Source organism: Onychomys torridus, chromosome X, assembly GCF_903995425.1.
Source record: "Onychomys torridus chromosome X, mOncTor1.1, whole genome shotgun sequence".
Lineage (NCBI taxonomy): Eukaryota > Metazoa > Chordata > Mammalia > Rodentia > Cricetidae > Onychomys > Onychomys torridus.
This window is the reverse complement of record NC_050466.1, coordinates 76562445-76706623: the sequence shown is the minus strand read 5'-3', so window position 1 is coordinate 76706623 and position 144179 is coordinate 76562445. Positions and strand designations below refer to the sequence as shown.

The following is a 144179-nucleotide window of genomic DNA, read 5'->3' as shown; positions in this document are numbered from 1 at the left end:
CACTTCTGATCCTCCTGATACCACCTTCTAAATCCTGGGATCAGAGTTGAGAGGCACCAAGCCTGGTTTGTGTAATGCTTGGAATGCAACTCAGAGTTTTGTGCACACTGCTTGAGCATTCACCCACCTGAGCTACATCCTCAGCCCAAAATATTTATTTTTAAGTCTTTTTGTTAATTCTTTGAGAATTTCACACAATGTATTTTAATCAAATTCACACCCAACTCCTGCCAGATCCACTTACACATCCTCCCCCCAACTTCACGTCCTTTTTCTTTTAATAATTCGTCAACTCCCGTTTGTGCTATGCATATCCTCATGGGTGTGAGGCCATCCACTGGATGTGTGGTTGACCTACTAGAAGCTCCATGCTTTAAAAAAAAAACCAAAAAACAAAACAAAAAAAAACCACACAGACTCTTTCTCTTCCCCAGAAGCCTTCAACTGTCCACAGCTCTTCACTTAGGGGTAAGGGCTCATGAACTCCTTCCCACTCCATACTAGAATGTTGTCTGGCATGATGCTGTGTAGGTATTGTGTGGGCAGCCACAGCTGCTGTAAGTTAAAAGTGCAGCAGTCCTGCCCTGTCTAGAAGATACTGTTTCAATTCAGTTCTCTCTGACTTCCGGCTCTTACAATCTTTCCCCAGCCTCTTCTATGATGGTCCCTGAGCCTTGGGGCGAAAGTGTGATACAGATGTCCCATTTGTCCATAGTCACTCATTCTCTCTCTATACTGTCACCAGTTGACTACCATCTACAAAGAAACTTCTCTGATGAGGTCAGAGAGCTACACTAATAAATGTAGAAATCATACTATCTCATCATAGCTCCATTTATGGAATTTATAATTCTGGAGTTGTAATCACAGTACTGTAAGGGTGAGACAATAAGATCACAAATTTGAGGCCAGCTTGGTTTTTTTCTTCTTGTTTTTAAAATGTTATAATACAAAGTCTTTCACTATAGCCTAGGCAGGCTACAAACTCTCCACAAACCTTCTATTCAGTCTCTCAAGTACACGACCATATCCAGGTAAGTATCTTTTTTTCTAAAAATATAGCTTTGTAAAATGATTTTGTCATAAGATGCTTACTATAGACACTCAAGATCTGTTAAGGTCAGTATTGATAATTTCAGTATCCCCAAAATATAAGGGTGATAATTTCAGTGGAGACATTTTGAATATACACATTTACTTGTGTAATAATCTCTTTATCATATTGTTTCCCCAAAAAGAGTTACACATTTTTCTTGTGTTCAGAGTTATTATTCGTACTATTACAGTTGCTGAACAGCCCTTTATAAATTATGTTATCGCTCATTATATTGCTTCCTAAACAATACCTTTATTTTATTTGCGACAGGTTCTCACTATGTAGTACTGACTAGCCTGGAACTTGTAGCAGTCCTCCTGCCTCACCTTCCTGAGTTCTGGGATTACAGGTGTGTACCACCACACCCAGGAATAATGCTTTCGTTATCTTCTACACTTCTGCAGAATGGACCAAACCCAGAATTTGTTTTTATATGATAACCTGACATTTTGTTATTAAAGCATTTCCCACTCATTATCTCATTAAAGATTTTCACCAGCCCTGTGACATGAGTCAAGTTCCAAGCAGGTACCTTCAGAAATGCAGTGTATAATGGGGGATGAAAAGATAGTTCAGTGATTAAGATTTCTCACGACTTTTCCAGGGGACTTGAGTTTTGTTCCCAGCACCCCAGTTAGGCAAATCACAAATACCTATAATTCTAGCTCCAGGGAATCCAATGCTCTCTTCTGGTCTCCCTCATCACCTGTGTGCCCACGTCCCAACCCCCCCCCCCCACCCCAACCCCCCCTCACACACAGACAGAGACAGATACAGAGACTCATGAGTGGTGAAAATATAAAATATGTTAAAAATAGAAATACAGATGTTGGGAAGTTAGTTCAAGATCACTCAATCGGTTAGTATTAGAAATGAGTATAAAGTTCCAGCCTCAGCTTGGTGATTAACACGTGTAAATCCACAATCCACACTTGGAGGATAAATCCACAAAATTGACTTCTAGGCCATTCTGGGTTCTTAGTGAGAACCTGACTTGAAAGAAAGAAAAAAAGAAAGAGAGAGAGAGAGGGAGGAAGGGAGGGAAAGAGGGAGGGAGGGAGGAAAAAAGGGAAGGGAAGGGAAGGGAAGGGAAGGGAAGGGAAGGGAAGGGAAGGGAAGGGAAGGGAAGGGAAGGGAAGGGAGGGGAGGGGAAGGGAAGGGAAGGGAAGGGAAGGGAAGGGAAGGGAAGGAAACGGAAGGAGAGGAGAGGAGAGGAGAGGAGAGGGAAAAAAAGAAAAGAGGAAAACAAGCTGATGTGGTGGCACATACATATGATAGCTGAACTTAAGTGAAGGCAGGCCTGGCGGTGGTGGCACACACCTTTAATCCTTTAATCCCAGCACTCGGGAGGCAGAGCCAGGTGAATCTTTGTGAGTTCAAGGCCAGCCTGGACTACCAAGTGAGACCCAGAAAAGGCACAAAGCTACACAGAGAAACCCTGTCTTGAAAAAACCAAAAAAGAAAAAAAAAGAGAAGTGGAGGCAGGAGGATCAGAAGTCACAGTTGTTTTTGCTACATAATGAGTTCAAGGTCAGAGACCAAGTCTAAAGAGTATTTTTAAAATAAACTATTAATCACTTCTCTGCCTTGGGCTTAGGATAAAGTATATAATATATGTAGTTAGAGTTTTCCTGCCTGGCCCAGTCAGGACAAATCTCTCTTACCTGCCAGTCACACAGTCGCTCAGACCCAACCAAGAAAGCACACAGAAACTTATATTGCTTACAAACAGTATGGCTGTGGCAGGCTTCTTGTTATCTACTTCTTCTATCTTAAATTAACCCATTTTTGTTAGTCTATACTTTGCCACATGGCTTGTGGCTTACCAGTGTCTTTACATGTTGCTTCTCATGGCGACGGCTGGTGGTGTCTCCCCAGCCTTCTACTTCCCAGAATTCTCTTCTGTCTTGTTCCGCCTATACTTCCTGCCTGGCCACTGGCCAATCAGAACTTTATTTACACAGAGCGATATCCACAGCAAATATATGTTCTTTTAAGTTTAATATCTTGTATGTCTTCTGTCTAAGAACAATACATTAAATGGATTTTTGGAGTTTGAAGATGGTATAAGACTTGCTTCAACTACTTTATGCAGTGATCTGACATTTCAGTATCTCTAGGACTTGTACCTACTCTGGTTCAGGGCTGAGGGGTTAGGTGGTAAACTATAAGGGTAATATTTTTTTAATTCTCTTTTGTTTTACATTTATTTATTGTTGTGTGTCTGTGTTTGTGCCACAGGGCATGTGTAGAAGTCAGAGCAACTTGAAAGAGTTGATCACCTTCTCCTATGTGGATTCTGGGGTTTAATCTTAGGTCTTCAGGCTTTGCATTAAGCACCTTTACCTGCTGAGGCATCTCATTGGCCTCTAATTGTAATTCGTTGTTACTGAAAAACCATTTGATTTAGGGACATGGGCTTTTTAGTCTGTAGATGTATTCTTTTCAGCACATAAACAATGCTTAGACATTTGGAGCCAAACTGCTATGCCAGTGAGATGGTTCAGCAAGTAAAGATGCTTGTTGTGTAAACCTGATGACATGAGTTCAATATCCGGAATACACAGAAAGGTGGAAGGAGAGAACTGACTCTTCTGACCTCCACTTATGGACCATGGCAACACACCCACACGTCAAACACATAAATACATTCATAATAAATAAAAATAAAGGGTGAGGAGCTGGATGGTAGGTGGAGAGCACTTACTGCTCTGGTCAAGGCCCATATGGTAGGTTACAGACTGCTGTGATACCAGTTCCACATGACCTCATACTCACTTCTGATTCTTTGGCACTGCCTACGCACACGGTACACATACATACATGCAGAAAAGACGTAGAGAATAGAAACAAAGCCTTGTTTGTATTTCTTTATTTTTCTGAGACAGGGCTTCATTATGTGGACGACCATCTGCTTCTGCTTCCTGAGTGGTGGTCCACATTAAAGGCTTGTGGACCACACACTCAAGAAAATAAAGAAACCATGGTTTAAATCAATAAAGTAAACACATAAAATAAAAATTTGGAGACAAACTACTAGTTAGCACGTTCTAATCTGTGTGTTTTGGGTTAGGCATACACCACAGGAAAACTAAGGTATTGTTTTTTGAAGCTATTAGTATTTCAGTTTCCCGGCGGGCGGTGGTGGCACCCGCCTTTAATCCCAGCACTCGGGAGGCAGAGCCAGGCGGATCTATGAGGGTTTGAGGCCAGTCTGGTCTCCAAAGCGAGTTCCAGGAAAGGCGAAAAGCTACACAGAAAAACCCTGTGTCGAAAAACCAAAAAAAAAAAAAAAGAATTTTAGTTTCCACCTTGATATTGTTATTTCTTATTATAATTTCCTTAAGGTTATTAAAAATTCAAGAAGGTCACATGGTATCATAAAAAGCAGAAAATCGATTGCCTGGTCATTTATTAACCATGTGCTCCTAGCAAATTTTAAATCCAAAAATTAAGAGAGACTGTCATATGTATATAAAATATATACATGTATATATATATATATATATATATATATATAGATAGAGAGAGAGAGAGAGAGAGAGAGAGAGAGAGAGAGAGAGAGAATTGTTCCTTGATAATTGCAATGTCCACTTCTTACTAAAGGTGGCAGTGCTGTTCTCTAAGGAGAATAAAATTTTTGCAGATAATAATATTATTTGTTATACTTCTTTCAAAAAAATATTTCCAGGTATAGTGTCACACACCTTTAATCCTAGCACAACAGAGTCAGAGGCAAGCCTGCTCTACATAGCACATTCTAGGAAAGCCAGGGCTATGTAGTGAGACCATGTCTCAGGAATAATAATAATAATAATAATAATAATAATAATTTTAAGATAAACAATGTATTTTGGACATATTTATCTGTATTGGCCTTTCTTATATCACCCACTACATTGTTTTTGAGAGTCTCACCTTGTAGCGAAGTAACAACCTGTTTTGTGTTAGCATCTATTGTTTGGTGGTTGGTGTTTTAAAGCCACATCACTGGAGTGATGCTGTATAGAAAATAGAATTTCCTTCAAGTCTGCTGGTTGGGTGGTACACATTTTTAATCCTAACACTCAGAAGTTTAAGCAGGTGGATCCTACATTTGTGGCCACTCTGGGTTACACAGTGAGACTCTGTACAAAACAAAATAGAAAAAAAAAACCAAAAAACAAAGTTTCAGGCAAGTGATTTGCACAACTCCTCTCTGATAGTTCTTTATGCTTCCTTTCAATGTTATGACATTTTTGTTGGCTCTTACCACCACCTCCATGTTAGTTATTTAAATAGGTTAGAAGTCATCCTGTTTCCCACCCCTGTCTGTATTACCTATGTCAATGGCAGTGCCAACCACTGAAAACAGGTAAGAGGTCATGGGAAGGGATGAGGACACTAGTCTACCTATGCGACATGGGATTTTGTATAGCTTTTTAAATTAGAATGTACCTAAGAGCAAAACTTGTGAAGGTCTTACCATTTTGCCCTTGCAGTTCCTAACTTTTCTCTTGGAACTTCTGTTTGACCTTTTGCTCAATTTTCCACTATCAGAGAAAACCAGAGTTGAGAAGCAGAATGTAGAGGAAAGAGCACTTCTTTGGCATCAGAAAACCTACTTTGGCATCTTGGTTCTGCCACTCTTAATTTGATTTTCTCTAGAATAGTCATTTAAACCCTGACACTTGGTTATCTCTTTTATAAATTGGTGTTAGTAACGGATCATGAAAAGGTGGCAGAAGATACAACAAATATAAAAGTATTTGTGTAATTTATACATTTGGATTATTCATTTATCAAGATCTAAGCACTAATATTTAATGTGTTGGGTCTTTTGGTACTTTTTAAAAAAGACCCAGGAACTTTGCATGAGCTGCTGGCTCTGCTGAAATGACCTCTGCCCTTTACTCTCAGGATTCTGTCTTTGACAAACTGTTTACAGGCCAGGCTTGGTGGCACAGGCTTGCAATCCCCAGACCTGGGAAGTAGAATTCAAGGTCACCCTCAGCTATGTACTGAGTTTCTGGCTCACTTGGGCTACATGAGACTATCTTTAAATAATAGTTACTAGTCCCCTCATAGAGATCTTCATACTACCTATGCTTACTTCTGTTTAGTTTGTTCTAAAGGTTGCAATTCCTATTTACCCAATATAAATCCCTTTAAAGCAACTGGAGTCTTTCAAGAGCAGAAGCAGTAAGAACTTTCATTTTATTTGATCCAGATAATGCATAGTATTCACAAGAGATAAGCAGTAAGAGGGAAAGTGAGAAAAAAGATGGAAAAAACAAGCACTGGTAATACATAATGATGGTGATGATGATGATGATGATGATGGCCGATTGCGGTTGGTACTCTCCTGCAATCCCAGCACTGAGGAGGCACAGGCAGGAAAATCACTGCCAATTTCCTTCTGTACTAATACTGTGGTACATACCTGTAATCTAAACAGTCAGGGGGCAGAGAAAAGAGGATTACAAGATTAAGTACAACCTCAGCTACTTAGTAAACACCAAGTGAGCCTCAGGAACTCATCAAAACCATGAACATGGGAGGTGCCCAAAAGCAGATGGGAATTCAAGGTCATCCTCAGCTACATAGAGAGTTTAGGCCATTTATACATGAGACTCTGTCAGAAACAAATAAATAAACAAACAGGATCAAAAGGAGGTGGAGTAGGAACTGGTGTTAGCCCTTGAAGAATAAGAACAATTTGATAGGCAGAAATTAGAAAGACAGCATCTTAGATGAAGGAAACACCAAGGTCAAAGGCAAAGAAGACCAGGGAAGAGCAGGATGTCTTTGGAGAACAAAGAACATACTCATTGGCAGTGGTTAGAGTACACATGGGGAAGTTGTGAGGATAGAAAGATAAACAGCAGCTTACTTTGAATTCAGAGATGAGGAAGTTTAAAGAGTTCATATTCTTGTTGGGCTTATGTCAACTTCTTCCCCTAAGTGCTGGGAGTTATCTCCTCCCCTACTTCTCCTAAAACCTAATACCTTTCCTCTGATAGCAACTAACTTGCATCAGGAGCCTGTCCCAGGACAATCAGAGTGAACCTCTGTGGTTTACATTTTTTGTCCCTTCCTCCTACCATTACCTCATACATACTGAGTCTTATGACTTCCTGACCCTGATTTTGTTATTTAAACAATCAAGATTAGTCATATAAGCCAAGTGTGGGAGTGAAGACCTGTAATCACAGAAACCCAGAAGGCTGAGGCAGGAGAATAGCACACTTGAAGTCTGCCTACACAGCAAGTTCAAGGCCAGCACAGGCAACTTAGGAAGACACTATTTCAAAATAGACTTGAAAGGAAAGGGGCTAGGGCTATAGCTTTGTTCTTTTAAAAAACTGCCTGTTTTTTCTTAATGGTTCTTAGTTGTTCTTTTGCAGTGCTGCCAGTTTAAGTCGTACTGGGATCAAGAAAAATGGGCCTCGGTGGTTTGTGTTTCTAGAGTTGTGTCCATGCCAGTGGATGCCCACACGTTCCAGAAGAGAATTTGACATCACTGCTGCCATTGTTGCTGTTATAACAGTGATGACCACTGCTACTACTGTTTTTGAGATTGCCATTTCATAATTGGTTACTACAGCTAGCACAGTGGAGACCCTGGCAGCAAAAGTAGCTACCACAATTAATTAATCTTTCATTCTATTGGGCATAACAAATTGAAATCAATAGTTATATACATTTCGATTGGCTTTGAAAGATATACATTTACAAACTCAAGTTCCATTTGCTTTTGGTATACCATCTTACAAGGACTCCAATTTGCAGTAAGGCTCGTAAAGGAAGGGAATGGCTCAGCTGCATTTAGCCTACCAGCTATGGGTGGGTTAAGACTTCTGTTGGTCTTTTCTGTGTCAAACACACAGATTGCAAGCCCAGCGCCACTTAGAGGTCTTTGGCAACAGTTAACTCTGCAGCTCTCACATGATTGAGCCTGTATGATAATGAGTATTCAGAGACAGGTAATTCCTGGGGGGCAGTCACCAACCTAATAAAGAGTGCCTGTGTGGCCTGGACAGGTGTCTCCATGACAGGTAAGGTGACCTGCTGACATCCCATACAACCTAAGTCAGAAGCTCATTTATTTTTAGTAAAAGGGGGGGGGGACCTTAGGGCCCTGGCCCCCATTTTGGGTAACTGTAGCCTTGCTTGCTGACCTTGATCTTGATATCCTCCCTATGCTAATTCCCTGCAAGACTCCACTATCTTGAACGCTTAAGGGAAGTTCCTTGTCTGTGTATCCTGCATATTGGGTGTTAACAGATTAGAAGCAAGATTGTAAAACATCAGAAGCGAACTTCTGCCCTCCAGGGTTCTCCCATTGTGCTGTAAGCCTGTATTTAAGACCTCCTCCCTCCTTCAATAAATGGCATTCGGCATTCAAAAAAAAAAATCTAAAACCAGAACCACATGGCTGAAGCTGCCAAGTTCTGCTGCTTGCTGGGGCTGAAAAAAAAAGGTAAGGAGTAAAGCTCAGTTGTCAGAGTGTCAATAAGATGCATGAATCCACCACCACACAAACTAGTGCTGGTGGTGCAGAACTCTAATGTCAACATTGGGGAGGGGGAGGCAGGAGGATTAGAAATATAAAGTCATCCATGGTTACATGCATGTTTGAAGCCAGTCTGGGATACATCACACTCTGTCTCAAAAACAAAAGCAAACAAAGGCTATGCGGGTGGTGAACATCTGTAATCCTAGCACTTCCACACTTTGCAGGAGAGGAAGGAGGATCAGGAATTCAAAAACATCGTTAGCAACACAATTTGAGGCCAATCTAGGCTATGTAAGACCCTAACTCTAAAAAGAAGCAAGCAAACAAGCAATACACCTAAGGGGAAAAAGACCGTCAAAAACAATATAGGAATGGGACTATTTTAAAATTGATTTTCAAAAACGTTTTGTGTGTATTGGTGTTTTGTCTGCATATTATGTCCGTGCACCACATATATGTCAGAAGTCATCAGGTCCCCTGTAACTGGAGTTTTAGGTGGTTGTTAATCACCATATGGATGCTAGGAATTTGACCTGAATCCTCTGAAGGAACAGACAGTGCTCTTAACCACTGAGACAACTTTTCAGCCTTGTTAAATTTGATTCGTTAAGACAGGATTTCATTCTGTAGTTCAGGCTTTCCTGGAACACACAACAATACTCCTGCATTAGCCTCCTGAGTACACAGATATGAGTCACCATTCCTGCCTCCCTTCATTCATTTAAATGTCAATATTTTGACTGTTAGTAACATTGAAAGCCACTTTTATGAACAAGTCTGTAGTGGGTAGCCAGCCGTTCCAGCTTTGACGTGGAAATACCACCCACTTTGAGGCTTTGGTAACTGTCACACCTACAAGGTGGAGCCGAGAGAGGACCCCTGAAGACCTGAGATCCGGGAGCTCTCTTGGCTCCACCTTGTAGGTGTGACAGTTACCAAAGCCTCAAAGTGGGTGGTATTTCCATGTCAAAGCTGGAACGGCTACCCACTACACAAGTCAGTTCTATTACCTGGATCTACGGCTTCTACTTCTACCACTAGTCACCATGGTTATCATCTGTGTTCGTCCAACGTAGATGCACAGGTCATCAAAGGGGAAAGGTGCTCTAGGTGGCACTGTCAGCTTCAGTTCTTCAGGTCCACTTTCATGCAGTCGTCTGCCAAGTTCATATTACGGAGAGTTTACATTCCTGCCCTTTCCTTGACTTTGGGATTGCTCACATAACTTGCTTCAGATAATAAAAATTGAAGGGAAGTATAAGAATGGCAGTTTTGATTCTAGGTTGGGGTAGCACATTTTTATTTGTCCCTCTGCACTTTTCTTAAAAGAGAATCGTGATATGGAGCTGCCATACTCTGAATGATCACGTCTCCCTTAGGAGACATCGAATAGCTGATATTTGAACATGTGGTCCACATTTGGTGGCACTGTTTGGGGAGGTTTAGGAGATACAACCTTACTGGAGTCACACTTTGAGATTCCAAAGCCTTTTGCCACTCCCAGTTCATTCTCTCTGCATTGTGCTTGCCGCTGAGATGTGAGCTATCAGCTTTCTGCCCCTGCCACAATGCCTTGCCACTATGTCTCCTTACCAAAATAGACTCATCCCTTTGGATTGTAATCTGGAATAAACTCTCTTTTCCTTAAGTTGCCTTGGTCACTGTATTTTATCACTGCTACAGAAAAGGGACAAGTAGAGAAGTTGGTACCAGCGGTGGACTGTTGCTGTCAGGAGTCTGGCAAGTATTTGGAGGAATGTGAAAAGCTTTGGAAGTTTGTACTAAGAAAGTACTTAAATGCTGTGAGCAGAGCTTGAAGGGCCTTTCCAGTTTGAGCCTAGAAGACAGTAGTATTGAGAAAAATGTGGACTGCAGAGGCCCAGGTAAAGAGGTTTCAGAGGGCAACAATATTAGTAAGTGGACCAGTCTGTGATATTTTGGCAAAGAATCTGTTTGTTTTCTGCCCTTGCGCTAAGAACTTGACTGAGGCTAAATTAGAATTAATGAACTAATTTCCTTGATAGAGGTAATTTCAAGGCAGCATAATATTAAATCTATGTCCTGGTTATTAATCACTTTTATGTAGGTTTAAAATGAAAAAGAGAAAACGATGCTGAAAGAATATAATATGTACAGTTTGAAGAGAAATAAAGAGCACTAGGTGGCTTAATGTTGCAGCAAAGGCTTGTGCTGTAAGAGATAAAGGGATGAACACCATTAAGGAGAAGGTTTGTGCTCAATGCTGTAATAAAGGGAAGGGTACACTCAGTGCAAGATCCCACCTAGCTAATTTTCTAAACTGGGAAATAGGACATGGTTTCTGCTCCTATAAAGCAACTGGATAAAAAATCTGTTGCTAATGTGATTAGAAGTGTTTGTGGGGGGAATCCAAAACTAGCAGCCAAACTTGACAAAGTGATCTACATGGTGCTAGCTTTAGAGCATGAAGGATGTAAGAATGAAAGGGTATTTTCCCTCCATTGTTTCTGAGATCCACTGAGGCCAGACAGTGTGTGACAGGGGATCCTGTGCACAAAGGCCCTTCCAGAGAAGTCAGAAGAAGTCTGTGAGATACCATGGCATGAAGCCGTTGAAGTGAAGTCTGGGTTGCAGTGAAGATCCCAGTGTCATAGGAGGTCGGTCAAGGAGCTGCATACAGGGAGTGGAACCAGCACATGAGAGAGATGTATGTTGCAAGCAGCAAAACTAGAGGGGCAGATGCAACTAAGCTCCTTGAAACTAAAGTCCTAGACATAAGATGTGAAATTATGGGGCCCGATGTTTCCCTTCTGGGTTTCAGTCTTGCTTAGCTCCAGTATTTTCTTGCTATGATCCCATTTCTTCATTTTGGGAGGGTAATGTATATTCTGTGCTATGATATGTTAGAAGTATGTAACCTAGATTTTAATATTTTACAGTGGCATTACAATTAAGAGATTGCCTTGCTTCTCAGAAGAGACTTTGAACTTTTAAATAGTGTTGAGTCAGTGAAAGATTATGGAGACTTTTGAAGTTGGACTAACTGCATTTTGCATTATAATATGGCCATTAGGTCTATGGGGCCAGGGAGTGGAAGGTGGTGTTTTGAATGAGAATGTCCCCATAGGTTCAGCTATTTGAACATATGATTCCACATTGATGTCACTGGTTAGCAAGCTTTAGGAGATACAGCCTTGCTGGAGGAAGTGCATCATTGTGGGGAGGCTTTGAGATTCAAAGCCTTGTACTAGTTCCAGTTCACTTTCTCTGCTTTGTGCTTGTGATGTGAGACGTGAGCTCTGGGCTTTCCACTCCTGCCATCATGTCTGTCTCTTGCTCCTCTGCCTCCCCACTATGATGGATTGTTATCTTTCTGGAGCCTTAAGCCAAATTAAGTCCTTCCTTAAGTTGCTTGGTCATGCTATTTTATCACAGCAACAGAAAATTAACTAATACAGTATCTCAGGATGGCCTTCAACTAACGGTCTTCCAGCTTTAGCCTCTTAACTTTTAGGATTACAGGTGTGTGCCACCACATCCAGTTCCATTTGTCCTTTTTCCATCACCAGGACAATATGTATAAGAGAAAACCTTCTTACTGACCCAAGAATGATGAGTACACACAGAGCAGAGCCATTCAACCCAAGACATCACCTGGGGTGGTTTTAAAAGGTAACTGTAGCTTCTTGGGCCAGAAACAGGACCATCTAGCTTAACCCAGCCTAGATCAACAAAACCCCAGCCAATAAGCAGATACACAAACTTCTTTCCCACGCCATTTGTTCCATGCCACTGAAGTTGGCCAGATCAAGAAGACCATTTGATGCTTTGAGTAGGCAAATATTTCTTCATGGAGGACTGTATTTATGGATAGATTGTAGTCACGAAACGATGATGCCTTGGGGACTTTGACACTTAAGAATCCTTTGGAGCCCTGTGCAACTTGCTATCTGATGAATGCTTGAGAAATGTCCATCTTCAGAGTAAAGAAGGAAAATAGAATAGATGATGAAAGTGTTTCAGAAGGGAGAAAGAGTTTCAGATGAGTCTATTCTTAGCACTAGCAAATATGAAATTTGTTTAAGCTTCAGGTCTTGTGTCAAAAACATTGTATGCTTTGTCATCAAAACTTTCCCTCATCTCAGCTGGGTGAGGTAGTGTATGCCTGTAGTCTAAGCCACCATGGAGACTGAAGTAGGAGAATTGTTAGTTCAAGGTCTGCCTGTATGAGAAACATTAATGGGGCAAATGTAAGTACAAATGAAGACACTCTTAAATCCCCATGTTCCATCCATAAAATAATAATAGATTTAAAATATCAATATTTTAGTTCTTTCTTACACATTATTTTGTATCCAAATTCTCTGCATCTGTTTAGATCTGATTGCATGTTAGATGTGACATTCTCCACAGCATGGTGACATTCCACTCTTCAGTGCATACAGAAACTTCTCCCCTAGGCCTTACATTTTATCCCTAGCACAACAAAAAACAAAACAAAACAAAACAAAATGGGATGGCAAGATTGTTCAGCAGGTACAGGTACTTGCTGTACAAGCCTGACAATCTGAGTTTGATCCCCAGAATGTATGTAATGGTGACAGAGAAGCAAATCCACAAAGTTGTCCTCTGACCTGCACACATGTGCTAAGACATCTCTCTCTCCTCTCTCTCTCTCTCTGTCTCTCTCTGTCTCTCTGTCTCTCTGTCTCTGACTCTCTCTGTCTCTGTCTCTGTCTCTCTCTCTCCCCCTCACGCGCACACGAACATGCGCGCACACACACACAAACACAATTAAAAAACAAGAGCTATGGATGTATTTCAATGACAGATTACTTGCTTAATGTGCAAGAGATATTGGGTTTGATCCCCAACACGATGCAAAAGTTTACCTTATTTCCAACTCATTATATACATTTGTGTATATCCACACACAAGTAGACACCTAGACCTTTAGTTTTAGCTGCCTTTAGTTGATTCTGTTCCTTGCAATTTAAGTACTAAGGTCCTTTCCATAACGAAGGAAAAGGGATGAGGGATAACCAGATGTGTAATCAGTATTCCCTCAAGTGGTGAAGAAGTGAACTCAATGTGTACGTGGGCTATGTAGCTGTTTTTCTTTGTAACCAACCATCTTGAGGTTTAGGAGTTTAGACAATTTCAGGGATTATCTGTGATATATGGGGCACTTGGGATTCTCATGAAAACTCTCTGGTCTTCAATGGCTATTCTGAGGCAGGATGTTGTAGGGTGGGCTCACTCACATCTGTGATTGTCAAGCTGGATATTTTGGAGAACATTAGGGGCAATGAATTGTCTCTGCTCCTTGAGATCTTTCTCTACTAAGCTATTCTATGCTTCTTTACATGGAGGTCTGATTCCCAAATGAACAGCAAAGAAGGTTTAACCCATTTAAGAAGCTTTTTCAAAAATGTTCTAAACATACATTAACTACATAGAATGGATTTTATTACGGCATTTCAGACATGTACATACAATATTTTGATCATATTCTGCTCCCATTACCCTTTCTTGTCCCCTCTCCACTAATCCCCCAGCTCTTTTTTTATGTGATACTGGAAATCAAACTCTGAGCCTCACATGTGCTAAGTAAGTGTTAGACCACCCACAGAGTAACATTCCCAGCAACAAGTTCATTTAAAATCCTTCTTCATGTCCTATTTACTGTGGCCCCACTTGCCAAATGAGGTTACCAGGATAAGCATGGAGTGAATGGGACTTAGGCAAAGGTTCTGATTAATGGAGGCTTAACCACATTGGGAGCCATTACTGCAAGAATATGAAGGACCACAATCAACAGGAGGAAAGGAAATATTGATGAAGAAAAAGGGTCCTTGAACAAAGGCCAAGGATGGGTGGAGTAGACGACTTAAGAAGCCCACCAGTTTGTGGTACTTTTTGTCTGGGTTTTGATGCTGGGAACTGAATTTAGGGGTTCACCCATGCAAAGCAAGCACCCTACAGCTAAACTAAATATCAGGCCTAATGTCTTCATTTCCTCTCTTTTTCCCCATTCTCTCCTTCTCTTCCTTCCTTCTGGAATTCTGCTACTTTTGAGAGAGGGTCTCATGGTAGTTTAGGGTGGCCTCATTTAATATGTATTGATTACCTAGAAGTCACGAGCCTCCTATATCTGCCTTTCAAGTTAATGGTTAGTTACACACTACCAAGCCCAGCCTTTTTATTTCCTTTTTGAGACAGGTCCTTCTCCTTGGGTGGCTTTGAACTCAAAGTGATGCTTCTGGCTCATCCTTCCAAGTTCTAGTAGTACAGATATGAGCCAGTACACTCAGCTACCTCCAGATTTCTAAGATATTATGCTATATATCTTTGGAGGATGTAATATTGGAGTCCATAGAAATGTGATTCTAAAGCCATGGAAACATTGGTCTCAGTAGTTAATCCAGAATCAGATGTATTGGTGATTGCCTGTAATCCCAGAATTCCAGGTAGGAGGAGTTCTGTGATTGTGAGGCCAGCCTGAGCTACAGAATGAAACCCTCTTTCAAAGCATCAGAAATAAATATATGGCTAGAAAATAACTGGGCTGAGGGTGTAGTTTAATGGTAAAATGCTTACTACGTGGGAGGCTTTAGCCTCCATTACTTGAGTGATGAAATTCCAGTTTTATGTAGTACAAAGTGCATTGTGCATGGTGTAATGTACACCAACTGAGTATGTTATAGACCTATTTTCTAAGATTTTTATTTTAGGTTGAGAGAGAGTTTTATGTAGCTCAGACCAGCCTCAGTCTTGCTATGTAATCAAGGCCAACATTAAACTCCTAATTCTCAAGTGCTGGAATTATAGGCATGTACCACCACACCAGGCTCTGCCTTTCTTTCTTTAGAAAAACACAATTATAGCAGAAATAACAAGGAAATATGAAAATAATTTCCTGAGTATAATTCACATCACAATTTCTTTATTAACAAACTCTTTATTTATGTGTATATACATGTGCATTGGGTACATGTAGATGAAGGCATCTTATCCTTTGGAGCTGGAGATCCAGGAAGTTGTAAGCCACTCAGTGTGGGTACTTGGAACCAAACTCCTATCCTCTGAAAAGGCACCAAGTGCTCTTAACCAATGAGCCATTTTCCCAGCCCCATAGATCTTACAAATTTGTTTTGTTGTGCTATACATTGGAACACTGGCTGGTCTGGTATTCACAATGAAGAACGAGTAGGTTTGAGCCCATGGTTATCTTCCTTCCTCAGCGTCCTATATGGTGAAATTACAAGTGAGAGCTCAATGCCTATCTTATGAATTTGCTTGCATTGGATAGGAGAATAAGCACCACTGCAGAGGGAAAAACTATTCTGCACAGAATGCTTCACCACAGCATGAAACAAAAGGCAGCAAGCCCTGATCTGAGATAGGCTTGTATTTTTATTAACACAGAGCTGTGAATCTCAAGTTCAAAGTAGTCAGACTTTTTCCTATTCCTAAGCAGACACATGAGTGTCCATTAGCAGTGGGAGACTGATAGAATGGAGATTTCCAAGAACTTCAGAAATATGCACTCTGTAACCAACTAAATATGCAGATAATCCAGACACCAGACATGTCTGTACATGGACACTACCAACGCAAGTCTTCAATAGGAAGTTGCCACATTACCCAATCCAGAAGAGGAGTCAGGAGATGAGAGACAAACTTTGAGTTTCTACATTGCACACATGCTCATTTACAAATAGAAGTTATTTCCCCTTTAACCAGGTTCCTCTTAGCATGTTGCTTAACTTCAAACCAATGATTGTGACATCACCTTCACTTCCCAGCAGCCAGATACAAACTTCATAAGAAAAAAAATTTCCATTTGTGGGCTGTAGTGTCATTAATCAGCAATTAGGGGAAAGGCCATGAAGGGCAGGGAAAAATTAAGTACATTTAGAAATGTAAACTGAAAAACATACTCGAATTTGTCCTGAAAAGCAAGGGTCAGTGTGGGTATTTTTTATTATATTTGTTTGTTGTACTTGTGTGTGTGCATGTGTGTGGAAGTGGTGCCTGTGCAATGCATGGTGTGTCTGTTAATGTTACAGGACAACTTTGCAGCAATTGGTATGCTTCTTTCTTTGTGGGTCCCAGGGATTGAACTCAAACCATCAGACTTGGTGGCAAGTGCCTTTACCCACTGAGTCATCTCTCCAGCCCAATTTATTTGGAGATAGGGTCTCATTTATCCCAGGGTAGTCTTGAACTCTTTATAGAGTGATGATCTTGAACTTTTGATCCTACGTCGTTTACTACCCAAGAGCTGATATTATAAACGTGCTGACACCTGTTTTATATGGTTCTAAGTATCAAACCCAGGGCCTCAGGCATACTAAGCAATCACTCTACCAACTGAACTAGCTCTCCAGCCCAAGGGTTAACCCTGGAGTTTCTCTTAAAAGGGGGGAAAATCTATTCTGCATAAATTAGTGATTTCATTTTGTGCTGATAGCTTACAAAATCTTTGAAATTGTTTCAACTTTTAAAAGTTTCTAAATTTGCCGGGCGGTGGTGGCGCACACCTTTAATCCCAGCACTCAGGAGGCAGAGCCAGGTGGATCTCTGTGAGTTGAGGCCAGCCTGGTCACTCCAAAGCGAGTTCCAGGAAAGGCGCAAAGCTACACAGGGAAATTCTGTCTCGAAAAACAAACAAAAAAAAACCCAAAAAGTTGCTAAATTAATAAGAATACTTCAATATAACTAAAAGGTAATCTAGTAATAGTGGATACATTATAAGTATGGAATAAAGCTTGCAAACACTGTGGTCAACAGTGAGGGGGGCAGCTAGAAGTAGAAGTGGTGGTAAGAGGAGAGAAAGTGAACAGTTAGATAAAGAAGAATTAGACATCCAAATCAATCAATACTCTGCTGCAGTTTGTAAAAGAACACTTTATTATATGGACATTATATGGAGCCTTTTAGGGTTCACAGTCAAACTGAGAAGAAAGCACTAATATTCCACACACACATCGTCCTCCAACCTTGTAAGATGCATTTTTCCCTTTTACCGGATTCCTGCTTCAGAGCAGAACACTGATTACAACTGGTACATCCACACGGTTACATCATTATTCAAAGTCCTTAGTTGCAGTAGGGTCACTCTTTGTTTAGGTTTGTAACACGAATTGCTAGATGGTCTTATTAATAAAAACAAAAACAAAACAAAACAAGACAAACTTGGAGCCAGGTATTGGGGTGAATGTTGAAAGATCAGAGAAAAAGAAAAAGCCACATCCAACCTCACCTTGCCAGCTTCTCAACTGATCTTGTTTCTTCAGACTGAAAGCCTCTGAGTCCTCATCTGAATGGATCTCAGCTGTACTGCTGCTAAAAAGCCTAAAAGATTTTTAAAAAGCACCTTATATACTTTTCTGCTTCCTGCCATCACTTCCTGGGATTAAAGGAATGTGTCTTTTCCAAGCAAGACATGAGATCTCAAGTGCTGGGATTAAAGATGTGTGTCACCATGCCTGGCTGTTTTCAGTGTAGCTTTGAATTCACAGAGATCCAGCTGGATCTCTGCTTCTAGAATGCTAGGATTAAAGCCGTGTGTGCTACCACTGCCTAATCTCTATGTTTAATATAGTGGCTGTTCTGCTCTCTGACCCCCAGATAAGTTTATTGGGGTGCACAGTATATCAACCACATTGGTTTTGGTTTTTTGTTTGTTTGTTTTGAGGCAGGGTTTCATGTAGCAAAATTGTGTGTGTACAGTTCAGGATAATCTTGAACTTCTGATCTTTCTGCCTTTACCTTTCAAGTGGTGGGATTACAGTATGTGCCACCATGCTAGATGCATTAGGATTACTCTTGGTATTGTATATTCTGTGGGGTTGGGCAAATATATAACACACTGTACTCACCATTAAACATCCTACAGAGTAATTTCAATGCCCTAAAAATCTCACTCATTCTACCCTCTTCCCTTAACACCTGGCAATAACAAATATTTTTAAGATTAAAACAAATCTTTGGCAATTTCATACCTGATTCTTCCTCCTCCCTCCATTGAGCCCAATTAGTGATGCTTCATATACATGGGTGTGCGGCTAGTCACCATAGGTAATCTAAGAGTATCCATGCCCCTGAGGTAAAAATGACTTCTTTTCCCCTGAGAGCCATCAATTGCCAATTGATTCTTGGTCACAGATGGAGCTTCATGAGCCTCTTTCCCATCCATGCCAGAATACCAACTGACTTGATCTTGTACAGGTCTTGTGCAGGTAAGCATAGCTGCTTTGAGTTCATGAGTACAATGGTCATGTCATGTTCAGAAACTAGCATTTTACAAGTCTTCCCCATTCTCTGGCTCTTTTGTTTTTTCCATTCCTCCTTCAGTGATATTTGCTGAGCCTTGGGGGAATGGTTTGATATAGGTGTCTTATGTAGGGATGGGCATTCCAACAGTCACTTATTTTCAGCAATTTGACTAGCTATGAGTATCTACATTAATCATCTACTACTGCAAAAAGCTTTTCTGACCAAGGTTGAGAGTGCCACTAATCTGTGGGTACAAACATAAATATTTAGAAGGCAGTTTAACAACATGCTTACTTAGTAAAATAACAGTATTCCTCTCTAGTGCCTAAGATTTTCTTCTTATGGGACTTTGATCAGGACCATGTTGCATGAATCCTAATTGGTCTTATAATAAAAACCCAGAGCCAGATATCAGGGTGAAAGCTGAAAGATCAGAAAAACAGAGCAAGCCACAGCCACCACCTCTTACCTCATCAACTTCTCAGCCTGCAAGAGCCAGAGTTCCTGTCTCCTCCTGCCTTATATTCCTTTCTCTGCCCAGTCATATCACTTCCTGTTTCAACCTTCCTAGTGCTGGGATTAAAGGTGTGTGATCCCAAGAGCTAGAATTAGAGGTGTGTGCCACCACTGCCTGGCTCTGTTTCTCTTTTGACTGGATTAATCTCATGTAGTCCAATGTGCCCTTGAACTCACAGAAATCCAGAACGATCTCTGCCTCTGCCTCCTGAGTGCTAGGATTAAAGGTGTGTGCCACCACTGCCTGACCTCTATGGCTAACTTTATAGCTGGCTTTGTCCTCTGATCTTCAGGCAAGCTTTATTAGAGTACAACAGAATATCACCACAGTACCAGGCATGAATTCCTCCGCTCAAGTAGTCCTCCTATCCGATCAGAAAGTAATTGGCTACTCCCATAACAGGCATGCCAGTGTTGCACCAGTAGGCATATTTTGCCTGGAAAGTCCACATTGTAGCATGCAGGGCCAATTTCTGCCTATGTCTATTGAATGTTTTTCTCTCTCGGCAGCCTACATTGCACTTCAGACGCTAGGAAAGCTTGCTAACAGGGAGGAACTGTTATCCAAAGTGTGTTGTGTCTTCAGCAATAGAGTCTGACTATGTAGCTATAGTGGGCAACTAAGAACAATGGCAATAGCCTGCATTATTGGAGGAACCTCTGGAACCTCCCTGAACAATAACTTGTGGGGAGGAATCCTTTGCTGGCACTGAGGTTTTCATGTAATAACCCATGTCTTCTGGGGAAAACATTTTCCACACATGCAGGGTAACTCCATTTAAATGCTTTTATAAAACATTATGTATTTTAACTAGTTTACAAAGCAGTGGGTTTTCAAAGTAAGGCTTTTCAAACATTCTTAGTTTTGGTTAGCCCACTTCATCCTCTCCTTATCTCATCTCATTTCCCTATAAACAAACCTTTATCTTTATACTCGTTCTATACATTTTTTTTAAAGAACATCACATAGACTCATGCAACATGTAGGCTTTACACATGGACTTCTTTTACTTAATAATACACACTTATGTTTCCTCCATGTTTTTATAGCTCAATAGTAGATTTATTTTTAACATTCTATGACAATCCATTATTTGGATGTATCATAGTTTATTCACCTACTGAAAGACATCTTGGTTGAGTCTAAGATTTAAAAAAAATGAATGAAGGTACAGTAAACACCATTTGTGAGCTTTTCAATGCTAATACATTTTCAGTTCACTTAGGTAAAATACCATGGAGTGTAACTGTTGGATCACATGCTAAGAGATTGTATGGTATATAATAAAACCATCAAACTAGCCAAACATGGTAGCTCATGCCTGTAATTTCAGTATTCGGAAGGCTGAAATGCAGACTGCCACTAGCTTAAGGACAGCCTGGGCAGTGGAGTAAAACCTTGTCTCAAAAACAAACAGAAAACAAGAGATGGGATTCTGTTTAGTTGGTAAAGTGCTTGTCTGCTTTGCAGGAAGCTCTGGCCTCTGTCCTGGCACCTCATAAACTAGATATAGTGATAAACTTAAATAATCCCAGCGCTAGGGAGGTAGAGGCCAGTCTATATAGATAGGGTTAGAGACCTTATCTCAAAACACTAACCCCCACTTCACCCCAAAAATTAAAGCTGAAGCCAGGCATGGTGGGACATGCTCATAATCCTCGTAATTAGGAGGATCAGGAACACCAGGTCAGTGTTGGCAACATGAGGATCCTATAAAAGAAAGAAAGGAAGACAGGAAGGGAGAGGGAGGAGGATAGGAGACAGAAGAAAAGAAATAGAAAGTGTCTCTGAAATAATGTCACAATATTTTTCAGTGATGGCTCAATTATTTGTATATGATATGTTCTTGATTTTATCTTAGAGAAGAATAACTTTTGATTGATTCTATGCATTATATAACGCATGCACTAAGTTATTATTTTCAAGAATAATGATAAATACAAAAAACATTTATGTGCATCCCATAACCTAGTGATTGACATCACATTTGAGTAACATTCCACAACATACCTTAATTCTTATCCTTATTTATTTCATCTATATTAAGTACAGTTGAATTAACACAACTCTTTCTACTCCCTTAATAAAGAAAATCCAAGTAAGACATAGTAGCATGAACTATTGGTCCCAGCTATTCAGAAAGCTGAGTTTGGAAGATCACTTGAACCTGCAAGTTTGAGATCAACAAACTAGGATATCTCAAACATTTTTGTGTGCACGTACGTATGCATACACACACACCTCCTTCACAAACAGATATGTCTCCCAAAGGGAAATGTGGATTGCTTCCCAAAAGAGATGTTCCCACTAAAAAGACAATGAAATCCAGTCATGGCAGCACATACCTTTAATCTAAGCTCTTGAAAGGCTGAGACAAGGAGATTGCTGAAATTTTAAAGTCATCCAAGATGACAAAGCAAGACTTGTCTCTAAAGACAACGAAAACACCCAAAAGACAACAAATACACTTCAACTAAAATCATTGTCCCTCTCTCTTTTTATGCCCTAATTCAGTGATAACTGAATTTTCAGCCTGATAAATTTTAATTATGAGCCCATTAGTTTAAAGCCACTAAATGAAGGCTTATAACCTCATTGAGATTAGTAAATACTCTTTATTTGTTCTATTTATAAATTAAGCCTACTACTTGACGTGTACAGGAAGCTGACTATTCTGTATGATAAGAGTGCTTCAAAAGTCTCCAAAAGCCAGGCAGTGGTGGCGCACGCCTTTAATCCCAGCACTCGGGAGGCAGAGGCAGGTGGATCTCTGTGAGTTCGAGGCCAGCCTGGGCTACAGAGTGAGTTCCAGGAAAGGCGCAAAGCTACACAGAGAAACTGTCTCGAAAAATGAGAGAGAGAGAGAGAGAGAGAGAGAGAGAGAGAGAGAGAGAGAGAGAGAGAGAAACAGAGAAACAGAGAGAGAGAAACTAGTTTTGAAGTAAGATTGCTGTCTGAGGCTGTAGAAAAACAAAAACGATCATCCGGGAATGGTGCTGCATACCCAGTACACAGAAGTCTGGAGTAGGAGAATATGAGTAGGATGCTAACCTGAGTTATGTAGCAAGACCCTATCTGAAAAAACTGAAACAACAAAGAAACAAACATACAGCCAGTCATGGTGGCACACACCTTTAGTCCCAACACTTGGAAGCAAAAGTGGATGGATCTTTGTGAATTCTAGGTCCTACCTAGTGAGACCATGTTTCCAACACAGATACACACACACACACACACACACACACACACACACACACACACACACACACACACAGAGAGAGAGAGAGAGAGAGAGAGAGAGAGAGAGAGAGAGAGAGAGCGCCAAAACAGCCAGTATTCCTAACTTAAATACCACTTTGTCCTTAATAAATGCAACCATGAACTTGAAGATGTTCCAGGAATCATTCATCATTCTTGTCCAAGAATAAATTTTCTTTTTCTTTAATTTTTATGTGATCATGAACCTTTTTTTTCCAAGACAGAGTTTCTCTGTATAGCCCTGGCTGTCCTGGAACTCACTCTGTAGTCCAGGCTGGCCTGGAACTCACAGAGATCCATCCACCTGCCTCCTCTGCTTCCCTGCCTCAAGTGCTGGGATTAAAGGTGTGTGCCTCCGCCACCACCACCTGGGCTGGTCTTGAACATTTTAAATGTTTGATTAGCATATGTAAATTACTGTTTCAAGAATCCCTTCCCTATGGAGAGGTGAACAACACCTACTTCCTCCTACTAAGGTCCCCACTGCACTGTCCAAACCAACTGCTGCTACCCCCCAAGTAAGACTCCGTTTAGTTCACCCAAAGAGACTGGTGAGTTTGCTAGGCTTACTTTACAGAGCATGGGTGAGCAGTTAGGGGCTGGACTGGAGTGTAGGAGATTCTGAACCAGCAGTCTGTACTGAAAGGTCAGCACTCACTCAGACTAGGCAATGGCTTCCCCACGGCAGTGTAGATAAAGCCTCTTTCCTTAGCCTCCTCCAGCCTATAACTAGCACCTCCCGTAATCATGAAGACCATGTGCATAAAAACTGGAAGAAGTGGCTGGAATACATGTCCAGTGTCCCCATCCTTTCCTCTCTGCCTCCTGTGGACTCTTACAAGCAGGTACAGCTGATGTGATCAGCACAGTGGCAATTTTGCTTGGGAAAGAGTGCAGGACAACATTCTACTGCTTTCTCTGGTTCTTATACTCTTTATGCCTCCCTCCTCCACAAAGGTCCTTGAGCCCAGGGCGTGACAGAGCGGCCTGACTATTCTCCAACTCCAGCAAGGTACCCTCATGCTCTCTCACCAATTCCTCCAGCTGAAGAGTGTGATGGGTGATGAGTCTTGGACGTATTCCTTTTACTAGAAAACTGGAGAGGAAATGGGAGAAAATGGGAAAAGGGAAAATATCTGAAGGACACTGACAGCAACAATAACCAAAGTTGATTGTGAGCTTTTTCTCTATGAACAGTATTTCGACCATCAAGGGCCAATATTCATCTCTCCCACCTTGTAAAATTTTTGTGAAGATCTTTTAGTCTCCTCTACCTGGTTAAACTTTGTTTATGAAAAGGGCCACCATCCCCAGTTCTGGAACTTGATGGCCTGAGGGGCTGAGCCCATTCCCCTTTCCTTCATTACTTTTGTGTTGATTTTTTTGTTTGTTTGTTTGTTTTTTCAAGACAAAGTTTCTCTGTCTAGCTTTGTGCCTTTCCTGGAACTCGCTTTGGATACCAGGCTGACCTTGAACTCACAGAGATCCACCTGGCTCTGCCTCCCAAGTGCTGGGATTAAAGGTGTGCACCACCACTGCCAGGCTAATGTATGTTGATTCTTTTATAACTAGTTAATAAGGAAAGACCATGAGGTTGGACTCCAATCAATGGGGGAAAGACACAACCACCACCTGCATTAGGATAAAAACACGTGACCATACTGCTCCATTGTTCTTGCTAGCCCAGTTTTGTTTCTGGTACACTCTTTTTACTAAATCAATTTTCTTCCCAAGCTACTCTCACTTTATCCATGTATTCCTTTGTTTAACACCTAGATTATTCTTTGTTTTTAACAGCCATAAACAGCATTCTGGGAAAGCACCTTGGCTGGTATATCATCTTCATTTAATAAAATAATTGCAGTTACTTCTTTACTGGTGCCTGTTACTTCTGTCTGATTCAGAAGTCCACATCTAAGCAGAGGATCAATACAGCATGTCAAAAGTTACCATCACTTGCATCAGTTGTTTCCTCAAAAGATCAATACTACAGACTGCAGCATGACTAGGAGACCCTATCTCAGCTCTACTCTCTACAGTCATTATCTCTGAGCTATCCCACTTCCCCTAGAGCACATCCATGGATCCTACTTGCATGTGCATCTCCCTACCCCCGATGAGGTCCATGGAGCAAGCTCAAGCTGCTTGGCCCTTCCCAAGGCCAAAGAATGAGACTTCTCTTTTCCCTGCTATACCTGCTTCTCAGGATGATTCCCTGGGTCTGAGAGGGTTTGAATTGCCATTCTAGCTGTAGCTGCAGCTATGGCCTCTCTGTCTAAGACACAAGGCTGCTGGGGAGGCCATGGATGGGCAAACAATCTCCACATGCAGTGTCTTAGTTAGGGTTTCTATTGCTGTGCCCAAATACCATGACACAAATCACCTTTGGTAGGAAGGGTTTACTCCATCTTACAGCTTGTAGTCCCAGGGAAGTCAGGGCAGGGTATCTGGAGGAGGAATAGAAGCAATGGCAATGGAGGGGTGCTGCTTACCGGCTTTCTTCTCATGCCTTGCTCAGGCTGCTTTCTTATAGAACCCAAGACCACCTACCCAGGGGTGGCCCCACCCACAGTGAACTGGGCACTCATCAATCATCAATCAAGAAAAAGTAACATAGGCTTGCACACAGGCTAGTCTTGTGGGGACACTTTCTCAGCTGAGGTTCCTTATTCTACAATGACTCTAGTTTGTGTCAAGTTGACATAAAACTAGTTGGCACAATTGACCCCTTGTCAATTTGACACACAAACACAGCACTTTTAAATAAAAAACTTCCCTGTCTTTCTGTTCCCAATGTCATTAATATGAATATCACAACATAAAACATATTTCAAATTTTAAAAGTCCCATAGTCTTTAAAAATTCAAACTTTCAAAGTCCAGTCTCTCTTTTTTTTCTCCTTTGGTTTTTTGAGACAGGGTTGCTCTGTGTAGCTTTGGAGCCTGTAACTTACTCTATAGACCAGGCTGGCCTTGAACTCAGCAGCCTCTGCCTTCTGAGTGCTGGGATTAAAGGCTTGTGCCATCACCACCCACCTGAAGTTCAGTCTCTTTAACGCCCAAATTCTTGTGCTGGAGAGATTGTTCAGTGGTTAAGAGCACTGACTGTTCTTCCAGAAGTTCCAGATTTGATTACCAACACCCACATGGTGGCTCACAACCATGTGAAATGCTAGTTGTAGGGAATCTAATGCTCTCTTCTGGCCCTTACAGGCACCAGGAACATGTGTTATACAAATATACATGCAGGCAAAACATTCATACATATAAGATAAATTAAAAATAAACAAATGCCGGGCAGTGGTGGTGCACGCCTTTAATCCCAGCGCTCTGGAGGAAGAGCCAGGCGGATCTCTGTGAGTTTGAGGCCAGCCTGAGCTACCAAGTGAGTTCCAGGAAAGGCACAAACAAACAAACAAAAAATTAAAAAATATATCCAAAGTCTTTTTTAAAATATCCAAAGTCTCTCTAAAACTCCAAAATCTGTCTTGTGGTTTCCTGTAAAATCAAAATTAGTTACACACTTTCTTTCTCCAGGAAGGAAGAACCAGGCACAGTCAAATCTGAACAAAGCAAAACCAAATTCCAACAGTGTAAAAAGCTCAGCGGTGGACACTGGTATTTACTTAGGGTTCTTCCTAAGAACTTGGACCACATCTTGTATTGACCCTCTACAGCACACATAGCTCATCTCCTAGGTTCAGATCAGTTCTACTCCACAACTGCTGCCATCATTGGGGGTCTCATGGTACTGGCATCTCCTACATGTGGGGATCTTCACTGCAATAGGACTGCACCTTCACTAATAGTATCCCCTAGGCTCTCTTCAGGAACTCCGAGCCTACCCCTTCAATCCTGGGGCTTCTACTTCCATTGATAGTGCCCCTTCATTAATGGCCTCTGCTGGCATCTCCTTAGGGACTCTACCCTCTACCAGAGAGTGCCAAGCTTCAGCCTATCCCTATGACCCCTTGATGACATCAAAACCCAGGGTCCACTTTTACACATTACCAAGCTCAGCTGCCAGCACCAGGTACTACTTTCGCTGCCTCTGCACCACAGCTTCCATGTGTTGACTCTGAAGAAACACTTCCTAGAAGATTTTGCCTCAGTGATGTGGGTCTCTTCTTCATCACTGCTAATCTCTCAGCTCCAGCTCTTCAGCATCAATTACCACAGCAAAGAAAAGCTTTTACTTTACTGGCTTTTGTCTCCTAATAATCACAGCCAATTTTTCAGTCCCAGTTGACCAGAACCATAGATGCTAGTCTTTTAAACACTGTATTTTTTCTATTTTATTATATTTTTATTATTTAAAACAACTTTTAATTTAAATATATTTTGATCATATTTCCCCTCAACCAAGTCTTTCCAAATTCTCTCCTCCTCCCTACCCTTTCTCAAAACAAAACAAAACTCAATTCAACAACAGGACCTCCTGATAGGAAATCACAACATGTCCACACGGTTGGGCTTGCCTGGCGGAGCGCCTAATTGTTTCCGGTTCAAAATAGCCGTTTCCAGGTCAGAACATCTCATGTGGCTAGGACTCTGTGGCTTTACATGGTTGTGTGCAGCCATGTAATCTACGCGCATGCGTGGAGTAGTCACATGCAGTCCTGTATGCATGCGCAGCCCACTCTTTAAAAAGCTGGCACCATTTTGCCCAGGTCTCTCCTCTCTCTCCTCTCTCTCTTGTCTCCTCACTCATGTGTGTGCTTCACACAGGCCTGTCACATTCTCTTTCTATCCTATATTAATAAACAGCTCTTCTGTGGATTTGTCGTGTTCTGGACGTGTTTCTCGTGGGGTAAGAGCGGCAAAATAAATAACTAACACCTCCCAGAACCAACAAAACAAAACAAAACACCAAACTGTAACCAAATAAAAGCACACATAGCCGGGTGGTGGTGGTCCACACCTTTAATCCCAGCACTCGGGGGATATATATGTGTGTGTGTGTGTGTGTGTGTGTGTGTGTGTGTGTGTGTGTGTGTGTGTGTGTAGTGGATAGCCATCCCAGCATTGGCCTGGAAGTTCCAACCCCCATTGAGGCTTCGGTAATGGTCACGCCCACAAGGCAGGGCAGAGGAGGAAGCGGAAGACTGAGGATGGAGAGGAGGTCTCTCTTGGTTCAGGGCTCTGGACGCTGGAGGTAGACCAAGAGAGTTCTCCAGAGAACTCCGCCTGACTGCGCTATACCTTTGCCAGACCCTGAAACCTACCCCTTCATTTGTAAGTTATCCCACAAAATAAACCTCCCTTTTAACTACGTGGAGTGGCCTTAATAATTTCACCTATATATATAATAAAAAAAGCAAAAAAAAAAAAACCCACACAAAAAACTGTGGAGTTCATTTTATGTTGGTTGACTACTCCTGAACATGAAGCCTGACCTGGAGTTGTTAATATACACAGTATAAATCCACTGGAAAAAACTGATTTTCCCTTTCCCAGCAGGTATAAATGACCGTTCAGTTGATAACCTTTACCCCAGTGGCTAGGTTTGCATTCATTCATTCATGTTTAAAAAATACAACAAAATAAAATGTACTAAAAACAAAATCTATCACACTGGAATTTGACAAAACAAACCAACAGAATGAAAAGAGCCCAAGAGAAGTCACAAGAATCAGAGACCCACTCATTTGTGCACTCAGAAATCCCATAAAACCTCTAAACCAGAAGCTATAATATATAGGCAGAGGACCTGCTGCACACCTGTGCAGGGCCTGTGTATGCTGTGAGTTCATATGAGCTTTGCACATGTCGATCTAGAGGGTTTGATGAATATTCTTGATTGTCAACTTTATATCTGGAACGAACTATAATCCAGAAATGGAGACCACACTTGTGATCTGAACCTTGAGGCAAGAAACAACATGCCTTTAATCCAGACCTTGAGACTAGAAGGCGCACTTTAATCTGGGCCACACCTTCTGTTGGAAGGACAGTGGAAGAAGGAAGGGGGTGTGTTTGTTCTTTGTCTGCTTGCTCTCACCTTGTCAGCACATCCATTTCTTCACTGGCAGTGGAGCCTACTCCTTAGGGATTCCAGCACATCCAGAAGACCAGTTGCTACACCCAGCCTCATGGGACTGAGCAAATACTTGAACTTTCTAGTCACAGCTATCCATTGTCAGCCTGCAGCCTGCAAGTCATTCTAGTAATTTCCGATATACATATGTTTACATTTGACTTAAGGCCCACTCTATGAAGTGCGTGCGTGTGTGTGTGTGTGTGTGTGTGTGTGTGTGTGTGAGAGAGAGAGAGAGAGAGAGAGAGAGAGAGAGAGAGAGAGAGAGAGAGATTCACTCTGTAAGTTCTGTGTCTGTAGAGAACTCCAATAGAGAGAACCTTGTTTTCTTGGTGTCCTCTGTTAATATTCTGACCCTCCCCTTGGCACTGCTTTGTGTCCTGATGTAAAAGAAAAACTCCCCTTTCACTCTCTCTTTTCTGCTTTTCCTACCATGAGGTGTGCACCCTCAATCTCTCTGGTTCTCTGTCTCTCTGTCTCTGTCTCTCTCTCTTTCCTATCTTTCTCTTCATCTCTCTGTTCTAATAAACTCTCCACATGGAGGCAGCATCTGGGTTGTGAATTACTGGTCACTGCCATGCCTGCATGGTGTACATCTGCCCAGCATGCCAGCTTGTTTCCCTACACATGCGTGATACCCTCAGGGTCCCCCCACCCCCGCACAAATTCATAACATCCTCCATTTCTGCTGACTCTTAAACTCTTTGCTTTTCTTCAGTGGGGTTCCCTGAGCTCTCAAGGGAGGGATTTGATGGAGACATACCATTCAGGGATGAGTGTCCCAAGGTCTCTCATTCTTTGCCTAGTGTCTGGCCATGGCTCTCTATATTTGTTCCCAGCTGCTAGAGGAGGAAGCTTCTCTGATGATGGCTGAACAAGGCACTGATCTATGATATGAGTATAGCAGAGTATCATTAGGAGTCATTTATCTCTATTTTTTTTAGAATACTATTATTTGGTTTTACCCTTGGTTACTGGGCTATCTAGTCTCTGGTTCTTGATCACCCCAGCAGTGTTGGATATGGGTTCTAATTCATGGAGTGGGCCTTAAGTCAAATCAGATATTGGTTGGTTATTCCCACAAGCTTTGTGCCACCATTGCCCTAGCATATATTGCAGCCAGTACACCATTGTAGATCAAAGTGTTTGTGGCTGGCTTGGTGTTTACATTTTTCTTTTTATAGAATGCAGAGTAACTTTCTGTATCAAAGACTCTAGAACATAGGAATGAAGGCTCCACATATGTACCAGCTCAACATCTCCATGTTCAATGAATTGTATAAGTGTTGTCTTCAGCAATGGGGGTCTTGCTGTAAGTGTGTGGAGAACTACCTATAGTCTTGGTAACAGCCTGGGTTTTTTGGGGATTCCCATGGGGCTCCTTTGTTTGGCCAGAAATTCAATGAGATATAACCCAGTCTTAGTATTGGAAGCTTCACTTGATGACAAGAGATGGCCAGTTGGGGCTCTGAATCCCCCATATCTGGCAATTTCATTAGATTGCCTTCATATATATGTGTGTGTGTGTGTAAATATACATACATATACATACATACATATATATATATATATATATATATATATATATGAAGTTTTGACTGTATTAGGTTTCCATATTACACCCAAATTGCCCCTTAATTTTAGCTGTCTCCCTTTACTGCCTCCCATGACTCTCTCTCCTCTCCCCCTCCCCACGTGATTCCCCTGTTCCATCCTCCCATTCATCAGTGAATATCTAGTCTATTTCCCTTTCTTAAGGAAATCGCTCTGTTCCCTCTAGTCCAGTGGTTCTCAACCTTTCTAGCTTTAATACAGTTTCTCATGTTGTGGTGACCCTTGTTCATAAAGTTATTTCATTGCTATCTCATAACTGTAATTTTGCTACTGTTATGAGTCATAATGTAAATATCTGATATGCAGGATATCTAATATGTGACCTTTGCCAAAGGGTCTTTTGACCCCCCAAAAGGGTCACGACCCACTGTTCTAGTCTGTTACTCTACACCTACCCACTGTGGTTCTACAGGTTGTAGGTGGAAGAACCATGACAGAGTCTTTAAGGAACTCTCAAATTTCCCTCTGAAACATCACAAACCAGGCCTCTTTTATCTCATTGCTTTTAACATTCTTAACATTTATTTTCCCACAACAGCCCATTAAGTTCTGAACATTCAATAGTTTTTCCACCTTAAAGTTCCAAAATCTTTCCACAATATTCCTCAAAAAAAGACCAGATCTGCCACAGCAATATTCCACTCGTGATGCCAATTTCTGTCTTTGTTAGGGTTTCTTTTCCTCTGATAAAACATGACCAAAATCAACTTGGGGAGGAAAGGGTTTATTTCAGCTCTGTATTTCCAGGTAACAGTACCTCATGGAGGGAAGTCAGGGCAGGCACATGGAGGCACAAACTAAAATGGAGGCAATGAACAGATGCTGCTTACTGGCTTGTTCTTACAGCACCCGGAACCACCAGCTCCCAATGAGCTGGGACACACACTATTAATCTCAATACCAACCATAGAAGACCTGGAGGTCTGTACAGACAGGCAGTGACGAGGAGGTCATGTGGCTGGGTTTACAACCAATGAGAAGGCAGAATGGAAAGTCTATATAAAAGACAGGACACAGGAAGTAGGACTCTCGTGGAGAGGAAAGACAGAGCAGCAGTGAAGGGTAAGGTTTTCAGCTCTCAGCTATTGCTCTGACCTCTTGGCTTTTAACTCTGCAATTGGCTCTGTGTTTCTTATCTAACAAGATGGTTACATCTACATGACAGGCCTGGCCATGCAGCTTATTAGCAGAATATGGAAGACTTTGGGACTTTGGACTAGAAAAGTGGTTGGATGCTTTAAGTGTGGCCTTCATGGGCCACCCTAGCAAGAGCATGGAAGACAATGCTGAGGGCAATTTGAACTGTGGGGCCCAGCTCAAGATGTTTCAGAGGGGAAGAATATTAGCAAGTGGCCCTGATACTAAACTGTTTTTATGACATTTTTGCAAAGAATGTGGCTGCTTTCTTCCCTTGTCCTAAGAATTTGCCAGAAGCCAAACTGGAGAGTTTTGTGTTAATGGGACTGGCTGTGACCTGAAGATTTTGGATGACAGCATGTGTAGAATGTATACACCTAAGGCCTATATAAGCTGGTAACATTTTGTTTGAGGCTGGTTCCCTTTCCTACATTAGCCAGAGCCAGTTACAAATTAGTATTAAAGAAACTTTCCTTTATTAATCTCTAAGTGTGTGGGAATCATTAACTTTATCACAAGTTAGGCTTTCTATTGTGGTAATAAAAGTAACCCAAAAGTAACTTGGGAGGAAAGGGTTTATGTGACTTACACTTTCACATCACAGTCCATCATTAAAGGAAGTCAGTGCAGGATCCTGTAGGCAGAAGCTGAGGCAGAGGTTATGGAGAGGTGTTGCTTACTAGCTTACTCCCCATAGTTTGCTCAGCCTGCTTGGTAGCCCAGGCTGGCCTCGAACTCACAGAGATCCGCCTGGCTCTGCCTCCCGAGTGCTGGGATTAAAGGCGTGTGCTACCAACGCCTGGCCTCAGCCTGCTTTCTTATAGAACCTAGGACCACCAGCCCAGGGATGGCACCATCCACAGTGAACTATACCCTCCGACTTGTGTACAAGCCAATCTTATGGAGACATTTTCTCAAATACAATTCCCTCTTCCCAGATAGGTTGAGGTTTTTGTCAACTTCACAAAACACAACCAGGATACTGTTATAGTCTCACCCTGTTATGATTACAGCACTGTAAAGTGATATACAATTTTTAGTAGTCAGATTCTTTTGTACTGGATATTAAACCAACTCTCCCTACCCCACATGATAGGGAAGCGCTTTACTACTGAGGTTCATTTCTATCACTTTTACTTTTTCTTTTGAAACAGGGTCTCACGGAATTGCCCAGAATGGCCTTGAACTCACTCATTAGCCTAAGCAGTTATTAACCTTATGATTGTTCTTTCTTTAGCCTCCCCAAGTATCTGGCACTGCAGGTGCATCACATGGCAAAACTCACCATTAGATTACTAACATGCATATGAATAGTCTCTAAATTGCAGAGAGGTAAGGCTAAAACTCAAGTATGTTTAAATTCCTTATCTTTTTCTACATCTGGTGCCATATTACACAAACACTTCACAAATCTGCTCATCACCCCAATTCTATAAAATGATAGGCCTGTGCTTTTCATTATAAACATTTCGTTTTTTTTGTTTTTTGTTTATGTTTTTTGTTTATCAAGACAGGGTTTCTCTGTGTAGCTTTGCACCTTTCCTGGAACTCACTTGGTAGCCCAGGCTTGCCCTGAACTCACAGAGATCCACTTGGCTCTGCCTCCTGAGTGCTGGGATTAAAGGCGTGTGCCACCACTGCCCAGCAACTATAAACATTTCTAACATTAACTTTCCATGTTAAGGTTTTATTATCCACATCTATCTCTATATATCATTAAAACAGAGGAGGGATTAAAAAATTTATCTTTCCAAATTGATTAGGTTGAAAATTAAGTAAAACTTTTTTTTTTTAAAGGACAGTGTCTCATGCTGTAGCCAGGCTGGCTTCTAATTCTTGGCAATCTTCCTGTCTCAGCCTCCTGAGAGCTCGGCTTCTAGGTGTAAGCCACCACATCTACCTAACGACTGCCAGTTCTTAGGCAAACATGAGAAAACCAAGGAGTGTTACTAGAATATTCTCCAGGGAAAATAGTTTTCTGTTTATTCAAGATCTGCATAAGTTAACAAAGAACAGGAAAAAGGAATAAGTGAAACAATGAAAGATTCTCCATCAGGAGTTAACACTAGCTTCCTGCTCTACCAGTCCAAAATCATGACAGCAAGGGCCGGATGTGATGGCATACACCTGTAATGCCAACACTGGGAAAGTGGAGGTTGAAGGATCGACCCCATTCTCTTCAGCAATATAGAAATGTGGAGGCTGGGCTGGGTTACCTGAGACTCCTGTGAAAGAGAAAGAAAGGGAGTGGGAGAAAGGAAAGGAAAAGGAGAATCATCCCAGTGGGAGCTTTAGATGATGCAGATTCCCTAAACTGTTTGCATGAAGAACATCCGTCCTAGCCTTCACATCTGGACTGCTGTGGGAAAAGCAAACTTGACAATGAAACTGTGAATGTGGCCTTTCCTGCCTAGTTGTAGTGCTTGGACAGTGCTTTCAGAGGCATTATTACGTCAGTTAAGTCTCAGTAACTCGATCATGTCACTATCAGTGACATTTCCCCTATTTTACAAGAGCAAAAGGAAGCCATGAGTGATTCGAGGTCACGGAGATTACATGTTGAATGGCAGAGGCATTGCTTTGCCTGAGATCCGTTGTAGTGATGGGGAGAAGGATCAAGGAGGACCAACATATACGATCTTCTTCTATTCTATCCATTCTCCTTTTGGATTCTCTTCAGCTTCCATTCATTTAGGCTGTTGTGAAGGACACTAGGTTTGATGTCAGAATGAAATTGTAGTCTTGGAGGCTGGTGAGTCTCAAATATGTATATTGTCTGTGCTCTCTGGGACTCAGCTGACCTAGTGTTACTTCCAACATTTTCATATTGTCTCATTTGACAATATAAATAAAAATGGAGGCACAATACCTATTACTCAGTTTTATAGTAATTCTGAATTTTTGGACTGCAGCTGAGGCTTGAAGGGATGGAGAAAGGGGAAGTAAAACAATAATTCTTCTTTTTCTTCCCTTTTTTAAAAGATTTATTTATTTATTATGTATACAGAAGAGTGTGCCAGATCTCATTACAGATGGTTGTGAGGCACCATGTAGTTGCTGGGAGTTTAACTCCAGACCTCTGGAAGAGCAGAGAGTGCTCTTAACCTCTGAGCCATCTCTCCAGCCCTCCCTTCTTTTTTAAACAAGGTCTTATATAGACCAGTCTGGTGTTAATTCTCTATGTAGCTGAAAATGACCTTGAATTCCTGATCATCTGCCTCTACCTACCACGTGCTGTAATTCCAGGCACGTCAGCCTGACCAGATAAAAGAGACTAAATACTTAGGGTATAGAATTTTAAGATAGGCTGGGCTAGACTATCCCATGTAGGAGCCTTTTCTGATTTCTTAGAGTACATTTGAGATATGAGTGATTTTTTGAAAATTCAAATATTTTGAATTTTCCCTTCTGTTTTGGTGAAAGCAATGAAGTTGTAAGATATATACTGTTGTAGGAACCACAGTAAAAATAAATTTAATACTTTTCATGTACTTCTAGTTCCATTTAGTTTGAAATGACTGAATTCCGATCCCTGCTGTGCTGCTAAACAAATAATTTGCTGTCCTGTTGGAATCTGAGCCACAACTGTGCTAAAGTTCAAACGTGGTCAGGATTTTTTTTTAATGGTTCAACATAGTAAGTTCGGTGGCTTTGTTTTTTACTGACTTCTAGAACTAAGGAAATCCTTTCCCATATAATTTATTGAATTAATTAATGCCTATCACAGTTTTGACAGAGGATGGCCTACTTTCCTCATCTGGAACACCAGGCTCTGATGTCTGGGTAGAGAATAGGAAACTGTGCTTTAATAGCAAATGTAGTGAAACTATATTAACACACATATAGAAAGTATATAAACAAATATGGATGAATGAGGTGGTATAGAGTAATTTAGTGAAAAGAGAAGAGATGTAGCAAAATAGTGTGACATTCGGAAAAGGGATGGAAAGAGATTGGGAATAGTATTAGTTTGGAAAATGATAGATAGCATGGTGGCTCACAAAATAATTTCTATGGTCCCCCTCCCCCTTCTTGGTAAGGTATCACGTAACCTAGCCTGGTCTTGATTTTGCTGGTTAAGGATGGCCTCAAACTCCTTTCGGATTCCCTTTCCCCTACCTCCTAAGTGGGTTATATAGGTTTGCACTAATTCGTCTAGCTCAATTTAGTGACTTTTTTTTTCAATCAAGATGTTAAAAAATGGTATGCTATAGAATGAAATACATAGAATGCATAGCATAGTGCTTTTAGAAAATACTTTAAAAATATACATGACTATATAGCATATAATTATTAAACATAAAATATGCAAGTGCAATGAGAAGCCCACAAACACCAGCCCCAGGTTGTTTTGAAAACTATTTCTCACTGTGGGTCTAGACCAAAGTTTGAAAAGCCTCTAGAACACAGGTCTCCAAAAGATCGGGGCAAGGTAAATTCAAGGTCAAGTGAGAATCCCATTCCGCTCCCAACATAGTCCATAGAGGTTAATAAAGAGAGCGGAAATGGCGTGTAGGGGAGGGCATATTAGAGAGGAGCCAAAGGAAAAAAAGGCAAGGGCGCTACAGGGCCAGGAGATGCCGGGGGCTTTTTTCTTGGTTGGTCAAATTGAGCTACCTGGAGACAATAATTTGAAATGTTTTCCTTAAGTAATAAACCGAAATAACTCCGCGTTCCTTGTCCCTAGCCTACAAAGGTGAGGGATTCGCGTGGCTCCTGCGGCTGGTCGCACCCCGGATCAATCACGGTAGAAGAGTTTATTTATTATTATTAACCGGGGCTGAGCGCACGGGGCGTGGGAAGCGCGGGAAAGAAAAGATCGGGTCGTCCAGCGGGCGACTGAGGTCGCGCTCTGCACAGCCTACCGGAGAGGGAACAGGCGGTTCTGCACTTCGGGTGCCTTCTGCCGGCACAAGCCTCAGGGCCGGGTCTGCGGGGAGTGTTCTGGGGTTGCTCCCGGCCAATAGACAACGGCCGCCTCCGCCCTCCACTCAGCCTTAGCCTGGCTTAAAGCAGACGCGTCTCCCGCCCCCAACCATGTGACCCACCGCGCGGGCCCCCGCCCCCGCCGTAAAGCAGACCCCGCCCCTTTGACGTCAGACTGTCCTCAGACTGGCACGCCGCGGGGCCTCTTTCTGTGGTTGCTCATTGGCCGTCCGGGAAGACAGCGCCCCCTTTGCCGCGCCCCCGAAGCCTCGGGGAATGCGGGCCGGGGCGGGGCCTGAGCCGCAGGGGCGGGGCGACGCGGCCCGGCGCGGGTAAAGGGGCTGCCTGGGAGCCGCGCGAGCCTTCAGCAGAAGCGCGCTGCTTCACCCTCGGCTCTCCCTACTCCGCCCTCCGCGCCCTCCACGGTCACCCGGGAGACCGGTCGTGTTAAGCACTCCGACCTGAAGCTGAGTGATTTCCATGGCAGCCGCGAAGAAAGCAGTTTTGGGGCCATTGGTGGGAGCAGTGGACCAGGGTACCAGCTCAACACGTTTCTTGGTGAGCTTGGGGTGACATCTCCTAACCCCTGAACCGGGACGCTAGCTGGAGGAGGAAAGGCGGGGTGTTCCCTTCTCAGTCCGAGCCTCTTGCTCTCCTGGGCCCTAGGCTGCTGGGGCGAGGAAGGGAGGCCAAAAAGGGGACCGACCATGCTGGGGTTGCCCAGTCCTGGCCTGGGGGTATCTTGGCCTCCAAGACCCCCCCCCCCCCCGCAGCAGAGTTGAATAGTCTCAGCCTTGATAGCGGAGCCAGGTCACATACCAGTGGGGAGATTCTTTCCCCAAAGAGAGCGAGTACTCTCAGAGCATCCACACAGAGCAAGCGAGGTGCAGCAGGGGACAGGTGGTCCCACTGACATGGCAACGGTCTTCCCCAGGAGCATTTGGCCTGCTAGGCGCAGGACGTCCTTGGATGGAGGGAGAGCTGTGTCACGGCTGTGGGAGCCCGACATAGCGTCCTTTGCAGCGGTAGAACGAACAAAGTGTTAGCTGGATGATGCATTGTCATCCTCTCCTACAGTGGATAGACTACTGAGGGGGTGGCAGAACAAATTAGGAAACAGACACATTACAGTTATATTTTGCTGTAATCTTTTTCATTTCTAGAGCTTAAAGTTTCAATTCTGATACTTTGCCCATTACCAACAAATACTGTCCACTCCACTTGACTGTCTAATGTGACAGGGTAATTCTGTTCGTTTAGTATGCATGACTAGAGTTTTACCATAAAGAGGCGCTGTTAAAATATCTCTCTGCTGATTAGTTTTGCACTTAGGAAGTTTAGCTTCATTCTTTTCTTTCTTTTTTTCTGTTTTGTTTTTGAGATGGGGTCTTCCTCTGTAGCCCAGAAAAGCCTGGAACTCAGAATCCTTCTGCCTCAGTCTGGCTAGTGCTGGGATTCCAGGCATGAGCCACTGTTCCCTCACAGCTAGGAAACTTGCTCTTGAAGTGATCTAGCACTCGGTTCAGTGAGATCATTTAAAAGTAATTTAAGTAAATAGAGCGTTGGTAAAAGCCCATGCTTCAGTGGACATTTGACTAACCTGGAAAGTTAATGTAAATATTTAGTGATTTATTACCTCCTTTATTTCTTTATCAAACATAATTTTTCCTCAATTATTTATTTACTTTGTGCCCTTAAGGGTTGATGTCCTTGCCTGTAGCATAGTAGGCAGGCACTTTATCACTAAGCTACACCCTCAGCTGCTCTTCCTGTAATATGTATGTATATAGTATTATTATACATTATATTATAGAAGTTATACTATACGTATGTGTATGTATTATGTGTATTACACATATGGTATGTGGATTTTGTTCAGTTGGCACTTGGCTTAAAAAAACTGTTGTGTTGTGATCATTAGAAGTCTTTTTTCTAAATTGAGAAACTTTCAGTCCACTTTAAGTCTAAATCTTACTTACTGATTTAACCCTGATTTGAGCTACCCAACCACTGTTTCACATCTGCATTTTTAAAATCTTATGATCGCATAAGGTAGGTTTCATTTTGTTTTATATTCATATAAACATTCATATAATCCTGAATCACAAATAAGAAAGTCTGCATAGTGTGATCAGGATCTATCCCTGGTGCATGAACTGGTTTTCTGGATTCCTTACCTATGGTTAGACACCTTGCTCACCCCTGATAAATTGGGGAGGGGGTTGGTTCTGCCTCAACGGAATGTACCAGGCTTAGCTGTCACCCCATGGGAGAACTCACCCTGTTGGAGGAGGAGAGGAGGGGTGGGGGAGGAGGTAGGAAAGGGAGGATCTGTGGTTGGTATTTAAAGTAAATAAAAAAATTTAAAAAGAAAGTCTTCATAATGGGATTTGGGACTAAATAACTAGGTTGTTTTTTTTTTTCTGTTTCTTTTCTTTTCTTTTCTTTTTTTTGAGACAGGGTTTCTCTGTAGCTTTTTGCACCTTTCCTGGAACTCGCTTTGGAGACCAGGCTGGCCTTGAACTCACAGAGATTCACCTGCCTCTGCCTCTCGAGTGCTGGGATTAAAGGCGTGCACCTCCACCGCCTGGCCAATTTTTTTTTAAATGCATTTATTTTATGCTTGTGGGCATTTTGTCCACATGTATGTCCATGAGCCATATGTGTGCATAATGCCTGAGGAGGCCAGAAGAGGGTGTCAGATCTCCTGGAACTTGAGTTATATACAGTTGTGAGCCACCATGGGAGTGTTGGCAATCAAGTGACGATCCTTTGGAAGAACAGCTAGTGCTCTCAGCTGCTAAGCCATCTCTCCCTGAGCTGATTATTTTGAGATAGTATCTTGCCATGTAGCTCAGGCTGTTCATAAACTCACTATGTAGCACAGGGTGGTCTGAAACTTGCAGTCATTCTGCCAAAGCCTCATAAGTACTATGCAAGCCACCAGAATCAGCCATGTGGGTTGAATTTTAAAGCCATATTTGGGAATTGTCACACTAAGTCTTGGAAAGATGGTACAGTGGATAAAGGTGCTTGTTGCCAATCTTAATGATCTGATCTTCATCCCTGGGGCCTATGTGGTGGGATGAGAGTAACAACTCTCACAAGTTGTCCTTTAGCCTCCAGATGTGTGCTGTGGCATGCACACACACCACACAAATAAATAGATGGAATAAAACTAATTTTATTTTATTTTATTTTATTATTATTTTTTGTATGGGGAGCTGAGGATCGAATCCAGGGCCTTGCTCTACCACTGAACTAAATCCCCAACTCCGAATAAACCTAATTTTAAAAAATTTGTCACACTAATGGCTGCAGAGGCCAGGCAGGTTAAGGGGGGGGGGCAAGCACACTAGCAATAGTGTATTAGGCCAAGGAGAAAGCTCTGGACAGCTCTATGTGCTAACCAGGAATACAAGCTCACTGATGCCAGATCTTCCATTTATTTTCATCAAAGCTGGTGCTTTAGAATCTGTGGCGAGACATTCTTGCTTTTTTTTCTTGTCTTTCCAGTTTGTTTTTGTTTTTCGAGACAGGATTTCTCTGTGTAGCTTTGCGCCTTTCCTGGAACTCACTTGGTAGCCCACGCTGGCCTTGAACTCACAAAGATCTGCCTGGCTCTGCCTCCTGAGTGCTGGGATTAAAGGCGTGCGCCACCACCGCCCGGCATCTTTCCAGTTCTTAAGCGGTAATAATTACAAACTAGAGTATTAGGGGAAACCAAACTAAGCATGATAATTGTTTGCAAGTTTGTGTAGCCTTTGTCCTATGTGAATGTGAGTAAAGTATTTTACAGCTTTAGAGGTTTCCTTCTTAGGAGCCAGCCTGAATGAGCTTGCCTTCATTTGGGGTCTTCATGTTGCTACCTATGTAGTCCAAACAGTCTTTTTTTTTTTTTTTTTTTATGCACTGCAGGTGGTTTCTGGTCCTTCATGTTTTGTTGCCTAGAGGCATCTTTTTACATTGATAAAGAAGGAATTTATCAAGTTCTTAATGCTATAATTATTTGATAGTTTGTAACATGAACAACATTAAGTTTCAGAAGCTGGGCATGGTGGTATATGCCTGTAATCAACACCCCTGGTAGACAGATGCAGAAGGATGAGAAGTTCACATCACCTTCCGCTAGGTCAGCCTGGACTGTAAGAGACTTACCTAAAACAACAAAAACCCTGCTCGTGTAGTAAGGCACAGGGGAGGCAGCGGCAGATGGATCTCTGAGTTCAAGGCCAGCCTGGGCTACAGAGTGAGTTCCAGGACAGCCAGGGCTACACAGAGAAACCCTGTCTTGAGGGAAAAAAAACCATAAAAACAAACAAAAATTGTGTTTCTAACTGGGAATGTTGTTCATTGGTAGAGCACTTACCTAGACTATGTATAAGGCCCTAAGGAGATACCTGGTACTGTAAACAATGTTTGGTTGAAGTTATTGGGCCCTCTATGAGCACAATAATAGTGTTCAATTTCAGAAGATTCCTCCCTACTGGGAAAAAGATTTATACAAGTTAATTAAAAGTTGCTGGGTGGTGGTGGTGGCACATACCCTTAATCCCAGCACTCGGGAGGCAGAGGCAGGCAGATCTCTGTGAGTTCAAGGCCAGTCTGGTCTCCAAATCGAGTTCCAGGAAAGGTGCAAAGCTACACAGATAAACCCTGTCTCGAAAAAAGAAAAGAAAAAAAGTTTGTTCTGGAGAATTAGAAAACAAAACAAAACAAAACAAAAAGTTAATTAAAAGTCAAATGTGGTAGCTTATACTTTTTATTTTTATTTTGTTTTAGATTTATTTGTGTGTGTGTGTGTGTGTGTGTGTGTGTGTGTGTGTGTGTGTGTGTGTGTGTGTGTTTCACATGTATGTGTGTCCCTTTGGAGGCCAATGAGACCCCTAGAGCTGGAATTCCAGGCACTTGAGCTGCATGTGGCCCCAAGCCATCTCTCCAGTCCTGGTGGTGCATACTTGTAATCCCAGTGCTTAGAAAGTTAAGGTAGTAGGATTCCCCACAGTTCCCTGCGCTACTCAGTTCTAAGTCAACTTGAGCTACATAGTGAGACCATGTCTTAGGAAACAAAAATAAATAAATGATAAATGACAAAAAATAAATGTTGATTAATAACATTGTCTGTTCCTTAAGAAACAACTGTGAAGTAATGCTTCAGAGGCCAAGTAGGTAATTTGGAAAACGTGGGAATGGTTTAGGAAGATAGTGTTTCCTTTGGCTGTAAACATTTCCTGGAGAATGCAGATAGTTGAATTGCTGAATAAGTGCTTCACTCATAAGGTGATTCCCAGGACTTGGCCCTATATTACTCTTCCATGTTGTAATGATGACTCAAAGCTAATATAATGGCCTACCTTCTCAGGTAAGGGTACAAGTGCGGAGGAACTGATATAGATAGGAAGCTCACAAAGTTAAAGACATTTACACAAACTAATCAGTCTTCATTTAATTTGCATATTTAAGGTATGGAGGCCAATAACCTCTTTAGTTTTCTTCCCTTTTCTATTAGTAAAAGCTTTATTTCTGCTCTTTCATCCAATCTATGCCCCATATCTGTTTCTTATGGTTCTGTTCGACCTGTAAATAGTAGTACAGTAGCCATCCATCTCTAGTTTCCCGCAAACCCTTAATCATAGCTTCTCTCTCCCACGAACACTTACTGATTTATTCATTTTTGTGGTGCCGAGGATCAAGTGCAGTGCTAAACTATGGAGTCCCCCATCCCAACCCTGTATAGGTCTTTCTATACTACCATCAATAGCTCTTATCCCTTTGACCTTCGTTTGTATTATGTACCTGTTATATTGAAGGAAGAGGCCTCCTTAAAAGCCCTGTTCATTCCTGTATTCCTTAAAAGTTTTCAGTCATCAGTGTAGCAAATAAACTTGTGTTTTGTTGGTACAGAGAGAGCAATCAATCTATTAAATAGAAATAGTTTTTGTTCTTTGATTTTTTTTTTTAATGAAATAGTTTCACAAAAGCCAGATTGGTCCTAAATTCACTGTGTGATAGGAATGACCTTGAATTCCTGTTCCTTCTCTCTTCACTTCCCTAATAATTGCTATCATAGGTAAACAATAGCATGTCTGGCTATTTAGATTTTTATTCTTCTTTAATAGGTCAACTGACTTGTAATTCTTTTTTTTTGCCTTAACTTGCCAAAAATATATATAAATTTTCTGTCTCTGACCCTGTCTCTCTGTCTCTGTTGCTCTCTGTTTGGAGACAAAGATCATGTCTCACTTTGTAGCCCAAAGTGAATTCAAACTTGCAGCAATCCCCCTGCTTTTGGGTCTGAATGGCTGGATTACAGATGAGACACCACACCAAGCAAACAACAGAATACAACAACAACAAAAATACCCATTCAGATTGGATTAATTTCTTTTGATTTTAGTAGTAGACCTTCCATTTTATATCTATTTTTTTTACATATATGGGTGTTTTGCTTGTATGCATGTACCACATGTCTACATGCAGTGTCCAAGGAAGCCACAAGAGGTTATCGGATCCCCTGCAACCAGAGTTACAGATGGTTGTAATCCACTATATGGGTGCCAGGACTTGAACCTGCATCCTCTAGAAGAGCAGCACGTGCTCTGAACCACTGAGCCATCTCTCTAGCCCATAGACCTTTCATTTCAGATCTAAAAATTTTCTTTTTCTTTTTTCTTTCCTGTTTGGTTTTTCGAGACAGGGTTTCTCTGTGTAGCTTTGCGCCTTTCTTGAACTCACAGAGATCTGCCTGCCTCAGCCTCCCGAGTCTGGGATTAAAGGCATGCTCTACCACCGCCAGGCCAAATTTTTCTTATGTTTTAACCATTTATTCACTGTGTGTTTGTATGTATGCACATGTACATACACCTAGTATGGTATTTGTGAGGACAACTCGTGAGAGTCACTTTTTTGTTTATTTTTTTATTTATTTTTGAGACGAGCTTTTCTATATAGCCATGGCTGTCCTGGAACTCTCTCTGTAGACCAGACTGGCCTCAGATTCAGAGGTTCTCCTGCCTCTGCCTCCATAGTTCTCTGGGTTTAAAAGTACACCACCACCACCTGGCTTGAGAATCACTTCTTTGTTTCCACCTTGTAGATCTTGGAGGGTTCAACTCGGGTCATCAGGTTTGATAGCACACACCTTTACCCACCAAGTCATTCCTCCCAGCTCCATGTTTATTTCTTCACCAGATTGTCATAGAGTTAAGTGTTGGGATTAAGTGCAAATGCTTTGTACTAGAGGAAAATTCCCACCTTGTCTGATAGGAAAGTGAACCTGTGTTGGCACACAGGTTGCAGAGTAGGAAGCAACTTCTTGGAAAGAGAATTAGTGTAACAGGTTTTAAGGAGGGGCAATTTCTTCATGAAAAAAGTTTTCAGCTTAAGCAGTCAACTTCCTTCTCTACTCCATTAAGTCAAATGTTTACAAAAAGGGTTGGAGAATGTTGTGACTTGCAATATGTCGCGGACAGAGTTGAAAACTTTCCTAGCCTCCTGCCATTTGGTGAGATCTCGATAGTATTCAGGGAAGCACCTATCCCTGGGTGATGAGACTGCTGAGGATTTGAGGATTGGGCCCAAGGTCACATAATAACTGGTAGAACAAGAATTCAAGTCCAAGTTCTTGTACTGTAAGGCAGATTATACTAACTAGTGCCTGGAGAATGGTGAAAGGGGAGAGATTCAGGAAGGCCCTAGCCAGTCAAGTGTCACTTCTGATTATCGGATTACAGCCATACATGAATGACTGTCCACCAAGAAAAACATATTCTTCCAAATTGGTTTCACAAGGTATGAATAAATACTGCTTTGAATAAGTACTCAGGTTATGATCATTTTGTGTGACTCAGGTTCAGCGGGTCCTGGGTGGGGCTCAGGTGTGTCACCATGGATAATGGTTGTGTAATCATTTTCCTTCAACAGCCAGTGTACATGAAGAATGAAAAGAGTTGTGGTTCTGCGCTTGCTTTGTTTGGCAAGAAACTTTGCCTTGGCTCTAGTTGTCTCTTTATACTTAGAGGTGTCAGAAAGCTTATGGATAGATTTTTCTTCTCTCTCTCTCTCTCTCTCTCTCTCTCTCTCTCTCTCTCTCTCCCTTCCTCCCTCCCTCCCTCCCTTCCTTCCTTTTTCTTTTTTCTTTTTCCTTCTCATTCAACACATCTGTTTTTGTTTTTTGGAGACAGGTCTTACCACTGGAGCCCAAACTGGCCTGGAATTCACTATATATATAGCCTAGGCTGGCCTCAAACATAAGGCTCTCTTCCAGCTTCACCTTCTTATGTACTGAGCTTACTGGAATGAAGCACCATGCCCAGCTTTTAAGAGCTTTTCGATTTTGAACTTGAAGGACTTGGCCATATCTTCGTTTCTTCCCTAATGGCTTGCAATAGTTATTTACTATACATGAGCAAGTGTGTGAATCCAATGAGCATCCAGGGACTGAAATGTGTTGACTGAATGAGAAGCTTGGGAAATTTAAAATTTGACCACTAGCTATTTTAGATGTCTGCATATGTGCTGAAATAATTTTTTTTTGTGATACTGGGGGCCCAACACAGGGCTTTGTAAATGTTACATAGGAGCTATGCTACTGAACTTCGTGCTTTGCTTTATGAATTTGTTGTTGCTGCTGTTTCAGATGACCTTAGGTATCCCAGGCTGGCCTCAAATGTGCTATGTAGCCAAGGATGACTCCTGATATACCTGTCTCCACTTCCCAAGTGCTGGGGTTGCAGATGTGTACCACCACATCTAGCCTACAATTTTATTTCGATTTTATCACACACACACACACACACACACACACACACACACACACACACACACACAGGGGGTGTGTACCAGCAGGAGTTCATTCTCTCATTTCACCATGGGTCTTGCAGACTAAACTCAGGTAGGCCTGGCAGCCAGGATAGTTACACTTGAGCCATGGTTCCAGCATAATTTCACTTAAAGACTTTATTTTTATTTTATTTTACATGTATGAGTGTTTTGCCTGTGTTGTAAGTCTGTGTGCCACATAGATGCCTGATGCCCACAGAGGCCAGAAGAGGGCATTGGGTGCCCTGGGGCTGGAGTTACAGAAAGTTGTTGCATTGTGAGTGCTGGGACTCAAACTCTGTTCGTCTAGAAGAACAAGTGCTCTTAACCACTGAGCCATTTCTCCAGCTCCTGTTTTTCTTTTTAAGACTTTTACTTTTGGATGCATATGTCTGTACATATGTGTCTGTGTGGGTGTGTGTTCATGTGTGTGCTGATGCCTATAGAGGCCAGAAGAAGGTGTCAGATCACTTGGGAATACTGGGATCTCAACTCTCATGGTTGGACACTAAGTGCTTTTAGCCACTGAAGCATCTAGGCTCCAATTTCATTCAAAGTGTTTTAAAATTACATTGTATTTGGTGGGGGTGTGTCTCTGTGTATGTGAAGGTCAGAGGACAACTTGCTAGAGTTGGTTCTTTCCTTCCCCTATGTGAATCCCAGGAATTGAACTCAGGTCCTCTGGCTTAGCAGCAAATGCCTGCCTGTACCTGATGACCCTTCTTTCTCACTGGCTCCTAAAGTTTCAGTTTTAGGAAATGGTGTAATGGTGCATGGCTGTAATCTTCTTGTGATATCAAGGCAACTCACAGAGATCCGCCTGCCTCTGCCTCCCAAGTGATAGGATTAAAGGTGTGTGCCGCCACCACCTGGCTCTATTTTGATTTTTTCCTTTTTTTTTTTTTTTTTGTGGAGCTGAGGACCGAACCCAGGGCCTTGCACCTGCGAGGCAGGCAGGCGCTCTACCACTGAGCTAAATCCCCAACCCCTCTATTTTGATTTTTATTTTGACAAAGGGTTTTATGTGCAGGGAGACCTCAAACTGGCCGTATAGTTGAGGATTATCTTGAACTGCTAATCCCCCTGCCTCCAAACCCAAATAGTGGGATTGTAGATATGTGCTACCACACCCAGCCTACATTCCTGAATACTGTCTTATCACATAGTAAATTTTAGTGTACCATAAAATAGTAGGCTGGTGGAAGGGTTGTGTGGGCAGGAAGATGAATATGCATGTTTATGATGGTTATGATGCATGTTTATGATGTGGCTAAATTAGGCATAGGCAACAGAAGCAAACCTGCAGGGCACTTAGGAAAGAGAGCATGGAATCTTTCTATGACTTCACAAGTCAGGGGATGTGTACACCAGTGTGTTTCAGCAGACTAGTGTGAAAAGTTTAAAATAACCATTTGAATTCTGCAGTTCACATTATCTCTGAAATTGAGTAGTCATTTAGTTGTAGAGGTGGAGTAGAGATCTGGTGACTTTTAAACAAGTTTTTGTGACATAGTCTCACGTAGCCCAAACCTTTGAATGGGCTACATAGCCAAGACTGGCGTTGAACTCAAGATCTTCCTGCCACTACCTCCCAAGTGTTAGGACTGCAGGTGTGTGCCACATTGCTCAGCTCAGATCTCATTCCATCTAACTGCTTCTAGCAGGTAATGCCACAAGCAGAGTAAAAAGGTAGAAGGAGGGTAACGGATATCATGTTGGGAAGGGCAACTGGATACACACTGTAGCTGCACTCTGCCAAATGCTTTTCTACATTCCCTAGCCTTAGACTTACTCTGTAGCTGCAGATAACCCCGAAGTTCTGATTCTCCTAGCCCGAATCTAGCGTTTACAGGTATCTACTACATTCCTGGTTTATTCCATGTGGGCCATTGAATATGGGGCTTTATGCATTCTTAGCAAACATTCTACCACCCAAGCTATATCCTCAGACTATATATTAACTTTACTTTTTTCCTTGCTCTCTTTTTCTTTTACTTTAAAAAATTTTATGTATAGGTGTATGGCCTGCATGTATGAATGCATACTTGGTCCCCAAGGAGGCTAAAAGATGGCATCAGATTCCCTGGAATTGGAGTTGGAGAGGATTATGAGCTACCATGTGGGTGCTGGAAATCAAATTTTGGTCTTCCAAAAGAGCAGTCTGTGCTCTTAACCACTAAGCCATCTCTCCAGCCCCATATTCGTATTATTTCAATACTGAAAATATAAGTCAGGACCCAGGCAAATAAATGATTTACCACTGAGTTATGTCTATAGCCTCCCCAGAACAAAATCTGGAATTGAGATGTGATGTCTAGAGGTAAATTATTTATTTGTTTGTTGTTATTTTGGGCCAGGGTCTTATTTAACCCAGGATGGCCTTAAACATAATATGTAGCCAAGAATGACCTTGAACTCCTGATTCTCCTGCCTCTCCTTCCCAAATTCTGAGATTGTAGATATAAGCAACCACATCTGACTATTTTATTTCATTTCACTTTTGGTATTTATGTATTTTGTTTGTTTGTTTATTGAGACAGAGTCTCATTGTCCCAGGCTGGCCTAGAACTCAGTATATAATCCAGGCTGGACTCAAATTCACAAGAATCATGCTTTAGCCTCCCAAGAGCTGGGGTTACAGATATGATCCTCTATGCCTGACTCCAGGTTATTTTTATTCAGACTTTTTTTTCTCATTGTATATCGAGCCTTAGGTTGGCCTAAAATTCTCATACTCAGTATGTTGGGATTATAGTCATGCACCAACATAACCAGCTATTTGCAGATGGAAAATTCATGAGGCTTAGAAAAAATGAAAGTCAGACAGCTGATGTGGGCAGGGTGGAGGCTTAACCTCCTTAGCTTTGTGTGCCTCCAGGTCCTATCCTTTTTTGCTTCTGAATTATGCCAAACATGAAGTTCTTGTCCGCTTCTCTGGCCCACAGGAAGTTCTGAGAACAGATATTTCTTTAAACTGATGAGCTGAAATAGGAACGACTGACTGCTGGGCATCCTTACTCTGAGCCAGAGCAACACCTCAAGCGAGCATTGTCTAAACTGAAACCTGCAGTCTGGCTCCATTTTTTTTTCCTGTCCTGCAACTATTGCACTCACCTGCTTTGTCCTTAAATGCTGTCTACACGTGCTAGTCTGCCACAGGTTATGTCCTTTCAGAATGCTTCCCCTTTATCTGCTGCAGCCCCTGTACTTAGATTTCAAGTCTCTCAGTCCCAACTGCTGCTGCTTCCCTGAAGGGACCCTCCATGTGTCATACTTATTCTTACTCTAGGTACAATAGAGTGGCTTTCCTGGGCCAAGCCTTGTCTCCGTCTGCTTCTACTATAGCAGTAGAGAGCATTATGTACTCTCGCCCACCTGTACACCCCACTCACATGCACTTCCTGCATCACGTGGCCAAATTTCTTTTCAACCAGTTTAGAGGTTAACACTTCTGGGAGCCCCTACTTGACTCCCACATGTCTGGATGAGATGTGTCTTTTACTCTTCATAGCCCTAGCAGGTCTAGTGAGATTTCTCTGTATCACTGCCATGGAATAGTCGGTGAACAATAAGAATTGTTAGTATGATGTCAAAGTAGGAAAGGACTGTGTCTTAAGGTTACTATTGCTGTGATTAAATACCTGATTAAAGCAACTTAGAGAGGAAAGGGTGTATTTGGTTTATGCTTCCACATCACATCTCATAATCAAAGGAAGTCAGGACAGGAACTCAAGCGGGGCAGGAACCTGGAAGCAGGAGCTTATGCAGTGGCTATGGAGGAGTGCTGCTTACTCCTCATGGCTTGCTCAGCCTGCTTTCTTATAGAACCCAGAACTGCCAGCCTAGGGATGGCCCCAACCACAATGGGTGGACCCTTCCCCATCAATCACTAATTAAAAAAAAATATGCCCTACAGGCTTGCCTATAGCCGATCTTATGGAGGCATTTTCTCAATTGAGGTTCTATACCCCCTGATTACTCTGACTTGTGTCAAGTTGACATAAAACTAGCCAGCACACACTGAATTGGTATTGAGAAATCTGATCCTTAGCCATTTCTCAATATTATCTAGCCTGGCTCCTCACCTGTTAAATATGAGTATAATGTATTGGAGCCACAGGTTCCAGTTGGTAATGTCTTTTGGTTTTTATCTTAAAACTGTTAACTTTATGTTTTGAAGAATTTGAAGATGGGATCTGGAGTCCAAATATGATCTGCAGGCTCAACTGGAGCATTTTATTTTTCCTTCCCAGCTCCTGAAAAGTCCTAGAGAAGTAATAGCACTGTTTGAAAATGCTGGGCCACAGGATCTCTAGCATGTCTTCTTACTCCCATAACCTCATTGTGCTTTGGTTTTGTTTGTTTTTCTGAGACAGGGTCTCCTGGAGCTCAGGCTGGCCTCAAACTCATGATCTTGCCTTATCCTTTCAAGTGCCAGTATTACAGATGGCAGGCTTGACAATGGCTTCTGAAGTCAACTTGGGAAAAAAAAACTAACAACTAAGTAGAGCTACTGGTAATGTGTTATTATGTGCAGTTAGTTACCTTCCACCATAGAATTCCTTAAGACTGTTCACGTGAACCTTGATATATGTAAACAATAATGTACTGTAGACCTCTTAGCCTTATGTGACTATTGACTATTTTTATGTTTTCCTTATTATTTTCCTCCCATCCTTCCTTGGATTTGAGACAGGATCTTACTCTGTACTCCATGTTGGTCTGGAACTCACTATGTGGTTGATGTGGTTGCTGCTGTCCTCAAATTTATGCTAATCTCCCTGCTTCAGCCCTGTGAGTGCTGGAATTATGACCATGCTGGGCTTGAAAAAGGGTCTCTTCTTCATTTCTTTTTGCATGTGTGTGGTGTGTACGTTGCATGAATGTGAGTGTATGGGTGCATGTGTCCATGTATGCACATGCAGAGGGAGGAAGAATACAATATGTGTCTTGCTCTTTTGCTTTTCACTGTATCTCTTTAAGACAAAGTCACTGATATGGAAACCTGTCATTTTGGCTGGGCTGGCCAGCCAGTGAGCCCCAGGGATATACTTGAGGTTATAGGCACATGAAGTCATGCTTGGCTTTTAATATGAGTGCTGGTTATTCTAATTCAGATTCTCATATTTGCACATACATCAAGCAAGTACTGGCACACACCTAGACATCTCCTCAGCCATTTTCCCTACTATCTTTTAGAAAGATGATTTTATTGAGCTATCTTCCCAGTCTCCACCAATCTGTAGAAAGAAAGGCTCTTACAGTATAGTCTAGACTGGCCTGGAACTTACCATGTAGCCGAGGCTAGCTTCAAACTTGTGAGTAGTCTTCCTGTCTTAACCTTCCTAGTCCTGGGATTATAGGTATACATTACCATACTTAGTTCCTATCCTACCATTTCTGTTTGTTTGTTTCTTATTTACTTTGAAACAGGATCTCATTAGGTATCTCTAGCTGGCCTAGTACTATGTAGACCAGGCTCTTCTCAGACTCAAAGATGTCTGCCTGCCTGTGCTTCCCAAGTGCTGGGATTAAAAGTATGCATCATCATGCCTCACTATTTATTTACTTAGACAATGTCTCATGTAGTGAAGCCTGCCACTGAATTCTTGATTTTCCTGCTCCTACCTCCTAAGTGCTGGAACGAATTGTAGGTTTATAGGTATATCCCACTACATTTAGATTTATACAGTTCTGGGTATCAAACCCAAGGCTTATAGCACATGCTTGGCAAGCATTCTACCATGTGAACTGCATCTCCTTAGCACTCTACCATCTCATTTTATCCATCATTTCCTTTGTTTCTTCCTTTTTGTTTGTTTGAGATGTTTATTTATTTCCTGTATTCCCCTGGCCGACCTATAACTCAATAATATGTAGATATCTAAGACTAAGCTAGCTTTAAACTTGTAGTAGCAATTTTCCTGCCTCTGATTCCCAGTTTGTTAGATTACATATGTGAGCCACCATACCTACCTCTGCTATTTCTTATCTGATAATTTTTCTTCAAGTAAGTACTTATAATAGAGTCTATTTTTTTTTCAGACCTTTGACAAGTGTGCAAGGTACTGTTCTGTGTCCTGGGCATATGTCCATAAATAAAACTTAGCCAACTGAACATACATCCAAGGCACATACTTTAGTACTGAGCTATAAATCATAAGATATGCAATGGGGTTCTGTCAGCTTATTTCTTTATGATGTTGAGTTAACCTTTGATTTGTAAGATACTTTATCTCCTCAAAGAACTTTAGAACTTGCCTTCTTGCTTTCTATTCATCACTTCTCCAGAAAAACTGGTGTGCATCAGAACAATGGAAGGAAGCAACTTGCCAGAGAGTATTTTCTCTTTTTTTTTTTTTTTTTTAGTCTGCAGTGAACAGGTATTTTCTCCCACAGGAAACTGAGGCATGGAACTACTCTAATTAAAATGACTAATTAACTAAATAACTAATTAGAAATGAGCTTTAGGCTATAGTTACAGTGATCTGGAGAGTTAATTGTAGTTACATTACAAATTCTTACTCTGAAACCATAAGAAAATGGGTACTCAAGTACAGGTACTAACTGGTAGAAACAATGTCTAAGAAAAACTGTTACTAAAGTTTTAAAAAGTGCTGCATAACTTCATTGAAATTGTGGTGAATTGTATAGCTTCTTTATTAGCTTTCATCCCCTGGTTTTAATGTTTTATATCAAGGGTCTGCTGATAGGGCTCTATTTTCCTGGTAAAAAAGCTTGATAAAGACACTACTGAATCTCCCTGGAAAGGAATTCACAAGTACCAATCTGCATGAGCATCCTTCTCATCTAAGAAGAATGAGGAGTGAAGGCTGCTATTACCATCAGTATTGTGTCAACTTCCTTATCCTTCTTGGTTTTTTTATTCACCAAGGAAATCTGTGCTATTAATGGTATTAATTTCCATTTTGTAGAGAGCCATTTTGGCTTATTTAGGGATAAATAAGAGCCGTTTTTTTTTTTTTCTTGGTTTGTTATTTCGAGGTAGGGTTTCTCTGTGTAGCCCTGGCTGTCCTGGAACTCGTTCTGTAGTCTAGACTGGCCTCACACTCAATGATCTGCCTGTCTCTGTCTCCTGAGTGCTGGGGTTAAAGGTGTGCACTACTACCACTATCATCATCATCATCATCATCATCATCATCATAATTATTGATTTTTTTTAACACAGCCTTGCTGTGTTGTTCAGGCTTGTCTCAAAGTTATTGGCAATCCTCCTGTCTCTGTCTCCACAATGCTGGGGTCACAACTGACAGAAATATCCTCATTAAAAAGGTTATTATGTTTTATTTTCTCAGGAGAACTTCTTTTACATATGTTTTAAAATTTATTCTTTGACCCATCCAATCAGTCATATGGATCGTGAATTTTAGTTGTTCTCACGCCCATTGCCCGCCCGTCCCTTCCTCCATTTTCTGCTGCCACCCTTCTGCCGAAGAAGTTCTGCTCTTACTTCTCCCTTTTATTGTATCTGTGACCATCTGACTTTTGGTAGAGTTGCTTGCATGAGCGTGGGTGCCATTGCCAAAGGTCTGTCTGGGAGATGGTGCCTCATGAGCCCCTCTCCATCACTGAGAGATCGCATCTTGTGTAGGTCTTGTGCAGGTAAGCACAGCTGTAGTGAGTTCGAGGGCAACAGCTATGTCATGTCCCAAAGACGACATCTTGTGCCGTACTTCCTCATCCCCTAGCTCTCCATTGTTCTCATCCCCTTTTCTCGGATGTTCCACAAGCCTTGGAGGGATGATATAGATGTCCTGTCATCATCATCACTTTTATTCTTGTCACTTTACTAATGAATCTCTGCATTAACTGCTGCCCAGAGCCACAAGAAGCTTCTCTGAAGAAGATTGAGAACAGCACTAAGCTATGGGTAAAAACATGCGTATATAGAAGGCAGTTTAGTAACATGTCCATTTAGCAAAGCAGTAGTAGCAGGTTCTCTGCTGAGCCTATAATATCCTGCCTAGCCATAGGCCCCTGACCATGTTTACAGCACCATCTCAGAAGTTCTTTCACTCCTTTTTTTAAAAGGATTTATTTAGTTTTATTTCATATGTCTGGGTGCTTTGCCTGCATGTATGTCTGTGTACCACATGCATGCCTGATGTCCATGGAGGCCAGAAGGTATCAAGTCTCCTGGAACTGGAGTTACAGAGGACTGTGAGCTGCCATGTGGGTACTGGGAATTGAACCCGGGTCCTCTGGGAGAGTAGTAAGTACTTACAACGACTGAATCATCTCTACAGCCAACCACATTGTAATGTTTTATGATTCTGCGTGAAGAATAAGCCAAACTTCATTGGTGGCCGTGTCATCTGACTTATTGTTTTATATATGTTAATAAGAACTTCATTTGCTTAATAACTTTAAACAGATTTTTATATCAACCTGCATTATTATACTGATGTGTTTTTCAGGTTTTCAATTCAAAAACAGCTGAACTTCTTAGTCATCATCAAGTAGAAATAAAACAGGAATTCCCAAGAGAAGGGTATGTTTCTTAATTTAATACATAAAGACATGTCACATTTATTGGCTTTTCTCACCCCATGTACTCTGTGGATTGGTTTGGTAAACTTAGCCAGACACCATCTTGAGAGGACCTGAGAGATTGGGATTGGGCAAGAAATGCAACTATAATGCAGTAGTTCATCAAGGGTAGCTTAGGAATTCAGCAGTGGAGAGCAAAGTCTAAGTAATGTAAGTACACAACAACAGGTGGAGTAACCATCAGCAGTTCTGCATTAACTCTGAAGTCATTTATTTCTGTTTCCCTATTGTTACTACCAGTGCTAAAATGGTGACTGTTTAGGAGATTTGTTTTGTTTTGCTTTATTTTCTGGCTTTTGGAACCAGGATAATCTCACTCTATAGACCAGCCTGGCCTGCAACCTAAAACAGTCATCCTGCTTTAGCCTTTCCAGTGCTGGGATATGAAGTGTGAGCCACCACACCTGGCTAGTGACCATCCTTAGAAGGATGGCTTATTTCAATGTGAAGAACAAGAAAAATGTAAGGAAAATAGTTTTTTTCATTACTTTAGAATGTAGAACATAGATATGCTTTGCTTTCCTATTTTTTTTCACTTATGTGCTAGGCACATCTAATGGGTTAACTTATTTGTGGAAACATGTTAGGTTTGTAATGAATTCTTGGAGACTAACACATTTATCCTTTTGTTCCAAAGATGGGTAGAACAAGACCCGAAGGAAATCCTGCAGTCTGTTTATGAGTGTATAGAGAAAACATGTGAAAAACTTGGACAGCTCAATATTGATATTTCCAACATCAAAGGTATTTTGAGTATTTTCATCTTCTAGTACAGCTCTGCCAATCCCATTCATTAATTTATCCTTTCAGCTCATAATTGAATCTTTCTGTAATGCAAGCCTTTTTGTGAGAACTAGTGCGCACAACAATAAACAAGATTCAGTCCCTGTTCACACAGCCATTTTATTCACATGAAGACAAGGAAAAATAAAAGAAGACAATACAAGTTAATTTCAGATACTAATAAATTCCATGTGGGAAATTAAAAAATGAGTGATATGATAGAGTGTACCTACAAGGGCTTACCTTAGGTTAGGTGGCCATGGGAGCCTTCTTTTCTCTCAGGAGGTGATTATTTTGCTGACATTTCAAGGGACATGAGGGTTCGGTCATGTGACTGTTTGGAGAAAAATATTTGAAGAAAAATAAACATTGCTTGCAAAGATCCCAAGGTGAGAGACTAAATCAAGGTAGTCTAGAGTCACAAAGAAGACCAACATGTCATAAGAATAGTAAAAACAAGTTGAGTGGACAGAGTGGGTAGGTAAGGGGTTTAATGGAGCCCAGATTGGAGAAATCAGTGGGGTCTTGTCAGCATATTTTGGAGTGTGATTGTTAGTTTTAATATCAGAGTGGGCAGGTGATGACTTACCAGTCAGAGACAGTTCCATACCTGATGTGTAGCAAGTGGACTGTGATGGAGAGACCAGTGTGAGGCTTCTGTAGAAGTGTTGAAAGAGTATGGTGGCTTGACAGACAGCAGTCACATAAAGCAAGGAGGAAAGACCAATACTTGCTGACTGATTGGCTACTAGGGTAGTAGAGAGAATAGTGAATAGTTGGGTAAGGGGAAGAAATGGGTCAAAAGTGATGCTTCACCGGGCGTTGGTGGTGCATGCCTTTAATCCCAGCACTCGGGAGGCAGAGGCAGGCAGATCTCTGTGAGTTGGAGGCCAGCCTGGGCTATCAAGTGAGTTCCAGGAAAAAGGCACAAATCTACACAGAGAAACCCTGTCTCTAAAAACCAAAAAAAAAAAAAGGTGATGCTTCAGAGTATTGTAGTTTTTGTTTCATTTTGTTTTGTTGTACCTGGTTATACATTGCTCCAGGGTAGGTGGGGATGTCTTTTATTAAGAAGAGAAACACGAGGGGGAGGAATGCTTTGGGGAAATAGTTTTTGAAATCCAAACATTATTTTTTTTTGTTGTTTGTGGAGCTTAGGATTGAACCCAGGGCCTTGTGCTTGTTAGGCAAGCACCCTACCACTGAGCTAAATCCCCAACCCGAAATCCAAACATTTTACTTACTGAATTTCTATGAAATCACTGCCTGAAAGAATGGGTTTATTGTAGATCTCTCTATGAATTCCTAGTTTCTTGTATAATATCTATGCTTGGCTATTTATTATCTATATAGGGAGAAAAAGTTACTTAGCTACCCAGGGGTGCTGCACCATTGTATAGGGTGAAAAAAAATCAATGTGGTCATTGCTGCTTCTTGTCTCTTAGAGCTTGTATTGTGTTGTTTTGTTTGATTGTTTGACTTTTTTTTGAAACAAGGGCTAAGAAATAGACCTGTCTGGCTTTGAATTGCTGTAACTATCCTGCTCCTGCTCCTGATTTCTTTCTTTCTTTCTTTCTTTCTTTCTTTCTTTCTTTCTTTCTTTCTTTCTTTCTTTCTTCCTTCCTTCCTTCCTTCCTTCCTTCCTTCCTTCCTTCCTTCCTTCCTTCCTTTCTTTCTTTCTTTCTCTCTCTCTCTCTCTCTTTTCCTTCTTTCCATTATTTTTATATTTTAGGTTTTTTGAGACAGGGTTTCTCTGTGTAGCTTTGGTGCCTGTCCTGGATCTCACTCTGTAGATCAGGCTGGCCTCCAACTCACAGAGATTTTCCTGGCTCTGCTGCCTGGCTGCTCCTGCTTTCTAAGTACTGGAATTACAGGCATTTGATCCTTTGATTCATATCCTCTTGGCTTCAAGACTTACCATACTCCTAAGATTTTTGTCCTAATTGGATTTTTTCTTTATTTGATTGTTTTTGTTGTTATTATTGATTTTCTGTTGGTTTTGATTTTTAAACAAGGTCTGTCATAGTCTGTAGCTGTGAAGAGACACCATGACTGTGGCAAGTCTTATAAAGGAAAGCATTTTATTAGGACTGGCTTACAGGTTCAGAGGTTTAGTCTATTATTATCATGGCAGGAAGCATGGCTGCATTCAGACAGACACGGTGCCTCAGTAGGAGCTGAGAGCTCTATGCCTAGATCACCAGGCAGCAGGAAGAGAGATATAGAGCCTGGCTTGAACATAATGAAACTTCTAATCTCACCTCCAGTGACACACTTCCTATTCCACAAGACCACACCTACTAATAATGTCATTCCTTTTGGGGGCCTGTAGCTGCAATTTTCTCTGGTCACCCAGCCCTGCTGTCCTGCAGCCGCTTATAAAATAATCATTCAGAGGCTTAAATTAATTATCAATTGTATGGCCTATGGCAGGCTTCTTGCTAACTAGCTCTTGGAACTTAACCCATTTCTATTAATCTATAAGTTGCCACATGGCTGTGGCATTACCAGTCTGCCGGAATCTTGCTGCTCCTTTGGCAGTGGCCAGCATCTCTCCAGACTCCACCCTTCTTTTCTCTGTTCCTCCACTTGGATTTCCCACCTGGCTGTAAGCTTTCTTGCCATAGGCCAAAACAGCTTTATTTAGTAACCAATAGGAACAGCATATATTCACAGCATGCAGAAAGACATCTCATAGCACTTACTTTTTCTGTCTAATCAAAAAGGAAGGTTTTAATTTTAATATTGTAAAATTATATATAATAAAGCAGTTATCAAGCAGGAATTACAGTTACAATATCTAGTTTTTTATATTTGGCAAAGTTAGAAAATATTCTACCATCTCTCCTATTTTGTGAGTCTAAAGTTTTATATCTAATTTATCTTTTATCATGACTAAGGAAAGCTAACATTATAACTGTCTAGTCTTCAACTCCATCAAAGACCCCAGAAGGATATAATATTACCTAAGTAAACAGGAAGTACATTTTAAGCAACTTCCAAAAATCTAGAATGACAGAGACATCTGGCTGCCTGGACAGTCACCCAATGTTCCTCTGTAAAGTTGGGGCATCCATCTTCAGCCTATAGGTCTAGAGTTTCCCTGTGTCCTGTAGAATGTCTGGCAGTCTCCTCTGCAAAGCAGGAAACTAAAGGACCATTTTGCCTTGTTTTGGCAAAATTTAGTGGCCATTTTCCTGTGGGTCCTGTATGTCCAGTTTATATAACATATTATCAAGCAGTCCAGACATGAGCAGTTTCTTGCCTAAATGGCTGTTTTTGCCAAGAAGAAGGTGAACTCCAAATAGAGTGTCTTCGATGCCCTTCTTCCTCTTTGAAGTGAATTGGTGCTGCCAGGAGCAGGTGTGTCTCATTGTCCAGAAAAATCTAAGTTTTTAAAACATCTTAAATGCTATGTTCTGTAGGTGTTTGAAGATTACCTACCTACTTAATTGAAATGTATCTTTGTATATATAAAAACTTAACTAACATGATTATAAATTTGATTATCATAGATGATTAGCTATTAATCTGTATTTCTTAATGATATATTACAATTTTAAATGCATTGTATAAACATAATACCTTAAATGTGTAAAAATACATGCAGTATAACAAAATTAACTTTAAATTTCTATTAATAAACTAAAATGCATAGAAATGTAAAATATTTCAAACAAGCTGCTCTTTTTTTTGGTCTTTTTTGTTATTTTGTCCATTTTTTTTCTGAGCTGAGGACTGAACCCAGGGCCTTAATGCTTGCTAGGCAAGTGCTCTACTACTGAGCTAGATTCCCAACCCCCAAGTTGTTGCTCTTTAAAAGTAGATTCAATAATTTACCCCTTTTATCCTATCATATCTGTATCCTAAATTTCTATATCGGGCCATTTTCTTTCAAAACACCACATTCTACTCCCCTGGCCCCAAAGGCTTGTAGCCATATCATAATGCAAAATTGCATTCAGTCCAACTTCAAAAGTAACCATTCCATACTCTATCACAGTCTCAACACTGTTTAAAAGGCCAAAATTTGAAGTCTCTTCAGAGAATCATGGCAGTCTCTTAACTTGAACTCCCTATAAGATCAAAATGAAAAGGCAGATCATATACTTCCAACATACAGTGACACAGGATATATATTACCATTCCAAAAAGGAGGAAAGGGAGCATAGTGAGGAAATACTGGATCAAAGCAAGACTGAAAAACAGTTGGGCAAACTCCAAATTTTGCCTCTCCATGTCTGATGTCAAAGAGCTCTTCAGATCTCCAACTCCATTCAGCTTTGTTGACTACAACACACTTCTTTCTCTTGGGCTGGTTTCACTCCCAGTTAGCAGCTCTCCTCAGCAGGTATCCCATGGCTCTGCATCTCCAACATTTTGGGGTCTCTGAGGCAACCCAGGCTTCACCTTCATAGCTTCACACAAAGGCCTCTCTGGGCCTCCATTCAGAGACACCTCTGACAAATGCCTGGCCTCAGCAGACTTACCTTAGTGATGGAGGGAGATTTCATAATCCCTTTCTTGTATCCTTAACTCTAAAGCCAAAGCCATGTAGCCAAAGCTGCCAAATTCTGCTTTCTGGTGCTGGAACATGGCCTACTCGTTCAAATATATTTTCACCAGCTTTCTGGTTTTGATAGTTTCCTTCACTGCCTAAGCTTGGATTTTCTGAAACTTGATCTGTAGACCAGGCTGGCCTTGAACTCAGAGATGCCTGCCTCTGCTCAAAGTGCAGGGATTAAAAACATGTACTACTACACCTAGCCCTAAGCTTTTCTTTAATTCCCTTTCACTTATTGGAGGCTTAGCTAGGTGGGGTCTTGCCCTGAGGTCACTACTCCTTTTATTCCATTTAGGATGAGGCTTTTCTTTAAACTTATCTCCTTGGGCTCCATTACACTTCCTGGTGCTTCCTTTCTCCTTAAACAGTATATTTTGTATACTGTTTATTTATTCCTTGTTCAGCTTGCTCCTTTTCATTATAGATCTGCATAATCATGGCCAGGCCATTAATAGACACACAACACAGTCAATGGAAGGTTGTTTGGAAATGTCTTCTGCCAAAGCTGTTAATCCACAACTCTTCAATTTCACCTCAGGCAGATTTTTGGGACAGTGGCAGAAAGCAGCCACTTCTTTGCCATAATATCACAAAAATAGTTTCTAGGCCACATCCTAAAGTTCTTCTCTGAAACCTCTTGAGCTGAGCTCCCACAGTTCAAATCATCTTCAGCACCACTGTCTTCCCTGTACCTACTAGGATGGCTCATTTTAAGTCCCGTTTAAAGCATCCAACTGCTTTCTTAACCCAAAGTCCTAAAGTCTCCATTTTCCCCAAAACAAAAGCACAGTCAGGAATGATGTCAGGATTATGTCCTTAATTATGTCACCAGCCTGGATGGTGTCCAGCCTTAAAAGTGGGCGTGTTCTCTCTGTGTCCTCTCTTTCTGCTCTCTCTCCTTCTGCATTCTCCCACCTCTTCGAGGTCAGTCTCTCTCTCTCTCTCTCTCTCTCCCTCCCTCCCTCCCTCCCTCCCTCCCTCCCTCCCTCCCAATAAAGCTCTAGGAAGGTAAGCATGGCTCGTGACTCTTCCATCACTGATATATCCAGCACTCACATGGCTGCTGTGGGGCGGCTGCCAGCCATGAGCACTGCCGCTTAACCAACACATATCACAGCAACATCCCAACCCTGATACCAGCTTCTGTCTTTGTGAGGGTTTCTCTTGCTGTGAAGAGACATATGAACACGACAGTTCCTATAAAGGAAAACATTTCATTGGGGATGGCGTACAGTGCAGAGGTGTAGTCCATTATCATCATGGTGAGAAGCATGGCAGTGCACAGGAAGACGTGGTGCTGGAGGAGAATTCTGCCTCCGCCTATCTTTGCCTCCCAAGTGCTGGGATTAAAGGCAGGCACCACCAATGCCCAGCTATTCTTACATCTAAATAGAAGTGCAATCATCAAATTGATGTGAGCAGTACATCAAAATGATTGCTATTCTTTCTTGGGGGATATTCTAACAGTCGGAAACAGTATAAACCACTAATAGGTACTCAGTAATGCTCAAAAGAAGTGATGTCAAAAGGGTCATTGTCTCTGAGGCATAAACTTCACAGCTTAAAGAGATGTTTAATATAGAGTCCACGATAACTGACCTTGGCATTAACATTGTTCTACCATCCTGACACATAAGGTGGGATGCAATATGGTGGTCTTCTGGGCCCACCGGTTTACCTGTCTTTCTGGGGTTTGTGGGGTATGTGAAGATGACACACAGTTCCTCATCAAGTAATTTGTCTTGCACTTGCAACAACTGGCCTGTAGACTTTAGCATGTATCTGTCTCCTCTTTCTCCTCCTCCATATGTAGCCCTGGATGTCTTAGACCTCTCTATGTAGATTAGGCTGGCCTCAGACTTAGACATCCTCCTGCCTCTATCTCTCAAATGCTGGAATTAAAGCTACTGTCTTGTTGATATACCTATTTCTCCAATATAAAAGTCATACCACGGGGGCTGGAGAGATGGCTCAGAGGTTAAGAGCACCGACTGCTCTTTCCAGAGGTCCTGAGTTCAATTCCCAGCACCCACATGGTGGCTCACAGCCATCTGTAATGAGATCTGGCGCCCTCTTCTGTATACATAATAAATAAACAAGTCTTAAGAAAAGGTCATACCACACCAAAGTGATTCCTTCCCGGCAACCAACAGCCTGTAGCTAAGGATGAGAATATCCCATAATGCCCGCTATACTAGGCAAGTCATGCTACTGCTTTCCCCTGATAATTTACTGAATTGTCATCAGAAGGGCAAGCTTTTGCTTTCCTATGTAGAACTGTAGGTAACCAAAGTATAAAAACTGTAAAGGATCAGCAGTCACCTACAGCAGCTTCCTTTAACTGCAGTGGGGGAAGAGGACTGTAGGACATGTAGCTGTTCATAAACAGAGGGCATTAAGTACTGCTCTTATAACTCTTGGACCACTTGTTTCCCTGAGCCACATTGATAATACTCTCCCAAAACACTTCATTTATGTTTCCTATGCAACAAGTGAATGAGCTTTGCCAGTGAAGAGCAATATCATTTAGTCTTACCTGATAATCATTAACAGAGTTCATCATATCTGCTTATATACCTTTCACAAATTCCTGATTCATTCATGTTAGTTGTCTCCATCTATCAAAAAGTACTGACTTTGAAGTTGAGTGTGATCATGCTTGTCTATATGCTCAGCACTTGGAAAGCTTAAGCAAGCAGATGACTTAGGACTCAGAGTGGTCTACTGAATGGAGACACCTTTCTCAGACACCCTCACCATAAAAATAGGTTTTTTTTTTTAACCTAAGCCACTGTGAACAATGTCTCCTAAATTCAAATATACTGTCTAGTTGAAGCGCACATTTAAACCTAAATCCGGGCAGTAGGCTGCTCTTGTCTGTGTTAGGCAGTTATGTTTGCCTTTAATGGTACTTTAGGAGTTGCCACATCCACAGAATTACAATGCCAGATGTTCTCGTTAAGGGATAGGCAAAACCTGTTTCAAAAAATGAGGCCACAAATCCTCAGGAGTTACATTTGCAGCAGTTATGTTGGTGATAGAGTAAAGGAACCCCCCCGCCCCCATGCACTCCTTCACCCGAACACCCAGACTGCTGTCATGTCCTTCTCTTAGGAACCAACTTCATGACAGTCTCGGGGAAGCACCCTTTTCTACAAAACAGTGTTCCACTTGTGGTCATATCTTGTTATTAATTTTCAAGTATACATGTTACATGCAAAACTACACACAGTTTTTGACTGCCTGAAAAGCAGAAAGGTTTTTTGTTTTGAGACAGTGACTAGCTGTGTAGCTGGCTTTGAACCCACAAACTATCCTCCTCCCTCAGCTTACCAAATGCTGGCATTATAGGCATATGCCACCAAGCTCAGTGTGAAAAGCTTACTACATCTTCCCACAGGTTGCTTGTAGTAGCAAGAAAACTATTTTTGTAAAGCTTATTATTTTTCTCTGTGCATTTATAGGTTTTAATTCCAAAATGTGTTACAATGTTAAATTAAACCAGAATTTACCAAATTTAGCTGGGGATTCTGTACAGGGCCCCACACATGATAATCACTCAGCTATATGCTACCCTGTTTTTATTTTTCAAAGGGTTCATATTATCCACAATATGGCCTAGATGATAATTACTAAGACTTCAAGTTTTAAGTACAAAGACTTTTTCTAAGTATATTTTCTTAATTGTGGTTATAACTTTTTGTTCATCTATATGTTTGTATGGTTTTATGTTTGTTTGTTTGTCTTTGAGATAGGAGATAAGATCTGGATATGTAGTTCAGACTGGTCTGAAACTTATTATGTACTGAGACTAGTCTCAAACTCAGTGAACTTCCTACTCCAGTCTCCAAAATGTGCTGGGATTGTAGACATGAGCCACCTTGCTAGGCTTTGGGCAGGTAAGATGGCTCAGTGGTTAAAGGCAACTGTTGTCAGGCTTTGCAACCTGAGTTCAACCCCAGGCCTTCCATGGTGGAAGGTGAGAACTAATTTCTGCAAGTTGTTCTCTGACCTCCACCTCCAAACCTCCTTCTCAGTAGATAAGTATAATTAATATATATATATATATATATATATATATATATATATATATATATATGTGTGTGTGTGTGTGTGTGTGTGTATACATATATATATGTGTGTGTATGTATATATATATATATATATATATATATATATATATATATATATATATATATAAATGTAATTTTAAAAGGATTTTAGGGTAAAACAAGTGTTGGAACATTGAGAAAGCTCAGTGGCGTTGCAGGGGACATGTGTGCGGTAATAAAGACATCAGTGGCCTGAAGATTTCAGTGGACTTTGGTTGTCTGCAAGGAAAGCAGTTTCCCTTGGCAGGAAGGAATGGAATTAAGACAGAGGAGAAAGGGAGTGGTTATAGAGAAATCCTGGACCAAAGAATCAGATGGAAATAGCTCTAGATTAGAGTCTCAGTGTGAGTCAGAAGGAACCAATAAAGAAAGGTTGCATGACAGACATGTGACTTGAGGATTGTGACTAAAAAGAGCAGCCAGCTGATTTACAGGGAAATTAACAATGAGGAAATGGACTCTTTTAGTTGTGAATTCACTGTGCTTCCACATTGGGGAGTTTTCCTTTTCAAACAAGTATCACTTTCGCAGTATTCACTGTAGCCACCCATTGCTAGGCTCCTGCTGTTGTAGCATCTGAGAGGTCAAGGAATTCTCTTATCCTGCTCAGGCCAGTCTCATTGTCTGCGACAGTCTCTGTCCTCTATGGTGATGATGACAGCAGCTCTGAGTGACAGTTGTTCACTACTTATTTCTACCAGACATTTGTTTTTAATATGTAGTGACTTCTTGCTAGGTGGGGACTTTGAACTTACAAGAAATGTTTACAGGAAATAAAACTCACTTTACAAGAAATAAAACTCCAAGGTGACAAAATAAGGGCACTCAAGATTGGAATTTAAACAGCAGCTATTTGGTTTTGGTGAGCTTAAGTGCTACTGAATATTTACTTAATATTTCCTAACTTTTTAAAGACAGTATGTGTTGGGGATGGGGTTATGTATATACTATTGAGTGTGTGTGAAGGTCAGAGAATAACTTTGTGGAGTCTTTGTAGTTCTCTGTTCGTTTCTCTTGATTTCAAGGATCAAACTCAAGCCTTCAAACTTTGTGGCAAGTACCTTTACATGCGGAGCCATCTCACTGACCTCTCTTCGGAGACAGTGCCTCATACAGCCCTAGAATTCCCTATGTAGCCCAGACTGACCCTGACTTCTGGTTTCTTTCCTCACTCAGCCTCCCAAACACTGGGACTGCAGGCATGCATTCCTACTATAATGCCTGGCTTTGGCTATTTCCTTAAAATGTGTGTATGCACATATGTACACATATAGGAAGGGACATTTCACATAACAATTAGTAAACAAATTGTTTATTGTTGCACATAATAATTAATCAGTCATTGAAAACTGGCGAAGTTATTGCATCCTTTGAGACAGTCTGGAGCCTTTTCTCAGAAATGATAAGGGTCCATGTCATTGTGTGCTTGAAGTGAAGTAGAAGGATTCTGTAGAGTTAAATACTTTACACTGTACGTTCGCTTTTTTTCCTAGGGTCATTTAAGGAAAATAAACCAGATATCACTACCAATATTCCAAATGGAAGGCTGGGTATGATGGCCTGGCAGAAGTGGCAGTGTGTAGGGGGATCATTCTCTGTCAGTTCAAGGTCAGTCTATCTACATAGGGAGTTCCAGGCTACATAGTGAGGCCCTGTCTCAAAAAAAAAAATTGCAAGGTTTTAAAAAATGTTAGTTGTTCCTATTATCCTGGAGTAATATCCTACATGTTTAATGTCTTCTTTCTGTTGACTTTCTTGTTAAAGCCATTGGTGTCAGCAACCAGAGGGAAACCACAGTAGTCTGGGACAAGCTGACTGGAGAGCCTCTCTACAATGCCTTGGGTAAGCCATCATGCAAAGGTTCAGCACAAGGCCTTGTTCCATTTGCAGAGGTGATCACACTAAATCATCTGACTGGAAAACCGTAGGTTCATGTTTCCTATAATCTGAGTGGGCAGCAGAGTTCTCTTCAGTTTTTCAATCATAGTTATTCACATAGTGAATTAACTCTCTCCCTTGCTTTCTCCTTTTGCTGATTATTTGTAATCATATGAATGGGTGGATAGTTCCAGAACCGTTTTATGACCCCCATTGTGTTTCTGACATCTACCCTGTATGCTGAAAACTCAATCGCAAGTGTTCAAAATTGTCTATAACCTATTTGTATATTGGCACTTTCTATCTAAAAATTTGAACTTATTAAGATAAATTATCAGAATTGTAGATGATTCTGTTATGGATTTAACTGTTTCCTCATGGTATACAAACCTCCAAAAGCTGTAAATCTCCCTGAGTAGATACTACCATCATCCTTAGCATATGACAGTTGCAAAGCACTAAAGGATTCTGCTACTTCCTGAAAGGAAAGATGTGTTCTAAATCTATAACCATTAAAAGATTTCTGTCACAAATAGCAAATCATGCTGGCCATGAGGGCACATGCCTAAAATTCCAGCACTGAGGCAGGAAGATTGTCTCAAGTTCAGAGCCAACTTGGATTACATGGCATGTTCTAGGTCACCTAGGGAAAACTCTGTTTCAAAATAACAAAAGGAGAAAAGAAAAGATAAAATAATGTATGATTATCATAATAAGTTATAAAGAAGGGAAACTGAATGCTTTTCAAAAAGAAGGAAAGGAATATGAAACAAGAATGGGAAGCAAATAAAAACATATAAATCTAAATATGTATCTGTTAAAGGACAGGATTTTTCTGTGTGGTGAATGCTATTAATTGAAACTGCTAGTTAGTTGAAAGCTATTAATTGAAACTGCTAGTTAGTTACTGCGATAGTGCAGTAAAACTGGAGAGAAGAAAAACTGGCAAGACATTAGAGGACAGATCCCACTGTGTGTTTGTGCACTGGAGAAGTCCTAAGCATGAAGGAGGTGACTATTCTCTGAGAAGCTCACACTCGTGTTCTAGCTTGTGTCTTTTTTCCTGAATCGCTCTTTTCTTCTTAGCACTGTGCTTAAAATCTGTATTACATCTTTAGCAAAACCCCAGCACTGTTTCACAAAAGAGATGATAGAAAAATTAAAAACATAAATTAGAGCTTGTGAGAATGGAAGTTAGTTAAGTAATATTAAGGGAGGAAAATAGATTTTTGTTTTATATGAGATATTAAATTTCTGATTGAAGCTATTTTCTAGGCAATTAGAAATTAGATTGTTTTGAAAGTTTTTATTTATTTATAATTTTTTTTTTGGTTTTTTGAGACAGGGTTTCTCTGTGTAGCTTTGTGCCTTTCCTGGAACTCACTCTGTAGCCCAGGCTGGCCTCGAACTCACAGAGATCCTCCTGGCTCTGCCTCCGAATGCTGGCATTAAAGGTGCACGTCACTACCGCCTGGCTTATTTATAGTTTTGAAAGATTTGCTTGAAAGCTTTCATTCCATTTATTTATTGCATTTATTTAGTTCTTTTCAGGGAAGGCAGGCATGCATTCTGTGGCAGGCATGTGGGAAAAAGAGAATAACTGACTAGGGTCAGTTTTCTACTTTCACCTTGTAGATCTCAAGGGTCAAACAAGTTGCCAGGCTGGGCACCAAGCACCTTTACCCGCTGAGCTGTCTTGATGGACTTTTTTGTTTTAAGTGTTCCATGCTGGTCTTGAACCCACTAAGAAGCCAAGGATAACTTTGAACTCCTGATCTTCCTCCACCTCCCAAGTGTTTGGTTTACTGGTGTGCACCATGACACTTGGCTTTAAATTGCTTTCAAAGCAGATATGGAAATTCCCTTTGTATGTTTCATGTTCTGTGGTGGCCCCTAAATATACCTCAGCAAACCAAGGGGGCTTGTCATTCGTGTAGCTTTGTGTCGTAGAAATTTGGCAGCTAGAAGAAGAAATGTCAAGAGAACTAGAGAGGAGAAAAGAGTTAGAGAAAGAAGCTGCTTAACCATTACAAGGAGAGACTCTTCCTTCAACTTCATTTCATCTAGAGAAACATCTGAATTTTCATCCATCCATGTAGGTTTCAGTTGAGAGTTTCATCATGGTATTGAATATTTAGCAGCTTCATTCCAAAGAAAGATCACATGGGATTAGTGGAAACAGAATTAGATTGCCCCATGGATTTGCGGTCAAGCTTCTTTGGCTTGTTTTTTATCATGGTGTGATGTTTGCACTTTTAATTTTCTTTATCTTAATTCAGGCTGCTAGAACCAAATATACCGTAGACTCAGTGGCTTATTCAGTAGATTTGTGTTTATGATAGTTGTGGACCTTAAAAGTTTGAGGCTGAGATCAAGGTGCCCTCACAAGTCCAAATCAACTGGCACTTTGATCTCCATATAGTGGAGAGCAGAATGCAAGAAAGCAAACTCTTTCCAATCTTTTTATAAGTGTGCCAATCCCATTTCTGAGACTCTGTTGTTCTAACATAATCACTTCCCAAAGGCTTCGCATCCTAACTCCTTCAAATTTGGGGTTAGGAGTTCATTTTGATTTTTTTCTATGATATATTCAGTCCAAAACCATTGGCGGTGGTACATTGATCCAAGCCCTTGGGGCATGGAACCAGAGAGATCAGGAGTTCAAGTTCATATGTATATATTCACTATATATAGATATTCCATATATATGTGTACACACACACACACACACACACACACACACACACACACACACACACACTGTATAGTGAATCTGAGGGCAGCCTGGAATACACAGGATTCTAAACAAAACAATGAAATCAGTTCAGAGCACCCTTTTTCTTCCTTTTCCTCTTGTAAAGCTCTGTCACTCTAGCATATTCTTTTCATTTTCCTGGTTTTACTCACTGATTTATATAACTGATGAACAATATTTACTATGAACAAGCAACTGAGAAGAAAAGTTTGTATTTTTCTTTTTTAAAATTTCCCTGAGATGGCTCATTGGGTGCCTGATAACTTGAGTTTGAGCCCTGGGATGGATATGTGGAAGGAGAGAACTAACTTTGCTAGTGTCATATGACTTCCATACACATGCCAGGCACACACACACACACACAGAATGAAAAATATAAAAAAAAAATGAAAGAAAATCCCTTTCATGTGGGCTTTTTTTTTTAACCTATATGTGTGCTAAACAGTGAATATATTTACCCCAGTATAGGAACCGGGGAAATAAGATATAAGATCTTAGAATTAACTGGTGGCCATGGTATAGGTTTATCCCACAAACAGAATCCTGACAAAGGCTATGCTAACTTGCAATAAAGCTGTGTGCTTACTGCTACCTTTTCCAATTGTAAACAGATGAAAGTTCAGTGGATCCCATAGGTACATACAAGCTATTGTTAGATGTCTACATGTATGAGTATATATGTGTGTGCATGCTCTAATATATATTAGAATTAATAAGGTACACTGTAGTACAGTATCTAAGAGGAGTGCCACTTTACATCACTACTTCCCAGACACTCAGGTCTGTCATTGGAATTTTGGCTTTTATGTACTAACAGCTAGAGTTGATTTCATATTCTGCATGTATATACATTTGTAAACACACACACACACACACACACACACACACACACACACACAAGGAGGTGAATGGGTTTTAATTTTTCTGCCTTTTCTACTTCCCATTTTTCTTTTGGCCCCATCTGCTATTGAAAATATCATCAAATGAGGGACATAGTCTCTTCTTCCTTGTATATGACCTTTCAAACAGCTTAATTCCTGGCTTAACTATTGGCACTTACGATTCTTATATTATCACGGGAAAGAAGCCAGTAACACTTTGTAAAACTCTGGGGGCCCTTGCTTATGGTGAGGTGGATAACATGGAGCCTTCCTTTCATCTTACCATACTGCAAACTGCTCAGGACAAACCATCTCAGAGGAGACTCACTCTTTGCTTTGTGCCTAGCCCACCGGATATAGATGACTCCTAGCCATTTTTCCAGTTTCATTTTCTTAGGTGTGCTTGTTGCTTCCTATTGTGGTGATTAGCCAAAATTGTTCAGATTTGTGATTTATTATTCCATATCTTCTGAAGATGATGATTTCTTCTGTACTGTGTATATCACTTAACTAACTGGTCATGGAGATTGAGGCAACTACATTTCTCTTCACTCATAAAACTCTTTTATCAGGACAAACTAAATGTATTAGATGTGACTTTATTCACACCATCCAAATTATTTTTGTAAACTATTCATTGGATGGTCTGGACCGTTGAAATTCCTATTTCCTTAGTCTAAATAAAAGCCATTAATAACTTCTAGAAGGTGTTTTTATGGCATTCTGTACTCCTTAGAGTTTATTTCCTACTATATATTACTTTATAACTTTAAGAGTTAACAGTTCCCTATTCCCAGTAAACAGTGCTGTTCCTGTCTATGGAAATGATTTTACTTCCAGCTACCCAATGAGGAAAGTACTTTCTTGGGATTGTACTTTCCCAAAATAGCTCTTTCATACCCTGCAGCCTATGACCACAGCAGGGACTGTAGCATGTTCTTTTAACATCCCCTTGAAGATGTGCTCTTGTAATATATCATGCATGATTTTAGTTCCATGGTTTTTTTGAACTAAGATGCATATATGCTGCCAAGTAGGGAAGAACCTTTCTGAACAATAAACACACACTTACATGGTTTTCATCCAGATGGAAGTGCTAGTGAACTGGACTTTCTTTGCTCCCTTCTACTCCATGCCTCTTCCGTTTCTTTTTCTACATTCACATGTGTAGAAAAAACATTCACTCTGATGAACTTGCCCAAGTGATCTACCATTTCCAAACAAGCATACATAGACCTTGAACCTGGCTGTCTCTAGCATGAATTGCCATTATTTCTCCTAATGCTCCAGCTGCTCCAGTTTCTCCTGGCTCTTCAGTTCCAGTTGCCGTTGTGCCCTCTGGCTCTTCAGTTCCAGCTGCTGGTACTTCCTCAGGTATTGGTGCTCTGGCTATTGCTCACTTCCCAGCCTTCCAACTCAGACACGTTGGGGGAAATTGACTGCTGCCGCCAGATCTGGACCTGCCACTTCTTTTGATCTCAGAAATTACCTCCACAAGGGGCCTAGTCCTCCAGCTTTGGGGGTCTTTCTTCTCTTTGGCTTTTGAGCTCTTATTCTGCCAATCTAATTCTCCCATCTTAGCTTCTGTAATGAATTTTCTAATTGTTTTGTTCTTAATTCAATTAATTTTGTACATCTGTGAGTTGCTTTGGTAGTATATCAACAACCACTGACATCTTTTTCTTTGCCATTTGTACTAATTCATTCCATATACTCTAATTGCCATGTACTCTTTGACTATAAAAAAATACAAAAATAAATATCATGGCAGCCCTCTGCAATCCTGGAACAGTGGAAGGAAAAGGACCTTAGATGCCATCCACTCTAGCATCCTTATTTTATATTTAGAGGATCCGGGTCAAGGAGGGTTTAAATAATTGAACAAGTCACAAAGCTTGTTGTTAGCAAAGCCAAACTTAGAACTTTGGTTTTACATTCAGTGTTTTGATTCTTTGTAGTGAGGATTTAATACGATGGATATCAGTGTTGTCAAGCCTAACTACAAGCCTGGTTAACTAGTCTTTGATAAGAGCAATAAAGTCATTGGACTACTGAGATTCCTAGTTCTACCTTATTGTCAGTGTTTCCTTTGGTTTTGAATTAATTATTTGGAGCACATTAATACACTAAGAACAGGCCCTACAAAAGACATACTCACCTATCTATCAGTATTGTGTTGGACTACTTGCAATACTCAGAAAAGTACATAGGCTTAGGCCAGAATGCTGCAAGGTAGGTCATGGTTAGATAAGTTCAAAGTTTCCTAGATGGTTCTATTATGCTTCCTAAGAAAGAATCACTGCTGTGGAGTTCTAGTAGTAGTATTTGGAAGGAGGGCTCTTATTTAAAGACAAATTTGTGGGTCCAATTCCCAGCTCTACTGTGCCTGAATCATGGAGTATGGGGCCTGTATTTCAGCTCCACAGTAAGTGTTGTATCCATTAAGATGTCAATAAACAGGGACTGCTGGTGTGGAGTCAGTGGAAGAGTAGTTGCATGGCATTTGGGAAGTCCCCTATTCCATCCCTACCTAACCCCAGTGAGAGGCCAGGGTGGTGGGGAGGAGAGGAAGAGACAGAGAAGGAGGGAGAACACCAGATGTAGGAAGGAGGCTTATATTATCAAAGAGGCCAGCAAGCCAAGAGTCTATGGATATCGACTGTATTTGTTTAGATCCCTCTCTAAGAAATGTATTTTATATTATGATTCAACAAACCCATATAACTAAAACAAATGTTTCCCACATTGATCTTTATCCTGTGAAATAGAACAAACTCTAATATTTGCTATCCCAATCTACCATTTAATTTTTTGATGTAGGAATCAAAACTCACTAAATTGATTTTCACCTTATAACTCATTGTATTTGAAAACACTGAGAATTAAGATGTGCTTGCTAATCGTACGTATTACGGATTTAAAACCTCTCCCCTGAATCCTTCCACTTTCCCAGCTACTCTTGTTAATCCAATAACATCTGCTAAGGTTGCTTGTCTGTGAGCAAAGTCTATTTTTGTCATCATCACACAGTACTGTTACTATGTAAAACGGAGCTGACTCTTGTTCTTTTGATATGGGAGATGTTGCCACCTCTGATGATATTGCTAATGGTTTGTGTCCTGACATTGTACTAGAAAACTCAGCTCCAACTAAATCAAGTGAAAAAAAAAAAACAACAACAGTAAAAGCAGTTTATTTTGCTAATGGATCTAGTCACCCAGTGGTAGCATAGTTTAGGTGTTAATTGGTTCTGAATACAGAAAGTCACTGGTATCCCCCTCAAGTCTATCTTTTCTGAGATGGCTCCTCACATGAGAGACTCAGATCTCCTGTCATGAAAATAGCAGGCCCAAATCACATAGTGCTAAACGTAGCCAAGAATGATGATTGAAGGCTGACCATAAATCTCGGTTCAGTGATTTGGCCAAGGGATCTCTTGTGTAAGAACTTAGGGTTCATACCTAACCCTGGAACTTGGGGCAGGGAAATTTTTTAGATAAACCACACAGCTGAGGGTTATGGAAATCTAAATCTCCAAAAGGAATTTGAGATAATGCTTCTGGGGTCAAGGGAAGTAGGTGCTGGGGACCAAATGAAGACCTTAACTATAGGCCATCTATTGTCATGAGTTTTGCTCTCCTTCTGTTTTCTTGATTGTCATGTGGGTCACTTGCTGCTTTTTATACCTATGAAAACCAGTATTTTATCCTGAAGTCTCTAGTTTAAATCTCATGGGAATTAGTACTTATCAAAATGAAGCTCAGAGCTATTTAGATAATTAGAACGAATTTGTAAAAATTTACTACAGGGAAGAACTGATTCTAAATGTAGAGAACAGAATAACACTGTTAAGTGAACCAAACAAGGTATCTGGCAGCATTCAAAAATGTAGTGTGCAATCTTGCATTATCTGCCCTGGAGTCCTTTAAATAGACTATGGGCCTCAGGTTTTTTTCAGGAAGCATCTGAGCACAGTTAGTGTCCTAAAAATACTGACTTACCACTAGTAGATTAAAAGTTATAAAAGTTAAATACAATAGACCCGGTCTCTTATAAAACAAGAGATAGAAAATCTGGCTTATTGATCACTTATGCAATCTATTTTATAGTTTTTAGTGCATTCTCCTCCCCAAGCTTCTGTCACAAAGCTAAATGAGATAATTTCTTAGGGAAGAAAATGGTGGTCCATTAAAGTAGAGTTTTCCCCATATAATCCAGCAATGAAATGGATTGTAATTAAAGAAAATAATGATTTCAGTTCTTGCATCCTTTGAAAGATTTTATTATAAATAATCATCCCATCGGGTTTTCTACTTTGTCTTTGTCACAGTCTTCTCCCAAGGCTTCTAAGATAGGCATTTTATCCTGAGCTGTGCGTTTTGCACTGCCAACTAGCCTGCCCGGCTTTTAAGTCTTCTCTCTACCCACGTGTGTTTAGAAAATCCCTACTCCAAATGCTCTTTCATTAAAAATAATGCAAAATAAAAGCCCCAAGGTTTGTATTGATCCCATAATTTGGTCTGTAATTTTGCATAAAAGCTTTCAATTCTCCTTTGTAAATATTCTTCTAACAGTATGTCTATTCATTTCTAATTTTCTAATTTCTATCCTTTAAAAGCTATAGCATTTTAATTGCTTATGGAAACTAATCAGTCTCTTATCTGTGACAGTGATTTATTAAGTTCTCATTTTTATGACATTCTTCTTATGTATTATTATGTTTTGATCTGTAGTGTGGCTTGACCTAAGAACCCAGTCTACCGTTGAGAACCTTAGTAAAAGAATTCCAGGAAATAATAACTTTGTCAAGGTAAGAAGTCTCTTCAGAAGTACACAGTAAGAATGTGTGTTTAAAAAAAGTTCGCAGATTTCATGAGAAAGACTATTTCTATTACAACCTATGGTAAAATGATTATTTTATACAACTTATAGAATATTTCTTTCAGATAACTGTGGTCAAATCAAGTCTTTAGCTTTCTTTGTGTTCTGTGGGGAAATCAAATAACAATACCCCAAGAGGACAGACTGGTAGAGAGATCATAATGTCCCAGTAGCTTAAATCATATTACCTAAGGGCTGTTTCCTTTAATTCACCCATACTTTCAGAACCCATCAGCATAGTTCCCTATTGCCCACTGAAGAAAGTCCTAAGTGCTTTTGAGGTTTTAGTAACCTGGATTCGGTGAGAAAGAAAAAGTCGGTAGTATTCAAGATCTTCACTAAAGACCTTTTTTTGTTTTTGTTTTTTTAAAATAAAACAAAGCAAAAAACAAAAACGTTTTCACATGAAAAAGAATAATAAAATATGTCTAATTTTAAATCCTCATATAGATCTTTCTCTTTAGATAAGTGAAGTTAATTTCTTAGCAAGTTCAGGTTCTTCTAGAACCCAAAAAGAAGAAGTTCTTTTTCTTTTAATGAGATGTGTCCCCCTTTTATTTGCCAGTGGGAAACATGTTGGATCTTGGGTCTGAAGCTAATATTCAAATACCATTAATTATAACAGACTAACAGATAATCCCATGTATGCTCCCTTCCTTGCCTAAGTAGTTTCAGGCTTGTCTTGCCCATTTATTTTCTGAGCTTCAAGGGTTGTGTAGTTTCCTCTGCATTACCACTGCAGGCAACTTTTACATTCCCTATCTGCATCATTTAAGACTGTGTCTGCTAGGTTTGCAAGATCTTCTGGAGGACAGCCTGTACCTCTAGGGGATGACCTTGCAACTCAAATAATATTTCCATGTGTTACTGTCTTCCATTATTTCTGAGCATTGATACTCTCTGCCCCAACAACCCAAAAAAAGCTAGAGACCTTAAGATTTTTAACTTGCTGATGGAGTTAAAATATTTGAGAACATTATGGTTTCTGGTTATATGTTTTTATGGATTCTCTCTCTCTCTCTCTCTCTCTCTCTCTCTTTCTCTCTTTCTCTCTCTCTCTCTCTCTGTGTGTGTGTGTGTGTGTGTGTGTGTGTGTGTGTGTGTGTTTTGTTTTTTTTCTCTTTGCTTTTTTAAAATTATGGTTTGTGGGGTTTCTTGTTTGTTTGCTTATTTGTTTACTAGAGAGAGAGAGAGAAAGCACATGGAGTTGAGTGGGGTGGCTATGAGAAGGGAACTGTGATTGGAATATATTGTATGAAGTTTTTTCAGTAAAAAAATTACAAGCATTTTTTGAGACAGGGTCTTACTGTGTAGCCCTCCCTGGCTGACTTGGAGCTCACTGTATATACCAAGCGGGCCTGCCTCAAACTTGCAACAATCCTCTTCTATACCTTTTATTTTATTTTATGTGTCTGGATGTTTTGCCAGCATGTATTAGCTGTGCACTGCATGTCTGCCTGGTGCCCACATAGGCAAGAGAGTGTTCAATTCCCTGGGCCTGGAGTTTCAGACAGCTATTAGACACTATATGGGTAGTGGGAATGAAACCTGGGTCCTCTGGAAGAGCAGTCAGTGCCTTATGTGCTAACGCATCTTTCCAGCTCCTCAGCAATCTTTTTGCTTCTGCCTCTCAAATGTTGAGATTATAGGCACGTACGTATCAGTATAGCACATCAGCTATGATTTGAGTTTTCTCGTGATGTATGTTCATATGAGGTAAGAATAGGGCATAGGATAAGGAGAGAAAGCTAATTATATCACTTTTATGTTACTTTAATTACATCTTTAATCCCTTTACTTGAACTTTATAAAGAAATTGGATATTTAATATGCCAACAAGAATTGAACCTTATTCATTCTCAAGAAAGAGCAATAAGCACACATGAGTTCCATTTTCTTCCTGTCATTGTATGTGCTGACTTTAGCCAGCTGCTTTCTTATGGACAGCAATTTTGTATTGTTTTAATCTGGCATGTCGTTGACCTCTGCTTTATTTTCCACTGATATTTGCATAGGTATGTATGTATATATGTATGTATGTATGTGTGTATGAATGTATATATATGCATATATACACAAATATGGTATGTCTTTAAATTATGTGTTTGAAAGTAGTTTTCTTGCTATTGTTATTAATGTATGACTATAAAGTTCACAATCTATCATGAAAAGAAAAATGAAGTGGAGACTTTTGGTTTAGATCTACAGATGAACGATTTATTGCAAAATGATATCGTACTATCACTATCTAAAAGATGGCGTGGCACTTCGTTTTCTCTTTACCTTGCTTACATGGATACCCTTTGAACTGCAAACATAATTGCTCTGCTCTTTGGTCATGAGCATGCTTCCCTGTACCATGGGCTAGGAAAGGTACTTTCATTTGAAAGCCCATGGGATTATCCACTGAGCAGTTTGTCGTTGATGTTGTTGAGTTCTTTTCTTTAGACGTTTCCTTTTCAATGGTGGTGAGTAGAATTGACTGACTACACTTGGGAACTGTTTTAGTCCAAGACAGGCCTTCCACTCAGCACTTACTTCAGTGCGGTGAAACTTCGTTGGCTCCTGGACAACGTGGGAACGGTTCAAAAGGCTGTGGAAGAAAATAGAGCTCTTTTTGGGACCATTGATTCATGGCTCATTTGGGTACGTTTAAATGTAATGAATGCACAGAGAATGGTTTTGTTTTTTTTTTTTTTTAAACTGTCCTACCTACTATTTTTGTCCAACATTTTAGACTTTTACTTAGCATCATTACTGAGGAAAAACTACTCGAAGCAGCAGAATGTCTGTCTCCATTTGAGAGACATTTTTGTCTACTTCCCTTTTTACTTTTCTTGTTTCATTTGAGCGACAGCAGAAGATAATTAGAAAAACCGTATTTCTTAAGTCTTATCATTTGAGCATGTCATCTAGGTAGCTTTTCTCTCAAGCCTAGCATCTCCTTCTATCCCACTAGTTATTTCTCAGAAGAAATAACTATTTTTTTAAAGATTGATTTTATTTATTATATAGTGTTCCGCCTGCATATATGCCTGCTGGCCAGAAGAGGGCACCAGATCCCATTACAGATGGTTGTGAGCCACCATATGGTTGCTGGGAATTGAACTCAGGACCTTTGGAAGAACAGCCAGTGCTCTTAATCACTGAGCCATCTCTCCAGCCCCCAATTTTTGTTTTTTTGTTTTTTGAGACAAGGTTTCTCTGTATAGTTTTGGTGCCTGTCCTAGAACTCATTCTGTAGCCCAGGCTGGCATCGAACACACAGAGATCTGCCTGCCTCTGCCTCCCAAGTGCTGGGATTAAAGGCGTGCACCACCACTGCCTGGCTAAGAAATAACTATTTCACATATTAAATGCCTCAACTACTTTCTTCTTCACAGTCAACATTTTATAGCGTTCTCTTATGAAATCATGCTAGGAGATGAAACTAAATCATAGCACAAGTTAATATTAAAATGTTTTGTCTAGAGCTGAATACAGACCAGTAGAAATTAATGGTTTAGATATTTATATGACACATTATTTTCCTGTTTTGGCTTTTTTGAGATAGGGTCTCAGTATATAGACCTGATGGGCCTGCAGTTCACTACATAGACGCTATCAGACTTGAGCTTGTGCCAATCCTCCGCCATCTGTCTCCTGAGTCTTGAGATGCAGATCTGTGTCACTACATCCAGAGATTTCCAATCAGTCTGTCTTTGTCTCTCTGTGTGTCTCTCTTCCTCTCTGATAGGATTTTATGATGTAGCCTTGGGTGACCTAGAACTTGCTGTGTAGACCAGAGACATCCACCTCCCTGTGCCTTCCAAGTGCTGGGATTAAATGTGTCTGCCACCACACCTGGCTTGCAATGTACACCTTTTGGTTTTTAAAAATTATGTCATTATTTTGTGTGTGTGGGTATTTTACTGGAATGCATATATGTGCATCATGTGTATGCAGTATCCTCTGAGATCAGAAGAGAGTGTTATATTTCTTGGGACTGGAGTTGATACAGTTGTGAGCTCAAGTATGGGTGCTGGTGATTGAACCTGGGTCCTCTTGAAGAGTAGCCAATGCTCTTTGCTGAGCCATCTTTCTAGCTCCACAATATGTATCTTTATAGTATATGTCCTTTTGTGGTTCATTTTCTCTCTCTCTTTGTTTTATCCCTGTTAGATTTATTATAGGCATTTTTGTTAATGTGTCTCTAAACAGTCAACACTGTAGTTAACATCTCTAATAGTAAGCCAACTGTAAGATCATACACTGTTGTGCCAGTCTTTGTGCCAATCTTGCTTCAACTATACTCACAATTCCAAACACACAGTTCCACAAATACTTCAGTAACTCTATGAGGAAATTTTCACCATTTGGGGGAACTTCAAGCCAGTATTGTCCTTATCCTCATTTATGGGATCTATATAGCAGGCCTTTGAGAATTCTTCCTGGAAGAGTTGGCTTCTGTACCCGGCCAGGGAATGTAGACTGTTTCCTTACATGTCAGCCACAGTTGAATGACTAGCTCTAGCAGTTGTTTCGAGGCTGAATGACGTAGATCGGGGACCTATGAGCTACAGGAGACAGGAGGGTACATTTGGGGGCTCTGCCCCATTGGGATGCGGTTTGTTCCTTTATTCTTCTCTTACCTCTTATCCTTTCCACTTGAAGGAGGTCAGCATTGCTTCTGAAGGTATTATAGAAAACTTAAAACCGTTTTCAGGATGTGTGCAAAAAGATGTGTTATAAAAAAAAGAAAAAGTGAATATAGAAAGTTTTCTATAAACCTTTGGAGGTAACGTTCCACCTAGTCAAAAGTTTAAGGCTCTGAATTTTCCAAAGAGAGAAGATTAAAAAACAATACTGATTTTCGTTTAATCAGAAATTAGCTAGAATTGCATGAGTAGAGTAACCACATGAGGCTGTGAACACTTGTGTGCTGTCATTCTGAAGTATAGTATATTGTGAATATAAAATACACACTGGATTCTGCAGCTTTAAGACAAAAAGAAAGTCAAATGTATTACTAATAAGTTTTATTGATTATGTGTTCAAATGTTATTTTAGACATATTGGCTAAGTAAGATGAAATGCAGGTCTTATGGGTGTATTTTATCGTTCTATTACTTTTGTGTTTTTAATGTAGCTACTTTTTAAAATTCCATTTATTTGTGTGTGGGGGATGGTGAGTACATGTATGGCATGTGTGTGGAGGTCAGAGGACAACTTGTGGGAGTCAGTTCTCTCCTTTTACCACGTGGGTTCCAGGAATTAACTCAGGTCCATCAAGCTTGGCAGCAGGTAAGTGCCTTTCTCTGATAAGCCATCCTGCAGGTCCAGCTACTAGACATTTTAAAATTACATGTGTAGCTCAGCTCAAATTTCTATTGAATGCTGCTGAAACCTCAATAATTGAAAGGTTTGATTCTTCCATTTGTTTTATGGGCCCTGCTGCTAATAATTGCCCTTGACAGTATGTAAATACATGTGCAGATGAGTTCAGATTTAACCTGTCCCTTTTGTTCTGTCTAGAGTTTGACAGGGGGACTCAATGGGGGTGTCCACTGTACAGATGTAACAAATGCGAGTAGGACGATGCTTTTCAACATCCATTCTTTGGAATGGGATAAGGAACTCTGCGAGTAAGTTATGGTTTGGCCTCAATGCAGTTTTTTCTATACATTCTTATGTACATTATTTATTTAGAATCTAAATCTTATTGTTTGTAGATGGTAGTTGTATACAAACATTGTTACATTTCAACTACAGTTTGCTAGTCTGTTTTCATATGTGGGTTTTTGTTTTGTTGTTGGGGGAGACATTTTTTGGCCCAGCCTAATCTTGAATTTGTGGTGATTGCTTTGCATCAGCTTCACTAGTTCTGGGATTATAGGTATGAACCACCACACACAGCTTCTATTGTGGTTTTTTTTTTAGCTTTCTTTTTATGTATTCTTTGTGTCTTTCATGCATCTCGATCTCATTTATCTCTTCATCCCTTCATATCCACCCTTCCAACCTCCTCCCCAAAATAAAATAAAATAAAATAAAATTTGAGAGAGAATAAAAGAAATCTCATCACAGAAGCTTTAGTATGACACAGAGAGTTACCCTTTTGTCCATATATTTTCACTTGCAAGTGTTCATTGCAAAGAGTCATTGGTCTGGTGTGAGGCCTCTGGTTTCTACTACAGCCTCACTGGGGCTCCTCTTGGATACCCTGATATTGCCCTATGTCATGGAGAATCTGTAGCTTTGGATCTGCAGGTCCAGCACCCCCTTCATGTGTTCTACCAGATCATAAATGGAGTGGATGTTCTGCTTGGCCAACTCATAACCCTGTTCTGGACCTGTGTAGTTGCAAGGTTGATCAGCCTGTCAGCTTTCCTCCCTCCGCCTTACCACCAGGGTGAGCTGTCCAGCATTGCCACCCCCCACCCCTCACCGCCACCCTCAGGGTCACCCAGGCTGCAGCTGGTGAGGGACAGGGACAGCTCTCTAGGTGGCATCTTTCCCTCGCCCTCACCATGTGTTTGTGTTTTAACTTTATATATTATATGTGAGTGTACACACTCACTTTCAAGGACACAATGGCTATGATGCGTGTATGTAGGACAGTAGGGAACCTGTATAAGTCACTTTTCCCCTGCCCTTTGGATTCCATGGAGCAAACTCTGGACCTTCAGTTTGGTGATAAGTGCCTTTACCTGCTGAGCCAGCTCGCCAATCATAGCTATGACACATAGGTCAACAGGTCATATTAATTATTCTTCATGGATTAGCCTCTTTTAGAAAAGTTCTTTGCTTTCTGAGTATGCTTTAAAATTTGTAATGATTTCCTTGGTTAAGGTTGGACTGTTAAAAAATACCCAAAAAAACAGCTATGTTTTCTTGGCTAATATGTTTACCACTATTGAATTCTATGCTCAGATGTGCCTATTTTCTAATTATTTATATTTAAAATGTTTCCACATTTATTCAAACAGTGTTATATACCCAAAGCTATTATTTTTCAGATTTTTTGGAATTCCAATGGAAATTCTTCCCAATGTCCGGAGTTCTTCTGAGATCTATGGCCTAATGGTAAAATAAACAGTAGGAGGGGGGGATTTTATTAAAAAAGAAAGATCTTTGCCATTTAGAATTCAACAGTCAACTTTATTATGTTTTATAGCTTGGGATTTGGGACTTTCTCTGTGAATGTCCGTAATATGTAAAATAAGGATTTAATGTTTTAAAATGGCTTTATAAACTAAAAACTTCAAGTCCTTACTACCAATTGATTTTATATTTATAAACTTGAGTTGGCTTTTCTTTCAGTAATATTGTTTTTGTCTTTTGAATATTAATATTTTGAAGTATTATCCATAACCTGACTCTCAACAGTGGTGTGGGAATGTTTAAGCCTGTTTTCCCTTCCATATAACTGTAGTAGCTGTGATGTCTGCTTTTAATTTAGAGCAGGTACTAGTCCCATCTTAATAGTGTTCTTTTTCCTAGTTAATCCCTTTCAGTGACTGAACCATTGATATATATTTCATTCTTTGTCAGTTTGGAAGAATTTAACAAAGAAACTGAAAGCAAACAGTCTGTTTCTAAATTAGGTTGCAAATTAAGGCAGTTTCCATAATGGGCATTTTACTGAAACCCAGAGGGAAAAAAGTAAGTGTGTTTAGCGTCAGTGAAAATCTGTAGTCAAGTATCAGGAAGAGAAACCTTTAGGAGGTTTTGAATTGGTATTTCAGCACATAAATTTGAAATTTATGATAAAACTTAATAAGTTTAAGGAAGCTTCAAAACTAGCCATTTCATGAAAAATATTAGGAACGCCATTCGTGCAGTTAATAAAAATAGAACTGACTGCCAAATGCTCTAGCTGATGCTTGAGCAAGAATTTTTAAGTGTTCTTTGTAGAATAAGGCTTTTTAAGGCAGCGTGGATTGCTTAAGGCAGGCATGTCCCTGCTTATCTGTAGTGATTTCATAGTTTCAGGGTGATCACAAAATCACTTGGATCAGAGCAAAAGAGGTAACTTTTGAAATTGCTTCAGAGAATAATAGAAAGAAAACATTTCATCGGCCTAGTTTTCTCTTGCATTGAAAATATTATGCTTCTGTCCCCTCTCTCCCCCTTGCTGACTGTAGAAAATCTCTCATAGTCTGGTGAGTAGGCTATCCACCGATTATGCTACCCATTCATTCCGAAAAGATACAGTGCATTTCCATTTATTTTCAGACAAGCACAAGTCCGTTCACTAAACAAATGTATCTAGAATTTGCATAACCTTCCAAAATATTACAAGCTGTAGTCATATTTTATTTTTTGAAAGGAAGCAGAATCTTGTTTATTTGTTTTCCCTAAGATTAAAATAGATGTTTCTAAAATTCTGGGGGAGTTTTCCAGAGATTTGGATGCTACTCATTGCAAAGTACAGTTGTGGTGTACTTTGGCCTTTAGCGTAGTAGGGAAATTAGAAATGCTTTTTAAATAGCCTGTATATCTATTTTTCTAATGTCTTGTCCAATGTTTCAGACCAGTTAGTTGGAAATGCACTGTCACTTTTTTTGCATGCTTCCTCAGAGGACCCTCCTGGAATCCTCCAGAAGCCTTTCCCCATAAAGAAAACACAGCGCTTTACATGAACATTCCTTAGATTGTTTTAAAAGTTTGATTGTTTGAAAGTATAAGCAGACTTCTTATAATAAATTCTCAAGATAGAAAGCCTCTAGGTTTCCTGATGATTATATTTAAGCCTTTTATTTAGTCTAATCTTTATTAGTATCTAGGCTCATTTTAAAAGAATATATATATATATATATATATATATATATATATATAAAATAACTATCAGGCTGTAGGCGGGGAGCATAGCTCAGTAGTAGAGGACTTGCTTACTTTTCAGTAGGTGCTGAGTTTCATCCCTAGCACTAAAAGTCCAACCTTGAAAAATAGCTAGTCTGTAATTAACTGTAGAGTATTAAAGAAAGAAAGTAATAGGAATCTAGAGGGCATTTTCGATTTTGATAAGGGCTTCCATATATATATATATATATATATATATATATATATATATATATATACATACACACACATATACACACATACACACATATATGTATATATATGTATATACACACACACATATACACACATACACACATATATGTGTATATATGTATACACACACACACACACACACACACACACACACACACATATATATAAATATAAAATGTTGTTCCTACTGTCAAAGATACATGAAGAGGGCACTAGTGTTACCTCCTTCATATTAACAGCTAGGTGCTACAGATCCCAGGGCCATTTGCTAACAAATGGTAGGCTCAGGAGACAGTCTGAAGTTTTTCATTCAGTGTTCTTTCTGCTACATCATCCTTACTTTAGGGATCACATTCCTTAATTTCTCTAATTCCTTAATATCTGCACAAATTGCTCTGTTGTAATGTTTTCCCTGCTGTGGCCCTGGGAACCAGACCGGAGGCCCAGCATATGCTAGGCAATAGCTAGAGCACTGAGATACGTCCTCAGCCTTGTAATACGTTTTTTCAAAAACTGTTTTATAAAGTTTTGGTAACTAGCCACTAAAATCTCACTTTACGTCTTGCCGGGAATACTGATTGAAATAAAAAAACATCATTCATAAGTTAACTGTTACTTGTCTAAATTTAACTTTCTTTGAACAAATATCTGAAATCTAAGCACTCTTGGTATTTAAAAGCAGTTTGAGTAGAGAGAAGAGTGGATAAAATACAGCTCTCTGGGAACTATGTTCCATGCTAGTTTGATAATTATTTAAAAATATATCAGTTGTTTCATAACAGCAGCAGCAATATCAAAACACTAATTTTGATCTGTGATCACGTAGCCCAGTTGTCATTTTGTAAAGAAACGAGTTGTAGAGCGATTCAGCAGCCTGCTTGTGGCCTAACACTGACTAACCAGGGCTAGAGCCCATGTCTCCTGATTGCTAGTCCAGTGTTTTCTGTTCCTTTGCAATGCCATGTCTCTTCTGGTCGTTTCTACCAGTACTTCTAGTCTCTGTCTCTGCCCTGCTCATGTAGTTGAGACACTTGCTTTGTCTTGTCTGGTCACATCCTTTGGCATGTTGCTCTTCTTCTTCATTCCTGTATAAGTTATGTTAGTAGAGCCAACATTTTGTGACTGTTCCTAATCCTTTTTAAAAATTTTATCAGAAAGCTGGGGCCTTGGAAGGTGTGCCAATATCTGGGGTAAGTATCAGTACCAACTATGTTCCTATGGTAACCCCCAATCCCCACCTCCACCTCTATCCTACATTCCCCCTCGGTCTTAACCCTACTGCCTTTTCTTGAACTGGGGAGGCCAAGTCAGAGCGGCCACACTGGCCACTCGTTCTTCTGTGCCATAGGGTCAGTCACTCAAATCTTTTGAGGAAATTCTAAGCCTGGCGTGGTGATGCAGTACAAGCCAAATACTTTGGGTCCCAACTTTAAGTCTAGCCTCAGCCATATAGTGAGTTAGAGGCCAGCCTGGGTTACATGAGATTATGTTTCAAGAAAGCAAGGAAGAGATAGAAAGAAGAAAGAAACAAAGAAAGAAAGAAGGGATGGAGGGAGGAAGAGAGGGAGGAAAAGGAAATTTAAATCTCCCTTCTAATGCCTTTTGATTATCAAATGGGGGTAATGCCAATGGAAGGAAATGTAGGGCATAGACATTTCACTCCTTGATAAGTTAAAATACACAAAGAGAAACCTATGACTCAGATTTTTATTGTCATTTATAATTTCAGTGTTTGGGGGACCAGTCTGCTGCTTTGGTGGGACAAATGTGCTTCCAGGATGGACAGGCCAAAAACACGTGAGTTTACGAAAGCAGCTTAGAAAGCGATGTTGTTTTGTTTGCTTCTCTTCCCTGTTGCTTTAAAATGCAATACTTTAGTCACTTCAGTATGGAACTACACACTATTTTTATAATTTGTCTTCCCCTTTCTCCTCCTTTTCCCCTTTCTCTCTCTTTCTTGAGTCTTATATAGCAGCCCAGGCTGGCCTGAAACTCCTTATCCTCCTGTTGGGGTTTACAAGCATCTACCATGACACCCAGTTTTATGCAATTGGGGGATTAAACCCAGGGCCTCATGCATGTTAGGCTAGCATCCTGCCAAGTTAACTACATCCCCTGTTCTGATTTTTGTCTTTCATTTTAAATTTGGTTTTGGTATTTTTGAGATGGGCCTGACTCTCACCTCCTGAAACTTGCACCAGGTAGCTTATGACTACTAGTCAGAAATTCATGGAAATCTTTGCGTCTCAGCTCCCCATGTTCTAGAGCTTTGTTTTGTTGTTTACCCCAAGGCCATATTTGTTCCTTTTTTAAAAAGCTACATTGGTGGCATTGGGAAGAAATGAGGAAAAGCCATAATATGAATTATACTTTTCAGTGTGTTATCCTGCTCAGATGTTTCTACCTGTGACCAATCTCAAAGTGTATTTAGTGACATTTTCTTGACATGATGCTTTCTCTCTCATCTGAAGTGTCTCCACTGATGAGGAAATGAAGACTTGATAATATTTTCCTCCTATTATTTTCTCTTAATTTGTTTTATTAAATAAGTGCCTACCCCATTAAATATATTGAATAGCAGAAGCAATATGTTCCAGGAGCTGAAATAATAGTGACAATTATAACACATACTCAGACAATGGCTATTGTGTTATATGTAATGGTTCATATACTTTAGATATTACTCAATCCACATAAATCTTATATGGGAATCCATTTATTCCTCTTTTATGTCAGGGAACTAAGATTTAGTGAGGTAACTAATTTATGTAATGTCATGCATCTAGTAAGTTGTACCTTAACTCATTGTATTCTTTAATTGTGGTTCTCAAGTGCTATGTTTTATTTACTGTCTGTAAATTACCATCCTCTCCCATGTGTTAAGATTAGAGGCATGTATCACTATACCTTCTCATCAGATATTTTGTTTCCTGGTTGCTTGACTTATTTTTCAGACAAGGTCTCATGTAGCTCAGTCTATCCTTGGACTTGCTATGATATCTTGTCCTTATCTTGCTAGTTCTGGGATAATAATGATGCGATTGTAGGCATGATGACTTCTTCATTTTGACTTAGGTAATTGAGTTCTTTCTCTGCAAATAATGAAATATCTAGCAGTCCTAAAATAATGCTACTCAGCAGGGTCAGCCATCCTCATGTGAGTGAGTAAGCTTATTTGAATGAAAATTGGTTGGGAAGAGGATATATGAAAATTCTTTGTAGGCTGTGATGACCTCAGGTTATGAAGGAACACTTGAGCCAACATAATCGTGAAAACATTTTCTTTGAATCAGGGTTCCAGCAACTGAATAAGAAGTCATAGAAAACTAGGCTGTTTTTTTCCCTTTCCTCCTCTGCCAGGAACACTAATGCTAGTAAATCAGATGCTATCTCTATATGTTCATTACTTAGCACACCTTAGAGAACATAGTAGGGACACAGTAAAATAGCCTTCATTTCTCCCTCTTCTGTTCCTTTCTTTCTTTCTTTCCCATTGTCAGCCAAGTCCTGATTAAAACTTTATTAATTAAAATTAGGTAATAATTGTTTGAGTACCTGTGTAGCTACTGCAGGGTTGGAGAAGGGAAACAGCAAATCGTAAGCTCTTGATCTCACATCTCTTACCCTGAGGGGAAACAGCAGATAGACAGTTGATGGTGTATAAACTAGAAACTTTGCAGTAATGTCTTTGGCTTTCAGAGTGAGGCCAGACAAATCATAAATGATTTTGGAAATGGCCTTAATATATAGCTCAGTGGCAAACTCAAGAGAACTTGCCTAGCATTCACAACAACACCCTGGACTTGAGTCCAGCACTGCAAAAGGAAAACATTATGCCGGTAGTGAGATGCTTTAGAGAAAGAGCAATACTGGAGAGTGGAAGAGACACTCGACAAGGATACGAGGAGGAGGAGTGAGTATAGAGAATGTAGAGAACCTTGGGCTAGGAAAATGGTAGAAAACAAGAGGAGACCAGTGGCTCTGAGTTGTATTTAGGTAATTGGGAGATAGTCTGGGCTAAATGGTGAATTCCACATCAGCCTGAGCTATTCAGTGTAAAAAACAAAACAGGGCTGTGGGGGTGGGTAGAATTTAGAAGAACAATGTAGTGGCAGGACCATGTATTGGAGAAATTCCCATCATGGCAGACAGGGGGAAGAAACAGGACAGTAGATTGAGGACTTAGTATAGCCTCCAGAGGCATACATCAAGGGACGTACATCCGCTAGCTAAGCCCCACTTCCCAAAGCATCCCTAACTTCCCCAGATAGCAGCACTAGCTGGACCAAGTGTTCAAATCGTGAGCCAGTGAGGGGTATGTCATTCACACCATAACAACCATGCTGTAAAGCTATTTCAGGCCAAGATTTTTCTTTTCGTTTTGTTTTGATTTTTTTTTCTCCACCTTGATAGGGAATGGGTAACTTCTGAACATTTATGAGCTGGTGTTTAGGTGTGACTGGAGTTGTTAGTTACTATGATGACAGTCTTGGGTCTGAAAGCAAGGAGAAGCTAGAGGCCAAGAACCTGTGGTATAAACCACTATATCCTAATACTACAGACTTGGAAGTTGGGGACAGAAAGGAAGACTACAGGGATACACAGGATGCTGCAGAGTCAAGGGAGAAGACCCAGGGATGGAGGGTTAGGATTAGCCAAAGTAAGGAAGAGGACCAGTAACATGTTTGTGATACTGTTAAGTTATGCATTGCACACATAGGGAAATGGGAAATGAATTAAGTATAAGTTGTTTTCTGTAAATGTTTTGCATACATGGGTGTCTGTGTACCACATGTGTGCTTGGTATACATGGAAGTCAAAAAGAGCATCAGGGCTGGGTGGTGGTGATGCATGCCTTTAATCCCAGTACTCAGGAGGCAGAGGCAGGCGGCTCTCTGTGAGTTTGAGGCCAGCCTGATCTACAGAGTAAGCTCCAGGACAGACATCAGAACTACACAGGGAAACCCTGTCTAAAAAAAAAAACAAAAAACCAAACAAACAAATAAACAAATAAATAAAAAAATAAAATAAAAAGAGCATCAGCTAACTTGGAACTGGAGTTACAAATGGTTGTGAACTACCATGTGTGTGCTGGAAATTGAACCCAGGTCCTCTACATGAGCAACAAGAGCTCTTAACTGCTAAGCCATCTCTCAAGTCCCTGTTTGCCTTTTAAAAGCATAAAATTCTCAGGTGGGTTGTCACATGCCTTTCATTCCAGCACTCTAAAGGCAGATCTCTGAGTTCCAAGGCCAGCCTAGTCTACATAGGGAGTTTCAGGGCAACCAGGGCTACACAGTCTAATAACGAAGCATAAAATCTGTGTTTGAAATGCCTTTTCAGTAAACTGCAACTCTTCTTTGAGACATTGGCATCCATATTCCTGGGTATCATTTTATTTTTTTCTTGAGTGCCTTTCTTTCTACTTTTAATAAAATCCCTACTCTGCTTCATAAAGAAACAATCCGTTTCCCTTTTAGTGATGGGCAGCATAAAAGTACAGTGACTCATGTACTCTAGTTCGTAAATGTATTGCCTGCACTTAGTGTATTTGGTAAGTGTCTGTTCAAACTTCAATATTCAGTGCTCCCATACCTTTTGGAAATGTCACCTGTTCCCTGAGCAGCCAGAAATCCACTTGGGGAAAAAGAGATGGAGTATTTGGAGGTAAACATTACTCCTATGGTGTATGAAGAAAACATTATCAGGAAAAATGCATCTGATTTGTGTTTATTGCCCACCCCCAAATGAAGCCACCATAGTAGCAGTAATAGGTTCTGCCAGCTTGGAGACTAGGCCCTATGAAAATGTCACCAATGCAGTTATAACCATGCTAGCACATAGCAAAGGAGCAGGGCCTGTGAGGAAGGAGTTACAGGCTTAGGCAGAGTCAGTGTAGCTATAGCAGCAGGCTTGTTATCTCTGCTCACTTTAAAACTGTTTCTCAGCTGTGTAGTGGTGGTGCAGAGGCAGACTGATGCCTGAGTTCGAGGCCAGCCTGGTCTGTAGAGTGAGTTCCAGGTCAGCCAGGCCTACACAGAGAAACCCTGTCTCTAAAAACAAAACAAAACAACAACAAACTGGAAACCCGTTTCTCTGTGACCCTTACCTGTATCAGTTGAGGCTAGCAACTGATCTTGCATACACAAGTCAAAACTGTCCATTATGTCCAAGTGCTGGATTTGGGGCAGAGTCCAGAGCTAATACTGGTAAATTAGCACAAAGTGAGTTCAGTTCTTCCATAGCAGCAGTGTTCAGTTCTGGTTTTGATTATCCCACCACTGTTGGAATACATTATCCTGCAGGGAAAATGAGATCAGTAAGCCTTCACTAGCTTCTCCGTGTTCATCACTTTTGGCCTAGTTTTTGAGCTATCCTGTCTGCTGTTCCACGCTCATCCTTTTACCCTGCCAGAACATGGTGGTGTTTCTCAGTTCCTAGCTATTATTAGTGATAGAGCTGGCCAACTCAATGGGCGAATGGCTCGCAGTCATGTTGCTTCACCATGTGTGGATTGGTAGTAACTTAGCTGCAACTGAATTTGTTGTAATTCAGTCCAATTTTACACACATACCCTTGGCCTATGACTGACTAAATGCTAAATCCTATATCTGCATTTTCCCCATTAATTAATCTGAATGGATTTCCTTCTAGAATATTTAGTGTGTGATGTTTGTTAGCTTTCAACACTTTTTAAAGGCTTTTATAAAATGACTGACTGTACTAAGTTAAATGGCAGTTTTGATTATTGGTAGTACTAAGATTTTTGCTCTTTGCTTTTGATAGAATTCTCACGCTGTTCATTCTTCCTCCATGTATAGGTATGGAACAGGGTGCTTCTTACTATGTAACACAGGCCGTAAGGTTGGTGTTTCTTCTAAATTCACTTTGATAAGTCTTCAGTACATTCTTATATAATGCTTGAATCGAATTCTTTATTAGTATGCTTTTTGGGTCTTCAGCTTTTACTTAACCTTTATCATTGTTTAACTTGGTTCAATAGAAATGTTGAAAATCATGAAATTGGAGTGATTCTAACAAGAGGCCTTTTATGCTTTTTTAAAATTCTTATATATTCTTTTGGTTGTATGTTAATGAAAATTCTAGAATTAGTATCATGTCAGATTTTTAGTGAAAATCTAATTTGAAACAAGTAATGATGTTTTAGCAGTCTAAGTATTTTTATTACCAATGACTAAGACTTAGTTTTAGTAATTATTATTTTATTGATGGAATTATGAATAAAAATTCTATTATATCTTTAAATCTTCAGTTTTCACACTGAAGCTGGGCATGGTGGCGCACGCCTCTAATCCCAGCACTTGGGAGGCAGAGGCAGAAAGATCTCTCTGTGAGTTTAAGGCAGACCTAGTCTAGCGAGTTCTAGGCTAGCCAGGACTCCACAGTAAAACCTTATCTCAAAAAACGGGGCTTTATACTACCCTTTACATTTTTTCCACGTTAAAATCTTTGTTTTTCTTTCCTACAGTGTGTATTTTCTGAACATGGCCTTTTGACCACCGTGGCTTATAAGCTTGGCAGAGACAAACCTGTGTATTATGCATTGGAAGTAAGTTCTTTTCAGTCAGTACAGACAATATGACATCCATTCACAGTTACAGAAAATTACCTTGCATTCTTGGGGAAGAGGTGTTATTTTTAGGTGGGATCTTGTCATGTATCGCTGGCTAGTCAAGAACTCTCTGTTGTCCTTGTCAATTGGTCTTGAACTTAGGGCACAGTCCTTCTCCTTTTGCAAATACATGAGCTACCACACCTGGAAAAGTTGCCATGTCTTCTAACTTCTTTTCTCGTAATTTTAATATATAGGACTAAAAAATTCCACTTTCTTGTCTTTTGATTATGTAGGAAGAACCTTGAACTAAACTCTACTAGGGGTCAAGACATCCATGAGACAAGAATATACCAGCTCCTTAGTTGTTGGTACCAATTGATTTTTTCACCTTGGGAATGTTAGTTTCCTGCTGTACAAGCCAACATTTTCTATCTGTAAACTGTAATGCAGGACTTGCCTGACTCAAACACTTTAACTTAAATGCCCCAGTGTTCCATAGTGAATCACTGGGTGCTGAAAGGCAGAGCAATTCTCCTTACTTGTGTCTCCATTAGTATTATGTTATATATGGATGTGAGAAAGCGAGAGAGGTGGTTTGTCCCAGGAAACATCTGTTTCAGATACATTTGCAAATTATCATAGGACTATGTCGATCTAAATCTGTAGGACATGATAGATTTGGACAAGAGACATTACAGGAGTTGGTATAGAGCTCAGTGATAGAGTGCTTGGTCTAATATTCTCAAGGTTCCAGCTAGATGCAGGCTTCAGAATCCTGAAAAGAAGCAAACAAAGCAGACATGTGTCTTGTGATTGACTGGCTCTAGAGCCTCATGTGTACTAACTAGAAGCCATTCCTAACCCTGTATAATTAACATTGGAAGCACTCCCTGATAACTTATGGGGACTCATTGTCTTTTAGAATATCTGATGATCATTTAGTCATAGTTCAAATATCTCAGCTGGTAGGCCTACAGCGCCCTTCTTTGTGGCACTAGTGGCTGAGCAGGGAATGGAACCTGCTAAGCAAGTACACTGTGACTGAACTATATGCACAGCAATCTCAAGCCCTCTTCTTTAGACAAAGGCATCTAAAGCTGTCCCAACACTTCTTGGAATTTCAAATCCCATGAACCCTTTCTCTTCTTTATTCCTCACTTTGGCGAATGCTCTGGGCAGCATTGTTCACATCAAAAATGGATGGTTTTTAGGATACCATAATTCTAGCAGCAGCTGGAGTAGTATTACTATGCTTTCTTTGCCCTTGCATGAGAGACAGAATTTTAGATATTTTAGATATGGAAAAGGCGTCAAGGACAGGGGTCACCCAGTCTTCTCACCCAGTGGGAAATCTTCCTCTTGTCTCTTTTTTCTTTTGAAAAGTTAGAATTCCAAGCTGTTGGCTTTTTTCTTTTTGCTACAGGGACTTGTATATCTCAAGCAGCCTCAAATTTGCTACGTAGCTAAGGATGAGTGAACTAGAACTTCTGATCCTCCTGCCTTTAAATCCTGAATGATGGGGTTGTAGGTTGCCTCCACCCCCAGTTTCAAATATTTTCTTAGTGATACCCCTAGCAATGGGTCTAGGTCATCTGTAGGTCTCAAGTGCTAGGAGGCATGCATCTCTCAGTTTGTGTGGGTCTTCTTCGTCCGGTTTAAACTGCCTGCGTGCCTTGGGATCACTCACAAAACTTGGAAGTTTTGAGCTCCCTGTACTAGATGCATTCCACATCACCGATCTTCCTGGAGAGAAAAGGGTTATTCTCCATGTAATATTTATTGCATGGACTCAGCAGTGTGGTCTGTGCCTCTCTCACCATAAGCGTTTATCTGCTATCCTGGCCTGAGTTTATTTAATCGAGTCTAATAACTTCTGTATACCACTGGTTCTCAGAACATTTGCTAAAATATCCTCTTTTGCAAACCACACCCACTCGACTGTGTATTTGTAGAAAACTTTTCAGTTAATCTAATTGAGGACTTGATTTCTCTCTTGTTTTCAAGATAATTATACAGGGCTATTCTGCTATTGTCTCAGCTATTTTTCATTTGTCATAATATGCATGCACACGCATCCATTAAAAACCAAATTTTAAAAATATTAGTAGGTAGAATCCCCCCTTTTTTCTTTCCTTAAACTTTTTTTGTTAGTTAACAAATATTTAAAGACATTTTAAGAAATCAAAATGAACTAAGGAAGAGTAAATTTATACTAATTCTTATTTGTCAGTTCTTTCAATACATGTAATAATCATGCCTTTATTTTGACACATTGTTAGTAGGCTTTGAAATCAAAGCTATTAAATTTTGACTTTCTGCACTCTTTAGAAACTGAAACTATAGCTGTCTATCTTCACTCTATTTTGGTTTTGATTCTTGAGATAGGATGTCACTGGATAGCCTGGGAAGTCCTCCTGCCTCTCTGCCTGCCAAATGAAAGACTTCCAGATCTGAGCTGCCACATCCAGCTATTCGAGTCTACCTTCACTCTCCTGCTGATGTGACAGATTTGATTTTTTTCACTTTAGTGATTTTTTTTCTTTTACATTAAAAAATTTAAGTTTTCTAAAAGAGTGTGTGTGTGTGTGTGTGTGTGTGTGTGTGTGTGTGTGTGTTTAATAGTTTGAATTTCCCAACCTTGATGAGGATTTCAAATACTGTATTCCTAGAAACTCTGCTAACAATGTTGAATTCTGTTGTTGAAAGCTTTCATTTTCTCTTTTGTTCTTCAACATAGCATTAGTAGTTTTCTTTGCAGTTGAGAGGAAATCATATTGATTGACTCATTATACCCATTCCTATATGCAGTATCCTTGTTTGGAGGCTTACTCTGTTGGTATAAGTAACCCAAGCTGGCCTCCAGTATGATTGTCGCAGCCCGCCAAGTGTTGACATTATGTATATTTGCCACCAGAGCCAGCCCAGTGTCATTTCTTTGGTCCCATACCTTTTATGTCTCCATTCAGTTTTCTTTTGTTCTTGTAATTCTTTTGTCCTCATTTGGGGTTAAATTTCTAGTTTTCCCACATCCCTTATGGTGTATTTGATTGCTTGAGACATGGCCGTCTTTTGCAGCCTAGACTGGCCACAAATTCTAAATCCTCTTTCTTCTGCCTCCTGAGCACTGGAGTATAGTCTGAACCAGCACAGCTGGCCTTTGGTACTAACGAGACTGCTGCTGTCAGTTTAAATGGAATTCCTTTACAGATTATTTCTTTTATTGCCTTAGAGCATTTAACATCATCTCTTTATCATCTCTGTTTTTTAAATTTTATTTTTAAGATTTATTTATTTATTATGTATACAGTGTTCTGCCTGCATGTGTCCCTGCAGGCCAGAAGAGGGCACCAGATCTCATTGCAGGTGGTTATGAGCCACCATGTGGGTGCTGGGAATTGAACTCAGGACCTCTGGAAGAGAAGCCAGTGATCTTAACCACTGAGCCATCTCTCCAGCCCCTCATCAGTGCTCTTTAGCTTTGTTGTGATGTTTCTGGGTTTGGATTTATTTTTATTTGTCCTGTTAGGTACCTAGATCCCAATTTATCATCAGATCTGGAAAATTCTCAGCAATTATCTCTTCAAATTTTACTCCATTACTTCCTTCTTCTTCTGGACTTGCTATTGGATGAATATTGGAACCTTTCAGCCCATCTTCCATGTCTCTTAACTACCCTTGTTTATATATATTTAATCTGTTTCTCTGTGCTGCACTCCTGGTGAGTTACTCAGTATCTACCTTCCATTTCCAAATTCTGTCTTTAAATAAACCTTAATACATAAAATCCATTTGGTTCTGCATTGTGAAATGTGAAGACACCTGAAGAAATACAAATTAGAGCTGGAGAGACAGCTCATCAGTTAAGGGCATTGACTGCTTTTTCAAAGGACCCAGTTTGTTTTTCCAGTACCAGTGTGTTGGATCACACCTTCTGTAACTCCAGTCCCAAGGAATCTGTCTTCCTCTTCTGGCCTCCAAGGGCACTGCATGCAGGTCAAACACCCATACACGTAAAATAAAAACAGTTTTTAAAAAATGGATTGGGAGAGGGAAAAATATGATAAAATATATTTGTTTAAAAATTGCTTTAAAAATAAAAACATAATTAAATCCTGCTGTACATCTTGTCAAATTATTATAAAGAGAATATGATGTAATCTCTTCTCAGGTCCAGTAGTAGAACACTACCAACCTCCAGGAGCCGCTTGATGCCACCTACAGTCACAGTGGCCTTCTCTGTTCCCTGAGATGAACAATGTGCTAACTTTTAGCATAATCGTTTCCTATGTTTATTTATAGTCCTAAGACTTCAATCTGTAACCTCAAACACTAGAGTTTGGTTTTATATGGTGATGGTAGCTTATGTTAGAGAAGGTAGGGAAAGCTAAAGAAACATGAACGTGTGCATTTGAGTCTCTGCCCTGCATCTTTGTTCTGGCTTCTTTCCCTCAGCATTATTCTTGTGAAATTTACCCGTGTTATTGGAGACAGCTGATTTTTCACTCTTTCTTTTTGCTGTAGTTTTGCATATATGTGCTGACACCTTTGGAGAAGAGTAGAATCCTAGGCCATAGATTGTATATATATTATCTCTTTGAGTCCATATTGCAAACAGTTTGTCACTGTACTGACTTCTACTCTAACAGCAGTGTAGAGGATCACTAATCTACTCATCTCTGTGGTCTGGAGCTTATCCCTTTTATTACTTCATTTAGTATTTTTAGTAAAAGGAGTCTTTCTTTGTTTTTCAAATCTAGCTGATTTTGTTTCTTTTCTCACTGAGTCACAATTTCTTGTTTGTTTTGATAAAGGGCCTTACTCTGTAGTCCCAGCCGGACTCAAACTTTCCAGCTTCCTACTTAAGTCTCCCAAGTCCTTAGATTATAAATGCATGCCACCATGTCTGGATTTGTTGTTGTTATTTTTAATGGAATCATGCCCTAGATTACTTCTTCAATTTTTTTTTTTTTTTTTTTTTTAGCGCTTATGTTAAAGGTCTGTGTCAAACTGAAATGAATTCTATCCCAGATGTTAAGTTTTGTGGGTGAACTTTTATTATGGATTTCTTTATGAATTTAAGAATATTTTAGTACCAGTCTCATCTTCCATTATGGCATAGCCTTAGCCAATAAGTTGACAAACACTTGCTTATTTTTCCACACCCCTATACAAGCAGAGCTCTACCTAAGCCTCTGGCTCCGAGCCCTGAGCCTGATTGTACTCCCTGTCTTGCACAGAACATTCTGGACGAGTTTCCTCTAGAGGAAACACTTAACACTTTCTGGCTAGCACTCCTACTTACTGACACACACACACACACACACACACACACACACACACACACACACAGATCAATCAGAAGCTATCACGCTTACAGCAGCAGTCTCACTATGCTGCACGTTGCCAGTCTTGTCTACATAAATGTTACTCTGTAGTTAAGTCAGGGTGTACTGGGTTATATTTCTTTCTTTTGCCTGTTGTCCTGTGTTTAAAACAAACAGCATTTTAAAAATATGACTGACTACATTTTTGTAAGCATCTGCATCCTCTTCATTGCCAAGAAAAATTTTTCCCTCTTTCTCCCAGGCTGCTGGCAGGTGATTCCAGGCTTAATATTTTTATCTCTGAGTTCTCACTTGATCGTATGTGAAAAGGAACTGGAGCACATGGTCTTTATCTTAGTCTGAAACTGCAGTCTTGTATCAAGCTGCTTCAGTTTGTCCTGCCCCTTCTGTTTGGAAAATGTTTCTCCGTGGTGGAAGAAAGTAGAACAAAGTAGGGCACTTCTGTCTCCCCTCTGTCATTGGTCAGTAGGATACTGTCTCCCTGAAGCCATGCTTTCCCTTTCCTTGTTCCGCTTCTTTTTCTAGGTATTGTTTCACGAAACAAACCTCCTTTTGGGGGTGGAGGGCTGTAATATGGTCATGAACTTGACCTTACTTACGGCTTGAGACTTCCATGTTTGTATTTTATTATTAGGACATAGGCTTTTAAAAAAGTATTTGTGTGTGTGTGTGTGTGTGTGTGTGCAATAAACATGGCATGGCATGTATGTGAGGTCTGAGGACAGCTAGTGGGAATACTTGCTGACCCCCATCATAGACTTTCAGAGGCCAGACTGTTTTGCATATCCCTGTATTCTAACGGCCTGCAAAAATATAAACAAGACTAAATCCTATGTTAAGCCATATTTTTCTCCTTTTAAATATAAGCATTAGAAGCTTCTTTATATTCTTCTACTAGCTTCCTAAATGGTCTCTTTGTCTACCTCTATTTTGGTGTGATTTATGATTACCATGTTAATACTATTTTTGAGATTTTCATCTTTCTTGTGCAAGATCGTACATTTTCGGTGGCAGCCTCTGTAGTAGCCAGTTATTTGATATATAGCAATATCCCCACAAGGTTGAGTGACTTAAAATAACACTCATTTATTGCCTCTCAGTTCTAGGTACTCTATTTAGCATCTCAAAAGGCTATAGTTAAGTGTAGACTGAGGCTATGAGCTTATCTGGCATGCCATCTGCTTTCAGGCTGATAAAGGCTTTTGGCAAAATCGAGTTCCTTCTCCTACAAAGGGCTTCAGTTTCTTCTTAGCTGTCAGCTGGAGACCACTCTCAGCTTCTAGAGGCCTCTTGTAATTCCTTGCCACATGGGGCTTCTCAACTTGGCACTTGTCTTCCTCAGAGAATACAGGGGCAGGAGAGTGCCCAGCAAGAAAGAGCAGTGGTTTTCTGCCACGTAATCACACCCATGTTTTTGCATAATCCTTCCACCTTTGATGAGAAGCAAGTCATTGGTTCCATTGTACCAGGGAATCATAAAAGAGTGGGAACATTAGGAATTATGAAAACTATATCAATTAAGAATATGAATATTTTCCATTAATAAACATTCTATGGACTTTTATAATGCACATTCTTGGAGGGAGTAGGGTAGCTCAGTTGTAAAGGTGCTTTATTCATAAGCATGAGGACTTGAGTTCGATCCTCAGAACCCCTCTGAAAAACAGTTGGGCATTATGATTTGTACTTGGCAGAGACAAGTGGTTTTGTAGGGATCACTAGCCAGCAATCTCAGCCTAGTGCAAATAATACATTCATCTTGTTGCATTATCATTTGATTTTTTAAAATACCTTCTCAATTTTCTGAGTCTTCCATAGAGTGCAACTGCTGATGCTTATATGCTTACATACACCTTTACCAATGAATTAAGACTTAGAACTAGGTCTCATTCCTCTTTGTAGGCAAGACATTGGAAAGCTGCATCTTTGTATTTAGGATACAATTCGTGATGACTTGAATAGACACATTTGGTTTCTTCTGTACTCTTTTCCTGTCCAGCTTCAAGACATAATGCTATATTCTATTTTGTCTACTGCCTCTGATTTCAGAAAACCACGTCTTTTTTAGATTCATTTCAATAAATTCATTTCTTGTTATTTATGTTCATGTGTGTTTGTCTGTGTAAGTGTCTGCAGGTGCTCAAAGAGGCCAGAAGAGGGGTCAGATCCCTTGGAGCTGAAGTTGCAGGTAGTTGTGAGGCATGTCATGTGAGTGCTGGAAATGGAACCTAGGTCTGGAAGAGCAGTAAATGCTGTTATCCACCAACCGTCTCTCCAACCCCTTACATGCTTGTCTTTTCAATTTTAAGAGGTTTATGTCATCTTCATTAATTTCTTTAAAGTCTAAACCATACTATATATTAGATCAAGATACCAAAATTACGTTCTTCTTTCAGATACACATTTTAGCTACTTTTATTGTTCTTTATTTCTTCAGTTAGAATGAAACATTCCTTATCTCCTGGTCGCCAGTGCCTTTACTTACTGAGTCGTCTTGTGGGCCCCGTGGCTTTGTAATTTTTAATGCATTCGCTTTCATTGAAACAGTGCTCTGTGGTTGTTACTTTGTCATCAAAACCTTGGCTTTCCTTCCGTGTATGACTCTAGCTGCTCTTGCTGTCTGTTGTTGCTTTTGTTTTTCAACGAGATCTTCTGTAGGCCAGGTTAGCCTGTGTGTGCCGCCACACCCAGCTGCTTCCTTTTTTCTGTTTCTTACATGTGTTTATTGAGGAGATGCATGCCATGGCATGTGGAGGTCAATTCTCTCCTTCTGCCATGTGAGTCACAGGAATGGAGCTCTGGCTAACAGGCTTGGTGGCAAGATCCTTTACCTGCTGAACTGTGGGAGCCCGTTTTCAGGTTCCTCCTGGCTTTACTCAGCAGGTCCGCATAGAGAGGATGATTAGGACCACGGGCCTGAGTGCAGGTGTCTGAGATGGTCTGCACTTGGCTGTGCTGGGGGAGGATGTCTTTTGCTCCACCTCTTGGCATCTCTATAAATACCCTGGGTCAGAGACAGGGCCCGTTGGAAAAGGTTCCAGGCCCTCTCGAGGCTATCCTTTATTTCTATCTGTTTATCTCCACAGTATAAATCCTATCTAATATTTTGAGTGCTGCTCACACTCAAGAAAACTCTGGGGAGCTGTGGGGATGGTGGGTGAACACCCCACACTGAACCATCTGGTGACTCCAGAAAGTGATTCCTCCACATGCACACTATAGAAACGTCATGTGAACACACACACACACATTAATAATAATCATCACCATAATAATAATTTTAAAAGGTATTTTAGATATAAACTCAGTACAAAGAACTCTGATTTTAATATTTATTACATATTTAAAATTTACATTAATATGTTGTTAAATATATTTTGATTTTGATTTTATTTTTATTTTACTGTTTAATAATTTTGCATATGAAGTTACTGTATAAAGAAAAGCAGTGTTATTCTTTGTGAACACATAGAGTGACTTCTCATAGAAATTAGTAGAGTATATCAGTATATTCTGATTCATTTGCATTTTGGCAACTGACATCCAGAAGGGACATTTGGTTGGTTGGTTGGTTGTTTTGTTTATTTTTTTAAACCATTATTTTTATTTTATGTATATGGGTATTTTGCCTTCAGACTTTTCTACAGTGCCCAAAGGAGCCAGGAGAGGGTATTGGGTCACCTGAGACTGGGGTCCAGATGGTAGTGAGCTGTCATCTGGTGGCTGGGAAGTGCACCTGGGTTCTCTGGAATAACAGCCAGTACTCAACCTCTGACCATCTCTATAGCTTTTTTCTACTGGAGCTCAAGCTGATCTCTAGCTCACTAAGTGGCCCAGGATGGCCTTGAAGTACTGCTCATCCTCTCTCCATTCCCCAAGTACTGGAATTATAGATATGCAACATGAAGACCAGAAAGACAATTTGAAGTTCATTTAACTGGCCTGATGACAGGTTCTCACACTTAATAAAATCAGCTGATATTTGCTATGGAGTGACTCAACAGAAATCACTTTATGGCTAAAACTATATAGCGATACATTTGAACCCTTAAATATTGTTTTTGATATATTTTCTGCCTTTAGGATCTGATCGTTTGTCTGTGTTTTTGTAGGATTTGGGGTTGAACCCATGACCTTAGACATGTTAGACAAACTCTCAGCCACAGCGCCAAATCCCTGGTCTAATGTTTTTATAATTGCTTTATTAAGTCCAAGCACCAAAACATGTCTTTTTCATTATTTTCTACCTTTTCACTTTTTTTTCTGATTCTGGGAATGGAAAATAGGGCCTTGTGTATGCTAGGCAAATTACTCTACCAACAAGCCACAATTCTAGCCCCAAATTTACCTTTGTCATGGGTCTGTGGTATAGTCATACATTTTTGCAAACAACAGCACAACAACTCTAGAATATTTCATAACCCTGAAGAAAAACCCCATTACAGCTCTACCCCACACCATCCCACCCTGCCTCATTCAGACTTAAGCAGCTATTAACTTTCTTTCTTACTCTATGAATTTACTGATCTTGGTCATTTCATTTACATACAATCATAGTTTATGCTCCTGACAATTAAAGATGAAGGGAGCTAGTGTTCATGTTTAGAAAGGAACTTGACGTGTATGCTCATAGTTAGAGGCATGGTAGTTTGTTTAGATAAGTATTGTAATAGTTACCATCATTCTGTAGGTAAAACCACGGACCTCAGAAAGCCTATATAATTTATCTGAGATCACATAGCAATTAAGTACTAAAACTCGACTCACATCTGACTACAATTTTGTTTGCCTCCTTATTTCTCCCTCCCAATCCCCTGGAGATTGACTGGGTGTGGGAGGGATACTAGAGATCCAATCCAGTGCCTTATCCATGTGACATTGTGATTGATTTCAAAGAATAATCACTTATGTCTTTGCTAGATTTTTGTTTGATTTTTTTTCTGTGCTATTATATATATAAAAACATACTTAAATTTTTAGTGTGTCTCATTGCAGTAGCTCTGTGGATGATGTAAGATTTTTTAATAGGTGACACTATGCCTCAGTAGCTTAACAAATTATACAAAGATCAAAGTGCTCAAAAGGTGAATGGTCAGCTTTTAGGATGGGTGTGCTACAAGAGTCCATTTTTTCCCTGTCCCATAGTCTAGGTAAAACTGTTTATATTAGAAGTCATAGTTTTTCACATTTGTACGGACATTTGTTTGAATGTTCTCCACTTAGAGGTATCATACATAGAGAATGCCCTTTCTAGTGACAACATATACTTGGTTCTCTTGGTTTTCTTTTTCCCTTAGGGTTCTGTGGCTATAGCTGGTGCTGTAATCCGCTGGCTAAGAGACAACCTAGGAATTATTAAGTCCTCAGAGGAAATTGGTGAGTATGTTTTTGTCAAGAGTTAGTGTCGAAAGAAAGCCAGGCATTGTGGTACATGCCTTTAATCCCAATACTCAGAAGACAGAGGTAGGATCTTTATGAGTTCCAGGCCACCCTGGTCTACATAGCAAGTTACAGGGCAGCCAGAGCCACATAGCAAGACTAAGCTTCAAAGGAAAAATTCTAAAGAATGGAAGATGTTAATATTTTGTCCCTGCAATCTGTAAATACTTACTTTGCCCCTAACTTGATCTATGAATTATGTAAAACCCTTTATGTAAATTTGATTTATCCAGAAAAGACTATTAGATGAAGATGTATTACACAATAAATTGATGTAATTTGTAGTGGATATTAATAAAGTGGTAAGATGGGACATAAAAATTACCCATGCATGAAATTGGACACAGGTAGAGCAGTATAATTACATTTTTCTGATGAGAAAGAGCTCTAACTTCTGGATTAGCATGAGTATTAAAACCCTGGTACCTATAAATTAGTATTAGTACGGCTGTATTCAGTCTATGGGTAATTAGAACTCAGCTATTCCCAATTTCATCTACTTGTTTAATTTTGCCTGAAGGTAAGACAATTAGAAATGCATTTCTGTTTAGGTGGAGGAGAAGCCACCTCATCTCCTAGTCAAGAAACTTCAAAGTCATGGAAATGGGGCTGGGGAGATGGTTCAGTAGGTAAAGTGTTTGCAGTGCAAGAACAAGGGTCTGAGTTTGGTCCCCAGAATCTACATTTGAAAAAGAAAGCTTGCTCACTACCACATCTAATCCCAAGCCAGAAAGTTGTGGACAGGTGGCTCCTTGGGGCTGGCAATCTCAACAGTCTAGCCTTTGTGGCACGTTTTGGACTGGTGAGAAATATTGTCTTAATGCACAAGATGGACATCCCCCAAGGTACAACAACTAAGGTTGACCTCTGGCCTTTACATGCACGCACACCCTCACCATGTGCACACATACAGCAAACATACACATGGAAATGAACTAAAATACCCAAAGGAAATGAATCCAGTTTCTTGAGCTCAGTTTTTTTGTGAGGGCATTCAATGTGGGGGAAATGTTCTTACTGCTCTTCGCATTCTATTGTAGTTAGTAACACTTTACTACTAATAAACTAGAAATGAAAAATCCTGATCTAAATTTGAAAGTATATATGTTTATTTAACAAAGTAAGATACTGATTTGATTTTCTTTTTTGCTTTTCTTTTTTTAATCCTAGAAAAACTTGCTAAAGAAGTAGGTACTTCTTATGGCTGCTACTTTGTTCCAGCATTTTCAGGATTATATGCACCTTATTGGGAGCCCAGTGCAAGAGGGTAAGTACTTTTATAGTTACAAGTAATTTACTATATCTTTTAAAACGGCTAGAAATGAGGATATTGAATGTTCCTATTACATACATAAGATAAATGCATGGAGTGATAGGCATGCCTCATCGCATATTATATAACTGTCTCCAAACATTAAATAACACTTCATTAAAATATACAGTTATTATGTATTATTTGAAAAGTAAATGATAATAAAGACAAGAAAGCAGAAGGCAGGCTAGTTGAGAAGAGAAAGGGGATTATTAGGAGTGAGAGAATAATGTGTTGCATATGTTCATAAAGCATTATGTAGATGTATGAAATGTCATAATGAATCTCATTAGGTTTAACTAATATATGCTAGTAAAAATTAAGATCAATAATGACAGAGGAATAGGGTTGACAATATGTGTTGGGGGGGTCTTGATTATTTACTAAATTAGTAACTGATTAATTATTTTCTGTCTACTTTTACCTGTACATTGTAGACCCTTAAAGTACTACCATCTAAATGAATGAGATTTGATTTTATGTTAATAGCATCTGTTCTGTTAGATCACAGATATTTCCTGTGGATTTAGGGTTATGGCCTAACACACTGAACTGCTCAGGAAATATATGCAACTTTCTTTCCTGCCTACATTTCTGTCTATTGAATTCACTCTTTACATATTGAGACATAAGATCTATGGCTTAATCGCAGGGCTGGGCTGTGGCTCAGTGGCCAAGCACTCATTTAAGTAGGTCTCTCTGCCCATAGATTAGTGCAGCTCTCAGTCCTCCTCAGAGAGTGGTGGTGAGTACAGAGACTTCCAACTGGCCAGAGTGCAGAACGAAGTGTCAGTAAAGTGCTCAGTTATAAATGGGGTATCTACACCCCCTCCCCAAAGAGTGAGGGACCATTGAGAGAGAAAGGACAAAAAGACTATACAAGCCAGAGGCTGGGGAGGGAAGAATAATCATTGGTTTACTTATATCATCCTAGTCTGAAAATCTTTTGTGTGTATTTTTAGGATCATCTGTGGACTCACTCAGTTCACCAACAAATGTCATATTGCTTTTGCTGCATTAGAAGCTGTGTGTTTCCAAACCCGAGAGGTAATGAATGTAGGCCTGTTTTTCTTGGGCTTGATCCATTTTATCACCCTTACATTAATTAATTATATATTTATGCCTGAAATTTATTAAGTACTTAAAATGTTTCCAATTGAAAAATGAAGCCTACATAAACACTACTCTAAATACAAGTGTGTCCTCTCTCCCCTGCCAGCTATCATTATCGTTTGTTTGTTTGTTTGTTGAGACAGTTTCTCCGTGTGGTTTTGGAGCCTGACCTGGATCTCGCTCTGTAGACCAGGCTGGCCTCGAACTCAACAGAGATCGGCCTGCCTCTGCCTCCTGAGTGTCATTATCTTGTAAATACCTTCATCACCAGCCACTGGGCATTTGATGTTGGAGAGAAGACTAGGCAGTAGGGTAGTACATATTAGGCAAAGTAAAGAACACAAATGGACACATCAGTACAGGAAATGAAGATGCAAAATAGAATGTTTAACATGCTGAATAGCACAGCGAGTAAAGAAGTATGATGCCAGAAAAGATTGGTTGTAACCAGATCAAGGAGGGCTTGGAAGAGCAGAATACGGTGTCTCAGTTTCCTTCTTGCAGGCTTTGAGAAATACTTCCAGGTTTGTGTATGAAGGGTTGCCATTTTTAGACATGTTACTGTGAAGTGGTCTCATCATACTAATTGCATTGGTTTATTCAAGATTTTGGATGCCATGAACCGCGACTGTGGAATTCCACTCAGTCATTTGCAGGTAGATGGAGGAATGACCAGCAATAAGATTCTTATGCAGCTACAAGCAGACATTCTGTATATTCCAGTAGGTCAGTAATCCTTCACTCCCTTAAACCCCAGAAGTAGTAATGTTGGGAAGAACTGATCCTTCAGGCATATATAACTACAAAATTCTTGACATAGTTTTCTCCTTTCAGTGAAGCCATCCATGCCTGAAACAACTGCTCTAGGAGCTGCCATGGCGGCTGGAGCTGCAGAGGGTGTTGGTGTTTGGAGTCTTGAACCTGAGGATTTGTCAGCTGTCACAATGGAGCGGTTTGAACCTCAGATCAATGCTGAAGGTATAGTTAAAGAATAATACTTTAAAAAATATCCTTCCCTCATGTATTATATTTCTACCACTGTTTCCCCTCCCTCTTCTCTTCCAAGACCTCCCCCTATCTCCCCTCTGTCCCAGATCCACTGTTCCTCCTTTCCCTTCAGAAAAGAGCAGGCCTCCCAAGGATATCAACCAAACATGGCATGTCAAGTCATAATAAAACTAGGCACATTCCCTCATATTAAGGCTGGATGAGGCAACCCAGTAGGAGGAAAACTGTCCCAAGAGCACGCAAAAGAGTCTGAGACAGTACCTGTTAGGAGTCCCACAGGAACACCAAACTACACAATCATAACATCTATGCAGAGAATGTAGGTTAGACCCACACAGGCTCCCTGATTGTCAGTCGAGTCTCTACGAGCCCCTATGATCCCTGGTTAGTTGATTCTGTGGGCCATGTTCCTTTGGTGTCTTGACCCCTCTGGCTCCTACAATCCTTCCTCAGATTGTAGGTTTCCCTCTTCTGCAGGCTTTCCCAAGAAGAGCTAATACCAATATTCCTCAAATTATTCCATAACTTAGAAGGAACATTGACAAATTCATTTTATGAAGCCACAGTCATCCTGATACCCAAATCACACAAAGGTTCAACAAAGAAAGAGAATTAAAGACCCATTTCCCTCATGAACATTGATGAAAAAATACTTAATAAAACACTTGGGGCCAGGGGCGGTGGTGGCGCATGCTTTTAATCCCAGCACTTGGGAGGCAGAGCCAGGTGGATCTCTGAGTTTGAGGCCAGCCTGCTCTACAGAGCAAGAACCAAGACAGGCACCAAAACCACACAGAGAAACCCTGTCTTGAAAAACCAAAATAAAATGAAATAAAATACTCACAAACCAAATCCAAGAACACATCAAAATGATCATCTACCATGATCATGTATGCTTCATCCCAGAGATGCAGGGATGGGTAAACATTAGAAAATATGACAATGTAATTCATTATGTAAACAATCTGAAAGAAAAAAAAGTGCATGATCACCTCAATGGATGCTGAAAAAGCCTTTGACAAAAACCTAATACCCTCTTCATGATAAAAGTCTAGGAGAGGTCAGAGATACAAGGGACATACCTAAACATAATAAAGGCAATTTACAGCAAGCCTGTAGCCATTTTATATCAAATTAAATGGAGAGAAATTCAAAGCAATTCCACTAAAATCAGAATAATACAAGGCTGTTTATTCTCTCAATATCTACTCAATATAGTACTTGAAGTTCTAGCTAGATCCATAAGAAAACTAAACGATATCAAGGGGATACAAATTGGAAAGGAAGAAGTCAAAGTATCACTAGTAGCAGATGATAATGATCGTATACATAAGCAACCCCCAAAATTCTACCAGGGAACTCCTACAGCTGTTAAACACCTACAGCGAAGTGGCTGGATACAAGATTGACTAAAAAAATCAGTAGCCCTCCTTTATACAAATGACAAATGGGCTGCGGAAGAAATCAGGGAAACAACACCCTTCACAATAGCCACAGATAATATAAAATACATTGGGGTAATTCTAACCAAGCAAGTGAAAAGCCTGTATGACAAGAACTTTAAATCTTTGAAGAAAGAAATTGGAGAAGATATCAGAAAATGGAAAGATCTCTCATGCTCATGGGTTGGTAGGATTAACATAGTAAAAATGGCAATCTTACCAAAAGCAATCTACAGATTCAGTGCAGTCCCTGTCAGAATTCCAACACAATTCTTATCTTTTTTTAAAAGATTTATTTATTTATTATGTATACAGAAGGGGGCGCCAGATCTCATTACAGATGGTTGTGAGCCACCATGTGGTTGCTGGGAATTGAACTCAGGACCCCTGGAAGAGCAGTCGGTGCTCTTAACCTCTGAGCCATCTCTCCAACCCCCATCACAATTCTTTACAGAACTTGAAAGGACAATACCTGACTTCATATGGAAAAACAAAAAAACCAGGATAGTTAAAACAGTCCTGTACAATAAAAGAACTTCTGGAGGTATCACCATCCCAATTTCAAGCCATAGTATAGCACTATAGCAATAAAATCCACATGGTATTTTGGCATAAAAACAAACAGGTTAATCATTGGAATCAAATTGAAGGCCCAGACATAAAACTGCACATCTATGGACACCTGATTTTGACAAAGAAGCCAGAAGTATACAATGGAAAAAAGAAAGCATCTTCAACAAATAGTGCAGGTCTGACTGGATGTTGGTATGTAGAAAAATGCAAATAAAAAATAAAACTTTTACTGGAATACATTGAAAATGGCCTTTATGTGGTGAAACTTTTACCCCATGATTTGTTTATAAGTTATGGAGTAGAATAATTTGGCTGCTAAGAATAAATGAGGGGAAATAGGTCCCATCTGTATTATTTAGGAGAGTAACACTCCCACTTCAATTACAAAACCAAAACCAACAACAAAATAAACAAGAGAGAAACCTAAGCTGTGAGTTACAGCTTTTAGGTTTTTAGGGTTTGTTTGATGTTTTTGTTTGTTTAGGACAGGAAAGGCAGGTGTGGTGGCACTCACCTTTAATCCTGGCACTCTGGAGGTAGAGGCAGGCAGATCTCTTGTGAGTTCCAGGACAGCCAGGACAATATGGTGAAACATTGTTCCAGGGAAAAGTTTAAAAAAAAAAAAAAAAACCTAAACTAAACAAAGTGAGAAGGTAGATAAACTGTTAACTAGTCCTATGCAGGAGAGCAGCATCATTGTTCATTTTTGTGTCCTTTTTATATTGCAGATTTTCACCTTAGAAATCCTACTTTTAAGATGCTAGAGATGGGACAGTTATGATTTGAATCTTGTGAGCAATCAGTATTTGCTAATTCCTTCAACTGGACCAAAGTCAATTCTGTTTTGTCCATGTTGCACTTCACTTCTCTCTCCATGTCAACCCTGCCCCCAAAAGAAGAGAAAACAAATCAAATAGGATTTTCCTTTTGAAATCAACACCGCTGTCTTGTTAATAGTCCTGTCTCCCAATATCCCTTAGCCTCACGATACATTTCCATCATAAATCTTTCCTCCAGCTTCTAAGTATCTCATCCACCCACTGCTAGACACCAACAAGCGTGTCCTACCAAATCTGTGGTCCAGGAAGGACTCACTTTGGTTCAATGTGAGCTATTAGGACTGCTGTGTAACCATTCTTAAGTATTCTATTTTGACCATCTCAACAAACTGTATCTCACACGTTTTCCTTGTTTCAATTCTAGAAAGTGAAATCCGTTATTCCACATGGAAGAAAGCTGTGATGAAGTCAATTGGTTGGGTCACAACTCAGTCTCCAGAAAGTGGTAAAATAAGTGTTTTTTATTGGCTATTATTGAAAATTTTTTATTTTATTATTGACATTTTTCTTAGTGTGTTAGTTTATTTAAGTGTATGGCTTTTTATACTAAGCCAGGATGCTCTGAAGAAAAGGATTACCCTGCATCTAATGTTTCTCACATTTTGAAAACACTTTAGAGTTTGAAACATAAAATGGAAATTCTAGGTTAATATGCATACCTTCACTGTAGCCTGCCATATCATTCCTTGTTGATTTATTCCTGTCATGTCAATGAATAACTTGAATTTTCCAAAAGTAAAATTATTATTTCTGATTCCTTTCTTATGAAAAAAATCAACTAGACTCTTTTATTTCCCCTCTCCCTGATCATATCTACCTTTTTGGGAGGCTTTCTTTATGCCCTGAAGCAATGGAGAAGTGTATTAACGTCTAGGCACTTCATGGAAAGTGTTCAGGTTGAGCAAACCATTTTGAAGTATGAATTCCTATGAGTTAGAGAGGAGGAAGTAATCTAAATATAGTAAGTTGGAAGTTTTATAAGTGAGAAATGCTATTAGCAGAAAATAAAGGACGTTTTTCTTTTTCAGATCAGGCAGGAAAGTCTTCAGGTTTAGTCAACTATTCATGTTTAAACATCTGTGGGCTGCCTTTGATGACACAGTATTATTGTCCTTATCCAAGATGTGGAGTAGAATGAACGGCACACTTTATTGGGGAAGAGTCTATCAATGAAGTAGTATAAAACCATTTTTATGCGTGTGACTTTTAGGAAACATTGTAATTACTGTGACCTATATTTTTAGCCCTGGGTGTTCCTTATTAAAATTGTTCCCTTTCCAACTAAGTAAATTAATATGCTTTTGGTTTTGAGACTGGGCTTCTTTTTTTTTTTCCTTTTTATTTTTTAAAAAATATTTAAGTCTTATGCATACCCCAGGCTCAGCTTCTCTTTCTAAGATGGTAGATTAACTTGTTTTTGCTAAGACTGCAATTTTGAGACCCCTGACAATTACATTTCTCAGTCATGAATACTACTCTTTAGCACTATGTGAGATATAACAAATGTGGACTCTGATTTCTTCGCTTATTCCCCTAAATCAGTGCTATGTAAAATTGGTTATGTGATTTTTTTTTTTTTTGGACTAGGTGAATTTTTGTTAATGATGCAACCATCCTGGCTTCCTCTCTCCTCCCCCTACCTTATATACATATTTCTGTTTACTTTCTGTTGAAGATATAATGCTAACTTCAACATTTGCGCAAGTGCAACTGATCATTTTCCATTTATGTTTCTTTCTTGTTGTCAATTAATTTTCAATACTGGTATAATTTTCAAAAATGGTATAAAGAAAACGAAAATTGAATTTTCCTTTTTTCTTGTTTTAGTTTCATTTTTCTTTCCTCTTTTGTATGGAGCTGGCTCTGAACTTGCTGTGTTAAAGCTTGAGTTTGTGATCTTGTCTCCACGTCTGCTGGGATCACAGATAGAGATGCCATTATGCCCAGCTTTAAAATTTTACATCTCTTTATTTTCTACTGCCAGCATCAATAGTAAAGGTAATTTCATTTGTTGAGTTTTAATGTTTTTTTTCAATACTGAAGCCTGAACCCAGGGCACACGCATTAGGCAAGTGCCATATTTCAGCTCTCCTTTTTTTTCTTTTTATGTATTTTTTATTCATTTTTAAAAAATTAGCTTATAGAGTAATAGGTTTCATTGTGTCTAGCCATTGTTTTACTTTATATCTTGAGATAGGACTTCATTTAATTGCTCAGGATGCCCTTGAACTCACGCTGCAGTCCAGCCAGTCCTTGAACTTACTGATTGTCCTGACCCAGACTCCCAAGTAGCCAGGATTAAGGTCTGCACCAGCAGATCCTGCTCTTAATTTTATATTTGTTACAGTTACACCAATGATTAAAAATATTTCAATAATTTTATGAAAGCATTGAACTATACAGTGTCTAGGGATAGTCTCTAAGCTGTATAATTAACTCAGAATATTTAAGATTTTGCTAAATTTATTCCTTTAAACAATATAAATTATGTAATGGCAGCTTATATTCTGTATAAGTTGTATGATAATAGCAGTACAGTAGAGCCCTAACCTAATAAAACCAAGAAGATATTAGAATTGTTACCTTGAAACTTATTCTCTTTAGTTTAATTTATGAAAAAAATATATCACTTAATTTCCAAAAGAGTTGTCATTGTTGAAGCAACCATATTATTTTTATAAATATGTTGAATGCATTATAAACAATTGTAAAATATATTAAATGTGATTAGTTATATAGCTAATAATATTAATAATATAATCACATGTATCAATATACTAATATAGATGATAGGACATAAAGGTTTTTTTTTTAATTTTGTTTGTTTTGTTTTTCAAGGCAGGGTCTCTCTGTGTAGCTTGGAGCCTGTCCTGGAACTTGCTCTGTAGACCAGGCTAGTCTAGAATTTATAGAGATCTGCCTGCCTCTGCCTTCCAAGTGCTGAGATTAAAGGCATGTGCCACCACTGCCCAGCTTTATTTTTAAAATTTTAAATAATAATAATGATACATAGACCAGGGTGACCTCAAACTGACAGAAATCTGCCTGTCTCTTTCTCCAAGTGCTGGGATTAAAGACATGCATCACCACACTCAGCAGTTTATCTTACTGTGTAGCCCAGGGTGGACTTAAACTTCAAGCCTCAGCTTCTAGACTGCTGGGATTATAGGTGTAAGCCACCATTCCCAGCTCAGGATTTTAAGGGTTTTTAGAGAAAGCCTAGGGTGGGGGATTTAGCTCAGTGATAGAGCGCTTGCCTAACAAGCACAAGGCCCTGGGTTCGATCCTCAGCTCAAAAAAAAAAAAAAAAAAAAAGAGAAAGCCTATTATAATGACTTGGCTTTGGATTTACAACACACCAAACACTTTGAAAATAGTTCAAATTGGTTTAAATATATTACACAGCTATTAATGCATAAAATATGAATTTATTGTATATAAATATATGAATACTTATGTAACATATATGTGTGACTATCCCACTGGAAAAGAAATAGCTTAAGAGATCTTTTTGTTGTTATTTTTTTCTTTGTCTTATTTTTGAACAGTGTCTCAAGTAGTTCAGGTTAGCCTCAAATTCACTGTGTAGTAAAGGATGACTATGAACTTCCAGAAGTTATGCCTCCATCTCTACCACCTAATTTTTGTGGTTTTGGAGATCGAACTTTTTGAGCTTTGTTAATGTTAGGCAAGTATCCCTTAGCCACAATCCTCAGATCTTTTCACACTGATGGCTTTCTTTAAGAGAACCAGACATTTTCCTTTCTAAAATCAAACTAAAATATGGTCTCTACAAATACAGAAATAAAAAGATTTATTTTGCACTTGAAAAAGTAACAGTGACAAAAAAAAAAGGCAAATGGCTTATTGAACTCTACTGAAAATCCAGTTTCTAAGGTAAAAAAATACATGCTGAGTGGGAGAAAATCCTCTTCCAAAATAGAAACAATAATCTTAAGACTACATAGCATAAAATAAGCTCAGGAGGATCCTAATCTGCCATATTTTAATGATGTCCTCTCTTATAGTAGATTTTCAGAACTCTGGGGCATTACCTCATATTCTAGGGTCTGGAAGTGTAGCTCAAAATCCCTAGGTTTAATCTTTAACAACCCAGAATGTGCTAAATAGTTTAGCTACATTGTGTCTAGAGGAGTGTGTGTGCACATGTACATGTGTTTGTATAGGTCAGAGGACAGATTTGTGGGCTTAATTTTACCCTTCCACCTTGACAGGGTACTAGCAATCCAACTGTGGCTGCCAACTTTGCACAAAAAGCCATTGTGCCAGCTCATGGGGACATAATTTTTAAATTTAAGTAAATGCTATGTGTAATGCTTATGCTTCAAAAGAAAGGATTTCAAGAGAACTCAGATCACAAAAGTACTCATTGTTATCCAATAATACAATTTGATTTTCTTATACCATTTAGTTTCAGCAGTACTTCCAGATTTATTTCATTATACATCAAAATCTATTTTAACATGAGATCAGTCAGTGTTTAAAACAAAAAAGAACTGAGTGTGGGAAAGTACTTATAGAGATCTGGGAGTGGTAATAAGGGTAGGGGGCAGATTACAGAGGGTGAGAGGTTATAGTGGTCAAATTGTAGTTCATATATGTATGGGATTGTCCAAAAACAAATTCAATAAAATTATATATCAAAAGAGTTTTAAGGTCATATAAGTAGACTAATAAAACCTTTCTAATATATTCTTGGTGAATTGCATTGCTCATTTTCTGTCACTGGGAGAATGTACAAAGCACAAACCTAACAGCCTCCCAAAAAGTTCTCTTTGGCTTTGCCTGTGGAAAGCTGATGTTGGCTATACGTGTTATGTTCTTGGCTACTTGTGGCATGCTATCTGTATTGTTCATTAACTTTCATAAGCCTTGATATTGATTATACTTTTGATTTAAAGTAATAACTCTTTGCCAGCTTTTATGAATATGCTATTTTATAACTTGTTTTGCTATCATGTGATTCTTAACATAAATATTGTAATTATGTGTCTCTCTTTTGGTTTGCTTGACTGGAATTCCCTTCTCCCTGGATGACCACAGGTGACCCTAGTATCTTCTGTAGTCTGCCTTTGGGCTTTTTTATAGTGAGTAGCATGGTAATGTTAATCGGAGCAAGGTACATCTCAGGTTAGTTACTCTTTCAATTAGCCAACTTTTATTAGTTAGCTTTAATGTGTTTATATGTAACTCAGCTGAGAGCTTTTCAGTGTTTTTTTTTTTCTTCCTATGTTGAAAAATCCAGAAATCAATTAAAGGCCTAATCAGTTATATCAATTCATCTTTGGGGACAGTTAGAATTAAGGACTATGACTTTGCTTAAACATTTTCAAAAGTTTTATCAGATGATTTCTTTGAAGGTCTATACGATGCTGTCAGCTGCAACAATAATCAAAAGCAAAAAGTAGAAACGTTAATTTTTAACTGAAAGGAATTTCAGAATGACTGGTGAAAGTTAAATTGTAAATGTGAACATTAACCATCTTGGTTTTAAAATGTTCACGATATTTTTGAGACTTCTGAAAATGTTCCCAGTATGTCTAAGTAGATCCATTCTTACAAGAATTGTTGTCAGATTGTTAGCTGAGTTCTGTAAAATCCTAAAACTGAGAAAGATACTCAGTTCTTTTCTTTAGTTAAAAAATACATTTTGTGAAATCTTTTCAATTATTAGTTAAATAAATTAGGGTTGGAATAAAATGGGAGTATTCTTTGCACATTAGCTTCTACTAAGTATTCTTATAAAAGTAATGATTCAGGGTGTTATGCACAGTATTAATTTAACATAATTGCCATTTACAAGCTACTTCTGGCAACTCTTTAATTTTTCTTCAGATTTTTACCAAAAATGGAAATTATTTATTTTGTAACATGCTTCTTTTTTTAATATTTATATTTAGAGAAAAAGCTATTTTAATTCTTGTATTCAATATGGTGATGCCTGACCTTGGTTTAAGATATAATATTTAAACTTCATTCTTTTGAAGAAACATTTGTTTATGGAAAGTGCCAATCATATCTTTAAGTTGATATTATTAGTTTAATGCCATATATAAGCATGAAACAAATTTGTTTTATCACCAGAACATTAGATTATATTTTAAGTAATGAAAAACTGAGTTATTTGCATGGGAATTTAAAGTTAGATTGTGTAAGATTTTTCTGTATTTCTCATATTCAAGCATACTCAGGATAAGTTTTTTCAAATCACCTACTTCTGTACTAACAATACCTTATTTTTGATATTGATGCGAATATGCTAAAAGCTCTGCCTACAAAACCATGTAGCAGAATTAGCAGACATTTGTTCTCTTTCTCTTTCTGAGATGTTTGCCAGAAGACTCGAAACATTGCCCTGAAAACTTTAATTTAATTTTGCAAAGATAAGTACTATTTTAGAAAATGTCCCATTACTTTTGTCATTATCTTGAGTATTTTTGCTATATGATGATGACCTAGAAAAGATAAGGAAAAAAATGATAGCTGAAAACCATCATTGATTTTGTTGGTTTTGTTTCTTTTGATACATACTGTGATAGCATGAGAAGTCCCAAACTCCAAGGAAACTGAGACTTGTAGTGTGTCTTTAAGTTAAATTATACATTAAATATCAACAGTAGTAGGCTTCTGAAATATGTATGGTTACCATCTTCAGGCCTGCTTTTTGGTGACATCTACTGAGATTCAATTATAATAGCAATTGTTTGCCTTGTCAAATAGTTATCTATAGTGGTAATATTTGCTAATTTTGTTGCTCTATAACTATTAGGCATCATAGAGAAATAATGGAATTTGTTATATAGAAGTATGGAATTAGTAGCTCAAATAATTGAATAGTCTTTATTGTTTTAACTCCTGAAATGCACATATATGCCTTGTTGACAATGGTTTTTGTCCCCATTTAGGTATCCCATAACTAATACCACCTCATGGATTCCCAAGATGCAAGCTTTTTATGTAATAAGAAAATCTGACAATTCTGTCTCATAATGTAATGATGCTATTCATAGACTCTGATTTTTTCATAAACCACCTACTGCATGATCCTCCAAGTAGATCTATGGCCTGAAATAAAGAAAATGCACCAGAAAGAATGCTCCAGAAACATTTAGTGTTGTTGTTTCCCATTGGCAGACAGTTAAGGTTGGGCCAGTTTCCTTTGGGGCTGACCCCTCCATTGTTGTAATCCTTTGCCCTCTAAGGTCTAGGATGGGTTTATATCCTGTTCACTGGACTGTGTCATCCAGTATATTCAGATGCTCGTGAACCTGCATTTGGTTCTCTTCACTACACGTGTGAGGAAGGGGTTTGCTATTAACTTCTTCAAAATGAGTGGCTTTTTGCTTGTTTGCTTTTAACAGATCAAATGTCTTCTTTTCTATATATTAGAAGACCACAACATCACTGAATATTTCAATGGAAACTTCAATGGAAACGTCTAAGGAATTATTAGATAATGATTTGCTGTTCTGATAACTTGGACATTTTCTGAACAGTGTTTGCCAAAATTGAAAAAATTTTAGGTGTTTTACACTGTCTCACTAATTATGATGGCTTTCTGTCTAGATCTTACAAGATAGAACACTTTCTTTTTCTGTTTTTTATTTCTCCTTTTTATATTTTTTATTCTGTATGTATAACATACATGCCTATATATTTTATATACTGAGGGTAGCCCATTTATAAATGAAGAGCACATTATATTCAGTAAGTTATAACAGGGCTGGTCTTAAATGGACTACTATGTATATAAATTTGGGGGGAGAACAAGCTGTATACATTTTTGGGCAACGGTTATGCATATTGTTTACCAGGAGAAAATTTTTCTTATAAAATCCAACATTTGAAATTTAAGTATATATTCAATGTCAATAAAATAAATGTACTATATTGTGATTTTCACTATATTTCTTATACTCTACCATTTAATGATCTCAGCTGGAAGGAGAAAAAACTGTGGCATATAGCAGTCAATACTGTTCTCAAATATCAGTACTGGTCCAAATACAATTGTTCCTTTGGGTCGATGCTTTCCATATTTGAGATGCTATTGAGGAATTGTCATTAATTAAAAAGCTAAGTAGAAAAAATGTGTGAATAAAGCCCATATTCTCTTTCAAATGTTATTACCTGTTAATAAGATGTTCTTGTTTTCTGGTATGATAAAAAATCATTTCTATTTAATGCCATAACTGGTAAAAAATTATCATTGCAAATGCCTCACAGTGAAACCAATAACTTTGCAAATATTTTGAATTATTTGTTATAACTCACTAATTTAGCTTCCTAACATCACTTTTTAAAACATATTTGGTTTATAGTAAAGAAATAATGTAGTATGAAAAGAAAGCTTTCTAATTATTTCGTTTTATCAGTTCAGAATGGAAAATATTGATATATTAATAGAAAAGTTTTATGTGATATCATGGAGATTCTATTTACTGCTCTGATTGTGCTGTTCCTAACTATTGAATCTTCTCGGTTTTACTGATATGGCTGCCACTTCAGTGGCATAAATATAGGAAGGAACTGTGAAATTATTCTGGCAGTGACACTTTTAAACTTAGCTATATTTCTACAAAGCCAGGTTGCGCTAATTGTAAATAATTGTGCAAATCTCTGTTCAAGAATTTTAAGATGACATTAATTTTTTTACAAAATACAAGATTTATAAATGTTTGAAATTGTACCCATTGATAACTAATGGTAAATTTACTTAAAATAAATTGACCCCTTATTTCTTATTTGCATTTCTCATTTACATATGGAAATTCAGTTAGCAGAAATGTTTCAGCAGACACACAAGCCACCTTTTTAGCACTTGTTCATGCACACTGAGGAGCTAAGTCACAGCAGGAGTAGTTTCTGGACTGATGAACACCTTATCCAAACAGTTTCTACCTCAACACTTCCAGAAAATACCTTTTCAAGGCCAGCAGTCAGCAGCAGCAGAGTCTCACCTGCCTGAGACTATATATTTGTAGTTTTAACTCTTTGCCTCAGCTTCTGTCTGCCTAGGTTAGTCAGTGGGATCTGGCACACCATCGTTCTTTCATACTAATGCCAGCATCTCAATATATTGTTCTACAATTGATCCATAAAATAAACAATGCATTAATGCTTCTGCATTGGTATATTTACACTTTTTTTGAGACAGGGTGTAACACGAATCTTAAAGGGTCTTATTAATAAAAACAAACCTGGAGCCAGGTACTGGGGTGAACGCTGAAAGATCAGAGAAGCAGAACAAGCCACAGCCACCTCACCTCACCAATTCATCAGCTGATCCTGTTTCCTCAGACTGGAAGCCTCTGAGTCCTTATCCGATCTCAGCTGAACTGCTGCTCAAAGCCTAAAAGCTTAACCAGCCAAATGCTTCTAGTTTCTGGTTTTCACACCTGATATACCTTTCTGTTTTCTGCTATCATTGCCTGTGATTAAAGGCGTGTGTCACCATGCCTGGCTATTTCCAGTGTGGCTTTGAACTCACAGAGATCCGAATGGATCTCTACCTCTGGAATACTAGGATTAAAGGCATGTGTCACCATTTTTTGGACTCTATATCTAGTGGCTGTTCTTTTTTCTAACCCCAGATAAGTTTATTGGGGTGCACAGTGTTTGGGGGAACACAATATCACCACAGACAGGGTCTTGTAGCAAGAATCTTAAAAGGTCTTATTAATAAAAACAGACCTGAAGCCAAGTATTGGGGTGAATGCTACAAGATCAGAGAAGCAGAACAAGCCACAGCTACCTCACCTTGCCAGTTCCTCAGCTGATCCTGTTTCCTCAGACTGGAAGCCTCTGAGTCCTCATCCAAATGGCTCTCAGCTGAACTACTGCTAAAAGCCTAAAAGATTAACCAGCTCTATCTAGTTCCTGGTCCTCACACCTTAAATACCTGTCTGCTTCCTGCCATCACCTCCTGGGACTAAGGCATGAGTCACTATGCTTGGCTGTTTCCAGTGTGGCCTTGAACTCACAGAGATCCAGATGGATTTCTGCCTCTGGAATGCTAGGATTAAAGGTGTGAGTGCCACCATTTTCTGGTCTCTATGTCTGTCTAGTGGCTGTTCTGTTCTGTGACTCCAGATAAATTTATTAGGATGCACGCTATATTTGGGAACGCAATATCACCACAGGGTCTTGCTATATAGCCTTAACTGTCATGTAAGTTGCTATATATACCAAGCTGGCCTTGAGTTACAGAGATCCATCTGCCTCTCTATCTTCCCACTGCTGGGATAAAAGGCATATGCTACCATGCAAAGAATTTTTTTTTCTTGTGGAGTATTTAAATTAAGCAGGTTTAAAACAATTTTTCTGTCTTTCTCTTTCTGTCTCTCTGTCTCTGTCTCTCTCTGTCTCTGTCTCTCTCTCTTTCTCCCCCCTACCCCCTACATGTGTGTATGAATGTGTGTTTGAGATGTCTTATAATGTACACAGTACTCGCCAGAACACAGTGATTTTCCTGCTTCAGCCTCCTGAGTGCACCAGGACATCAATCTTTAATCAACATTAAACATGATAAATCTTATTAGTTTTTCACTGTTGCATTATTCATTCACAAGTAAATTTTGCTAATGCAAATTATTTCAATCATCAAAACACATGAAAGAAAGGTTGGTTGAGTAAGCTGTAATACAGTAATAAGAAAATGAGAACATTGGCTAGAAACAAATGGAAACATTTAGAATGAGCGAAAAAGCCAGGGTAAGTGTGGCACCTTTCTTTTGAATAACAAAGTAACATGAAACAGGTAACTTATGAACAGGTAAAGATTTCATTGAAGAGAATATTTTAATATCTTTTGTGGTACTTAAAATCACAACCACTTAGCACTTTACTTAAGTACATTTTAATGTATATAAGTGGCTTATGTTCATTTTAAACTAAGAAAGACAGGCCATAATTATACATTTGTTTCATTAAATAAATAAATATTTGGTTATACCTTTCCAAAATCTTAAAACTGTGTTTGACTGGGAGCTGGAGCGATGTCTCAGGAGGTAAAAGCACACACTGCTCTTGCAGAGGGCCCAAGTTCACTTCCCAGCATCCACACCGATAGCACACACACTGCTCTTGCAGAGGGCCCAAGTTCACTTTTCAGCATACACACCGATGGCACACACTTGCCTGTCACTTCAGCTCTGGAAGATTGTATGCACTCTTATGGCCTCCACAGGCATCTGCACTTTCATGCACTATCACACACAAACACATAATTAAAAATAAAATCTTTTTACACATTATTGAAAAAACTAAGTCTGTGTGTTCACCTGCAGGCATAGACACATTAAACAAAATCAAATCACTAAAACATATCAAATCTCAAGCATTTCAGGTCCTGTAAAACCCATGATATGTTGTATAAAACAATGCAAAAATCACATATTTATTAATTAAACATGATTGACTTAAATACACCAAGCCAGTTGTAAAATGCTGCTCATACAGCACTGAACTATCATCCTATTTTGTCTTTTTTGTTTGTTTGTGTTAGCATACAAAGAATGGGATTTAATTGTCACAGTTTGTGTATACACACACACACACACACACACACACATACATCATTGTACTTTGCTCCTATTTGCCATTCTGATCCTTCCCTCAGATAAGTGCCCCCTTCTACTTTCTTGTTATATACATTTTGTCGCCCCCTCTTACTCAACAAGTCCAACCTCCTTTAAGACTTCTCTGTCATGCCAAATAGAACAGAAATAGATTACAATGTTAACATTGACAGGCATTACCAAAATTTTAATCTTCTCTTTAGTTAAATAATGCTATCCTCATGTGGTAAAATAGAGTGGCTTTGACAGAATTTTCTTTTGTATATTCATAAATAAAAATGTCTCTTGATGTCTAAAGAGCTCTAAATAATGTCTGACAACAGCAGCTTAATGTCTGTTGTAGGAGAAAAGCACTAAAATCCTCCTGCACTGTTAAGTCTAGTTTTCTGGGATAAGTGTGCAAGGTCATTACAACATTGGCCTCCTGTAGAACAGTGTAAGCACCAATGAATATACAGCTTAAATTGTATAGGACATAAAAGCCAGAATACAATCATCAATTCAGATGTAACAAAGACTAAATAATTTAGCCTGTCATTTGGTAGTGAGAAATCAATATTGTCAACTTCGTAAATGAAGGTCAGCACAGTCTGAAGTTTAAGGAAAACATTCAGTATGTCATAGTACCAGAGCTAAAGATATTTAGAATACTGTTTCCTTCTTGCTTAATGGAAAATGATGCAACCACCATCAAACTGCTATTGTAAGTCATTTTAAGGGAGTACAGTTTCAGAGGTTGAGTACATGACCATCATTGCAGGTAGCAGTCAGGCATGACATTGGAGCAATTGCTGAGAGCTTACATCCTTACACAAAAGTAGGAGGCAGAAAAGAGAGATGTTAAAATGGAATGGGCTTTTGAAACTTCAAAATCTGCCCGCCCCCAGTGACATACCTCCTCCAACCAAACTACACCTTGTAGTTCTCCCCAAAGAGGCCCACCAGTTGGGGACCAGTAATTCAAACCTAGAAGCTTATGGGTCATTTTTCTTTAAACCTCCACATTCCACTTCCTGGCTCCCCTAGACTTATAGCCATACCATAATGTACCATTTAGTGCAACTTAAACAGTTTCCATAGACTACCACAGTCTCAACACAGTTTCAAAGCACAGAGTCTCTTCAGAAATTCAAGGCAATCTCTTAATTGTAACCCCCTACATAATCAAAAATGCAAATTGCATACTTTCAACATATAATGGCTCAGTATATATACTTCTATTCCAAAATGTAGGAATAGGGGCATAGTGAGAAAATGCTGGACCCAAGCAAGATTGAAACCCAGCAGGGTGAACTACAAATCCTGTGGCTCCACATCTGATATCAAAGGCGTAGATGGCCCTACTCTTCTAGCTTTGCTGGCTGCAACGCATTTCTCTTTCTTCTACTGGTTCTACTGTCTATGGCTCTCCTTGAACATATCCCACAGTTCAGGCATCTCCAAGATCTTGGGTTCTCCAAGGCACTCCAGACTTGAATTTCACAGCTTCATACTATGAATGACCTTTCTGGGCCTCAATGCAGGGACACCCCTCCCACACGTCTGGCCTCAGCAGCATTACAACAGAGACAAGATTCCACATCCCCTTTTGCTCCTATATTCTTCATGACTCTAATGTCAGACCACATGGACAATACTGACAAGTCTATCTGCTTGCTTGGGATGGAACCCATCCCTCTCCTTGGATCACATTTACACAAGCTTTGATTGGTTGATGGTTTTTAGGACCAGAAAATCCCTCAGGTAGGAGGCAGAGAGAAAGCTAACTAGGAATGCTAAACGCATTTGAAACCTCAAAGCCCACCCCCATTGATACACCTCCCAATTCTTCCCAAAAATTTCCACCGACTGAGGTCCAAGCATTCAAATGTATGAGCCTATGGGGCCATTCTCATTAAAACCACCACTGTGACCTTTTGGGGTGTGGGTATCCCACCTTACTATTAAAAAGAGACAAAGAAAAATAAAGATGTAGCCCAGCAACAGGACATTTGGCTAGAATACATGAAGCCCTATTTTCACCAAGCAATACAAAAATATGCAAATGATTTGAAACTGCAGAAAAATACAAATTTCTTTTTCTTTTCTCTTTTAGAGGAGGAAAATTGTTTTTTTTTTTTCTTTTACAGCTTTCAATTAAAAGTTACAGGGTTGGGGATTTAGCTCAGTGGTGGAGTGCTTGCCTAGCAAGCACAAGGCCCTGAGATCGGTCCTCAGCTCAAAAAAAAAAAAAAAAAGTTACATCATTTGTGGGAAGTCAAGGCAGTAACTTGAGCAGTTAATGACATCACATCCATAGTCAAGAGCAAAGAAAGAATGAAAGACATTCTTATTTGTTTAGTGCTCATCTTCCTTTCTCTATTCTTTTTAAAAAAGTTTTATTTATTATCCTACTATGAGTGAGTACATACCATGTTTGTCCTTCTGAGTCTGGGTTACCTCATTCAGGATGATTTTTTCTAGATGCATCCATTTGCCTACAAACCTCATGATGTCATTGCTTTTCTCTGCTGAGTAGTACTCCATTGAGTATATGTACCATATTTTCTTTACCCATTCTTCTGTTGAAGGGCATCTAGGTTGTTTCCAGGTTCTGGCTGTTACAAACAGTGCTGATATGAACATAGCTGAGCAAATGCCCTGTGGTATGATTGAGCATTCCTTGGGTAAATCCCCAAGAGTGCTACAGCTAGGTCTTGGGGGAGATGGATTCCCAATTTTCAAAGGAAGCGCCATATTGATTTCCAAAGTGGCTGTACAAGCTTGCATTCCCACCAGCAGTGGAGGAGAGTTCCGCTTGCTCCACATCCTCTCCAGCATAAGCTGTCTTCTGTGCTTTTGATCTTAGCCATTCTGACAGGTGTAAGGTGGTATCTCAGAGTCATTTTGATTTGCATTTCCTGGATAATTAGGGATATTGAGCAATTCCTTAAATGTCTTTCAGCCATTTGAGCTTCCTCTGTTGAGAATTCTCAGTTTAGTTCTACAGCCCTTTTCTTAATTAGGCTGTTGGGCATTTTGATGTCTAATTTCTTGAGTTCTTTATATATTCTGGATATCAGCCCTCTGTCAGATGTGGGGTTGCTGAAGACCTTTCCCATTCTGTAGGCTGTCGCTTTGTATTGCTGACTGTGTCCTTTGCTCCACAAAAGCTTCTCAGTTTCAACAGGTCCCATTGATTGTTTCTCTCAGTGTCTGTGCTACTGGTGTTATATTTAGAAAGTGATCTCTGGTGCCGATGCATTCAAGACTACTTCCTACTTTCTCTTCTATCAGGTTCAGAGTAACTGGATTTATGTTGTGTCTTTGATCCACTTGGACTTAAGTTTTGTGCACGGTGACAGATATGGATCTATTTGCAGCCTTCTACACATTGACATCCAGTTATGCCAGCACCATTTGTTGAAGATGCTTTCTTTTTTCCATTGTACATTTTTGGCATCATTGTCAAAAATTATCTGTTCATAGGTGTGCGGGTTAATGTCAGGGTCTTCAATTTGATTCCATTGGTCCACATGTCGGTTTTTATGCCAGTACCAAGCTGTTTTTATTACGGTAGCTCTATAGTAGAGCTTGAGGTCAGGGATCGAGACTAGACTGCTACACAACTCCAGGGAGGCTACCTAAAAAACGGGACCCTAGTAAAGACATAGGGATCGCCCAGTGACAGAGAAATGAATGAGATCTACATGAACAACGTGGGCAACAGTGGGAATAATGAAGGGCAAGATTCGAGGGAAAGAGAGCTTAGGGAAGCAGGAGATCCCAGCTGGATCAAGAACAGAAAGTGAGAACAAGGAATAACAGACCATGATAAATGAAGACCACATGAGAACAGGAAGAAGCAAAGTGCTAGAGAGGTCCCCAGAAATACACAGTGATACGTCCACTGTAGACTACTGGCAATGGTTGAGAGAAAGCCTGATCTGACCTAGGCTGGTGATCAGATGGCCAAACACCCTGTCGTGCTGGAACTCTCATCCAATAACTGATGGAAATGGATGCAGAGATCCTCGGCCAGGTCCCAGGTGGAGCTCCAGGAGTCAAACTGTCAAGAAAGAGGAGGGACTGTAAGAGCGTGAATTGTTGAGACCAAGATTGGTAAAGCACAGGGACAAATAGCCAAACTAATGGAAACACATGAATTATGAACCAAAAGCTGTGGAGCCCCCAGCTGGATCAGGCTCTCTTTATAAGTGAGACAATTGAATAGCTTGAACTGTTTGGGAGGCATCCAGGCTGTGGGACAGGGACCTGTCCTTAGTGCATGAGCTGGCTGTTTGGGCTTACACAGGGACACTTTGCTCAGCCTGGAAGGAGGGGACTGGCCCTGCCTGTACTGAATCCTCCAGGTTGAATTGAATTCCCAGGGGAGTCTTGGCCCTGGAGAAAATGGGAATGGAGGGGAGGGGTTGGGAAGAGGGTGGGGGCAGGGGCAGGAGGGGGGAGGACAGGGGAACCCATGTCTGATAATGTTAAATTAAAACACAAATATAATAAAAACCCCAAAAAAAATTGTAATTAGGACAAAAAAAGATTTATTTATTATGTACACAGAAGAGGGCACCAGTTCTCATTACAGATGGTTGTGAGCCACCATGTGGTTTCTGGGAATTGAACTCAGGACCTCCGGAAGAGTAGTTGGTGCTCTTAACCTCTGAGCCATCTCTCCAACTCCCTTTCTCTATTCTTACACAGTGCAGGGGCCAGCCTATGAAACGTCCACAGTTGTCTGGGTCCTTTCATATGAATTAAGAAGACAAACCACCATAGACATGCCCATGGGTCAACCTAATCTAGATTGAAACTCCAGGTTAAAACACAAGTTCTTACTTGTGCTGATCTTTTGGGGTACAGAATAAAATGATAATGTAACACCAGGGAAACAAGTGGAAAGCACACACACATACACACCCAAACCATTGTTAGTATGTATGCTATCAATATTTGTTAATGAACTAATTATAAAATTAAAAATTCTGAACTTCAATCCAGGGATCATTGTACATGAATTTCTATAGAAACATTAATCATAATAGTTAGAAAGTAGCACAAGTGATCTATAATTGATGAGTGGGTATGCAAATGTTATATGATTGTACAAGGAAGTTAAAACATCTGAGTTTTAAAATGCTATGTAAAGTAAAAGAAGATAGACATAGACATCTATATGAAATGTCCAGAATTGGCAAATGTATATTGACATAATGTAATTTTTCATTTAAATTTCTGAGTACTGTATTTATATAATTTCTTTCTCTCTCTCTCCAACTTCCACTCATGTGCCCCAGCAAATCCATATATATATCCCTACTGAAACCATTTTGTGTTTATCATATGTGTGTATAACTTATCAGAGAGTGCATTTCTTTCTTTCTTTTTTTTTTCTAAATGTGACTTCAGAGGCCAGGGCACAGTGATGAACTTCTTTCTTCAGTATTTATTTTTTTAACATTTATTTATTTATTATGTATACAGCGTTCTGCCTACATATATGCCTGCAAGCCAGAAGAGGGCACCAGATCTCATTATAGATGATTGTTAGCCACCATGTAGTTGCTGGGAATTGAACTCAGAAACTCTGGAAGAGCAGCCAGTGCTCTTGACCACTGAGCCATCTCTCCAGCCCCGAGAGTTCATTTCTGAAGAAAACTGATTCTCTGTCTCTTAGCTGCCACCTGTTGCCTACAGCTCTTCACCTAGGGGTAAAGCCTTGTGAGATTTCTCCCATCTACACTGGTATATTGATTAATGTTTTCATTATGAAAATTTTGTTTAGGCAACCATACAGTTGAGATTTCATGGATCAGCTTTTCTGTCATATAGAGAAGACACTATGTAGCAGCAAGCTTCCAGGTCTGCTGTCTCTTAAAATTGTTCTGCCTTCCGTTCTGAGATCTTCCCCGAGCTTTTGGCGGAAGGGTTGCTCTGTAGATGTGTCAGCTCAGGCTGAGCACCCCAAGGACTCTTATTCTTTGTTTTTAACAATTGTGGGTCTCTGTAATAGTCACTATCTGCTGCAAAATGAAGTTCATTTGAAGAGGTGTGAGAGCTACCTTTGTCTGTGGATAAAAGGATAAGTATTTAGAATGTAGTTAGAAAGAAAATTGCTTTAGGAAATTGGTAGTAGTTGTTTTTCTTCTAAGATCTATGCCCTTTCCAACTCCGGGTAGCTGGCTAGGTTTATAGGACCAGGCATGAATTCCTTCCTATTGATCAGGCCTTAGCTTCAATTAGATGTTGCTTACCTCCAAAATAATAATGCCACTATCGTACCTTGGGGATATCTTGCCAGGCTAGTCATTGTTGTGGTTCACAGACTTTACAGCTGTTGCTTGCATAGTGTCTTCTTGGTACTGTGAGAACTAGTCCTCAGGAAGGAGGTTTCCAGGTCAGTTCCAACCAGATTCCTCCAAGTCCTGTGTCCAAAGTGTGTGGTGCCTTCGATATATGAGTCTTACTTTCAAGTAAGGCAATAGGAGCCTCTTGGAAACCCCTGACCAACAACTGGAAAAGAGGTTTCCCATGCCTGGCACTAGGGTGAACGTTGGATAGACCATGACTCCTGGAGGGGAGCATCGTCACCTGGGGTGGCATAATTCCATTTAACACCCAGGCACACACATGCATATATACATTTTATATGTTATAGATACTGTTATATGTACTTGAAGTAAGCTTATAAATAGTGTTTTCCTATAGTTTTGTCAACTGTTCTTAGTGTTTTTTAACTCTCTTTTCTCCTTTTCCTTCTGTATTATACTTCCCCAGTCCCCATACTATTTCCCCTTTCCCCCCTTCATAGCACCTGTGTCCTACCGTCCCCTTCTCTAGATGAGCTCCCTCTTCCCTGATCACCCCCTTCCCCATGGCCCCTTTCTCCTGTCCTGGCTTCTGCGGTTACTGCAGGTTCTCCACTGAAAAGTAACCATTCAGAGCTATGGTTCACAATGAGAGAGGGCCTGCAATGTTTTCCTTTCTGGGACTGGTTCCCTCACTCAGTATAAAATTTATCCAGTCAGAATGTGTAAGGTCACAAATTAGCTGACAACAAATGCTGGCAGAGGGGTTGGAAAAAAAAAGGGAACCCTCAGTCACTGTTGGTGGGATTCAAAACTGGTGCAGCCATTCTGGGAATCAGTGTGGAGCACTCTCAGAAAAACTAAAAATAAGTCTACCATATGACCCAGATACCACTCCATGACATAATGCCCAAAAGACTTGACATCCTATTCCAGAGATACTTGGGCAGCCATGTTCATCACCATCTATTTACAATAGCTAGGAAAGGAAACAACCTCAGAGTCCTTCAACTGATGAATGGGTAATGAAAATGTGACATATACATAATGACATACTATTCAGCTATAAAGAAAACTGAAATTTGTAGGTTCATGGATGGAACTAGAAAGTAGTTTATTGATGGCCAGAAGTAGAGGAGGGGAAATGGGAAATGACTCTTAATAGGGCTAGCGTTTTTTCCTCTGAGATGATGAAAGTATCCTGAAATTAGATGTGATGATTGCACAGCTTTATGATGGTACTAAAATCCAGTGACATACTTAAAAGTGGGCATTTTATAGCTTGTGAATTAAATTAATAGGATGTAATTTAAATTTTCAGAGGTCATGAATTAGTGACCCAGATTCACCTCTGGGCTTGTTTGAAACAGAATTATTCTAAATTTGCATGTACATAAATAAAACAGAAATGCCTAGTCTCTGATGGCCTGTGAGTTTGGGATCCCAGAAATAAAATTTATTACTCCTTGAAAAATGAATGTTAATAAATGTTAGCTCCTTTTTGCTGTGCTAAGGAACTGTTTTAGGGGAGGGGAGGTATTTGGCTTACATATCCTGATCACAGTCCATCACTGAAGGAAGACAGAGCAGGGATTCCAACTGGAGCTGAGGCAGGAACCCTGGAGGAACACTGATTACTGGTTTGCTTCCCACGGCTTGCTCAACTCACTCTCTCATGGTGTGTGTGTGTGTGTGTGTGTGTGTGTGTGTGTGTGTGTGTGTGTGTGTGTTTCTATCTATCTGCAAATACTTTAATTAAAATACAATTACATTATTTCCTGCTTTCCTCTCCTCCCTCCAACCCCATGGTCCCCTTACTTCCTCTCAAATTCACAGCCTCATTTCCTTATTATTCTGATACATAGATACATACATACATAAATATATAAACACAACTTACTGCATCTATTTAGTGTTGCTTGTATGTTTATGATTTCAGGGCTGACCACTTGGTATTGGATAACCAGTTAAGGGGCTCATCCCTGGAGAACCCTAATTCTCCCTCTTTCAAGATTCCTAGTTGCCTATAGTTCTTTGTCTAGGGGTGGGCCCCATGAGATTCCTCCCTTCCATGATAGTATGTCTATTGATCTTATCATTATTCAGGTTTTGTGACTGTGGAATGACTAGCTTCAGTAGTTACAGCTACATCACAACCCTCAAACTTGAGGCTCAGGGAACATTGAGGAGCAGGGGACAGAAAGACTGAGACAGAAGACTTGGAAGTCTGTTGTGAAATTGTGTCTACTAGAAATGACAAAGAAGCTATGCTGATGGTATCTCAACAATATGACTGCCTAAACAAGATCTGAATGATGTAGACATTTTTATTCCAGTTTCACTAACGTCTTTCGAGTGTTTAACCTTGAAAATTAGATGTGTAGGCCTGTCATCCCAAATACTTAAGATGCTGACACAGGAAGATCTTAAGTTTAAGACCTTGTGTTTTGCACAACTTGAAGATTTACTAGAGAGGAAAAGTACTTTAGTTGCTAATATTACTTCATAAAATATGATGAAACAAACTCTGCCTTTGCATTCCCATTCCCAGAGTCTGTTCAATAGAATATACTGATGTTAAAGGATGCAGCTAACTCACACTCACTCCCCTCTTATACTCATGTACCCCAGGGCAGGAGCGGACAACTTGATAAATGAGAAGACAGTCTTATGAAAATATTGGTAATATAGTATCATAATTAGCAGTTCAGTGTTCCCCAAGTGGAAGCTTTTAACTGTTTCTTTATTTTCCCAAAGAATTAATTGCATCTATTTATCATCTTTCCTAATTTCAATAGAAACTTTCAGCATTTAATTTTCCATAAAATTTCCTCTGCAAATTTTGCAGGAGAAAGCAGTAAGTTTGTTTAGAAGCCATTGCTTTGATTAATTTTAAATAAGTACCAAGTCAATCTAATTGAAATGGTAGTGAATATTTGCCAATTCACCCCTTGTATCTGATTTCTCAACTGACAGTGGAGCTCTTTGTAAACTGAACATTTCTGTCTAGATTTTTAAAATAAATCTATTTGCTTGAGAATGAAAGTACTACTACTCTTAGAAAAACTGGAAAATAAAAGAGGCTAGAAAGTGTTGTAAATCACCCATGGCTGTAAAATAATCACTGCAGCTATCATTTTGATTCCACCCTTCCCCAAAACATCAAGGATGGGTTTTGTACAACTTGAAGATTTATAAACTTTATTAAAATATTAGGGTTTCCATACTCACAGAGACAAAAATGTAAACTTGGTGTGTTGTATTTATATATTTGTGCATACAGATATACATTTATGCATACATAACAATAATCAAAGAAAAAGAGGCTATCTATTTGAGAGGGGGAGCATGGGAGGGCTAAGAAGGGGGAAGTATTGTAATTCAATTTTAATTAAAATGTATTTTTTAAATATTGTTTTTAAAATGTTCCCTCCCTTCTTTTTTCATTTTTCTTTAAGAAATTTTCTACTCACTCCACATACCACCCATAGATCTCACCTCCTCCCTTCTCCATCCTCCCTCCTCCCACCCTCCAGCCCTCTCTCTCAAGCCACCCCACAACCCCACATCCCCCAAATCAAGGTCTCCCATGGGGAGTCAGCAGAGCCCGGCACACTGAGCCTAGGCAGGCCTAAGCCCCTTCCCACTGCATCAAGGCTGTGCAAGGTGTCGGATTCCCAGAAGCCTGCCCAAGCACCAGAGATGGATCCTGATCCCCTTGCCTGGGTGTCCCCCAAACAGTTCAAGCCAAACAACCATCTTCCATATCCAGAGGGCCTAGTCCAGTCCTATGGGGGATCCACAGCCACCTGTCCACAGTTCATGGGCTTCCGCTAGTGTGGCCAGTCATCTCTGCATGTCCTCCCATCATGATCTCGACATTCCCCTGCCTGCAGTATCTCTCCTCTCTCTCATCAATTGGATTACTGGAGCTCAGCCTGGTGCCTGGCCATGGATCTCTGTATCTGCCTCCATCTGTCACTGGACAAAGGCTCTATGATGACAGATAGGTTATTTGCTAGGCTGGTCACCAGAGTAGATCTGTCCACACACCCTTTGGACCACTGCCAGCAGTCCAAGGTGGGGTCATCCTTGTGGATTCCTGAGAGCCTCCCCAGCACCTTGCCTCTTCCTATTCCCATGATGTCCTCATCTATCATGGTATAGATGTTATCTCCCACTCTGTTCCTGTTCCAGGTTGACACTCCCATTTCCCCATGTCCTCATCCCCCACTCCTTGCCCTATAGTGTCTTGTGTAGGCAGTCTGGCCTTGACCTAGGGATGACCTTGACATCTTGATCCTCCTGCAGAGTACTGGCATACTGGAATGTGCCACCATACCTAGTCTTTGAACATGCCTTTAACGGGTGACAGAAATGTGGGTAAAATAAAATGGCAGGGTGAGAGAAACATGATTAACAATTGGTATTAAAGGGAAAATTGAGCTCTGAAATAGACCTGCTACCCATTTTCACCCATGCTGTTGTCTTTTCCATTATATTTTAGTCTTCTTTGCTCACACTCATTGAGATGTTGCCTCTAGTTGTTTTATCTTGTAGATTTTAATGGAAGAGACATAACTAACAGCAAATTAAGTTGTTGATGGGGTCTTTTCACAACTTTGTTTATACATCCATCCCATGAATGGAGTCCTCCACTCAGTTTGAGTAAGAGGTTGAGGCAGGAGGTGAAGCAGGGTTCGTGTAGGCTTCCCGTAGCCCAGGCATGTCTCAGATTTGCTATGGAGCTGAGTGTGACCTCAAACTCCAAATCCTCCTGTCTCACCTCTCAACTACTGGGATTACAGGTATATTCCACCAAGTCTGAGTGTTAACCTTTAATTCTATATGTCAAGTGTAAATTTGTATGTCTGCCTGGTAAGGACACCCTCCCTAAACAGAGTATGTATTTTTGTTGAGATATTGTTAATTTTTTCTATGAAGCCTGTACAATGATAAACAAAACTGAGCTATTTTGTGGCAGGACAAAACAGTGAGCACTAGGAGTAAGTTTGCGACAGACAAGTATCCAATTTGTACATGCCATGTTCTCTGAAGTGCACAGAGGCTTCTTTCCTTCTCAGAGGCTCATACCTGTTTCACACCCAGCTTTGCATGTGCTATAGCCTGCTGATTCCAGTGACTGCCTCCTAATGAACTCTAGTAACAATATTTGGCTAATTGAGATGCACGTGGGCCTCCCAGCAAAAACAGCTGGCCCTCAAAACTAAGGAAGAAGGAGTCTTCCATACCCAACTCCCGAGTCTAGACTTGACCCAAGGAACTGAGTTGCCTAAGTTAGGGATTTCTGTCCTTCACTCAAAGAACTAGTGATGGCACAGTGTAAAGCTGTGTTTCTTTTAGTAGATCCTAGTAGACAAGTCTTTGAAATTAATGATTATGTCTTGTTTCTTTTCTCATTTTTCCTTCTTTTTCTTTTGAGAAAGGGTCTTACTCTGTAGTTCAAGCTGGCCTGAAACTCGTAGCGATCTTCCATCCTCACCCTCTTAAATGCTGGGATTACAGCACATTGAGTGGGGATTTTTATTGAGTAGTTTAATTGAATTGTATTTTTTGTTCCATGAACTGGCCATGAACTCCCTATGTAACCAAGGATGATCTTGATCTTCTAATTCTCCTGCCTCTGTCTTCCAGTCACCAGGCCTGACACTGCAGTGCTGAGGATCAAACCCAGAGCTACATTCATGCTAGATGAGCACTCTACCTAATAAGCTACATGCCAAGCCCATATCAAGCTTTAATTTAGACATAATAAAGCTGAAGTTAAATGATTATGAAATGGACAAATGTTGAGCCATTTCTTCCTATGTATATAGAGTATGCTATTGTAATTAATTGAAAAGTGTATCAATAGAATTCCTCTTTTTTTCTCCAAGTGCATCACTTGTCATTTATTTTATCAGGTGGCTAAAGGCCAGAATCTAACGTCCTTGGTTACTTTTAGAAAAACTGCCTTGAAAGAAACAAATTTAGCCCCTAGGTGGCACTGCTGCCCGAGGTCAGACTTCTCTGTGGCCTACCCATAGTGTGTACTGGGAAAAAGTTCTCTTTGGTAAACAGTTAAGGAAAAGCACCAGAGTGTCCCTGGGAGACAGACACGCTACAATGCTAGGATCGTAAAAACAAAGGCTTGACTGTTAGCTTATGGCCACTGACATTTTCACAAGTCATTGACTTGCCTTGGGCTTTTCAACCTTTATAAAGTCAAAATTATCCATAATTTTTGTGTGTTTTTGCTGTTGTTACTGTCTGAGACAGTTTTCCTGTATAGGGCTGAACTGGAACACAATACTCAGCACAGGCTAGCCTTGAACTTGTGATCCTACTGCCTCAGTCTTCCAAGTGCTGAGATTACAAGCATGTACCACCACAAAATAATATTTCTCTTCATACCTTATAATTTAACACTTAGCAATTGCACTATCTCATAATTATACATTTTATATTTTCCTAAATTTATGCAATTATAAATATATTCTTAGTCGATTGGCTTGGGACAATATAAGACAAATTAATTTCAAGGCCAAACGGTGTCCCCATTATAGTCCCAATACAAAATAAATTACTTTTCACTCTTCATTGTTTGGTTAGTACATTTCACTTGTTGTACAAAATTATAGTGTTAAAAATAATATCTTATCACAAGCCATCAGCATTTTTATTATCTTTTGAGCACAAGCACTGTAGTATGAATTATTAAAAATCAAACTAATTTGGAAAACAGTAAATAATCTAATTTATAAATATTTTGTATGAAAAATGCATTTATATGAGACAAAAGGTATACTTGTTTTAAAAGTCACAATAGATTTAACCCAATGTCAATAAGCTACAAACAGTTAAATTCCTTCAATCATAAACCAATTATGGAAACAATTTTAACACCTTAATTCCTTAGCTTTTTGTGGAGTCGGGGGGAAACTATTTTAAATAGAATAAGAAACTAACTCCATATAGAACATTTGCCTCTCCTATTTGTGACCCAGGTTCCATCCTCAGCATCTAAAAGGAAAAAAAAAATAAAAAGAAGTTATAATCTTTTTGCTTTTAGCATATTGTTTTAAAATAATGATAAGATATTTTGTATTTGAGTAATCTGAATTCATTATTGCTTAAGAGAAGTAACGACACATTTCTGCTCATTGTGCAGTCAGTAAGAATGCTATATAGAGAGATACTAAAAATACCCAACTATGACGGTATTGTCAAAAACACTGTTTTGATGCCAATCTGTTTTGGGAGCTCTCTTGTAGAAAGTCATCAAAAAGATTTTTATCCAAACCATCTGAATAAAGATGGTAGCTTGCAATAAAGTCAATGGCCTTAGGGTTGTACTATTTCTTTTTCTGTTCTTGAGTTTCTAGGTTAAGGAATAATGAGCTTTATTTCTAAATATTGCTTTAGCAGAGATAATTTTAGTCCCCCTAAGGGTAAGGATTGGGGAGAGGAAGATGAAGTTTTTCTTACCAAGCCTTTGTAATCAGCTGACTGTGGTGGACCTAAATTAACTTGGCCATTTTAACTATGTAAGCTCAAACATTTTCCTGAAATCAGAAGAAAAAAAAATCAACTTCTGTCAAGAAAGAACTTGTTCCTCTAGTAAACTATGCCTAGAGCATTAGTGTTTCACGTAAGCATCTTCTCAGAATAATGAATAAGAGAAGTTAAGTTAGTAATGTTTGGGGAGTAAACTTTCAACTCAGCGCCTGGCCTGATGATCCATGATTGTCATCTCAGTACATGGAAGGCTGAAGGCAGGAAGACTGGCACAATTTTGAGGCCAGCCTAGGCTACACAGTGAATTCCAGGCCAGGTTGGGCTACAGAGTATGACTCTGTCAAAAATATATAGAAAGACTTAAATTTCAGTTAAGGATTTTTTTGAGACAGGTTCTTAGTACCACAGCCAAGGCTGCTCTTCAATGCATGACCCTCCTGCCACTCCAGCTTCTTGAATGCTCTGATGACAGGTGTCCACCAAATGCCACGCCTGCCTTAGTTGAAGATTTCGATAAATAATGAACCTCATGTATCAGTTGTCTATTACCTTGAAACAGAAGAATGCTTACAGCCGGAGGAAACGTCAAGAGTAGTAGCAGTGAGGAATGCTGTTGCACTCTTGAACTCCTATCAGCTGTGCTTTCCTATACGGAATCGGCACAAGATTGGGTCTACGAACAGCCTGTCATAGGGAAAGGGAGGAACCCACGATGCTCCAGCCCTCCCTGATGAATTAGGCATAGATAAATGGTTGATGGGGGAGTGAGAGAGGTTTTCTTCAGTGGTGTTTCTTCAGGAACTCCCACCCATGCTGTTACAAAGAACCTAATGCAACTCATTCAGTCACACTCACAAATGAGATGCAGAAGTGGAAGGAAAGAGGAAGAGGATTTATAGGAATAGAAATGGAACAAGAAAGACTAATGGGGTGGATATTAAAGTAGACTCCATACATTTATGGAAATGTCAGAATCAAACCCATTATCATGTATTATTAATATATGCTAATAAAATCAGTAAAAGAACTTAGTGTCTTGAAACAGCAACCATTTTATTGATCACAATTTTGTATATCATTGATCTGGGCTGGTTGCAACAGAGACATTTCTGGTGGACTCATTTGCATTACTCCTGAGTCTACAGTCAGTTGGCCAGCTGCTAGAGGCTAATTGACCCCAGTTGCTCTCATACACTTGCCAAGGAACTGAAGCTGTGAGCCAGCATGCCCTGATTGCTGGGTTACCTACCAAGCATGATAGCTCAGACATCTTCTCATGGTAACCTTGGTTCCAAGGAAGGAATGTAGAAATTGTAAGGCCTCTTGACATCTTGGATTGCTACGTCCCACACCAAGATTTCTACTTTGTGCAGTCAAAGCATGTAAGCCTAATTTTTACTGAAGATAAGGGAAAATAGACTGATGTAGTTATGTAGTAAATGGCCATAATAATCTTCCACACGAGGCAGATTATCCAGTCAAACTTCTCAGTAAAAATATTTTTAAAAATACTGAAGTCCTAAGGATGTACCTCATGTTAGAGCACTTCTATAGCATATGTAAGGCCCTGGCTTCAACCTTTAACACTGCAAAAAATAGTGAGGACCTGAAATAGTAGCGAAGTCTCAGGCAGTTTTCAGTTTCAGTCGGTAGTCTATAATAAGAGTTAGAAGCCTCAGAGATGAACAGGCCTTATCATACGCATGGGAATTGGATGCAGAAGAAGATTATATATATATCAACACCTTACTCCCTATCTCAGTAGAGTGCAGAGCAGGGTGATTTGGCTCTGACAAGGCTCCAGGAAAAGAAACAAAAGAGAAAGACTCTCTCAGAAGTTGCTCTCACATACCTAATCCTACTTTATCCCAGAGACTCAGCCTCAGTGTTTAAAGCCTAGTAGGGCCTGAGCATGGTGGATGCCATCTGCAATGGAAGTGCTTCCAAGTGCCTCCTTGAATTAAGTCACAGTGACTCTTCATCCTAGGCCTTTGGTGGCTAACAGAATTGTCCAGAGGCAATGACAGTAGTAGCTAACAAGGTTGGTATCGTGAAAAAGAACCTTAGGAAATAACAGCAGAAAGAAAGTTGAATAGAGTCTGAAGAGGTGGTTCTTGTAGAGGATCCAAGCTGGATTCCTCTTGCACCTACCCACATGGTGACTCACAACCATCTGCAACTCCAGTTCTAGGGGATCTGACACCCTCTTCTGACCTCCTCAGGCACCATCATGCATGTGCACACATGTACATGCAGACAAAACACCCAAATGCAAAAAAATAAATAAATCCAGAAAAAAAGAAAGTTGATGCAGAAAGAGTACATATAAGTCAGGATGGAATACATATTGAGAAACTGTATAAGAAGCCCTGAAATCATATACAAACAAGCAACACTAAGCAGACTCAGCTTATACTTATGTAGGTATACATACACACACATAATAATCAAGGAAAAGGGAACCATGAGTTAGAGATGGGTAGAGAGGGGCATTAGGAGGGGATGGAGGGAGGAGCTATGGGAGGGGTTGGAGGGAGGAACCATGGGAGGGGATGGAGGAAGAAATGGCAAGAGGTTACATAAATCTATTTTAATTAAGAAAGTAAAAGAACAGTGTTTTAAGTTTCAAAGAAAACAAAAATAACTTATTTTTAGCTGTAAAAAGGAGGGTACTGTTCTAATGAATTACAAATGGGATTTTATTTATTTTTATTTTTAATTTGCTTTTGTTTATTGAGATAGTCTCATTCAGTAGCCCAGACTGGCTTTAAATTCACTATGTAGCCTAGGCTGGCCTTAAACTCTCAACAATCCTCTTGCCTGAGCCTCCTATGTGCTGAGACTTCAGGTGTGGGTCAGCACACTCTGAAAGAATGACATTTTAGCTGGGTGGTGGTGGCGCATGCCTTTAATCCCAGCACTCAGGAGGCAGAGGCAGGTGGATCTTTGTGAGTTCGAGGCCAGCCTGGGCTACCAAGTGAGTTTCAGGAAAGGCACAAAGCTACACAGAGAAACCCTGTCTCAAAAAACCAAAAAAAAAAAAAAAAAAAAAGACATTTTAAAAGGCCGCTTTAGGCCTGGTAAGACTGATGACTTGAGTCCAATCCCTGGAACCCACATCAAGGTGGAGGGAGGGAACCGACACCACAAGCTGCCCTCTGACCTCCACATGTATGCATGGCATTTTTGCTCCCCATCATACACAAAACAGTAATAAATGTGCATTTGAAAAATGAGAGAAGATGTCACTTCATAACTGATGGACTTCCTGGTGCTTATGGAATGATTTTCCTTCTCATGTTTCAGAATCAAACACTTGAGTTTTTACTTGAAGAAAAGCTGGTTAGCCATTTTATCCCATAAAAGTTGGCCCTGGAGTCACTTTCTCTGTTTTTTTTTTTTTTTTTTTCATTCTCCTTAAAGGTTGAGACAAAATGAGAAAAACTTAATGGAAATGATCAAACCTATGGATGCAATTCTGGACACAGTTCCTGCATGTAATGGTCCAATTATTACAAATGACACAATACTTTTTCTTCTAAGCTGGACACTGTAGTATAAGTAGAGAGCACTGCTGAGGTTCCTATGAAAGCTGACACCAAACTATTAACAGTGCTTTCTTAATGGATTATGGAGAAGCAGGCTTTTCCTGTCTATTGTATATGGCCGTACTGTTGACCTTTTAGAAAAGCTTCATCAGGAATGATGACACTAGGTTTCTGCTCCTGCCTTCCTTGAGAGGATACAGCAAGACTGTCAGTAGATGTGGAATCCTGTTCATCTCAGCTAATCATATCAAGAGAGGCGTTCCTGGAAGGTACTCCATTTATTGATGAGAAGAAAACCAAAGACGTGGGTCTTAAAACCAAAAGAATACAAAGGAGAGGAGGAAAACACAATAACCTCCCTTCCAAAAACATTTATTTGTGTGTTTTAAGACCCATGTCAAAGTGAGCGATGCCTATGAAGGGCAAACAAGAAACAGAGAGGAAATAGGGAACATAGAAAGTGAGAGACAGAACTCTGTAAAGATTTTAAAAAACCAACAGTGGGCTGGGCGGTGGTGGTGCACGCCTTTAATCCCAGCACTCAGGAGGCAGAGGCAGGCGGACCTCTGTGAGTTTGAGGCCAGTCTGGTCTACAAAGTGAATTCCAGGAAAGGCGCAAAGCTACACACAGAAACCCTGTCTTGAAAAACCAAAACAAACAAACAAACCCAGCAACCATGTATTTTATTTGAAGGGGGATTAGGAAATGCAGCCTCTGTTGCAAGATTATAATTAGCACACTACTATACACACATCAGCTTCCTATCATTAGAACACATGCATAGGTGAGTTTATAAAGAGAAATGGACTATTGTGGCTCAGTTCTGAAAGTTTCAGTCCATGATTAGTTGGTCTAATTGCTTTTACTCTTTGGGCTTTTGAGGGACCACTTGCTAACTGGAGGACTTCCCACTAATGTTCATGATCGGTGTTATGCTGGAGCCCAGACTTGTAACACTAAAGATCTGAAGTGTAATGATACACAAAGTAGCCATGTGAGAAGTAAAGAGAGACTGCATGAATTTTAGACTCTTTCTGGAAGTAAAAGAGATTAACAAAGCCTGGAAAATACTGAATATCCTTGTAAAGGAGGGGACAGAATTTCAGTCTCAGTGCCTTACTCTATTTTCTTTCCCTTTTTGATTGTTATTTACTCATTGATAATTTCATATATACATACAAATATATCTTAATCATATTCACATCTGAGACACCCTTCCACACCCCCACAGACACCCTCCATCATGTCTACCTCCTATCTTCATGTTCTCTCCTGTACTTCTTTAGTAGTACACTGTATTCAATTAATGCTGCCCTCCAGAATGCTGGCTGAGCTTGTTGGCTTGGTGGTGTGGAGCTCTCCACAGCTGCAGTGAGTTCATGAGCACAGTGGCTGGGTTGTGCCCAAAAGACAGCCTTCCTCCCTAGCCTCTGGCTCTTACGTTCCTTCTACTATTTATTCTGAAATGTTCTCTGAGCCGTGTGTGTGTGTGTGTGTGTGTGTGTGTGTGTGTGTGTGTGTGTGTGTGTGTGTGTGTGTGTTGGGGGTTCTTTCTTCTTTTTTGACACATAGTTTCAGTTCTCTCAGACCAGATTAAAGCTTGTTATGTAGCCAAAGGTGACATTGAACCCCTGATCCTCTTGGATCTTTTTTTCAAGTGCTGAGATTACAGATACAAGCCACCAAGCCTAGCTTATTTTTATTACTTCTGTATTTTTGAGACAGGGTCTCCTGTATCTCAGGATGGCCTAGAACTCACTATGTAGCCATGTGTGGTACTGAATGAATAATCTGCCTCCACACCTCTACGTGCATGCCACTATGTCCAGACATAACACTATAATCTCTCTTCAAAAAATTATTTATTTGTATATAGAAATGAATCGCAAGGCTTCGTGATTACTAGAGAAGCACTTTGCTCACTTAGCTGCATCTCAGTCCAAGATTGTGTGTTTATGTGTTTGCTTGTTTTTGAGACAGCATCTCTCTATGTGTCCTGGGCTGCAATAGAATTTGTGTCAACCCTACCTCTGCCTTTCAAGTGTCAAGTGTTAGAATTACAGTCATGAACCACCAAACTGGCATATTTCTTATAATTTCCCATTAAAATGTTTAATTTCATGTGCACAATAATGAATTTCCTTCAAACCTTTTTCTTTTTATTATATACAAACTCATTCTCTGCTGCTCTTAGTTTCCTTCTCCACTTCCCTCTCCCATCCCATCTTAGCATATCCTACCTTGTGATCATCCCTTTCTTACCCCCAAATAGTAGCCCCCTCTACAAGAGATATAGAGGGGTTCTACATATGAACAAATGGGACATGTGTCTTTCTTGGTCTGCTCTGGTTTATTTATGGTGCTCTCCAGTCATACACATTCTCCTAGACATGGCACAATTTCCTTCTTTATGACTGAATAAAATTCCACCAGATTTTCTCAAAAGGAGAAATACAAATGTTAAACAAGTATTTTAAAAAGTGTTCAATATCCTGAGATATCAGGGAAATTAAAATTGCTTTGAGACTCTACCTAACCCTAATGCGAATGGCTATCATCAAGAAAAAAAATGACAATAAATGCTTGAGAGGAAACAGAAACCCCCATATACTGCTGATGAGAATGTAAACTGCTGTAGTCTCTGCAGAAATCAGTATGTCATTACGGATATCCCTCAACTGTGCTCCCCACTTCCAAGAACTGAATCATATGATTCAGCTATACCACTTCTGGTTATATATTTAAAGGACTCTAAATCATCATTCCACAGTGATAGCTTTGCATCCATGTATATTGTTGCAATTCACAATAGCCAAAATGTGGAACCAGCCTAGTTTCTCACCAAAAGATAAATTCATACAGATGTGTGTCTGAGGGTTTCTATTGCTGTGAAGAGACACCATGACAATGGTAACCCTAATAAAGGAAAACATTTAGTTGGGGCTGGCTTACAGTTTCAGAGGTTTAGTCCATTGTCATCATGGTGAGAAGTGTGAACATGTAGGCAAACATAGCACTGGAGAAGGAGTTGAAAGTTCTACATCCTGACCTGCAGGCAACAGGAAGTGAGCTATGTCCCACACTGGGCATAGTTGAGCATATGAGGCTCAAAGCCTGCCCCCACAGTGACACATTTACTTCAACAAGGCCACACCTACTCCAACAAGGCCTCCTAATAGTGCCATTCCCTATAGGTCAAGCATTCAAATAAACGAGTCTATGGTGGTCATTCCTATTCAAATCACCACAATGTGTTTCTTTAAAACAAAGTGCCTGAGAGTGTAGTTGGAGATCTTCTCTCCAGGTGCCACCAAGCCCTTGCAGTCCCACAACCCACGTATAAAATAATCACTCAGACGCTTATATTACTTATAAATTGTATGGTCATGGCAGGCTTCTTGTTATCTACTTCTTCTATCTTAAATTAATCCATTTCTATTAGTCTATACTTTGCCACTTGGTTCATGGCTTACCTGTACCTTACATCTTCCTTGTCATGGCGGTGGCTGGCAGCGTCTCCCTCCTCCACAGCCTTCACTTCCCAGAATTCTCTTCTCTCTTGTCCCGCCTATACTTTCTGCCTGGCCACTGGCCAAACAGCATTTTATTTATACAGAGCGATATCCACAGCATGAGAGTTTAAATATAAAGTACTACCCTGGTGGTTTCTAAACTGATGTTAAGGAACTGCCAAGAAGGCTTAGTAATAAAAGAGCTTACCTCACTTGTAGAGAATCCAAGTTTGGTTCCACATGTTAGTCTGCCACAGATGTTCTTTCTAGAAATGTGGTCACTTACATTTTCATTTCAATGAAGTGGTCATTATGAATACTTGCAGCTGTATTTATTTTCTACTTCAGTCACTCTGACATTATTATTTATTATTAATACATGAAGCCTACATAATTATACTTAAGCAGGTAATCCTAAATTAGAAAATTTCTATCCTATCAACCAAAGAAGATTTCCTTCTAAATGTAATTCATGTTTGTATTGCTAATTCTCTAGGCGGATTTCAGAGCTGCTTTTCATGGCTATTGTTTCACCCCGAACTGGCAAAAGAGCCTGGAAGTCTTTGAATGTGCTGGATGCTTAACAAATGTCTAGAGCTTTAAATGATGTTTTAAAGATAAGAGCAAAAGTGATCCTTTGTTAATGATTAAAAAATATACCCCAGAAAAGGAAATACTGTTTTTGACGTACATAAAAAGAGGTGGGAGATAAAAAGGTCATGGTGTGTGATACACTTGCTTTTATAGTTTACTGAACTTAATTTTTATCTACCTGTTTTGGCATACGACACAAAGCTAAGTGTGGTGATGTGCGCATTTTATCCCAGCACTTGGGAGACTGTGGTAGGAGGCTCAAGAATATGAAGGCAGCTGGAGCTACATAGTGAGTTCCAGTCTAGCTGGGATACTTTGCAAAACCAAAGACTGAGGGTACGTGTGAACACTATAAAGTCTGAAAGGGGAATAATGAAACAGGAAGGATGAATTTGGGGTGGAGGATGAGATGGTAGAGGAAAGAATACAGGGATTGATAAATAATACTAAGGATCTTTCAAAAAATTCATATGGAAACATACTACCATAGAAGTTCATATATATATATATATATATATATATATATATATATATATATATTATATATATGTATATATTCATGTGTATACATAATGAGCTATCCTATAATGGAACAACAATACACTACTAGACACACAGACTAACAAAAATCTTAATCACAGGAAGGAGTTTTACAGTTGTAGGCCAGTGAGTTCCCTAGACCTGTTATAGACTGTTCCCAATGCTATTAGATACCTTCCAGAACTTGATGGTAAAACTCTACTGATGAAGTCACTGCACATTTGAGTAGATACAGAGTTGTAGATCATGAGGTTATCAAGCTGGTACTGACCTGGATACTTCATCCCTAATGGATAGCTTTTATTGTGCTGGGGAAGAAGGCGCTCTATACACTACCAAAGGAGAAAAGAAATCTTTAATCATACCCAGCTGTGAACCCTGGGAGCTACAACCATGACTGGCCTGGAAAGGCATGCCCATTGGTACAATAGTGGCACATGCACCATAAGAATAACCAATGACTTCCTGATTGGATTCAAGTGCCACTCCACAGGGTGGTGGCTAGACATGTCATAGGCCCTAGAGTAGAATCCATTATTATTATTCTGCTAAAAGGATATGGTATTAAACTGACTCCTTATGAGTTATCATTACACCCATAGATAATGCTTGTCGCAATCCTCATCATAGCAGCTATTTGCTGTAGAGGGCAATTAACACAGAAACCCTCCAGGTGCATAAAGTAAGAGACTTCCAAGTGCTCAGTCCTAAATGGGATGTATGTATCACACCACTTCTCCCAAGGTTCAGGGATTATTGCAGAAAAGGGGGCAGAGACTGTAAGGTCAGAGGTGGGAGACAACTACAAGGAAACTGCTTTCCAGACATAGCAGAGCAGCTGCACATACGAACTCACAGTCAGCTTGGCAGCATGCACAAGTGACGTGCAAGCCCAAGCCAGACCAAACACCAGAATGGAGTGGGCAGGTGGGCAAGAAATGCAACCCCTAGCTGAGAAGTTGGCAATTGATAGTTGCTGGGAGATAAAGTTTTCTTTAAAAGTGTAGTCCTTGTAGGTCAACCACTCTCCCGTGGAAAGTCACACATCCAGGAATATATGGGCATCACAAACTGGATTTGATGGGTGTAGAAAAAAAGAGGACTCAGCTGGGTGTGGTGGTGCACACCATTAATTCCAGCACTCGGGAGGCAGAGGCAGGTGAATCTCTGTGAGTTCAAGGCCAGCCTGGGCTACAAAGAGAGTTCCAGGAGAGCCAAGGTTGTTACACAGAAAAACCCTGTCTCAAAAAATAAAATAAAATAAATAAATAAATAAATAAATAAATAAATAAATAAAAGAAAAAAGAAAAAAAGAGGATAAAAAAGTTGAATGGGCTGGGAAAGGGGGTCATGGATCAGAGAGGTGTTCGGCAAGGGATTGAATAAGATCAAAATATATTGTATGAATTCTCACAGAACTAATGGAAAAAGTTTTAAAAATTACAATGTTTATAATTAATACAAAAAGAATAAGTACACTAAAACATATCTATAATTTTCACAAGTAAGGTGTGATAAAGGAACAAGTAAACATTCAACAAACCTCTCTGTAATTCATGGGAGATGTTGGAAACAAAAGACCAAAGAAATAATTGTCTGTGTTTAAAACTTTTCATGTATATCTTCTTGTAGTTTGGCCATCACTATAAGATAATATGTTTTGGTCAATTGTCTGGACCAAGGACAATGAGAGATACACAGAGCTGATCCCAGTTCAGCCTTGATGAGCAGGCTGACAGGCTCCAAAGTTACACAGAGAAACCCTGCCTTAAAAAAAAACAAAAAAGAGACAGCCAGGTCTGTATAGAAGGAGCTGCACAGCCAATAGCTAGTCAGGAGAATGATAGATGGAACTAGCTGGCCAAAAGAGCAAATGAGAGGGAAGGAAAAAAGGAGAGAAGGATAACAGGGTGCAGCCACCCATCCTCACACCCACTCATGAAATAAGAAGCAAGGAAAAGATATACAGAAATAGAGAAAGGCAGTAGGTGAGGAGTGGCTCAGACTGATTGCACACCTTTAATCCCAGCACTTGGGGAGGAGCAGTCTCCATGGGATGACACCAAAATGGACCAAACATTCTGCCCTAGGCCAACGCGGGACCCAGCTGCCGATCCTGCAAAGCCCAACAACTTGGAGGTGTTGGTGAGATTGCCCTACTGATCAACCTGCTCAGCTGAGATCCATTCGGGAGAGATTTCAGACGCCCGTAGTCTACAGTCTGAGGAAACAAGATCAACTGAGGAGTTGACGAGCAGGCAAAACACGACCTGAGAACACAAGAGAAGGAGCTGTCCAGCCACCAAACCAGATCACTAGAGTCATAAACCCACCGACTGGGAACAGGTAAGGCCCCATCTTCAGACCGGCAGACCAGGTCTCTAGCCCCTAGGTCCCAGCGATTGGAACCCTAGGAACCAGGCAGCTACCTTTCCCTGCTCCCTCACCAAAACAAACAAACAACAAAAACAAATAAACAAACAAACAAAAAACCAGCCCCTGCAAATCCAACAACCACTGGAGTCCACCCGACACCAACTGGGAACAGCCATTGGTGCCCCAGAGACTGGACAGCGGCCTCTTTCCCTGCCCCCTTACATTGAAAACCATCCCATGCAACAACAACCACTGGAGCCCTAAGCCCACCCTGCACCAATTGGGAACAACTGCTCCCTGAGACAGAACCCACTAACACTGATTGGACTAAGCTGCTCCTGGAGAAACAGTCCAACAGCTGATTCAACCAAGAAAAAAACCAAAATAAACAAACAAACAAACAAATAAATAAATAAAATAAAAAATTTTTTAAAAGCCTCATTAACTCTTGAATGTACACACATACAAAAAAGTTACAAGCACCTAGAATATTCACCCACAGGTTTTATTGTTGTTTTGTTTAAAAAAAGGTATAGCTATATAATCCAGGACGCCCTTGGCCCTGAATGTGTGGATCTTCCTGCCTCAGCCACCCAAGTGTTGGGATTATAGGAGGATGCCACTGTTTCCAGCTCTTATTTTTTATGTATTTATTTGTTACTTTGTATATGTGGTGTATGTGGGGGAGTGTACATGTACCACAGTGGTGAATGTGGAAGCCAAAGGACAGCTTTAAAGAGTAGGTTTTCTCCTTTCACCATGGTATGTTTGATATGTCAACTTGACACAAGATAAAGTTATCTGAGAGAAAGGAACCCCAGTTAATAATATACTTCCACACAATGGGGCTGTAGGCAAGCCTGAAGGGCATTTCTTAATTAGTGATTGATGTGGGAGGGCCCAGTCTATTGT

At 39.8% G+C, this 144179-nt stretch overlaps 1 protein-coding gene across 13 annotated transcripts; it reads left to right on the top strand.

Moving 5' to 3' along the window:
* The first annotated feature begins 36524 nt into the window (after positions 1–36524).
* Positions 36525–116041, top strand: Gk (glycerol kinase). Of its 13 annotated transcripts, XM_036174832.1 has the most exons (23): positions 36570–36903; positions 53604–53677; positions 54374–54480; positions 64960–65037; positions 70000–70083; positions 73443–73519; positions 76099–76236; positions 79105–79214; positions 80589–80655; positions 81717–81734; positions 83784–83819; positions 84359–84426; positions 89451–89493; positions 90119–90199; positions 100848–100926; positions 102160–102256; positions 103264–103348; positions 104020–104140; positions 104249–104392; positions 107641–107721; positions 109104–109274; positions 112341–112427; positions 114203–114930. In XM_036174832.1, the coding sequence occupies exons 1-23, from the start codon at positions 36826–36828 to the stop codon at positions 114211–114213; spliced, it is 1935 nt and encodes a 644-aa protein (XP_036030725.1). In that variant the 5' UTR covers positions 36570–36825; the 3' UTR covers positions 114214–114930. The 13 variants fall into 13 exon arrangements, with proteins under 13 accessions (XP_036030731.1, XP_036030735.1, XP_036030737.1 ...); XM_036174836.1 differs by lacking the exon at positions 76099–76236 and having other exon boundaries at positions 36569–36903; XM_036174833.1 differs by lacking the exon at positions 81717–81734.
* Positions 116042–144179: the final 28138 nt, after the last annotated feature.

Excerpts from the sequence above, each read along its gene's own strand:
- Gk (XM_036174832.1), top strand. The coding sequence starts at position 36,826 with ATGGCAGCCGCGAAGAAAGCAGTTTTGGGGCCATTGGTGGGAGCAGTG. Across the intron at positions 90,200-100,847 it reads CTGTGTATTATGCATTGGAA|GGTTCTGTGGCTATAGCTGG; the intron begins GTAAGTTCTTTT and ends TTTTTCCCTTAG. Across the intron at positions 104,393-107,640 it reads ACCTCAGATCAATGCTGAAG|AAAGTGAAATCCGTTATTCC; the intron begins GTATAGTTAAAG and ends TTTCAATTCTAG.